Raw genomic sequence first — 144,179 nt, 5'->3', positions numbered from 1 at the left:
TGCAAAGCAACACCTCTCTAAGAAGATTTTATTAGAGCAGCCTGGTCTTCACATTTCACATCAAATTAAAATCACTTAGCAAGTTACTGCATGAAGTGGAAAACACACTATTAATTAACATTTACTTTGTCAGTTTTAATGATGGCGTGCCGCCGTGAATCATGGGATGGCACTGCCTCCTTTCCTTTCATAAAGGGTGACTCAGTGTATCCTCTGCTAATAAAGGAAGCCCTCAAAGCCTTTCCTTAGTTTTCAGATCATTTGACAGGCTCTGAATGTGGCCGAAGATACTTCCAGGTTACATCACACGCACACATGGGTATTTTTCTGTCCACATGGAAACATCAAATAAATAATATCCATCACTATAAAATGCCATGTTAAAGCAGTCAGGGGAGATAAAACCCTAACCTCAAATATCTCTAAATGTTGGCCAATCGGAAGCATAGCCTGAAGATACGATGATGCGCACTCTGATATCATGAAAGGAGTTTTTAAAAAGTTTATTTTTCAGTAGCCTAAAGGTGTGAACAAGAGGACAAAATGCACAGGAAAAGCCATGTTTACCAAAATAAAATGTACAGGTGGACAGGGCCTCGGTTAGGAAGCTTGACTGCACTTACCTGCGTCTTGTTCCCGCCTGTGTCCAACCATCAGTGACCCCTGTGTGTATCCACAGTCCCATCTCTTTGCCTTTGACAGTTTCATGCTCTTCACGCCAGTTTTTTCTGCTCTTGTGCTTTGTGCTCACTTTCACACTTTGTATCAGCCAAAATAAAAGCCCAGTTTTTGTTTTACTGTCTGCCTCTTTGTCCAGTATTTGGATCCTCTCCTCCTTCCTGACGATGCATACTGAGATGCTGATTTGCCTCCAGCCATGCGGCCTGTCTGGCTCGACTAGTTTATCCTCCTACAAATGATATAAGTGTAACGCACAAGCACGCATAAGAAATTCACATTCAGTGCCAACTATTTAATGCCAATGTAGGAAAAAGTCCAAGAAGCCAACTTCAGCCTGCAGCCACGTTTTTAACCAAGATTATTGTAAACTAATGCCTTGGTTTCTGAAAAATTAAAATCAATTTGTCATTTTTAAGACTGCTAGGGTGAGCAATTGTCCTAAACTCAAAGTAAATAAACTTACCATAAACTCAAAGGAAAGTAAACACTGAAGCCCGCTGTATAAATAGTTATTAGAAAAAGTAATCTCATGTGTTTACTTTAATGAAAAATGAATGAAACCCTGCTGCGATTCTTTCTGGCTTTCCACTTACCAAACTCCTCAACACTCAGTGTGAGTGCAGAAGTGAAAGCGCAGTATTAAAAGGTCAGACTGAAAGATACCGTATAATCACTCAAGTGGTAATTACAAAAATGTGTGGAATATTTGAGGCATGATTTCCCGATGCCGACGCGTCTGTGAGAGTCGCACCTGTGCGGAAACCAGCTGCGGCTGAAAACACTGTGAACAAACATTTTATCTGCCACTCACCCCACCGTATATAATCAAATCATTCAAATCGAGTGAAGGTGGAGAGAAGGGAGGCAATCATTTACTAATCGTTAGAAAGGAGGAATGTTTGTACGAGAGAGCGAAGTAATGAAATGTTGTTTTGCAGGTACTGAGAATTAAAAGGTTCAATTGGCTGTGATTTCCAAGCTTTGCTGGATATTTCATACGTGTGATAAAATGCAAACTGCAGGGAAGTGAACGTATTTTTATTTATTCTTCTCTGGCATTCTCAATTGAACCGAAACATTTTTATTCCAATGGTGGCGGTATTTTTTATTCAGTTCATTTCAAAATAAATTATAGTTGTTGTTGTTTTTTTGTTGTTCAGTTCATTTTTATTTCAAACATATACATTCACCAACATTTCATAAAATCTTTCCACGCAGTTGTTTGAAAAGGAGTAGGCAGAAGTCTATACTTATTTAGCCCTACCCCCTCAGGTTTACATCCTCATCATCTAAATTTGAACAACAAAAACGTATACAATGCCTTCAACTTAGAACATAACATCACAAAAAATATTTTCTCATGTTCAACTAAAACTATATTTAGATTTGCTAATTTACAGAAGAAAATTAACATCGCTTTGATTGCTTTCTTGGGTTAATTGCATTTTCTTCTCTCATTCTTATACTTAAACTGGTTAATATCACTACTGACCTTTATTTCTTCTTTTAACTCATTCCAGAATTTAACTCCCGCCATTGAAATAGACATCCTTTTCAATGTTGTTCTTACTCTTTGTAATTTTAAATTCCACTTCCCTCTAAAATTGTACTTCCCTTCTCTTTCTAAGATTTCGATTGGGAGCATCCCTTTCCTTGCCTTATATACAGTATTATTTGCACTGTTTTAAACTTCACCAGATCCTGGAATTTTATAGCTTGCGTCTTAATACTGTTTGTGTGAGCCCTATACCCCTCCTGATTTATTAGTCTAATAGCCCATTTCTGCATTATGATTATAGTCTGAATATTACTTATATATGTATTTCCTATTATGTATGGTAATAGTAAAGCACAATATAACATGTACAGTGTTTTCCTATCCAGAAATTGTTTTACTTTCCCCAAGACAGCAATGCCCTGAGCTAACTTTCCCCTCACATAACATAATTATTTATTTATTTATTTATTTATTCATTTGTTGTTGGTATTGTATTTTTAAACTGTGACATCTGATTTTACATGCAAAACATAACAGTTATAAAGCGACGTGTGAAATGGAAACGAAGCCTGAATGTAATGATGTGTAGTTCTTTTCTGACCCACATTTAACTGAAAATAGAACAAAGATATGAAAAAAAAAATACATTTTCTGTTTGCCTTCGATGTCTTTAGCATGTTGTGAAATTTTCCACACAGTATTAGTATTTCTTTTATCAGCTCTCTGTAAGGGTTTGAGGGACTCAAAATGATTTTCACGTCTTGCTTGTAAATATCAGCGTCTGAGCAGTTTGAGGCCTCCTTTGTGGTATTTTTCACTTCCATGACTTCCTAAAGGTTTCAGTAGGGGGCAGGTCTGGATTCCAGCCAGGCAAGTTTTGGGTCAGTACAGAGTGTGCTGTTGTAATCAGAAGCAACAGTGGGGCAAACCCTGAGAGTCAGTGAAGCTGTGCTGTGAGGACAAATGACTCACTTTTCAAAAACCAAAATGATTTCTCTTTAGAGCTCCACTAAATTTGTTTTCTTCCTGGGCCATTTTCTCTGTTGGTCCACAAAGAGGTCTGCAGTTTACTGCTCTGTGTATCTGCAGATGTTTCACGACTGTCACGCTTTCCGCTCCTTGCCTTAGTATAAAAACACGCATAGACAACCTACAATAGCTCGTATTTATTTGTCGTCAAAGTCAAGTCATAACCAGAAAACCTGAAAATACATCACAGAGCTTCCATAACTAAAGGGAATGACATAATGTGACCAAGTTTGGATCCATGAATGAATGAAACTTCTTATTGTAGCTCAAAGAATCATAACCATTCTTACCATAATCTCTGAATCTACCCCTCCTTCATCTGTCATACATGGAACATTTCACATTAGCATTAATAATGCATCCATGTAGTTTCTTCCTCTTGTCCAGCTTAGGGTCACATGGTGGTCTGGAGCCTATCCTGGCTGCCATAGGCTGAGAGGCAGGACCTTGGCGACCTATGACAGGGCTTGGCGTTAATAATGTTAACTGGGAAATGCAGCCAGGTAACCTCACTACACCTAGTTGGAAAATGGTGATAAAATGATATCACTTTACTTCAGAAAATTATGCCAAGGGTGTCATGATTGATCAGGTGATCCTGATCAATCACTAATATGAATCAATTAGGTAATATTTCATTAACCATTGGTTGTATTATATGCAGAATTTGTTCTTGGTGAAATAGGACTTTATTATAAAGGTTGTTAAGATCAGTGTTGGGAAGGTTACTTTTATAATGTATTCCACTACAGATTACAGATTACATGCCCCAAAATGTATTTTGTAACGTATTCCGTTACGTTACTCAATGAGAGTAACGTACTAATACTTTGGATTACTTAATATATTATCATGCTTTTTGCAACTATATGAACTGAAGGCTACTCTCCATACCAACACCAACTAGATGTTTAGATCTTAATATGAATGAGTAACAGTAGGTGGACATTAGGTAGGGCTGCACTTTTTGCAGCGATCTCGTACAGAAAACTATTCCGAATGAGGCTACATTCTTTAGGGCGACGCCTGTAACACTCTGCCTGTTGCCTTCATATTAAATCATTTTTGTGAATCTTTTTTTTTTATTATTTCTTCACGTCATTATGCGGGCTGCAAGTAGAGGTGACATGGGCCGCGAGATTGACACACAGACATGAGAGCCTCTTAATGCGTGTTTTGTTTGGGTTTCCACCGGCGTGGAAACCCAAAATATAGAGTTCATAGCCTTATGAAACAGGAAATACCGCATGTAATCCATTCATTTCAACAAAGTAACTGTATTCTGAATACCACCTTTTAAAACGGAATGTAACGGAATACAGTTACTCATATTTTGTATTTTAAATACGTAACGCCGGTACATGTATTCCGTTACTCCCGAACACTGGTTAAGTTCCAGAATCACGTCTGCTGTTTCTTGATTGGCTCCTCCCAGCACAGTGAATGTGGACGTGTGCTTTTCTCTCTGCTCTGTCCAAGGTGTGTATTGGCTGAAACAGGTGACTGCTGAGTGGCTGCTGTCAGTGGGCTTCCTGCATCTCGATTGTTGCCCTGTATCCTCCCAACTAACGGCCAGATCTTTAATAATTCTGTGTATTTGTGTAAGAACTGATCTAAGAGTCTGTCTGTGAAAAGTGTGGTTCACTAGTGTGCTTTTTATTACTGCACCTGTTTTCTAGTTTATTTTTGGTTGTTTTGGGGGTTTTGTAAATCTACTGTGTATATTAAGATATAGGAGTGAGAAGTCGTTTCTGTTGAATCCTCTTTCCTTTGGTTATGATTTCAGGCTAGAGATTTGTGTTTTGCTTGCTTTTATTTTCAGTTTGAGAACACTGGGGAACATTAAAGGCTTTGGTTATTGATTGGGCATCGCGATGAAGCAAATAAACTGCCACGTAACATTTTCAGTTGTTGTTGGCCTTTTCCTGGGTGTGGTTGGAGTTGTGGCTCATGTTACATACAGGTTTTTGTGTCGTTTTTGTGCTGATGTTGATGTAAGAGGAGGTTTAGAAGTCTCCAGTTACTGAGTCAGCAGAGTCAGGTGCACTATACCTTGAACTAGAAAGACTTTGATAAGACCACAGAACAGCTTTTCCACCGCGGCCCATCTTAAGCGATCGCTGGGCCACAGAGCACGGTCGCTGTGTGGAATCCTGTTTAATCTTTGCACTGCAGAGTTTAATTTGATTTTTGGAAGAATTCCGCATCCCAATCAGTGATTTCCTACAACATAGTCGCGCTCTCTGTGGGTGACTCTTTGACGTACCGAGTCTTAAATTAAATTAAAAGTCTGTGGGATGTTCCACTGGGTGTTTCTTTATGTAAATCAATGCATTCTATACAGTTCTCAAACTGTTTCAGTGGGTTTGTATGAAATGTCCACTGTCATTGAATAAACCACTCAACAGTGGCTAAAATTAGCTCCCCTCACCGCCATGTGACTGATCTCTAGCCGAGCATGTCATCATGAAGAAAATGTGATGTCGAGTCTCTTTGTGGGATTTAATAACAGGTTTTAACAGAGTCATGTTCGAATGAATGTATGGCTCGCTGAACATTTCATACAACTAAATGCAATGACGCTGCTAAAATAATGGAATCAATGCAGGCCTGTGTGCCAAAGTGTTTCCATGACTACAGAAAGTGTGCAGTCCCATATATGCCACAAACTCTTCACCACTTCATCACTGAGGTTCCCCAGTCTTAATGCACTGATGGCACACATTAGAGCAGGACTACGTGAATGTATGAATATGGTGTCTGGGGCAACTTTCCAATGAGGAGATAAAAAGTGGCACAACTAGGAAGTTATGGCTTCCAAATCTGGAAAGTGTTAATTGCAAGTTTCTAATGCTTTTAATCAAAAAATAAAGTGAATAAAAAGAGGAGGCGAGGGTGAAGACGTCAGTCAACAACATCTGTGTAGTTTGCATTTATAAGAATAGCTAATACAGTCCCGATCAAAAGTTTAAGACCAGCTGAAAATGGCCAAAAATCATATTTTGCATGGTTGGATCTTAACAAGGTTCCAAGCTTCAACATGCAACAAGAAGAAATGTTAGTGAGACAAAACATTTTTTAACATGGAATTTATTAAAAACAACACTTAAATTGAAACAGGCTGTTTTACAGCTGATCAAAAGTTTAGATCAGGTAGTCACACTGTCAGGATGGCAAAAAACGTTACCTTTTTGAACGTGGTCAGGTTGTTGAACTGTGTGAGCAGGGTCTCTCGCAGAACGCCATCGCTGCTGAGGTGGGACGCAGTCAGAAAACTTTTGTAAATGATCCTGAAGGTTATGGAACAGAAAAGTAAAGTGGAAGACCCCAAAAAATGTCACCAGCACTAGGGATGGGTATCGTTTAGGTTTTGTCCGATACCGGTGCCAAACTGGTACTTTTGAAACGGTGCCGGTGCTTAAAGAATGGAGAACACAAAATTGGTCCAAAACTGTTTTCCACTTTTTCTTTGGTCATTTTAGCCTTTTTGGCCAGGGTGAAGGGAGCATCTGCCATCAAACAAGAAGACAGCCTCATGTAGCTATGATGGTGTTTGCTAGTTCACCTTACATGCATTAATGTAATAACGTGGTTAGCCTACTCAACGTAAATTACACACGAACAACATTAAGCTACTCACGCAGAGAAGAACGGCTGCTGCTGCATCATCATCCTCATCATTCCTGCTACACTGGCAGGGCTAGGGGCCAGGACTCTCCTCTTCGGGTTTTTGGGGGATGTTGCTAACTCCGCGTCCGATAACAGGCACCACACCCGCAGTAGATGTGCTCGGTGTGAGGTCTCGCAGCAAGCTATCAAATACGGCGCATTTCTCGGCTTTAAAAAAAAACGCTATGCGTCGCCAGGTGTTTCATCAGATTCGAGGTGTTACCTCCTTTGACAGTATCACAGTCAGGGGCGGAGCGTGGGGGTGGCTTACTGGGCTTAAGCCCGGGTTGTTTTGTCAGAAGCCCGGGGTATTTTGGAGTGTAATTTTTTCATAGTTAGATGCCTGGCTGACAACTGTATAAAACAAAAAGTACACACAATATTCGAAGCACATAGTGCACACTGTGGGAATTTACGACTGTGCGTGAATCCCCCCCTGATATTGGTATGATCCAAGCTCAGGCACTAAGCGACTGAGCGAGGGGGCGGGGGGAGCTGCTGCCCGTGAGTGCGCTGTTGGAGAAACGGAGCCAGCCATACTAAGGAGAGCTTAAGTTTGAGCAGGTACCAAAGCAAATCATTCGTACCGTACAAATAATGTAAATATGACGGTGCATCACGAAAGATTGATATGAAACTGATCACTTGACCAATATTATTTTACTTGCTCTTCAAGTGAATCAACAAATGGCGAAATGAAAAGCCGAACAAATGCTATTTTTTAGAGATTCTTAGCTTACGTGTGTTTATTTCATATTTTCAGTTCTTACCCTCCCCGACTAAATCGGTTTCAGTTATGTACTGAAATATAAGAATGGACATTAGAGGCTTCTTTCAAAGAAAAAACTCAGGTAAATGTTATTTTATATATTGTGCTTTGTATGTTGTTCAGTATATTTCTATGCAAAACAAGAGGGATTTCAGTACACAGCAGGATATTCACATTTGTAACCAGATATTTACATACACTTTAGGGAGAAAACATAAAACATTTTTACTGTACAACATCAATTTAGAGTAAACTTTTGTTTTAGATAAATATTGAAATATCTTTTGAATTAGTTAAATGTCAGAATAAAGAGAGAGAGAGATCTATTTTTATCACTTTCATCAAATTTAGGAGTACATATACACTAAGTTTATTGTTAATTAATAAGAAAACTCCAGAGGATTCCATTCTGAGCTGAAGAAGCTTCTGATAGGTTAGTAGAGTCCATGTGAGTAAATTGGTGGCACAGCTGTGGATGCATATAAGGCAAAACACAGAGCCTGTTTCTGTGACATGGGAACATCAAGAGATGTCAACCAAAACACCAGGAACAGAACTGTGGAGCTCCATAAGTGTGGCTCAGTTTGAATACAATTTGGTGCCATTTGCAATTAAAAAACACAGACAGTTTCTCTCTTTACTCTTAAAGTTAACAAATATGTTTTTATATTTATCAATCTAAAAAAATAAACATTTAGTCTGATTTGATGTTACAATTAAAAAAGTGTTTGTGTTTTGATCTGAAGAGTTTGTAAATATCTGGTTTCAACTGTATATTTGATGATTGTCAGCACAAAGAGAGAGAGAGAGGAACAGAGATTGAGATGGAGAATGAGGACAGAACAGAGATGAACAAGAGCAGGTGAGACACACATGTTAGTCAAATGGTTGCTTACTAAAAGTATCACTGTATCATAGGTACTCATGTATCTCGTACCTAGTGTTTCTTTTTAGGTTTGCTATTTTTCAAATTCTATATTTATTAAGTTCTGCAGGCTTGTTTGCACAACAAGGCTAAATAATTATATAAACTTTTCTCAATCTAAATATTGTACTTTGGTAGAATTAAATAAATAAGTGTAGTGCAGGTCTATGATGATTTTTAGTGCTACTATCATCTAGTTCTGATTCTGGTTCTGTCTTGGTTAAGTCCTCAGTCCTCCTGATTTTGAACTGTTGTAGTCCTGTTTTAATTCTGGATCAGTTCTGCGTCTGGTTGAATTGGGGTTTAGTCCCTGTGTCTTGATACAGCCCCGACTTCGTTCTGTCTTGCTGCTTAATTAAAAAACTAGTTTAAGGTGTCCTGCATGTGTGATATATATATTTCCCTATATGAAGTCATTCTTTTTTGAACAAAACTCAAAACAGAGCCTATTAATCTTTCAGTCATTTCTACACCCCCCCTTCAAAAAAAAAATAAAAAAATCCCACATGCATACTACCCTTTAGGGCTAAGCCCCGGGTGTTTCAAATGTCTGGCTCCTCCTCTGATCACAGTATCAGCTTAAAGCACTTGTTGCTGCTGAGTTTGCATCTTTTGCTGTGAAGTACAGCCAGACTTATGACCACTTCGCCTTGGGCGTTTTTAATCTGTAGCTCTGCTCTAACAGAACGTACCTACCTGGCCCCGCCCACTGTCCTCGGAAACGTAAAATGATTGGCTAGAATCGAAAGCGTATCACAGCTCAGGAAAAAAAAGCACCGAAATAAAGCACCGAAATGTGCGCTGCTTTTCGGTCTGGTTACTACCGTTTATGTCAGAACCGGTGCCATGATACCGGTACCCATCCCTAACCAGCACTGAGCCAGTTGGCTGTCCGTCACCTTGTTAAGATCCAACCATGCAAATAAGATTTTTGGCCATTTTCAACTGCTCTTAAACTTTTGATCAGGACTGTAGTATCTACCAAATCTGACAGAGTGCTGTTCATGGATTAGTGCAAGTCTCCACCACTGCACTGATTAAGCGTCTTCACAAGAACACTTGATTAGAGATATACAGAGATATATGTCCTTTACTGTCTTCTGGGGGGGGGGGAATCAATATTTAATCAGTGCTGTACAAAAGCAAGACAAGGATATTCACTTTTCTTTGAGCACTATAGAGGATCTTCCCATAGAGGTGAGTGCAGATCGATCTTTATGCACCCTGCAACTATAGCAAACAAGCCATATTTATGGCGAGACACTGAAAGCGCGGCGATAAGCCAACAGCGTGTAGCTCTAAAATATTTACAATGCATTTGAAGCAGAAAAAAAAAGCTCTGCTTAAAATGTTGACAAGCACAGTAACATTTCCAGGGTGCTGTGGAAGAACGATGGGGCACAAAGAACAGACAAAATAAAATCTCTGACTTGTAACTGTCAGTGAAAAAAAGTCATGGTTGTAACTTGCACACAATGAAATATAAAAATCTGCAGTCGGTACAACAAACCACCTGGGGATTAGCTGAACATTTTGTCATCATTGTGCCACACTATGCAACACCTGGGACAATCATAACAACTCTTTAAATCATTATTTTAAGGTTAATATTCAGGTGGCAGCATGCCAATCTCAACACTGCTGCAATTATAGGGCTGCTGCATTATTAGCTGATACTTTTGCATCTTCCAAAGACAGTTGTGCTTTATCCAGTTACCACGAGCCAACTAGTCTCGGGAGCTTTGGGAATATATAATTTAGCTACATTACCTCAGGTGTCACCTGTGCTTATTATACCTGACAGGTGTCTGGAGGCAAGAAGGTGGAAGCACAAAGACCTGCAGAGGGAGCAGCAGGAGGTCAGCGTGCTTCTGACATCTCATTAAAGTTCGCCGAGATTTGAGAAAACATTTAAAAGAGCCAAACTTGTCTGTCACGGTAGGAATCCCCAGACATTAGCAAAAAGGAAGAGCAGATGCTACAGTGGGGCAAAAAAGTATTTAGTCAGCCACCGATTGTGCAAGTTCCCCCACTTAAAATGATGACAGAGGTCAGTAATTTGCACCAGAGGTACACTTCAACTGTGAGAGACAGAATGTGAAAAAAAATCCATGAATCCACATGGTAGGATTTGTAAAGAATTTATTGGTAAATCAGGGTGGAAAATAAGTATTTGGTCACCTCAAACAAGGAAAATCTCTGGCTCTCACAGACCTGTAAGGTCTTCTGTAAGAAGCTTTTCTGTCCCCCACTCGTTACCTGTATGAATGGCACCTGTTTGAACTCATCATCTGTATAAAAGACACCTGTCCACAGCCTCAAACAGTCAGACTCCAAACTCCGCCATGGCCAAGACCAAAGAGCTTTCGAAGGACACCAGGAAAAGTATTGTAGACCTGCACCAGACTGGGAAGAGTGAATCTACAATAGGCAAGCAGCTTGGTGTGAAAAAATCAACTGTGGGAGCAATCATCAGAAAATGGAAGACATACAAGACCACTGATAATCTCCCTCCATCTGGGGCTCCACGCAAGATCTCATCCCGTGGGGTCAAAATGATCATGAGAACGGTGAGCAAAGATCCCAGAACCACACGGGGGGACCTGGTGAATGACCTGCAGAGAGCTGGGACCAAAGTAACAAAGGTCACCATCAGTAACACACGACAACGGCAGGGAATCAAATCCCGCAGTGCCAGACGTGTTCCGCTGCTGAAGCCAGTGCATGTCCAGGCCCGTCTGAAGTTTGCCAGAGAGCACATGGATGATACAGCAGAGGATTGGGAGAATGTCATGTGGTCAGATGAAACCAAAGTAGAACTCTTTGGTATAAACTCAACTCGTCGTGTTTGGAGGAAGAAGAATACTGAGATGCATCCCAAGAACACCATACCTACTGTGAAGCATGGGGGTGGAAACATCATGCTATGGGGCTGTTTTTCTGCCAAGGGGACAGGACGACTGATCCGTGTTAAGGACAGAATGAATGGGGCCATGTATCGTGAGATTTTGAGCCAAAACCTCCTTCCATCAGTGAGAACTTTGAAGATGAAACGAGGCTGGGTCTTCCAACATGACAATGATCCAAAACACACCGCCCGGGCAACAAAGGAGTGGCTCCGTAAGAAGCATTTGAAAGTCCTGGAGTGGCCTAGCCAGTCTCCAGACCTCAACCCCATAGAAAATCTGTGGTGGGAGTTGAAAGTCCGTGTTGCTCGGCGACAGCCCCAAAACATCACTGCTCTCGGGAAGATCTGCATGGAGGAATGGGCCAAAATACCAGCTACTGTGTGTGCAAACCTGGTAAAGACCTATAGTAAACGTTTGACCTCTGTTATTGCCAACAAAGGTTATGTTACAAAGTATTGAGTTGTATTTTTGTTATTGACCAAATACTTATTTTCCACCCTGATTTACCAATAAATTCTTTACAAATCCTACCATGTGGATTCATGGATTTTTTTTTCACATTCTGTCTCTCACAGTTGAAGTGTACCTCTGGTGCAAATTACTGACCTCCGTCATCATTTTAAGTGGGGGAACTTGCACAATCGGTGGCTGACTAAATACTTTTTTGCCCCACTGTACATAATACTACAGCCTGCAAAGGCTTTGAAAGATTTACATGGTGTATCCTCCAAACGCTGATGATGAAAGGAAAACATTTCTTTAAATATCGACAGCTGAGAGATTCTTGAAAGATTATCAGTGTCTCTCACTTTAAAGGCCCCAAACAAGCAGCTTGATTAAATATTAGCAACAAAAGAGTGTTTATAACATTCTTGGATGATGGCCTTTCTCAATCTGTTTTCTCACTGCATAGAATAACATTAGAAAACTGAAATGTCAGCAGAAGATACACTTGTGTTATAAGTCAGTGAATACAAACCTCAGTCTAAGTTTGCATCCACTCATCCACCCAAACCGTCACCCTCGGATGAGAGGAAACCACTTAGGATGTTTAGGAGGAACACAGGAACCATCGAGGCTCAAGTCAGCCATGAACTGGAAACCACTGGAACACCAGCATCACCGTCCACAGTGAAGCCAGCTTTACATCACCATGAACTGAGAGGGTGTTAAAGAAAAAACAAAGCAGAGAGGTCAGATATTTAGCAGTAAGATGGTGATGGCTGCCAAAAGCATCCGGTCGAGTTGCAACTTGCTAATGGACATTTAATCAGATATTAGTGGGGGTGTATGTGTTTGTGCACCCAGCTCTTACCTTTTAGGTCAGAGGTCTCAAACCTAAATGAGCTGTGGGCCACTGCTGGCACTGTCATCTCACTGGAGGGGCACTTTAGTGTTCAAGTAGTACAAAAACAACAAGAAAACACCCACAAATAGAGTTTTGTTTGTTTGTTTGTTTTTTAATTTCAAATATTGTTTAACAACACAGAACTGCAAACGTGAGCGTAAACTTTTTTTCTCACTCTTAACTAACTGAAGCCTTTCACTGAACCACCAAATAAACAAGCTGGTCCTCTCTTTCTGGACAGACGTGGCAGCACTTCTGCTATCATTTTGTTCATATTTAACAAAATAAAAGCGCAGACATAAGTACACATTAGTTTGTGACTCTCTCACTGAGCTAACAGCTTATTCCTCAGCATGTTTGTGCTCTCTGCTCATGTTGTCTTCATATTAAATCATTTTGGGCTTTTTAAAGAACTTATTTTAATATTGCACTCAACAACAAACAAGTGACAAAAAAGTCACTTCAAAAGACAAATTTCTTCATGTCAATATATGAGCCGCAAGTGGCCCCTGGGCTGCGAGTTTGAGACCGTGAGCACAGTCTCCGTATAAAACAACTTGATGTCACCCACTGGTTTATGGACTACAACTCTGCACCCTTGATTTTTTTTTCCGTGACCATCTTGTTTTTGAAACAAGCACAGATCTTGTTTTATTGCCTCTTTTACATTTAAACGCCACTATAATTTACAAATTAACATCAGGCAGTATTTAAAAAGAGTTAGAATACCTCGGACGTGTCTTTTACTGAGGTCATGAATCTAGTGAGGAGTGCTGTTGTTTTCCCATAGGCTTTTATATAATTAACCACCAACACCGTGCTGAGGGGGATCATACAGCATTTACATTTACATTCAGAATGGGACGCCACGTCTCTCTTTCATAGATCACTGGACTGAAGATTGATCCAACATTGCATCAGTGATTTGATGTGAGCTCTGGGTAGCATGATACCGTGTTGAGTCTATTTAACAAAGACAATAAAACACAGTTTTATCATAAAAATGACTTTAACAAAAAAATAAAATAAAACTATTTCTTGCTTGTGTTGTGACAAATGATAAAGAGGACAAGAAACAGCAGAATCTTAGGTTGCTCATTAGAACAGTGTAGTCTGTCAGTGACACTTAAGGTGAGCTTCTTTCAGTGTCAGGAGTGAAAGTTGCATCAGTGCACTATTATGTGGGAGTAAAAGTGAGTATGTGCATCTCAGAGTTGTTTCATTGTGGGCAGAAGTGACAAGTTGTTCCAAAAAAGCTTTGATTATTGCAAGAGCAATTAGCTTTTGAGCCCAAATACTGTCAAATACTGAATATTACTACACTGCACTACAGAGGAGCCATGGTTAATATTAGAATACATGAGTGCAAAAATAGTGGCTTTGCAGATTTACATGACAGATATCCTCGACGAGGGAGTGGTCACGGCTCACTGGCTGTGCTCCCAGGGCTGCTCATCGAGAGACTGGTGAGTGACAGGCAGGAGATTTTCTTTGCATTTCATTTCATCAAACTGTGGCATCCTTCAGCGCCACGTTGACATGAAATTTACTGGAGACTGAAGGCTCAGGCTGGTCACCAAAATTAGCACAGTGTAATTTCTCCATAATTGCAATAATTTGGATGGGATGATGATAACATTCCCACTGCGTGTCACAAGAAATCAAAGAAACTGTCCTCCTAGTGCTGTATTATATGTTATATATATGGCTTAAATTTCAGTTGATGGAGCTGAGGGAAAAAACAGTTTAATTCAGCTGTTTTTAACTATAACTGAAAATGCTGTGTTAAATACTTTATATTAAAATATATAGACTATATATTTTGTTGATTGCATTTCCTCTGTAAATTATTCTTTAATTATATTGTGTAGTATACTCTGTTCAATACTGGGACAAATCTGAAAACACAGATATATGAGGTAACCTTTGATGTTTTTGCATTACTATCTGCTGTTTACCATATATCAATTCAACTGAGTTTCATTTATATGGCACCAAATCACCAACAACAGTTGCCTTGAGATCCTTTATATTGTAAGGTAAAGTCCCTACAACGAGGAAACAGAGAAAACCCCAAAATTCATATCAGACACTTGAGACCCTATAAGGTAGGGGTAGGGAACGTTAGTCCTCGAGAGCCGGTGTCCTGCAGGTTTTAGAGCTCACCCTGGGTCACCACACCTGAATCAAATGATTAGTTCAAGACATATTGAGGAGCTAATTTAGCCATTTAAATCAGCTGTGTCAGATCAAAGACACATCTAAAACCTGCAGGACGCTGGCTCTCGAGGCCTGGAGTTCCCTGCCCCTGCTATAAGGGCTCAAAAGTCCTGGAAAAATACAGTGAATGAAAAACACCAGCTTCTCACCCATGCTTATGTACCTAATGAGCCTATAACTCTGAATTGAATCCAGTACAAAAGTAAAATGTAACCCAGGTCCTAAAATCATCTCAAACAAAAAAGGGACACAGATTTATATATTTGTTTTGGTTGAACAAGGGTTAGGTTTCTCCAGGGTTGATGAGCTCTGATGAGAGCCTATTGTTTAATTCCACTCCTCGCATGTCAGCCAATCGGTGAGGCTCTAGGCAGCTCTTGTCCCTCCTCAGTACCAGCTCCCAAGTTTTCAGTCTCTTGCTTCCACAGCCAAACAGAGCAGGCGGGCTAAAACTTTGTTATTTGTAAGCTGGAGAAATTAATCTCTTAACAAGTTTAAAAAACCCTTAAAATGATATTGTTCACAAAGTATGGTTTTGCACTTGTTGTCATAGAGGTCAGAGCAAGACGGAGGGTTTACTGAGCTGTGGCGTCACGTAAACGCTGAGCATCCACTCGACGGCGGTAAGCTAAATGTGGCCAATTAGACACGTGATGTACCGAGTGCGGTTACAGTTGTTGGGTGTGTTGTTATGGTAGTCATATCATTAACCAAGTCATTAACATGTGAAAAGCTGTAAATGGTTAAAGCAGCTGAAAATAAGTTTATGAGAGATAATTGTAAGCAGACTTTATGCTGATACTGTTCTAATGTCAATCGGTTATTTTACTATACTCGGTGTTGAACACTTGGAGGTAACTTTTAGTGTATTTCCACTTGTACTAGTAGGCCTTTGGTACAAGCGGGATTAAGCACATCTATTTTCAATACTCCTATTCGTGGACTGAGTCCTTGTGTTTACGTGTTATTGAAATTGGAAAGGGAATAATTCACTTATTTATTTGTGATTTTATAGATATATATATGTAGTGAGTTATTTCTGCTGGATGTAATTAATTTTTACCATGAAAGTGAGTTATATGGTGACTATAATTCCTGAATGTTTGAAGCCTTGTAGATAATCTTTACTGCAGATTACAACTGAATTTTGAATATTGATACTGTGAACTTTGAACCTTGATATTTTAATGTTGTACAACATGACCGAACTGATGATGACTGAGTTGATAGCTGATCTGAATAGTAGTTACTGCAGTGTGACACTAGTTTAGTTTGTGAGAGTTCTTCTTAAATTGTTCGTGACATATATTTGACCATTGTTTATAGGTCAGGTTTTTATATGGGACGAATCCAAAGACCAGGTCAGCGATTCCAGATCCCCGAGTGTTCCAGTGTTCGCTGGATGGCGAGCCAACCCAAGATCCTAGGAGACGATATACATATACACGCACACTCATTTGCACGTTGATGGACTACAATCCTCTAATGCTAAAGTAGTTGGGCGATCGTGGCTCAAGAGTTGGCAGTTTGTCTTGTGATCGGAAGGTTGCCGGTTCGAGCAATATTTTTTTTGCTACTTTGGGGGAAAACTTTATACTTGAAGTTCTGTTAAACATGTTGTAACTCTGTTGTTTACAAAATTATTTTAAAGGCTTAACATCACTAAAGTACTTTTAAGCCACACAACTGTGGTTGTCTGGTTCCTCTGCCGTTAATGTACCAGAGCTTCTGATACTAGCCCAAATTACTCATTACCTTGGTTATTATCCATCGGTACTGTATATAACTCCACGTAAGTGCTACAAAAATATTGCCTGATTTCATCACATATACTTTAGCTATCTTACACAAACACACACAGACACACAAACTCTGAAAGTGAAATCAGAATGTCTCTGATGTAGCTGCTCATCCAGCCACAATCCATCACAATTTACAGTTTATTGCCCGTAAAATGACAAATGCGACTACGACCTTGAGCTCAACCCATTAACTGATCACTGTGTGTGAGTTTAATTAAATCCTGACCAATGTTGTAGCAGCAGGTAATCCAACTCTTAAACATTCAAATCTGGCGTGATATGAGAAAAACATTTAGAAAAAAAAGGTTTTAAATGTTAAAGAAAACAGAGTCTTTGACACAGTCCAATCCACTACGGAGTAAAACGGTTAAAGATTAAATTGATCCAAACTCTTGTTATCATATCTTTTAAATAACTGAGACTGGAAAGTGTACTCAGAGTAAACTCTCAGTAAACACTCACAGATGTCACATGACGATGTGCTGTTCTCTCAGGACATTGCATGGTTAAGGATACATGTGGACAGAGCAATTAGACGCATCAAGGACAATAAAATATTTACACCATCCCTCCTCTGACCTTTGCTGTCAGTGTCGACCAGCTTTTTGCAATAGCCTGCCTCCCAAGTATTATCAAAACAAACCCCTGAGCTAAGAATCTCGCTGTAAGTTAAGCTGCTCAGTTCACAGGGGAATCGGATAGCTCATCTGGTAGAGGGGGCACCCTGTATACTGAGGCTACCAGCCCTCTGCAGCAGCTGTGGGCTTGAATTTAATCGACAGAATAAAGACACCAAATACTTTAAAAAGTTGCACAGTTCATACTGTGACATAGTTCATAGAGTTCATAGCTCTTGAGGTGCTTGTAACTGCACTGATGTCATAGCAAATAGATTTAGTAGGAGTGACTTTCACGGAGAGGCAGAGTGCCATGCTGTATTTGAAGATTGTTGCAGTGAACACAGTTCTTCACATTAAGGCACTTTATGTCAACCAGTCGAAATGTTGGCTGTGCAGATGGATCACAGATCAGCCAATCTGGTGCTGCACTGAGCCAGGGGCTGTTAGGGTGGACGACTAACCCACGGGGCCTGTAGTTGATATTTTTCATTTTGCAGTATTCTCTAGCTGCCTCAAAGTCCATGTCTGCAGTCTGTCTGATTCCTTTGAGGATTTTTTTCTGAGAGACACTAGAGAGTTTCTTCCCTCACAAAACTTACCTCTCTAAAACATGAAGATGTGATCCTTGGCCTGCAGAGCTGATGCCACTCCCGGTCAGGTGTCTGTTCTCTTCTTGCTGACTCAATCTTATGTGCCATGTCCACTGTGACAATTAAGCTTTTGAGGTGGACATGTTCCTCCTCAGTGCACACGTGCACACACTCTGTGGGGTCCAAGCTGTACTCACTTAGTGGCCATGAAGGGTAAGAAGGAGGATCTTTGTGAATCCTCACAGACTTTATGGGTAGTAAGGACTGCTGGTAAGAGAGCACACTGACCTTTTGTGCTAAGCCTAAAGCTGTCTCAACAAGAGTGTGCTCGTCACTGATGGACATAGTTGCTGCTAGAGGTCAATCTGTCACATCAGAGTCTTTGTATGATTCTCCAATCTTTAGCAAGGAGATGTCAAGTGGGTCACCAACCAAGCCCTTGTACAGTGTTCTTCTGGGAAAGACAATAATAATGTGAGAGGGTAAAAGTAGCCAGCGAGAAAGTCATCTGTGAAACACTCGTCTGTGGGAAATTCCAGAGGCGATTAACTCACTCTGGTGCGAGTGGGTATATCGTTCGGTAAGAGGCTTTTGCCATTTTGTTTGGATCATTTATTATTGTAGGTGCCCATTTTTAATGCGTGTTGCTGGACTTTTTTTAGTGTGACCACGAGTTTTAATGGAGGAATTGATCAAGTTCTAGATCGACTGCATGCAGGGAAACTGATCAATATTGTAGGTATATTGAGTGTTTGTTTTAGTTTTGTGATTTTTGAATGGTTTAAGAAAACCATGTATTCTGTCATCTGTAGTGGAAAACATTTTAAAAGTAACCTTCCCAACACTGAATATATATACTTAAAAACCACTGCACCCAAAACTTTCGCACTTGAGCACAGAGTACCCAAAAGGCATACTCAGGTGAGAATAAAGATTTTACTTTAGTAAAAGTCGAACTAATTTAAATAAATATTACTTAAATACAAGTATCAAAAGGTACATTTACTTAGACTGTCAAAACTACAAGAAAATATTTTTCTAACGTCCCATTTTTTGTGTATGATTCCTATGAAAGCACATTTTTGCCAGGTTAATAAAACAGTATTTTTATCTTCTTTTTCTCAAACTTAAAGCTTGAGAAACAAAAGTCGACACTATACTAATGAAGAGTTTACGATAATCAAGGGGATTGGTCATGATCAGGGGGTTTCACTCACATGTGCTGTACCAATGTACCTGCACATGTGATGTGACAATAAAGAGTGATTTGATTTGATCACTTACCCTGTAAGGCTTGATAAATACTGTCCCTGAGCTGGAACAGGTGAAAAATTGGAAAACTGGACAGAACCCTCAACCCATCCTTCACACTTCTCTCAGCCTGTGTGGCATTTGACCTTTACACATAGACAGCACTCGTCACCATGTCTTTGTTTGATACTGGTTTAAAAAAAGTGATAAGCAATCATGTATATGTGATTGTAAGAAAGCAATCGATCCAGAATGACAACATTTTCAGTCAGCTATGATAGATGTAATTGAATACTGATTTGGAGAACAAAATTACAAAGCTAATACTAAAATGTACTAAGCTAAGCTAAAGTACATATACATACACATTACTTTGTAGTCACATATAGTTTAAACCCTTTATCCATTTTGGTTGCAGGAGTTTTAGATGTCTCGGTGCATATGAGATGGACATCAGAGATGCTCATCTTCAGCCGCTCCACGAGGCATTTTGTATAAAACAAGGCTATATTAATCAAATGCTATTGCATTGCTTTCTCCTGCTGTCAGGTCACAGGGCTTGCACAGGACCTGGACCAAAAGGAAGTAGTTTGTCCCATTTGGCCTAATACCTAATAAACCTGTATGGAGGCTTATCACTGCCTTCTGTGTCTGTTAAGGTTCAGGCTCTGGATGCTGGACTGGGGTCTGCATGCACTCAGCTTTGACATCGATTCTGGGGGTTTTTTGTTAGCTTTGCGTTAGCATGCTGTCTGCACAGATGGTTGCAGAAAGCAAAACTTTTGCATTTTGCATTTCTTTCTGTCCTGGATGCCGTTTGCATTTTATGGCATATCCATCCCACACTTGTGCTTTTGTGCAATAAAACATCTGCAGTCAAAATTTGTAGACTTGTTGACCACTTCACCCTTTTGGAAACAAACTGAAATCAGCACAACAACCTTTGTAACACGAGTAACAGCATAATTATAACTGTAATGTGATAACTGAATTCAACATTCAATTAGTTACTTAGTTACTTTTTAAAACATGATTTACACCCTGAGTAGGTGATAAAGCGATAGATCTTTCAGCCTAATTCTACTTTTTCTGCATAATCCATCATACAAAATGTAATCAAATGGAAAAGTCTCTTTTTAAAACTTGTTTTATTAGTTTTAATCTTTTAACTTTATGCATCAAGCAAAAATTAAATTATATGCAACATTCTCTGACTGGAAGAAATTAGTTTAACATTTAAACCTATTTTCTGCACATTCCAGGACATAAAATAAAATATTTTTTGTGTTTACACTCAGTCTTTCAAATAGATGCAAGTAAAACACAGCAGAAAATAAATAAAGTCAAAGACTCAGCGGTCCTGTTGCTCTATTTTCACCTTTATAGCAGGAGTGGGGCAGCCGGAGGTTTGCCCTGGTGCAGGTGTGCCGCAGCGGTCAGTTGAAGAATCCGCGAGTTTCTCTGTGAATTTCACATTCCAGCGGCAGCGTATTTGTTGCTTGCTTGGACGTTTAGGGGTTTTTTTCGCTGTAAAAAGAAGTTTTCTTCCCACGCACAGCGGACACTAATGTTTTTGTCACTTTTTATGGAATCAAACTCAAAGTAAGGTCAGTACTTCCACGCTTTAAACGCTGCACGCTCATACTCTCTCTGCACTCGATATATGATCCATTGTTGATCTGCACACAGCTGTTTTACTTTTCTTGATTGTCTGCACCTCTGTCTCCTTCCTTCCAGCTCTTTCCACTCCCTGAATCTCTCTGCTGGTATAAATAATCCTCTCTTCCTTGTAGCCTTTGTTTGATTGTCTGTTTTACTAGTATTTTCCTCTTTCTTTAGTCTCCCAGGTTTCTTAATCTCCGTGCTTCCCTGTGTTTGCACCTTTTGTCTTTTGTATTTGTTTACAGTTTGTTTGCTTTTATTATCACATTATAAGCAGAAAAGGTTTCAATCTTATCCAGGTAACTTCAAGATTAACCCTGGATTTTCTGTACTATGAGGATGGTTCACTTCTTACCTCGGTATATCACCATGGTAATATACCATGATGATATAACATAGCCTGATATGGAGCAGGTTAATATTTGATCCCAGAGCAGAGTACCTATTTCCTGTTTTGATATTTATTCTTTACTTTCACATCCTTAAATACCACCAAGTCTGCAGCCGAAAGAGCTAAATTATAATCCTTCGGATTCTAAGTGTCTTAATAATAGAGCTGTGACATTAATAAATCTGCTAAATTACACCATCTGCTCTCTTCCTGCTTTCAAATATGTTCAACTTTATTAAGATAGAAGCTCCTCTCCAGTGTTATTGACTTTAAAGCCCTCATACATTCATACAATGTATTTAATATAAATTTACTGTACAGTGCTTTTCCTCCCACACATTCATTCACTCAGCTGGCTTTTCTGTAGTGGCTGTGTTACGTTGAGTCCTCACCGAATCTATTTAACACATTCATATTTTTCTAATATTAGAGTTTTCAAAGTCATTTTTCTGAATCTCCCTCTTATGAAAAAATGAAGGTTTTGCTGAGAGAGAGAAACATGTCAATCATGTAAACCCTTTATTTCTTGAAGCTCCACAGTATTACCAACAACAGGCTCAGTAATCGGGAACTAAAGTATGAAACATATGAAGTAATCCCACTGGCTGAGGAAAAAACATTTTCCAAACTCCTTTTTTCTTCCTTGATTTGTCAACTTTTCACACCAGTGCAAATCATGATGTAACAGCTGCAATAAAAAAGCAGCAGGAATACTTTTCTACATGACTCTGTGTCTCAGCTGCCTGTCGGGATTATCTGTCAAACGCTTATTGATGCATTTATTTATTAATTCATTAATGCATAACAATAAGATAAAATGGAATTGGATCTGGTGACAGTTTGAGGTCTCTCATTTCCATGGCGACAGAAAGTTATTCCTTTTTTTCCCAGTATTAGCTAGTCACAAACTGTAAACTGAATTTTTAAAGCAAAAGAAAAAAGTGATATTCCCACTTATTTTTAATTTTAAAAAAATCTAATTAATTGATGCAGAAAATATCAAGAAAGAGTTACATAGCTAGACAGACAGAGAGCCAGGAGGATTTTGGCTGATCATATTAACAGATGAGTTTCCCAGAAAACATGACTTGCAAGTAGAACACTAGTGTATAACTACGAGCCTCTCTCTCTCCTCCGACCTGCTAAAAAAACAATATTTTGTTATTTTGATTACTAATATTCTTATTAATATTCTTACTGCCTTCGATGCTTGTTGCCTCCTGGGAACACGAGGCGGGTCTGGGCCCGCGCTGGAGTCTCGACGCAGTGGCAGGATGGCTGCTGTGTTGCCTGGGATTACTCCTCATCCCCTACCCAACCCTCTTGCTGGTCACATGCTCTATAATGTTGTACTGTGGACATTTATGTGCTTTCTGTGCAGAGGAGTTTTTTTGTTTCCTGTTCTCATGCTATCCTCCTGTAGCCCAGCATGAGCAGAGGTCTCTTTTTTTCCTCTTGTACTTTCCCATTGTAGTGTACATTTCAGTGTTTTTTTCTATAATGCAACGTTCTCTGACTTGTATCCCCATGTGATGTCTGTGTTGTGTGTGTATGGTCTGCATGTGGCGAATAAAATTTGAACTTGAACTTGAACTCTCATTCTTATTCACAATAAGTTCATAATCTGATTTTGTGGAGAAGGCGGCGGGACAAAGATCACAGGCCTTGACAGATTCAGGTGAATTTGTGGTTTGACTTTAGGTACAGAATGAGATCAGCTGAGGCAGAGCAGTGAACCCCGGGCTGGCTGTGGGGGTAAAAATGGGAATCTGTCACTGACAAACTGAACACTGAAGTCATTGAATTATGGCTTTGAAAGTCACATCCTTATATAACCTACTGGCGCACGGAATGGCTTTGGAAAATATCGAGGGGGGCAAAAATTTTGGACTTTTACTTTTATTTATTTTCTTACGTTTCTCAGGTTGTGCTTCTTTCAAACTAAAAGATAGAAAAACTGAAGTTACCATTTTTCGCTCTCAGTTAGAACCCTTTCTGCAATTTTATGCATTTATTTCTTACAATTTAGCTCAACAGATGTCTGTCATTCACTGCAGCACAGTTTCTTTATCGTGTGGAAGAACCGAGACTATGGTTGTGTGACAAAGTGGATGAGCAGTTGCAATGCTCTCCATTTGTCCCATATGTGTTTACCTTTTTTTTTTTTTTTGCACATTATACACATTATTCTGTTTCTATTTCTTTGCTATGATTTGCCATTTGTCAAGTAACATTGCTGCACTCACTATCCCAGGTTTGTTTGTGGAAGCGTTCTGTTGCCAGCAAATCAAACATTCTGCAAATTAAGGCAAATACTCAGTCACATGTTTCTTTATATTTTATTACGTTACAGATTAAGTCACTTGTTCATACTTACTTTGTTCTGTCTTTTCAGTCTTCACGAAGATCAGGTGTGGGGAAATGCCTGCCTAGCATTTCCTCATTTTAAAGTCCTGCTGATGTCACACATGACATCAGCAGGTCAAACCAAGTGGAGGGGTTTCTTTGTCAATAGAAATGCTTCCTTTTTTTGTGTTAAGGTTTAAAGGGATTTGTTGAATGTTTTTCTTTTCATTAATACCACCATTTAGCTGTGTAAATATGCATATTAGAAGTGTGAAGAGGTTTTGTGTCTTTTTAATCATCTGTGTAGAGTTTTAGATCCCTCAGTTCGAGTGAGTGGTACTGGCTGGGCTAATTGGAGGGAAATTGTTAGCCCTATTTAAAGCCAGTCTCTACTAGATTCAAGAGAGAGACGCTCCACACCAGTTAGTGGCGGTGAGGCTCCATTTTGCTGTTTGCCAACCGCTAGTAATGTGCATACCACTGATTTCCTTTCCGATCCCAAGTAATATTCAGGGTGGTATCGACGATACTTTGTGCAAAACCTTATTTTATTTATTGTATCTTAAATTATAGCGTCATAATGATTACAGGACATCAGATCACTTGTTCTTATCACTTAATAATGCAGAGTTCATCATATAAAACTGAAGTTGTGTGCTATTTGAACACCTTGCCTGCCTGCAGCACTAAAGGACCCCGTGAGAGACATCTGTCTCGCCCTAGCAGCACCTGTCCCTCTCCTCCTCTTCAGTTCGTCTCAACATACGCTCGTCATATCCTGTGATATGATTTACTCTGAGGCGTTTGACAAGGTTAGTGATGTTGCCACAACCATACATGCCAACCCTCCCGATTTTTCCAGGAGAATACCGAATTTCAGCGCCCCTCCAGAAAATCTCCCGGAGCCAAAATTCTCCCGATTTTCCACCCGGACAACAACATTGAAAAACCATATCGCAGAATTCATAGCGCGGCCCAGCCAATTCCAGTTTCCAACAATGGCGGCAGCGACTTAGTTTTAATATTACTCTTATTTCTCTTTCTGGGTCGCAAAAAGACTTTTAACATATTTTCAGGTGAGACTATAGCTGTGTGAACTTCAAATATCTGAGCCGACCGACACATCGTCTTCAAACCCCCGCGGGCTTTCACTACTTGGGTTAAACATGATATATAAGTCACTTTGATAACTTAAAAATGTTATTGTTTGGCTTTTCCAGTGTTTTATTTGTTCGTGAGATTAAAGTTATTAGATTAAATTAAATTTAACTTTATTAATCCCTCGGGAGGGTTCCTCCGGGGTTTTCACACAGTGAACATGTGGGAAAACTTCCTCCTGTGTTAATGTTCCGCCAATAAACCCTATACTGTAGAAGAAGAAGAAAGAGAGAGGAGAGGTGAGCTGTGTTACCTGATCCATGTTCTGTTGAGTTTTGTTAATTGAGTTGATTTGGGGGAAGTTTTGTTAATTTATACATTAAATTAAGTTCACTGTAAATAAATTGCTCACCTCTGGGAACCTGAAATGTCTGCGTAGTCTGCTTTCCTACCACCTTCCTGGACGTTGGAGTCTGACTATTCACAGGTTGAAACTGAACTTCTTTTTCTTAAACGTATGAATGGCTGTCTGTCTCTCTATATTAGCCCTATATGCTAACATACACTACAGCTCCCTTGTTACGTTGAATTGGAGTAATAGAAGAAAATGGATGTATATATTTTGACGTATGCAATAACAACATTTTATTGAATAATAATCTTGAAATTCTAGATATTAAAATCCTTCAATCAAAAATGAGCCCAATAGTTAGTTTAGAGCTTTAGTGATCGAGCCTTACATAATAACTTGGTGGGAGAACTTAGTGCTGCTGGAGCAAATATGCTCCTCACAGAAGTTGCTGGGGTTGAAATCTCCGAGTCGCCATGCTGCCGCTTACAGTCTGTAATTGCTATGCTTCAGGCTTTACTGGAGTGATTTTTCCAGTCATTTATACTTCACCCAAGTGCTGAATATCACCCTCCATACAGCTGCACCACAGCGGGGCGTCTGGGTGCACCTTCGACAAGGCCACCCTCTGAGACTTCCTCACCTCTCTGCCTCTGTAACTCCACCTCAACCGAAAACGACTGCAATCAGTCGCTTAGTTTCCCGTTACATCTGCCATTTGAAATTGTGAGGCACCGTGCAATCATTCTAATCAAGCTGTTATTGGATGCCACACGGTGAGTTAAACATAAAGGAGCAAAGTGAAAAGTCCCAGTTTTCTTGATGTCAAAGCTGCTGTGTTAATCTTTTCTGCACCTTTGACACGGAGCAGAGCTTTAGCACACAAACCTTTGAGTGCATAGCTGCTGAATCTGGCTTTCACTTCAGTCGTGCTGCATATGCTTACTCACAGACCGCTCTTTACAGCACATCTTCCTCTTTTTTACATTTCAAATGCACGGTTTTCACTTGGAGCTTCTCTCTTACCCTCAATCCATTTAATAATGCGCGCACTTTAGCACAGCCTACTTCCATGTCCTTAAAATTGTACAAAACCAAGAAGGAGATCCTTTGAAATGCTACTGAAAGGAAGGCCCGCTTCATTGTAACAATCAGTGAGCGTACCATTGCACTTAGTGATGAGGTTCTGCTCTTGAAAATGCAGCTCAAGTAAATCTAGCTGAAAAAAAGCTTGCAGAGGATGATGGGAGAGTGCAATTAAGCCAGCCGGCTGAGCAGGTGTCAGTGGGTTGTTTGTTACCAAACAAGCTGCTGTTGCTGACCATGTCCATCCCTTTATGGCCACAGTGCACCAATCATCTGATGGCTCATTCAGGATAACATGGCACCAAGCTCAAATCATCTTAGACTGGTTTCTTGAACAAGACAGCTGACTTGACTCAAACGGCCTTCAGTCAGCAGATCCCTGCAGAGGACCTTTGGGATGTGGTGGAACGGGAGATTCTCATCAGCTGGCAAATCTGCAGCAGCCGTGTGACGCAGTCACGTCAACGTGGAGCGAATATCTGAGGAATGTTTCCAGCAGCTTTTTGATTCTGAAGGCAAAACCCAGCATTCACAGGTTGTACCTAATAAAGTGTCTGGTGTGCATCTGAATGCACAGATTGCTCTAATGAAAAGTAGGACATGCTGTAAAGACCCCAGAGTCCCTGAACAGTGCTACGGCAACATGAGGCTCTGTTTGCTCCTGCCTCAAAAAAAACATCACTCCTGGTTAATGTATTCAGGCTGCTGTGCCTCAATTTGGTATTTTTCTATTTCCATATAAATGACTTATTTGTGAGTTTTCAAACTACTCGGAGAACTTGAGATTTTTGCCATTTTAATTCTGAATTTGTCCATTTTGGGGGGGTGGGTCCTTGAAGCAGTCTGTGGGTTTGCTCACAATGCAAAGGTGTGCTTGGCAAAGCTTTTGGTACCACTGTAGCGACAGTGAAGTACTGACCCCCAGTGGTGAGCAGTGGTGATGCATTTTAAATCAAAGCAGAATGTGGTTCATTTTTCTCTCATTTATTCATGTAAGTGTGCAAAAACACTGAGTTTAGAGCGTCATTAAAGCAGAAACAATCTTCTAGTTACGGCAAAGATGACCTTTTCTGCTTCATGTCCTGATCATTTAATGTTGGGGGCATGACTCACTGCTCGTCCACCTGGACTCACACTGAGCAGCCTCTTCCCAGTTCACCTGTGCAGGAACAGGACTATGAATGATTTACATGCAGGACTTGTTCTGTGTGCCAACCTGGCCAAATCCCCTCCGAGGAATTTGGACAGGCTTTTTTTGCCAACGAGGCAAAAGTGAAGCTTTCAGCATTCTCACAGTTGAAGTCGATGGAGTGTGACGTCTCTGAAGATTAATGAGGGGAGCTTCTGCTGAGCGAGCAAGGCGACAGGAAACACGAGCAGCCGCTGAACGCCACTCTGATCACATGATCAGGAGAGTACTGCATATTCTACGGATCCACCCCACCCACCCAAAAAGTGTCTAAAAAGATAAATCACAGTCCTGTTATTTATTTTATTGAAATATAATCGACCCCTGAGGCTAGAGAAGAAGGCCACAGATTGTGCCTCGTCTAGCGCCTCAGTCTGACACAGCCAGTTAGAACACAACAGACCTGCCAAAAAACACGTTACACAACTTGTGAAAACTCCTTTTTTGCAAACCAAATGTAAAAGTTTCCACCTTCATTCACTTACAAAGTTTCGGGATGTATAAAACTGAAATCTGTTACATAATTTAAACAGAAGCTCTTCATTTACTCACAATCGCCCTTTCAGGATTCCTCAGGGATTTTGATCAACCCGAGAAAGGCAGCAATCAAATGTTTCTGGACAAAAAACAGATACCAGCAGGTAGTTTGCTTAGTTTAGCACGAGCCTCACCAGGAAATTTGAAAAACACACACAGTGGGGAGCTTTTTTTCTTTGTCCAGGTCTGGGACACACTGAGGTAACAGACAGTAATAAATTATTTAATTCCTTATAAAACACACAAGATTCATATCAATAATACAAAATGGTATCAAACACACATGATGCAACATTTTCAACACATTCGGTTTTTCTTCTTTTTTCCTGGAGTCTGTTGCTTCTGTAATAGCTGGAGTCCTTTTCTGGAAACTCCTGATCAGTAAATGTCGATCAGTACTGTCAATGTTGTATTCCTCCTTTAGCAGAGGGCGATTCCCACTTCCACGCTCAGGTGAATTTGTCATTTAATAAATGATTTTTCACGGGCAGCCTTCTTAAATTCAAAACTGAATACCGAACAACGTTTTTTTAAATACCTTTTGAATATTTTTAGTCCCATCCTAGTTTTACTCTGTTACAATCACCACAGAGGCAACAGGCACCCAGCGTTACGACACCTATCAGCTCGCTTCGTTTTCCCTATTTTTACATTCAGACGTTGTTACCGTGCTCCTCGCTTCTATTACTGATTCAGAAAGAAAACAACATGCCGATAGGAAAGTGAGAAATCGTATTAAAAGTGCAAAAAAAAAAAAAAAAAAAAAAAAGATGCACTCCTTCCTTCAAGAGTCCGTATTCATCCAGAGAGCAAAGTGTCAGCTGAAACTTTAGTGCGTTAACAGTACGAGCCATTTCGTATATTATTAAACTGTACATTCCTATCCACCGCACGACCACGAGCACCGAGTCACTGAGCGTGTTGTTGCTTCTAGTGTGCAGTTTCCCTACACCTAACCGTGGTCTGTGGCTAAGCTAACATGGCTTTCAGCCCTGGGAGCGCCGCGCCGCCGACACATTCCCAGGTTACCGTTTTTACCCCCCACACAGATTTATCTTATGACGTAGTCCTGAATTCAGTGGTGCAGTCTGAACAGCCTCTAGACTGAAATAAAGTGACATCACATGGTTTTGGTTAGTGGCCAGCGCAAATCACGAAGCTCTCGTTATCCCTTATTCTATTTCATTAAGACTTTCCTGGAGAGCTTCTGTAAAACAGCACTGAATCTGTTTACATTGCCACAGTTTGTTTTTTTAATATCAAATATAATCATATTTTTCTGTAATATTTCAGCTATAAAAACATGGGAGGAAAAGAAAAGTATCAGGACAGCTGATCGTACAGTACTTAACAGATTGCACTCGTTACCGACGACGACTGAAGAGGCAACCGAACCAACCGTCAAACACTTCGAGACAAAGTGGCTCCTGGTGCCGTCTGTTTGCACGTGAGAAACTAGTCCCGCGTAAGAGTGTAAACAAGGCCTTTAACAGATCGCCACGCCAACCGGTCTCAGTATTCTCTTTAACAATAATCAAACACTTGCTGATCTGCTCGTAGCATTCACTGACACATGTGACACGTTTCTTTCACTTGCCCTCTCGCCGCCCTCCAAACCACATCACCACAATGTTCACGCTCACTATACTCACTGGGCTCACCGTCCACGTATCGACGACACTGCACAACATCTATTGTCACCACTCTCGGCTTCGTCCGCTCTGCAGAAAGAGAACAGGGATCCAAAGCCGGCCTCGTCGGGCATCACGTCGGAGCTTTTCCCACCGGAATTGAAGGTGCGTGGGGACAGACTGCTGGGAGTCAAAACCACAAACACCGCTGCTTTTCCTTCCCTTGCTCAAGAGGACAAAAGGTTCCAAGTCCAAGGTGATTCTGACCCCTGTCTTTCCCGGACAGTTTGTTGTCTTGTGCCACGTTTCATAGTAAGTTCATAAATTAGATAACTATGCATTTCAGGGACGAGTACAGATGGGGAGAGGTTCTCAAAGAAAGAAGAAAAACCTTTGAAAAGGACCATATAGTGAGGGGGGCAGGCGTAGCGCTCAGTCCGAGGCATCGTGAGGGGCCGAGTCCAACATTTCAGATCAATTTCATCCTTCCTGGATCCATCGAGTCATTCCTCAACCAACCCCCAGTCCCTTTTGTGCTCCCGTAGTTTGACCACTGCTGGGGAGTTCCCTGACATCCAAAGGTTTGTTGGTGTGTGTGCGTGTGTGTGTGCGCGTGTGATAGATGATGGAGATGATGAGCTTGGTCACAATATGGCGCAGTGGAACCTGTGGGAGGCCGTGGAACGCTCCGCCCTCCACTTCATCTTCTTTTTCTTCTTCTGGTTTCTCTCTGGGACCTGTTGTCTGCAGGCAGCAAAAAAGAAGAAGAAAAGGCATAAACCTCTTTTTTAATCATTTGAAAGCAAAACTTTAACTTTGTACTTTAAATGATCATTTTTCTCCAGCTCAGGAAATCGTCATTTTAATCTCCAAATTTTACCCACAAGGTCAATTTCCCAAGTTTTACTTTTGATTTCCATTTCTGACGCCGAGTAGTGGGAATCAAATTTAAAAACAGCAGATAATTGCAATGATCCCCCTGAACTAGTACATTACGCCCCTTTAATAAAACTCTTTTTATAACCTTTGCACTGTTTTTACTGAGCTCCAGGCTTGTGTGTCTAATGTTTTCCTGTGCTCATGTCTCCAGAATCGAGACAGAGCCGAGTCCACTGCTATAAAAGAACCCATAAATCCATAAATCAATGCACTGGCTGTTGCTGATTAAGTATAGCATTTCATGAGTGCTCAGGGCAGATCATTCAATATTCTGTGAACCTCCCTGGTGACTGGATGTCTAAAGTATGACCACAGGAGGGCAGTGTTGATTCATCGAGCTCCAAATGTGTTGCAAAGGAAGAGTTTTCTCATGAGTCAGCTACAAGCTGGCAAACGCACAATAAGAGCTTTCCACAAGTCTAGTAATCGTCTTTTTTTAATAACGTGTGAGAGAACGCACTGATCTGCTGCTGTGTAACGAGCACGAAGCCCCGACACCACGAGAGGGATTACTTGTCACCCTTCGGAGTGTTCGGCCAGACTTATAAACAGGATGTGACCACATACAAAAACCAAATTCTTCTGAAATTACACGGGTCAAGACAGGAAGTGGCTTTGGTCTTGTTTCCCCCCCCCCCTTTTTTTCCCCCCCATCCTTCCTAAAAACACTTTCACAGTCCAGCGTTGCGCTGCGTTGCATCACTTTAGCTTTATGGCCAGCTGATGCATTTTTACTGTTGCTTGATATGAGATTTCAGCTGCTCCAGAGTTTTGAAGTTTTCTTTGCCATGCTGTTTGTTATAGGTGACTGCAGATCAGACTCCTTTAATTAGAGCTGCATAGTCATGTTTTGTGTTTTGGTATCATCTATGCCTCTTTGATCCAAAACCCTTTTACCAAGTTTATAATTAACAGCACCGTCACAGATGTGCATATTAGCCAATGGCATTTTTTTTTTTAATCCTTTATTTATCCAGGTAAAAAATCTCATTGAGATTAAAAATCTCATTTCCAAGAGAGACCTGGCATCATGGCAACAAAAGTCACATACCACATTGGTATATAGCATTCAAACTAATACCCCCTCCACACCATCTCACACGCCTTTAGGACAGAGCGCTGTTGTCGGGAGGATTTTGTAAAAGAATCCGAAATTCGTGTCTTGTAAAACAAACCTCACTTCATCTTTAATGAGACGGGAACACGTCGGCGTTCCTTTGCAGTTTTAACCTGCACTCACAGGCGGTACCACGATTTTTGTTCCATCTGTTTTAATGAAGTGCTGCCTTTCACGCAGTGGTGACCCATCTTTACATAAAGTGCATCCCTATCCCAGCGTATTTATTTCAAAGATCTGAAGGTCCTCAGGTTACCTTATAACACGAACCAGTTCATGAAAGGCTTTGTCCACGTTCATTGGGGGGTCCTTGGCACTGGTTTCAATATAAGTTATCTGAGGAAACAAATATGAAACATGAGCAGCTCAGTCAGGTGTTTAAGTTTACAGTAATGTGCAGTTCAAGTCTGTGATGGTTCTGAAAGACCAATAATGATTAAGCATTAATCGCATTCAGAACTGTTGCCTGTCTAAACAAGCTGAGAAGTAGCAGCTTGCAGGCCTATAAATGCCATTTGCTCATTTCCTTGAACGCTGGTCTTTTCTGCCCCCGTACACAGCCTGTGTTTATTACAGACTAACATGAAAACACTGAAACTTAAAGCTTTGCATAATTCAAAAACCCTGATGCTGTTTGTAGGCGGTAATAAGTCATCAGGGACACGTGCTTAAGGAAAGACTACTTACATTATGCTTTGCAGCCATCTCCTGCCCCTGGTCAGTTGTGACTTTTCTTAGGTGGACCAAGTCCACTTTGTTTGCGACCAGCACCATGGGGAAGGCCTCCCTGAGACGATAAGGACACAGAGTCGAGATGCAATGCATCGCTGTATTACTGAATATTTTATCGATGCGTACAGATGTTTCAAACAGCCTTGAATGCTTAGTCATAGGAGGATATGACTAATTCTCGCTTGCATTTGAAACGCTAACACACTAAAAAACAGGCCATGTTTAATTTGGGATAGATCAGCTGCTGATGAGCGCAAATTTTGACAGACTCCAACTCGTTCAGTTCCGTTTTTTTGTTTTTCCATTTCCTGCGTGTGACTCAGTTTTATTTGTCAGTCACGGTCGAGAACTGACGACGACAGATTTCAGCTTTGGAAATAACTGATGTTCCGTCGGTGTGAGCAAGAGCGAGGAAAGGAGGAGACCTTCATCTTCAACCGCCCTTAAATCACATGATAACCATACCCCTCAGCGCGGCCCGAGTCAGCGAGGGCAAAGTTTGGTCTTTAATGAATATGATGAACTACTTCCTCTTTTGCTATATTTAACAGAGTGGTTCACACAGACTTTCAGTTGAAATGTTGGTGCTTTCCAGACTGCTCGTATAGCTTTTGCAAACAAACCTTTTGAACTGCGTACCCTTTGTGTTCATAAGGGCACACTAGGACAGAGACCAAGACTCTCTGGAAGATAACATGTGCCTTAAATGGAAAGGGGAACCTAATCGGATGCTATATATGACATCTAAGGCAAAATTTACTTCACAACATTTCAGTTCTTTGTCTCCCTTTGGGCCAAACATGACACAGACAGCCCTGACTGCACATTTATGACACAGTCTGACACAGATCTGTCTGACGGTGTAATGAGACATTTATACTGAATGAGATTAACAGTACAAAGAAAAGGTTCAATAAAATAAACTACATACAACTTGCCTCCAACTTTCACACAGTGCAATCAATGTTCGTGGCACCAGTGATTTCAAGCGTTTCTCATGATTAAATACCGTCTCAGGTTGCTTGGCACCATGTTAGCAGTAACCATCCTCTGACTGAGGACTTCTGAAACCCCCCAGTGCAGCCAAAGCCAAGAAACAGGTTCAGTCACCAACACACTAAAAAGTGATTCTCTCCACCCAAAAAAATACTATCCTCTGTGCTCTCATGTAACACACTGTAAAAAAAATGCCCACTTGGAAAAGTGTGGGAGTTTAAACTTGAAAAAGTTTAAACTGCCTATATATGGATAAACAAATGCTTATAATGCACTGATACAGTAAGCGCACCGTGCATTCATTTCTTTGTATAATCTTCAGCTGATAAGGCTCACTGCTATGACGTAGTCAGCTAGTTATTAAAGCCATGTTTTAATAACTAGCTGCAAAACTTGCTCCAAGAGAAACAAAGAAAAGAGGGGCTGCAAAAGACTTTGCAAGAATATTTTATTTTGTTGTCCAAGTGTTTATTTTTCTGCTCCTACCTGTCTTTGACCCGTAGTATGAGTTGATGGAATCGGTCAACGTGTTCAAAGCTGGCCTTGTCCGTCACCGAGAAGACGATCAGGAAGCCGTCTCCCGTCCTCATGTACTGCTCCCTCATTGCACTGAACTCCTCCTGACCGGCCGTGTCCAGTACTGTGTCCATGTCGGGACAAATGCATTAATACACTGAGAAGGGTCTCAGGGCTCTTCACTTAAATCACACAAGTACACGAAATACTCCCCGAGCATCATCTGATGCAAGGATCGCACTTTGAACATGCATACGTTCATTAAAAATACATCAGACTAAAACAAAACTGATCCACACACAAACATCAGTAGTATTTAAAATGTGATTTTTATCAGAGCCACTGTGGACGTCCTGTCACTGCAACATGTGAGTTTTAGTTTCATGCCCCCCCCCCCCACCAGCACAATCGCTGCACACTGGGAGAAACACATTTGTACATCTACGTGGGTCTGTGGGCCACTGTCCTTATCTTGAGTGCATTCATGGCTTAGCTACACGCTTGCGTAACAGTTGCATCACAAAGTGACATTTTCTCTTTGCAAAGGTCAGAAGTTCACTTATAAAAGACTGAACATATTCAATGATAGAACAATTTAGAAATGATCTGTTTTTCAGGTCTTTTTGCATCCTTTATAATTACTCAATTTATATTTAAAGGGAAAGGATAAAATTATGGAATTGTACACAGTTTCTCTCACATGGAAAAACCACAGCTGATGTTTTATATAAAGCTCAGTGTAGACAGCTGCCGCAGGATTGTAATTACGGGCAAAAGAAGAACAATAACAAATGTTAACTTGTGGCACGATGATGGATGTGTTGTGCTGACTGAAACAAAAGGAGGGAAAAATAAGAAGCATAGAAGATTTACAAGCTGTCTGGTTCTTTGGAACTCACCGTCCAGTATGGCCCACTGTCCGTCTATTTCTGTGTGTTTAAGATACGAGTCCTCAATCGTGGGATCGTAGTCTGGCACGAAGATCTTCTGGAAAAACTGGATGGTGAGGGCACTCTTCCCGACACCCCCATCCCCCACCACCACCAGCTTGTACGTTGGCAGGTTGTCACTTGGCACGGCGCTGGTTGCCATGGCTACCCTCTACAGTGGCGGTAAAGGTGGGAAGTAGGTAGGATAGCAGGTGGCTGACGAGACGCACCTGGCTGGCTGAAATGCAGAACCAAGTGAGGGAGACGAGGGATTGACAACAAAGGGAGGGAGGGAGAGAACAAGCCAGAGATGTGTTAAGATTTTTATTTCCCCCCCCCCCCCCAGGCTGGTTTTACATCACCATGGAGACAGAGCACAGCCAGGAGATGTAGATCAAAGCAGAAAGAGGAAAAACAAAGATGGGAAAACTAGAGCAAGAGAGGCCAAAAGGCAGAGTTCAGCTCGGCTCACGCTGGATTATTTTCATAGCTGAGTAACAGTAAGTTCGTCCCAGAGCTGCACCCACCAGAGGAACAAGCTCAGCGGCATGTGCTCACGGGCTGAAAGCCCAAAGCAGCGACAACACAAGGTGGATTTACACATCGGTGGGTTACAGCTAGGGCTGGGTATCGTCGCCGATTTTTATAATTGATTCAATTCTGATTCACAAGCTCCCGATTCAATTTTGACTCAAATGATCAGAATTAGAATATTTCTGTCTCAGTACATGTCTATATTTTTATATCCATGTATAGAAACAAAGCTGACACGTGTGAGCATCACAGCAGATGACTGTGTCAAAGTAACCAAGGATAAAAACATGAAGGCGATTTTCCTGGCCTGGCTTTTTATAGCAGATAACCCTATTAAAATATTCTGCAGTAGTTAAGAAAACCATGAATCAACATACGAACATTGAGTCACTTAAGCAGCATCAGGTAGAGCGCTCTCTCTCTCTCTCTCTCTCTCTCTCTCGACACATACACACAATCATAGGCGAGCGCTTCCTTTGCAAGCAGCTAAAACCACCACACAGGAAAATCCCTGCCAAGCAAAATACTTCGGTTTCAAATTAAGAGCTTTCCTCTAAAATACAAAAAAGAAAATGCTGTCATTCTGCTGCTGCGTGAAACAGACGACCATTAGAGCGTGCATATGGCATCTTTGTAAGCTGGCACATTTTAAATCTAAGTGGGAAGCTTTCCTGCGTGTGCTTCACAAGTCAAAACTAAATGAATGACGACAACAAAGCCACAGAAATATGACGGCTCAAACACAGATGTACAGCTGGAGCTTCTAATTACTTTTTAAGAACAAAAATGAACTTCAACATTAAGGGGTTAAACTGAAGCTTTCTGTGGGAGAGGCGTCAGTGCTCAGTATATCAAATCATTCAGAGGCATTCTGCACTTAAACCACAGGAGAACAGCCTGTTTGCTACTCAGTCGTAAGATTATGTGCTTCGAATCAGGCATCGCCTTGTTGCTGGAGCTTTAATATCCACCATGCTATCTCAGTCTGTCGTGGCAGAAAGTTCAGACCACAGCTGTCCTCGAAGCTCCCAAATCTACAAAGAATGAGTCACGAGAGGAGAGCGGGAAAGCGGGTGAGAGAAATCGGAAGCAGGAGTGAGGCGGAGGAAGTCGGGCCGTACGAGGACAAAGTTGACAGAAATGTTGTAGCGTGGTGTTGAGTCGCTGCACAGAGAGCCGCTTTAGTTCGCTTCCTGTTTTTGATGCGTGACACTGACTGCTCTTAACTCCAGGCATACAATTAAAACAGTTTTTTAAAAATAATCTGAGCAGACAAATAATCGCACAACACTTCCTTCATGGAATTAGATCTGCACAGGTTGGAACCAACTTTTCCTCATCATTCACAACACCCAAATTACAGCCACAGTCAGCCCAGACGCTGCCAACCTTCAGTCCAACCCAGAGCCATCGGAAGCTTGGAGATGTGTGTGATAAATCTGGGGTGACCAGAAACAAGTCGATCAGAGGGACCGCTTGGCTCGAGCAGTTTGAGGACAAAGTTAGAGGTTAGAGGAGGAAAAGATGAAGAGCACCGAGAAGCTTCATGGATGTAATGAAGGAGGACATGCACAGGGTTGGTGTGACAGAGGCAGATGCTCAGGACGGGTGAGCTTTAATAAATTTGCATTTTCCTCTGCGTGCCCTTCCTAATGCAACCCTCCCATTTACCTGTGCTTGGAACCATTACTAGGAGTGACCAACGCCCATGAGACCGGGTTTGTGTGTCATCCCCTCCCAAACCTAGAATCTTTCACATGTCAGACAAATAACCACCATGGAGCCCCAGAATTTCATCACAGGCTCTACAGGTCGCTCTTCCAACTGCTGCTTATAAAGAAAAAGCATCTGCAATCTTTTAAGAGTGTGCATGAAGATAACCTGCCAAAGAGGCCTTTCTGTCCAGAAAGAGCGTTGGAGTAAATCTGCAGTTTGATCTTGAGGGTACAAAGAGCAGGCCTTTTGAAACAGAACAATCAGAGAGAGTCGTTTTGCCAGTAACTGAAGCATGACGATAGGAAATCTTATTGTTCTGGATTGTTTTGCTGCCTCTGGACAGCTCTCAGTCGTTGACTCAACTATTCATTTTTTTTGTATTGGGAAGCATCTGAGGAAAATTTGAGGCCATGAGTATCAAAGCTGAAGTTGAACTCCAAGTAGACCTTGTAACAGGCTAATGATCCTAAGCACGCTGGCAAATCCACACTGGAATGGCTCAAAAGCAAAAAAAGACCCAGATATGAATCTCATTAGAATGTTGAAACATGAGGCACGTGCAGGAAAATCCCCACACAGCTCCAAACTTAAAGGATTTTTCCACAGAAAAAAAAAAAAAAAAAAAAAAAGTGTGTCTGCTGATGTTATAAAAGCTGATTTGATGATACCAGCACTGCTAATCTGTAGATACCAAATATTTTTAAAAATTAACAAATTTAAATAAGATGTACCCTTTTTAAAAACAAACAAACAAAAAACAAACATTAGTTTGGGGAGCTTTCCTCAACATAAATAAAATAAATTATCCAAATGGTTCTTATTATTTTGATATCATTCCAGACTCTTTGGCTAGAAATGAAACACCTCCAATGTTCATAAAGAGAAATTTGCTCCAAGGTCATTTTATTGGTAACATTAAGTATATGAAATTTTATTGCAAAGATATTAAAACATGCACCCAAAGCCATCCAAATACATATAACACATAAAATTAAAACCAGACTTTCACATTACAACGAAACCTGCAGATTTACAGTTTTAATTAAACTGCAGCAAGAGATAAAAGCATAAAAAAAGAGAAACATTCACCCACTAGCATCAACACTCCTACCACCCACACACCCATTCCTCCTCCATCGTGCAGGAAACAGCTGTCAGCTGGCTAAAGTCCATCCTTTCCTGCAGCACAATGGAGGGAAGGAAGATGTTTCCTTCCTTTGCAATGCCAAGCCAGGTTAAGCAAAAAGATTGAGTCAAATTCCTGATGTTAAAACAAAAAAATAAAAATAAACTCTTCAGTCGTTTAGATGTCTGGATGGCTGTCAAAGCCACAAAATAGGTGTCTATTCCACTTTAAAAGCCATCTATGACTGAAGAAAAACAAATAACCTCATGAAGCACTCTGAAACCACAGCACACATTACAGCTGTGGTTTTTACACCAGTCATACATTTGGTGTTCTCGATGAAACCAACTCACATCTAAACCTTATCAGGTTCATCTTGATTTCACTCTTAGACTATTTGGTGGCATCTCCCTACAACTGCATCTGTGCCTTAGAAAAACAGAACGACAGGTGACATCAGAAACCACACAGAAGACTCTGTGGAGAATCTGTTTATTACAAACTAGCCAAACCACTTAACCCCAGCACAAAAGAGACAAATAACCCTTAACCTTCGCCTGACTTTTGGACAATAACATGCATCGAGAAAAAGAGAGCGATAACATGAGGACTAAAATGTTTGATGTGTTCAAGAGAAGTGTGTTAAATTTGTAAAATAAGGACAACGTGTTACAAACCACCCAAAACAGTATCTGCTGACACTTCTGAGGTATCACTTCACTTCACTTTAAACAGACTGTACTTGTGTTTTACTCAAACCTGGCATCAGCTGCAGGACAGAGATGCTAACTAGCCAACTGTAGCAAAATATAATATAATATATGGCTGGGAAGCATTAGCATCAAAGGGTTTGTTTGTTTTTTAAATATAGATTTGTCTGTCTGTGAGAACGTCATCTTCGACTGCTAAGTTAAGTGTTGACGTGTTTTCCAATCAGCTGTGCGAGGCCCTTCTACTCTCCATTCTTGTGTATTTGTGAGCAGCTCGCTCACTGGTCAGGTTGTTGTTGCGACAGTCCTTCATCATCTACCCTCAAAACCAGTTTTGTCCTTAAAGCTGCAGAGCAGGAGTTCAGGATGAGAGACTGTCTCAGTAAGGCAGCTGGTTTACTGCGTACTCGTATTAAGTGACAAAGAAGAAACATGAAAGTTGTGCTCAGATCACACATGCATTCCTCTGTGGAAAACCATCCCTGTTGTATTTATAACATTATGATTTTAGGGGAGGAATTATGCTAAGAAAGCAGTCATGGTTTATAATCCTAAAGAAATCCTAGAAGGCAGGTTTAAGGTTCAACAATCCAACTCTAACCCAAACTCATGTCAGTTTCCCACTGGGCTACACGAGAAAGTCGTTCACTCCTTTAATAGATTCTTTCAAAATAAGACACACCTTTGATTTCTCACTTGTTCTAAAAGCATTTCCTCCCACATTCATTCCAAGTTGTTAAAAGTACACCCAACTGCACGTTACAACTACAGTTTTCTACAGTGTGTCCCATTACACGAGTCCAAAAACCACAAAATTAAATCACAACAACTATGATTTCAGTAAATACCCTGTGGGACACAAACAGGAGCACTCGCTCATGTCTTCACCGAACTCGGCAGCCCCAGCTGACCATAAAATGCCGTTTCCCCCCCTCATCCCTCACACAGCCAGTAAATCTGCAGCACATCTGCTTACACTCTGCTGGTGTGTGCATTTACACAGAAAATGGATGAAGCTGGTGTGTTTTGAGCCTCATATTCTGCCCTCGCAGAAAGTCTCCCTGGGCTCGAGACGTGGCTAGTTGCTGTTGGGAAAGGATCAAGGGATTTCCCTCTTCACGTGGGAACAAAGCAGCTCCATAACTCACAGAAGGAACACAGCAGTGCACGCCCCGGTCTGCACTGTACTGCTGATATCAACACTCATCAATCAGATGAAGTGTTAAACCATAATTCACCAAGTTAAACATGCGATAAAGTCCACACAGATTCCACTTTAACGTTTTAACTTATCCATTTCGAAAATTTACATTTTGCTGAAGTTGATCAAGAATAATAATCGTTTATGTTGAAACTAACTTTTTGTTGAGAAACAGGGTTCAAAAAGCAGGAAAAGCAGTAATTCACCATAGAACTGCCCGCCACTGAATCCATCCACAGATAACTCCCCAACGGGGTGAAATCAGTGCCCGACCCATCAAAATCAAGACACAAGAAGTGGAATCCTTCACTGCGCACATTAACGCTGTGGATAAGAACATCAAGTTCACCAGGGAAGACACAAAGGACAACTGTTTGCCTTTCCTGGACTGCGCTGTGCACATTGAAGAGAACGGCAAACTCAACATCGAAGTTTACCGGAAGCCCACACACACAGACCAGTACCTCCTCTTTGACTCCCATCACCCTTTGGAACACAAACTTGGAGTAATCAGGACCCTACACCACCGGGCAGAACATGTTCCCTCTAAGCCTGAAGGGAAAAAGGAGGAACACACACATGTAAAGGAAGCACTCAAAACGTGCGGCTATCCTAAATGGGCGTTCTTAAAGTCAGCAAAGAGGCACAGAAAAGAAGACCAGACACCAGCGAGGGAGGACAGACGCAACAACATTGTCATCCCGTATGTAGCCGGCGTATCAGAGAAACTCAGGAGAGTTTTCTCCAAGCATGACATCCCAGTGTATTTCAGACCCAGCAACACGCTCAGACAGAAACTGGTTCACCCGAAAGACAAAACGCCAAAACACAAACTTAACAATGTGGTGTATGCTGTACAGTGCAGCGAGGAATGCTCAGACCTCTACATTGGAGAGACCAAACAGCCACTTCACAAGCGCATGGCACAACACAGAAGAGTCACCTCCACAGGACAAGACTCAGCAGTCCATCTGCATCTTAAGGATAAAGGTCACTCTTTCGAGGAGGCCAATGTTCACATTTTGGACAGAGAGGACAGATGGTTGTAAAGAGGAGTGAAAGAAGCCATCTATGTCCACTGTGAGCGACCATCTTTGAACAGAGGCGGGGGTTTACGACACCAACTCTCTGCCATCTATAATCCAGTTTTGAGATCCCTTCCCAGACGCCTTAACGCTCACTCACATCCTGGGCCATCTGACCTCAGGAAATCACATGATAAGGTGGGGCCAGGTTTCACAATGAACACACCCGAAACTCTGGCTGATTGGGACCCACGCCCAGTTTCCCACCTTGGCTCAGGCGATTAGAGGATCATCAGGGGGTCCTTTGTCCCTCTGTGGGGGGAAACTCCCACTAGGTTTATATCTGGGACTCTCCACCATTTGACCTTAGAACTGAAGAAGCTTCTCGGATGAGAGGTGAAACGTCTTCAAGCAACTTAAAGAAGTCCAGACGCTTTTCTTTGCAAGCTCCTTTGACTACGATGACCTGGATGACTGAGAACCTTCACAGACAGACCCATATTAACCATGTAATGATCTAATCGCATCACAGTTTATAACAGCCAGTTATATAAAAACAAATAATTTATTTTTTTACTATAAGCTGGGAAAAACTTCCTTCAATCGTGCATGTTTAGAAAGCCATAAAGACGCCAACCAGCTGATCAGAGCAGCAGAGAATAAAGGAGTGCATAAATAACTGTGCGTTAAAGAAAGAAAACTGCTTATATATTTAAAAAAAAATTTTTTTTTAAACCCTTAAAACTAACAGCTAATAGCTGAGAATGCCACTACCTCTAATTAGAAATTACAGTCTATAATCAGTCGGCTTAAAATAACAGCAGTGTGGATCTCACCTGTTCAATCTGGGAGAGAAGGCACTGCACAGCTCCCACCATTTATAATGTGTGACAGTCCTGCCATCTAGCCAAAAATCTAAATACACAAACCTGCTCAGGGACAAAATAATAAACATCAGGCTGCAAAAAAAAAAAAACAAGTGCAAACAGCCAGTGAGTCTCATGTTAACAGTGTTAATCCTCAAACAGGAAACGCTAACATTATTAAGGTAACGCCACAGTCCAAGGACAAGCATCACGCCGACTGGTTCAGGACATATCTGTGGCTCGAGCCTTTAATGGCCGAGCGAGCTGCTTGGTTGGTAAAATACACGGCGGTGTGTTACCTCACCACCGTGTATTTTACCAACCAAGCAGCTCGAAGCCAGAACGAACAGAGCAGAAATGAAGATGAGAGAAAAGTGAAGTTAAAGCCATATTATAGCTGGAGGAGAACAGCGATCTGAGGTCAGCTCACAGGTTACGTTCCCACCATCCTCGCCTCCCCCTGGGTGGGGGGCCAGGGGGAGGCGAGGAGCATTTAAGGGGGTGACTGTGGAATAATCACACAGCCAGTCATGTACACTGGGCACTTTAAAATGTTTGTGTGAGACAGACTGGGTGGGAGTAGTTGCAGTACAGGACTTTTCTGGAAAGGGTCATGTAAGGGGTGTGGGGATGCTGGGAAGGATATGTAGTGACTGACACCATCCAGCCAGGAAGCACATGAGTAATGGTTTTCAAAAGACTGTCTCTGCCCATCAACACTAAAAACAAGCTCTGTTTTCAAGCTAGAACTGGCTCAGCACCATTTCCAGAACCTTTTCCAAAACGCGGGACTCGTGCAGACACAGCAAAAGCTGCACAGAAACCGAACGTGCAGCCTCCGTGTGGAGTAAGATGCTATCCCCAAGCCAGCGTCTTATTGCACAGCTGAGACTGCTTCAAAGTAATGATTATTTAAGCAGCAGCAGGCTTTGATAATTACACTTCACAGTCAGATGCTTTAAACTCATTCTGGCAGTCGGTGTTTTACTGTACGACTGCCTCCAACAGGAACACATCAATCAAAGTCTCCCGCCTTCGACGCATTTCCTCCAGTAACACGTTTCACGCTCAGATCTCAAACACCCCACGGCTGAGAGGACAAAGTGCGAACAGCTCGCTAAATGACTAATCACATGATTGCAGGTCACAACCACTTAGCAGCCTCTGGTCTCAGAGCATTGTTGGTGACCCGATTTAAACATAAACTGCACAAACAGATGATGTGCAGCCTGAAAAAACAAAATAATCCATAAATTTTCAACAATGTGTGTCAGTTTGATCCAGAGTCACTCCCAGTACAGAGACACGCTCCTGTCATAAATCAAAGCAGCTCCGGGGCGCGGCGGCTTGGTGTTACCATAACAGAGCATGCAAACTGCTGTCAGGGAGCAGCTTTAAATGTGATGTTTGCAGTGCGTCTTTGTACTAGAAGAAAGATGAAATGCTTTTAAAGTTTGTTTGGTTTTTTTTAATATTTGATTACGCAACAGTTTTAGTGGTCACTACACTGCATACAGCTCATGAAATAGAAGGGCGATCTCAGAAACACAAATATAACGTTGTCTGTGCTTTGTGATGAAATTTGTCAATTTGCTTGCTAGTCAATATAAAATGAGAGTATCTGTGACTAATGTCACCGCCCATCAGTTAGGAAAGTCCTGTTGTGCAGCCTCACGAGTGTTTTCAACATCACCTTCTTGAGGTTTTGAAATCATATGACAGAGCAGGGAAGTGTTTCAAACCGGGCAACCGTGGCCAAGGAGGTTGGGAAGCGCATCTGTAACCGGAAGGTCGCCGGTTCGATCCCCGGGATCGCTCTCTGTCCTGGTCGTTGTGTCCGTGGGCAAGACACTTTACCCTACCTGTTGGCCAGAGGGCTGCGATATGGCAGCCTCGCTTCTGTCAGTCTGCCCCTGGTGTGGCTACAACTGTAGCTGCCTCCACCAGTGTGTGAATGTGAGAGTGAATGAATAGTGGCATTGTAAAGCGCTTTAGGTGCCTTGAAAAGCGCTATATAAATCCAATCCATTATTAATTAAGACTGGGTAAGTGTGGCCCAGGTAGGAACTAAACTGGTTTGGGAAGAGTCATTACATCCCCCATTTACCAGTAATACCTTATTTGCATACCTCACATAGTAAAAATGATGGATAATCTGCAAATAATGCAGATTACAGCCTCAATAACCTGCATAAAATAGTGATTTTTATTTTAATTGTGCAATTCTTCCGTTAAATCATGAGCATAAAGAGAAACTCGGGCTTGTTTTTACACTCGTGTAGCTCCCGTTTCTTCTATCTCAATACGACTTAAAGTGTGTAGTTTATTGCTGGGCTTCAGTACAGTTGCATCCATAAATCAGCACATCTCCAGAGGCGTGCTTTTCCTGCAAGACTCGATATTGTGAAATAATAAAACATCCACGAGCAAAAATACAGGCAAAACAAGTTATTTTCCAAAGGTTTTGTTCACTTCCAAGTACTTTTTCATTCTTTGTCACTCAGTTTTATTAATTTTTTTAAATCCACTGACATGGAGTGCCCACCAGTATTTGGACTTGTCTTTAACACACACACACACACACGATTGTCTTTCATTTCAGGAATAAATCCTAGTTTGCTTTTTTTGTGGAAGCTACTGTTCTGCCTGTGATGGTGATACTGTACATGCACACCGCCTCCTCACTTTTACAGTCTCTCTCTCTGTGTTCTTTACAACTTGGTGGCCACACACAGAAAACAGCACTGTGTATTTTTATCCTTAGAGAAACTTGTAGCTTCTGTCTCAGATCTCCTTTAAACGGCTGCTTGGTTTGTGATAGACCAACGCATCCTAAACTTTGAATATGTTGCAGAAGCACCTGAACGCGCTTATTTCAAACACTGAATTTAAAGACAAAGGATCAGGCAGGAGGTAGCTGTTTGTCAGCTGATGTTATATTTATTGCATTTTCAGCATTTTCTTTTCATTTGAATTTAGGTAAAAGTAATTAAAATACAACCAACTGTTGAGCATAGTTCAACCTTCTGAATTCTGACCTAAGTGACTTTCAAACTTTATGCTGAAGAGACACCAAAAACAACTACAACGACATCCAAGACAATTTCGTCTCGTCGGCCGAGGGCACTTTTGAGCGCACCGCCTACGATGACTTTGTCTTGTAGTAAGCTCCAGTAGCATATAACCTACTCACTCACACACACACACACACACACACACTCTCTCTCGCTTACTTCCTGTGGTCCACATCTAATGTTGGGTCACAGGACACAAAGTTGCTCTCAGAGAGCTCTGGCTCTTTAGCTTGCATCAGTTCACTCAGCCCAGTAAATGAAACCCTCAAGCAGAAGTCTGACCTGACAGTTGTGTGTGTGTGTGTGGGTGATTTTGGTCTGAGTTTCCTCTACGGAGTCAAGTGACCAGCTTCATCCTCATTATGGCCTTTCATGTACTTTTTGTGCAGTTGCAATCATTTGGGAATCACTGCTGGACCTAATCAAGCATGAAGGATACCATCTCAGTACATGACGGGGACAGAGGATAAAGGCTGTGAAGTCCCACATAAAGCTGGACACCTGGTCAATCTAGTCTGCAGCCATCTGAATGTAATTTACCTGCATGAAACGTCACAAAACTGTTCAGAAAAAGTCAGAAAAGCATCCAGCACTGTGCCCACCACCATCATCCTCATGAGGAGCAGAGGGAGGTGGAGAAGGAGAGAGGAGAAGGGTTTGGCCTTTCTCTGAAGTTCTGATGAAAAGATAAAGAGGGATCTGTCTCCAGACAGCCTAATGAACTGATGATTTCACTTTGCTATTAATAGTGGTGTGTGTGTGTGTGTGTGTGTGTGTGTGTGTGTGTGTGTGTGTGTGTCTGTCTGCAGGCTGACTGGTGCTTCTGAATGATCTCATCCTATGATTTGATGTATGAAGAATCTCTCTGTTCTCTCTGTCCAGCGGTTAAATCTGCACACGATTTCTGCCTCACAGCCGGACACCACTGTGTGTGTGTGTGTGTGTGTGTGTGTGTGTACACAGCTGCTGGAAATAAAGAAATAGAGTAAGAGAAAAGGCAAACACTGTGTTTATGACTCTTCCCTGCTGGAAACGTCTGACACACGGAGCCAGGGCCTGCCTGAGTGTGAGGACGCCGACAGTAACCGCCCCTGAATAACGGATTTCGGCTGCTTCATCCTTTTCTTCAAGTTTGCACTGAAAAAGGAAATTCCGCAAATGTGATGCGGTAGGTCGTACGCTCATTTACAGCGAGCTAATCCCCGCCGACCGCCTGCCGTGCTGTCATTACTCGAAGTAATCCTGTGGCTGTTAGCTAGGCTACAGTAAGTTGTTGGCTTTCGCGTTAACGGCAGATTTCACCCGCGGGAACACCGACGCCCGCATTCACGACCTCTAGAGTCTCACACTCACCTACAACGAGCTTCCCTCTGGCGCAACGGCGACGTGTCCTCACACCGACATGTTTCTCCTCATCCTCCAGCTCGACTTCAAACCACCGCCGCCCTTTCGCCTCAGACGAGAGTGAACTGCCCACATCTACGAAACAATACGCCGAGTAGCTAATCTTTGTATTGCAACAGCTGATGCTAAAAATAGATGCGCCCCCGAAGGGGTGGACAATGGTTTTACTGTTGAGACGCGAAAGGACTAAATGTTGTTTTTCAGTGTGATATTAAATGTGTGTTCATGATTATTACAAAAATATAAGCCCTCTGTCTTTTCCCAGGATGTGTTTCTGGTGTTAAAATGTATAAAAACCACGAGGCAGTGACGGAGTACCCCCTTTTTTACTGAAATGGACTGTTCCCTTCTTCAGCGGAATCGTTTAAAGGGCTAGTCCTGTCAAACTGACCGTTCCTAATTTAGGGGAAGTCAAACGGATTAATTGGAAGACTGAGTGTTGATGTTGAAGCTTGTTCGGGATTGTTGGGGGTCTAATTCGCTTATACGTCCACGTATGTGGGCCTATATAATATAGTTATATAGAGTATAATATAATTTCATGTATATATAAAGTATTAATAAGCATTAATCATGAAGCACAATTCTTTGGACAATGTGAATCACGATATAATTTTTGGACATCTAATTGTATTTTCGTAAGGTTTGCAGCTTTTCCTACTCATGAAGACCTCCCCCGTTCCCATTCATAATACATTAAAATAGAAATACACGACCAATGAAATGATAGAAAGTTCCCGTTTGTCACTATCTGCTGTAGAAAATTCTGATTTTCACAGCAGATTCACAATAACACTAACAAGGTTTCTTTACATTTTACAATTTGCATTTATTTCTTACAATTTAAGCCCAAAGAGTCATCCTCACAGACTTCTTTTATTTACTACAGCAGTATTTCTCTATTAAGCAAAAAGAACCGAGATGCACTATTGAAATTACACTTTTTTCTTATATTAAAATATATCAGGGTTTAAATGTGAAATTAAACTTCTTTACACTGACAGAAAGCTGAGTTTTAATTAGTTAAACACCGTGTAAAATGAGTTTGTCATCCCTGCCCTGTCGCTTTGAGCAAAGACACAACTCATCCCTTCTTGTTTACCCACTTTGTGTCGAAAATTATTTCATAATGTACAGAAAATATAACACACGATTATATTAAATACTTAAAAAACTTATAATATAATATAATATGCATACATATTATATGATGTCTTATACAATGCTGAAGGTAGTGTTCCATATGTGATACCATAGCAACGAGCCAAAACACCAAAACCCTAAAACTGAAGGTGTTACTGTTGCAGCGATGTGCAGGGCTTTGACTGCACGCTTTTTTCTTTTAGTTTCCGTATCCATGCCCACATACAGCCTTTTCAGATGTTAGTAATTGGCACTTGCAGTATGTTGTTGTTTCATTATATAATTCTCTCACATGTGAGAATCTCGTAGATTAACTCCTTTATTTTTTATTACCAAGTCTTAACCTCCAAACTAGGAGACAAACTGAAAACTGTGATAGAAAATATCAACATCATCCCTTTTTTTCATTTATTTTTATTTTTGTATCTATTGATTCATTTACTGAATATTTACTTTGGTAATAATAATTATTATTTTAATAATGACTTGAGGTTAACCATGAATTTCACCTGTGTCATTTACGTGTATCTGTAACAGTGTATCTGTTAACAGTTTTGTGTAAACATGCCCATGCAGGAAAACAGTGCACTGTTAGCTCGTTTTTGCAAGAGGTCAATAAAAGCAATCAAGAGAACGGGAGCAGGACTGTGCGTAAATGCACTGATAATGATTGAAGGTAAAGAATGTGTATCACTGAGAACAGATAACTGCACATGCTCTAAGGTTCATTTCTGGCACTTAGACGTAGTAACCACTGTTTGTTTTATAGATTTAAAAAAATGACTAGAAGTTACATTTGAGCCATCAGGTTCATTCACAACACTTTGAAAAGACACCGCATGTCGTCATAAAGTGTAACTCTGAAAGGCAAGGTCTACAGGGTTGTCTAATTTAAACAGAGGCTTCTCATTAGTCACACTAAGCAGTAGAGCTTAAAAGAGGAAACTTTATACCGTAAGCTTGTTTGGAGGAGGTGAGTGTATGCTCTCAATATCAACCTGGAGCCAACAAAGAGTAAAGCTAGTACTGTATCTCATGAGAGAGATCGAGGCTAACACTGTTCATGAGTGGGCACATAGACTGCATATTCAAATACAAGTGTGATTACTGATGGGTCTATATTTAGAATAAAGTAATAACTGACTTCCAGTAACCCTCAGAAATATGTGTGTGTGTGAGAGAGAAAGATGTAAATAATTCAATTGAAACGAGGAAGAAGGAGCCGATATGCATTTTACCTCTGAAAATAATCAGATGTTAGACATTTTACAACTCACATTACAGTGAGTAAGTGATGGGAAATGAAGTCGTCGCTCTCTGGCAGCATTTCCAGGAAAGCCCATTTTAAAAGCATGTACTCAGACACACACACACACAGCCAACATGCACACACAGTCATTCTTTCCATATGATTGATGTGGTGGTAAATGTGATATTGAATCGTTGTTGGTCTTGATAATATCTCATCAACACTTGTGGAAGGAAGAAAGTGAGGAAATGAATTTAATCTCATGTTTTCCTTGTTTTGATAAATGGGCTGGTAGTTAGTAGTTACTCAAGATACCTTTTTCTATACTTGTAAGCACTCTCTGTCACGGATGCATTAAAGTGTCACGAGCTAACAGAATGATCACCTAGGTGTGAAGCACTGTAAGAGTTCAACAGATTTATTGACAAGTTTTTTTTTGCACAGTGAAAAGGTAGTAACAAAGCTGATGGTGGGGCATTTGAGTTCCAGCAGTGGCAGTCAGGCAACACAGGCTTCCCAGGGCATGCGCACACACACAAAACAGGGCTCATGGGAGTGGGGCTTCATAGCAAGAAAGGTTACACAGAGAGGTTATCCAAGACATAAAACACACAAACCAAACAGAATCAAGGGCGTCTCTTGGCTGGTGCAACGTTGTGACAAGCTTGAAGTAGTTAGCCTAGTCATAGACGAGCAGAAAGTGAGTCAGTAGAGCTGATTGCAGGCAGGTGCGTGCCTGAAGGAAGGCGGAGAGGCAGGAGGAGCTGCACTGAGGCAAGGTGACCACAACACGCCAAAGAGACAAAATAAGAGAGGCAGGCCAGCGCGAGAGACTCGAGGAAGTTGGCACAAAGTTCAGTATTGTACCCAAGGATGCTTCATCATGCAGGCTTCTTCTTCTGCCTGCTTCCTCTAGGGGTCACCACAGTGGATCATCTGCCTCCATCTCACCCTGTCCCTAGCTTCCTCTTCTGGCACACAAACCCTCTGAACATCCTCCATCCTGTTCCTTTGTATTTGGCCGACAGCAGCGGAGGCAGTCACTGTTAACCTGCATGGAAATCTCATCTTTTATATTCATATATGATGCAGTTGCAGACACTCATTTTAAACATGGTCTGTGTTTGAAAACACGAGATAACTGTATGTGCATTTTAGTCCTATAACCTGTGTGCGCACTGTTTTTTTGTTCTACTCCAGCCTTTATGATGTCAGGCTGAGTACATATCATTAAGAGCAATCTTAAAGCTGTTACACAAAAGCTCCACCAAAGCTTTTATCTGTAAGAGAAACCCAGTTAGAACAAACTTGTCTTAAAAGGAGGATGGCCTTAAACAGACACCATGTAAAACAGCTTGTTTCAGACACAGGATGAATTGAGGAGCTGCATAAAGGCAGAGTAAAATTTAAATAAGGATTATTCTGAACTGTGAATCATGCAAAGCTACTCTGGAGCACAGGAATAAAATATCTGGAAATAAGCTAAACTTTAATTTAGCCTCTCAGATGCAAGGCTTACATATGTTTAGAAAGTAATGGTTGCCCTGCTCATTCTCGATGTGAAATATCTGAGCTCTCCAGGTTTTCTGTGACATATCAGGCATCGATTTGACAGTTTCGATATATCCTCACATGTTCACAAAGGTAAACACGGTGCTGTTCAGATCTACACAAGAGCAAGATCTCCGCTTTGGTCTTACCAGTGTGTTTATGAAGATGTGAGAGTCATGCCCTGTTGAAACCTAAAGATTTATTGATTAAGGCTATGGTCGACTTGTAGGACGCAATCAAGAGGTAGTAAATCGGTTGGCTGGAATACTGATTTAGTCATTAATTGAGAGGTCTCACTGCGAGCACAGGCAGCAGGCTGATGGGATGTTAATTTGATAAGCGATTGCTTTGCATCTACTAATTTGTCCTCGGATTCTGCAGGTTGAGCCTTTCTTGTGGCCACCCTACACCTCCAGTAACAGATTGCACTTAAACTGCAATGCCGATTTCCTCTGAAGGGGTATCAAAGGGTGTTCTTCATGTTCATCTTGCACAGTGCCATAAATACACCACTGACATCTGTGTGCATGTGTGAGCAGAGCAAGACCTTCACCACCACTTGATGGATAAACACGGATTTATTTCGGGGTCAGAAGGAATGCAGCTTGAAATTAGCTCTTGTTTATTTAATAAAGTGAAAGGAGTTGACAGTATAGGCTCCAAGCCGTCTTTAGCCTGTGTTTAGTCCTCTCATGCAGATCTTAAATGCCAATATCTGCCTGCCTAAATCTTTCCACAGTCATAGGGACGTAGCTTCTTCCAGCATGTAGTGTGCAGAAGACCTGAGGAACCACCACAGAAGGGCCGGGCATCAGTCAGAGGACTGACACGGTCCTGTGTGACGTGCATCACCATCAAGTAAAGCCTTATTTAGGGTTATAGCTCAGTAGAGGAGAATGTGTATCCCCCTTTAAACCCACATCAAACACACACACACACAAAGACACATACTTCTATTGCCTCCTGCCTGTTGCCATGGAGACACTAGTGAGCCCTTTCCTTATACCAGGAACAGACTGATTACATCACAATATGCAGACGCGAACAGTGCACACACGTGTACTGTAAAGTGATTTCATTTTACCATTCCAGTCTGTGAAACAGTTGCTGTGCCCTCAATGTGCACACAAGCTTATGTTGTCATCGCTCGACAACATCCATTTATCTCTGTGTGCGTGCGTATGTCATTTATAAATGTTTACCATGAATGGAGTCTTGTTTCCAGATCCTACAGATCCCTGCAGACAGTATGTTTATGTTTGATGACGTGCACTGGTTTCATATTTGTGTTTTCATAAGGAAACCATTACAATAGAGAAGGGGGTGAAATTAGCTCAAAGAACTGAGAGTGATGAGGGGAAATATGAGCTTACTGTTGGGTGATTAAACTAGATAGAATAGTAAACCTTATTAAGAATGAGAAAAGTAGACTGTGATTCTCTTTCAAGCTCCATGCAGATGCAGTGAAAGAGCCTGAAAATGTGCTCAAAGGATATTCTCTACCAAACTCATCGGAAGACTTCCAATAATGTTTTAACTTCTTCTCCAAACAGTTGTCACATTGGTGCTAGAGCCTCCAACAGGGTGGGCTACACTTTGAGCATCTGAATTAACAGGTGTCGCTTACAGCGCTGGTTTATGCTGAAGTCTGTTCATTCTGAAGTGGGAATAAGAGTAAGTAAGAATAGACTGTTGTCAAGAATAAACGTTGATGTTGTTGTGTTATTATGATGCACTCCTCAGATTCGGCATCAGTGTTTAATGTAATATTTGGCACTGAAGTTGTTTTAGCTCAAAGAAAAAACTTGGAGTGCCTTCTTTCCTCACAACAAGTATAGACACATTTACATAACGCTGCTTTGTATTTATTTAGTTGTTTAGTTTTGGGTTGGTTGCTTAGTGTCTCACCCTCCAAATGGCTCAGGTGTGGGGGGGTGATGGGTAGGGATGGGTATCGTTTAGGTTTTATCCGATACCGGTGCCAAACTGGTACTTTTGAAATGGTCCCGGTGCTTAAACGGTGCTCGAACCGCTGCTTAAAGAATGGAGAACACAAACTTTGTCCAAAAACCTCTCATGTTTAACTGTTTTCCTCTTTTTCTTTGGTCATTTTAGCCTTTTTGGCCAGGGTGAAGGGAGTATCTGCCATCAAACAAGAAGACAGCCGCATGTAGCTATGATGATGTTTGCTAGTTCACCTTACATGCATTAATGTAATAACGTGGTTAGTGTACTCAACGTAAATTACACACGAACAACATTAAGCTACTCACGCAGAGAAGAACGGCTGCTGCTGCATCATCATCCTCATCATTTCTGCTACACTGGCAGGGCTAGGGGCCAGGACTCTCCTCTTCAGGTTCTTGGGGGATGTTGCTAACTCCGGGTCCGATAACTGGCACCACACCCGCAGTAGATGTGCTCGGTGTGAGGTCTCGCAGCAAGCTATCAAGTACGGCGCATTTCTCTGCAATTTTAAAAAAAGCTATGCGTCGCCAGGTGTTTCATCAGATTCGTGGTGTTACCTCCTTTGCACTGTATCACAATATCACCTTAAAGCACGTGTTGCAGGCTGCTGAGTTTGCATCTTTTGCTGTGAAGTACAGCCAGACTTTGACCGCTTCGCCTTGGGCCTTTTTAATCTGTAGCTCTGCTCTAAAAGAATGTACGTACCTGGGCCCGCCTACTATCCTTGCAAAGGTAAAATGATTGGCTAGAATCCAAATGTGCGCTGCTTTTCGGTCTGGTTACTACCGTTTATGTCAGAACCGGTGCCATGATGGAACCAGATACTGGTACCCATCCCTAGTGATGGGTGGAGGAAGGTGACGGGGCGGAGGGCCCAGCTTTGGTCCCACAGGACCGAGGTGAAGGTTCGGCTTTCAGAGTTCATGTCTCGATGTGTTCCCTGTAACTTCTCAACAAGCAAAGTTAGGACGTGTTCGAGCTGACTGACACTTTGATGGGACACGACTGCTGAGTCTGCAGAGTCCAACCGGTGGCCAGAACATTCAGTCACATTAAACAAAGGATTGGACTCAATAAGCAGGACCCGGGTGCCAGCAGCACTTTTACAGATCTTATTACAAAGATTGAAGAGCTGGTAAGTGCAGGTAGGCCGGGGGTTCTCCCAGAGAGAAGAGAAAAACAACCAAGGTGAGTTTAAGATGATTTTGTTAAGTCTTGTAATTGGATTTAGTTTGGATTGGTTTCCAGAGAGGTGGAGAGGGATTCGATGGAGAGTGGAGCAGGGAGGTAAAAGGATTAACTCAGGCTCTTTAAAGCAGCAGGGATCCATGGAAGCTGAGGAGTAACTCTCTCTGGAAAACAGACGAGAGAAAAGGGTTAAAGGGCACAAAACATGAGGATGAACTAAAGACATGCGAGTCTTAAATACCACCGTGGGGGTGACAACGGCCTGGGCGAGAGCAGATTTTTCCTCTCCAGACTTTTGTGGATTACATTTCATCACCGCCCACTGTCACTTTAATTTGTTTTAAGGAGTTCAGCTCCAATCAAATGTCACATAATTCTCAGAAACCTAGATAATAATTTCCTCCCATCTGCTGAGTCCCCCCTACACTCCGACACCTCCCAGCCATAACCTTGACATGCCTATCCCCATCTCATCTCCTGCTTCACTTCACCTCCTACATGTAAACTTGTACCTTTTGGTTCATCATTCCAGTGCTCTTGCTATTGCTTCATTACTTCACGATAAACAAACCAGTTAAAGTCTATGTTTCCTTTACTGACGGATTTGTTTGCGAGTTTATCTGCTTTCTCATTTCCTGGAATTCCTACATGAATATTGTGTTTTTCCCTTGACTAATTAGCCATGAAGCGACTTACAGTACTCCATAAAAAACATGTGGTTATTGGTTACTCCTGTAAAAGCTGAATGTTGAAGCTGAATCACCACATGAGTATTTTGTTCTCTGTCACTTCCTCTGTCTGCTCCAGAGCTAAAACTACTGCACATCTTTACCTCACAGTCAGAGCACAAACCGCTCCTTAAGAACCAAAAGCTGATGACTGAATGTGCTGAATGTAGCACAGGTGTGAAGAACCGTGGCCATTTTATTAGGTTCAACTTTTTAACATAAATATATATTCAGCCAATCACTTGGTGCATTTAAGCATGCAAACGAGGTCAAAACAACCTACTGAAGTCCAAACCAATCATAAGAATGGAAAAGGAAGGTGATTTAAGTATTTTGAACAAGGCTGCTCAGAGTATTTCAGAAAATGCTGATCTTCTCAGATGTTCCTACAAAAACCATCTCTGGGGTTGAACCTTGAATCAGATGGGTTACAGCAGCAGAAGAGCACACTGCGTACCACCCAGTCAGCTGAGAACAGGAAGGCTACAATTCACACAGACTCACTAAAAGTGAACAGCAGAAAACTGAGAAAACATTGGCTGACCTGATGAGTCCTACTTCAGATGCTAGGGTCATAAACATCTTGAGAGTACGGATCCATCCCGCCTCGTATCAGCAGTTCAGGCTGCTGGCAATGACGTGGCACACATCTCAAACTGGTTTCCTGACCATTTCACTGTACTCACACGACCTCCACCGTCACAGATCTCCAACAGAGCATCTTTGGCAAATCTCCAGCATCTGTATGACACAGTCATGTCCATATGGACCAGAATCTCAGAGGAATGTTGAAAGCAGAATGAAGTGGACACTGAGTGTATGGGTGCAGTTATTTTTAAGCATTAAATAACTTTAATTTTGATGGTCACTGAGACAAACAGAACAGGATGTATAGATTCAGCAGTGAAATCTGAGTAAAAACACTGAGGCACAGAGAGGATTTTCCACTTCAGCACAGAAAGGCCCGAACCAACAAACCTACAACCTTCCCTCTCTGTGGAAGAGTAAAAAGCTATTTTAAGGTAAATAAAGCTGTGCAAAATACTGAGTGCTGAACTTGAAACTAATTTTCTGGGTGAACTGAAAATTAGTGACCAATCGGCACACAATGTTCTCCCAGCTTTGATGAAATCTCCCTCAACACAGCATGTTTTCACTGTTTAACCAACAGCCCTTTGCTAGTAGTAATAGTAGTAGTTCTTTTTTAAACAATTATCATTAAAGTTCATCACTCTATCAATTCATCACATGAAACCGACTATTTTCGCACTTTTGGTTGCACAACTTTCACTTCCTCCTATACAGGGCAGCCCCTGGATGGGGAACAAGTAACAGTCTATGATTCAGCCTGTGCTGCTGTATATTACTGTAGAAGTACCTATCTAGACTACATTACTAACATCTGCCTGTTTGATGTTTTACGGGAATTTTCCACAGAGGGGGAACCAAATTTTTTAAATTTATAATATTTCATAAAATTATTGCCAAGCCTCATCAATCCCAGCTCTTCTCCTGTGCTCATCTCTGCATGTAAGCCTGTTAATATTAATCAGGTCAATATTATACCAGCAGCGTAACCGTGTTGGACTCTTCTGCTAAATATTTCATTACTTTGAATTATTAGATTCTACGGAGGGAAATGTGACCGCATACTGCAAGAGACATCTTTGAGGCTGCTTTCAGGCTGACACCAAATTCACACATGCAAAGTGTCAGCGACACATTTTTAGACGCATGGCTGAGCAAAGCCTTGAATAGCTGCTGCAACATCTCCTTCCTGCCCTTGATGTAAAGTGAGATTATCATTTAAAGCCGTCCTCCACTCCTTAACCTGTGATCCAGTTTGCAGCAGGCTATTTTATTTCTAGGAAGAGAACGGCTAAATAAAATCACGGCTGGACACAGTGAAGCAACGAGAAATCTGCTGACCCTGTGTGCGGTAGAGCCGCATCAGCTGGCTTAACACAGATATGGTAGCTGAAAAGTTTGTCGTGCACAGTGAGGTTTGGTGATAAAGCTGCAGAAACGTTGTGAGAGGCTTTTAGGCTCAAATGTGTACCATTAGCAAAGGACAGAAAATGCCTGTGAGGTGACCGGAGCTGTTTTCTGCTCTTTCAGCACAGTAACAAATTTGGAGCTTCAGGAAAACAACAGAGCTGGGTTTGGTGTTTAATGTGTGCACAGTGAAGGCTAATTAAGTAGAACTCGTGCACACTTAGGTGTAGAGCAACACTTGATTAATATGGAGTTTTAAAGCCAGAGATATTATTATTTAAATCACAGAGTCAGAGTTACTCGTGCTGAAATTAGTCTGCGTAGCAAGCAGTAGCGGTTTTTTGATGCGGGCGACACGGGCGGTTGCCCGGGGCGGCATCACGGGCATCGTGGAAAAAAAATGCTCGTACTCATGCTGCCCCGACATCACGCCAGCGCATATTGGGAATGGCAGAGGCACCGATCGGTTTTTTATCGCCCATTTGCTGGGAGTAAGGGCGCCCTCCGTTTGCGAGGTGCGCCTGCTGCTTGCTGCACAGGGAGGAGAGGGCGGAGCGGCATCTAATAACCAACTCGCAAAATAAAACAAAATAAAAACAAACCAACAAACACGAAAACACCAGACATCATGATACAGACTTATAATTTGCAGACTTATAATATTTTTTTTCGACATTCTGTACGCGAAAAGTGAGCGCGAGAGCCCTCGGTGCGCCTGCTCGCTGCTGAAGTCAAAGTAAACTTTATTGTCATCTCCGCTACATACAGTCCAGCATATAGAGAGACGAGACGACGAGGCTCCAGTTACAGCAGTAAACAAACAATAAATATAAGAAGAGTAAGAAAATAAATATACACTTTAGGACTCGGGGTAAAGGATCAATAACAATTTAAATTTATAATTTACAGTTTGATGATTCAAAGTCTCACACACAACCCGTCGAAAGGGGGCGGGCTGCTTCCAAATAGAGCACATTTCATTCATAATGTTGTAAATCTAAGCCCATCATGTATTCATGATTTGAATCCTGGGTTGTGTGAAATCCCAGAAATAAACCTTAGACAAATTGAATCTGTGAACTAAGGTGTAGGTCTGTTAGGTTATGTTGTGGTGATCCTCGGGTTGGGGGATGGGTGTTCATACTGGAGTGCAAAATGAAAACCAGTGGAAGATGGACAAGAAAAGTTCAAAGCCATCAGGTGCTCAGTTTAGAAAAAGAGAAAAGAAGAGGAGGAGAAACGAGCAAAAGATACAGGTAAGCAGATGTGTGATTGGATAATGGCAGCTCATCCTGAAACAATCAGAATCAGAATACTTTATTAATCCCTGAGGAAATTATGTGGGTTACAGTTGCTCCAAGAAGAAATGGTAAAAATAGTAACAGTAACAGACTAAACTCCAAACAGTACATTATGTTACAGATTGGAATATTAATTAGACATTGTCAATTGTTGATTTGTCCTGTTCTCATTGCATGACGAATTATGATGGCTGTTTGGTAGCTGTTTGCATACTATGCATACTCTCTCTCTTCGTGTGTGTGTGTGTGTGTGTGTGTGTGTGTGTGTGTGTGTGTGTGTGTGTGTGTGTGTGTGTGTGTGTGTGTGTGTGTGTGTGTGTGTGTGTGCATGTTTCTCTGGTGAAATTCAGTATGGTTCTGACAACAGTTTTATGTGGGGGGGCGCCAGAGACAGTGTTCGCCCACGGCGCCAAACAGGCTAGGACCGCCACTGGTAGCAAGGCTATAAATTGGTCAAGGGTTAGAGAGACAGTCTTCTGAAGTCTGTTCTATTAAACATGCAAAAGATTTCGACCTTTGTCTTAAACGTTTTCCCTGATGTCATGAAGAGCACCTTAAACTGGAACAGCAGAGAGGTCATATTTTTGGTTGTGTTGCTTTTTACCTCGCCGCTGTGCAACAGGAAGCAGCATTTCGGATGTAACCTAGTTGTCCAAGCGCAACTTAAAACCAAAAGAAGGGCACTGCCAGCCAACAATACCTCAGCTTTATTCATAGCAGTCAGTATTAACAGAAAACAAAGTGCAAACCCATACAAACCACATACGGTCAGTTTGTACAGCACTGTTTTACCATTTAGAGGAGTTGTTTTTTTATGAAACAAAACAAAACCGGATGATAAAATATATGTTGTTGAATTTTTCTTTTTTTTGTCCTTTGTATCATGTTTTTAATTTAATTTTAATTTCAGCTGAACTAGAAATTCAATAAAGGCTTTTTTTAAACAATTATTATTATTACTATTATTTATGCATTTATTTATTTGTTAGCCAGAAATGTTACTTATACCGTAATATGAGGTGTATAAGCTTGACCTGTTGGTGCTGTACACTCTTTTCTGTCACTGATATCTTTAGTTAGACTAAATGTATAATATATATGCAAACAGAGCTTTAGAAATGCATACTGATTAAATATGTTCTGCTCTTCTAATGCTTAAAAATCAATTCAGCTACATGAGCACAATGCATTAGATTTAATAATTAATGTTAAGGTTGAATAATAAATAGGAAATGATTTAAATTTAAGTTCATGCAGCTTATTTATTTATTTACTACCTTTGGTAAATGTATTCACAAAGGACCGTTTAGATGTTGTTAAATATATAATTTTTTTATTGTTTAACAAACGGAAATTAAAAAAAAAATTAATTAGCAAGACCACTTCAGAAAAACAAGTAACTGAAGATAATAATAACAAAAATTCACGTCAAATCAATGAGCCTTCTAACTTTACCGTCGTGAAACTGTCGTGAAACGCCATGACGACAGCTAAATCGCTTTCCGGTCACTGTTATGTCTCCATGCCGTGCAGCTGTCCTTGGAAAGTGTCTCGTGTGCGGCTCGTGGGAAAGATGCGGAGAACAGGTGAGTGTCCACCGGAGCGGAAACTGAAGCAAGTGTTTCAGACGCGCTCGTGCTAAATGGAGAGAAGCGGACTCGTTTACGGCTCTGTGTGTAAGGGTTAAGGCTGCTGACGTCATGCGCAGTAAAAGCATCATTAACAGGCTCGTCGTTGTTGCCGTTTGCAGTGAAGTACTTCACGTTTCATCAGTGATAGCCTGCCTGTGTGTGCTTCAGAAGCTGTTGGTGTGTCTCCGACGACACGACCGCGGGCAGGTGTGAGGCAGGTTGTAGGGTTAGCTCGGTTTAATTCATCTGTTTGTTCACAGCGAGTCCTGAGTGAAGACAAGACTGACTATGATTAAGTTTGACCCCAAACTACAAAACAAGTTAGTCTGACTCGTCAGCGAGTTAAAAAAAAAGTGCAGAACTGCTTCTTTAAAGTCCATGAATGATGACGTCATTATCACGGTTGCGGATTTGACTCGATCCTGAACACTAAGGTTGTTATTTGGGACTGTCACCACATCAGGTTGTCTCTGTGTGACTGTAAGTATTCATTTTAATGAGGTACTACAATACTGCATGTACTACTATACTACTACAGACCATAGAAGAAGAATTGTGCTGTCTCTCATCTTTCATTCAGGTAAACAACACTTATGATAGATACTTTATCGATCTCTCAAGGGAAACTACTACATTACAGCAGCATGTTACTCAATAAACATACTTTTAAAATGTAGAGATTTAAAACAATAAACTTATAAATAAAAATGATATTCAGTTAAAGAAGTGTAAATAATAAGACTAATAATAAGAGAGCAGGTGTGATGGGTTGTCCATGATGGAGAGCAGTTTGTTCGATGACCTCCAACCCTCGCTGACTCAGACGCCTCCAGATTCTGGCCAATGATGTTCCAGCCTGTGGATCAGTTTGTTGATCCTGCTGGCATCTCTTGCTCTGATGCGGCCCCCCTCCCAGCAGACAACAGCAAAGTAAATGTCCCGCGCCACCGCAGACTGGTAGATGGTCTCCAACATCCTGCTGCACACTTTAAAGGATCTGAGCTTCCTACAGTAACTCCACTAAGGTTTAAATGTTTCCATGTTACAAAATACAGAAGAGATGGAAGTGACCAGCCAATCACAGCCTGAGGCTTCAAGTTTAGTTGATTTTCAGCTTGTTGTGTGATTCTAAGGCAGCTCAAGTTCATTTAACTAACATGTTTTAGGTTGTAGTACACTGTGATAACCACGTCGTGTGCACTGATGTTGCGTTAGCCCGCATGATGAGCCCTAACCTCGAATGAGATCGTGCTATGTGACATGTTAATGACATGTTAAGTTCCTGGGGGAGGATGAGTCAGCACAGTGTCACAGTTTTTATATATCTGTGACATGCAGCTTGTTTTCATGGATGTATCGTCTGTCCTCTTCACAGATGTCACCAACTGAAGCTTGCTGCTGAAAACAACACGGGAGCCAAAAAAAGGAAGAAAATAAAAGCCATGGCGTCTCGTTTCCTGAAGTACTCCGTGCTTCTCCAGAAGTACCGCACTCCGCTGCTCATTGCGAGCTGCGGTGGAGTCTTCGCCGCCAACATGTTCTACCACGTTTTCCCTGACGTCTCCTACCGTCAGCTCTATCAGGCCTGGCACCGGGGGGAGCCGGTCGTGCTGTCGGAAAAGCTGGAAAATCTTTTTCAGCAGGTTTTAATTTATCTTATTTTTTCAAGATCACACTTCAGATATGTTTAAAAGACTTCAGCTGTAATATGCATGTGATTGTCGCTGGAATGATGCATAAATATTTTTAGTTGCTGATGAGAGGAAAATAGCAGTAAAGATAGACGCAGGCGTCTTAGATTAATAACCATCATTATACACAAATCGAAACAAATTGTTCACAAAACATGAAATTTGTTCTTTCATGAATTTCATAAAATTCACATTTCTGCTTTGTCATTTGTAGGTGCTGAAGGACTATGGCGTCAGCTCACCCAAGAATGTCTCGGCCTTTGCGTCCTTTGGCTTCCATCCGGTTGGCGCTGGCGTCCCGTGGCTTCCTGCGGGGGCCCAAATCGGCATCCCGGCTAACTTCAACAGCACCGCCGACGACCCGAGTGGAATTACCAATCGCAACATTTTCATCAACGGCAAAACGGTGGACTGGAGCAGTGAGTCCGGTTCGACTCTAAAGGAGGCGCTTGTGTTTTCCCTCGATGCGCAGAAGTTCGCCATAGCGCGCGAGGTGGCCCGCTTGCAGTCCGGGGGACCCGTCATGAGCGCTGCTGTCGCTCCGTTCTGCCTGGGAGGGGTTTGGGTGTACAGCGTGGTGCTGAAGCAGGTTTTCGGGCTGTACGGCGGGCCTGCGCTGCTACGCGGGGCTGTGAACATCGTTGCGCTTGGCATTGGTGCTGTTTCCTACTTCCTCACCTCGGACGCCGTCAGCCAGTGGCTTGACTATAGCTCGGACCGACGTGCGGCCGGAGTGTCCCGCGATTACGCCAAAGGAGGGGTGGAGTTTTACGATAAAATTCTGTCCAGAAACAAAACGCTGCGCTCGCTGATGGGGCAGAAGGGAGAGGATATGTACGCTCCCAGTGGGAACTTGTTTCCTGCTCACGTCTTTCAGCTGAAACACACGCCGTACACCTCCAGGAGGGAGCAGATCCTCGCTCTGCTGAAAGAGGAGAAAGTATGAGAGGAGGGCTAGCGATGGGAACTAAACTAGCAAGACTTTGCATGTTTTTTCTTAAAATTATGTCATCACGGATGTGCTGAATGTAATTTGTAATCAGCAAAGTCCTGAGGGGTCGTGTATTTGCTGACTTTATGCAACAACGATGGCGTGTAGGGCACAGTGTACCAATAAACTGTTTCCCTGCCTGTGTTTGTGGTCATATGTGTGATCAGTCGTATTAGTCAGATGCTGATAAGTGCTATTCCTGTTTCTCTCACCCAGGTGAGAGAAACAGGAATGTACATGCATGCATTTGTATTTTTGTTTCTATAATATGCTCTGGATAGATTTAGACTGTGGGCTGCTGACAGGTTATGCCTCTCTCTGTAAAACAGAACATTTTAAGCACATAATCAGTGCATGTGCAGATTAGTTTCTCCCATGTGCAATAAATGCCTCGACATAGCAACAGGTATTACAGGAAAAGCCATAAAGCCTTTGAATGAAAACAAACGCTGCTGTGACAGTGATGTACTGTCTTGTTGGTATATGTATGATTTCTATACATTTTACATCAGATAAAAACTTTGGTTGTAAGATTCAGATAATTATTTTTTAAAAGCGAGACATTTTAAATGAGAATAAGAAAGAAAAGTGCTTCTTTGTGCCCCCCTCTCCCTGTTAATGCCCTACCTGCCCCCCTGGCAAAACTTTGCAAGACCCGCACAGTTTATAGCTGATGTTTGCTGGAGCTGTGGCTCCAGCAAACATCAGCTGATACTAGAAATTAATAGCAAATAAATTCTAACAACAGCTGATCAAGCTTAAACGTGCTGCTGTTGTTTAGCAGCTGTAAAGCTGCTGGTCATGATGTCGGTTTGGATATGTGGTGAGAGGGAAACATGAAGATGAAACCAGGAGATGTCCTTACTGAATCATCAGAGCTGAACAGGTGATGGAGAAACAGGTTTACCTTTTAGGTGACATGAATGAGTTGAAGTTATGAACTGTTTCTGAGAGACAAATAACCCCAGGATCCTTTTCTAAGTAGCTGACAGCTGGTAACTGTGCAGGGGCGGGTCTAGCAAAGTGTTGCCAGGGGGGCATGTAGGGCATTAACAGGGAGAGGGGGGCACAAAGAAATACTTTTCTTTCTTATTCTCGTTTAAAATGTCTCGCTTTTAAAAAATAATTATCTGAATCTTACAACAAACGATTGATAGATTGATGCATATATACCATCAGAACAGTGTACATCACTGTCACAACAGCGTTTGTTTTCATTCAAAGGCTTTATGATTTTTCCTATAATGGTGGGCCGGTCTCTAGTCAAAATGCCCGGGCCGATTTTCTGTCCCAGTCCAGCCCTGTATGTAGCTCATCTGCAGTCTGGTGTTGCCTACATCTTCCTATTCAGAAGGCAGAATTTCCGAGTTTCTGAGTACAATCAAAAGCACCACGACTGCAGTTTTTGTGTTGGATGTAAAAAGCGCACATGACGCTGTGACGTAGGCTAGAATCATGGCGGAGGTCAATGACGGTCCAGGCGTGGGATTTCTCTCGTGGAAATATGCACATTATCTTTTTCTTTCTATTGGTTGGTGACACAGTGCACTGTGGCAAGTAAGCAAGCTAGAAGACTGCAAAGTTATGGAAGCAACACATTAACAAGAGAATTCTGAGTAAAACCAAAGTTACTTTCCCTAGTAACTAGTTACTTTGAAAGTAACGAGTAACTTGAAGTAACTGAGTTACTTTTGATAGAAGTAACTAGTAATGTAACTAAGTAACTTACCCAACACTGCGTGCACAAATGGAACAAGGCAGTCCTACACATTTGTGTAATGTGTGCATTGAAGGACAAATCCTGGTCGAGAACGACTCCATGATTCCTCACAGTGTTACTGGAGGCCAGGGTAATGCCATCCATGTTCTGAGATGTTTAGCTAAGTACAATAACCTCAGTTTTATCTGAATTTAGAAGCAGAAAATTCAATCGTCCAGGTATTTGTCTTTATGATATGCCCACAGTTTAACCGCTCGATTCAGCATGGATAAACCAACATGGGTATCGTCTGCATAGCAGTGAAAATGTATGCAGGTTTTCTAATAATGTTACCAAAGGGAAGCGTGTACAATGTAAACATTATTGGTACAGCAGTGCCCTCTGTTGGCCAAATATGAACAAAGGACAACCCCACAATAAAGAAGTCCATGTGCAAGGCAAGGTCCACATTTCAGCAGCTTTGGGAAAGATTGTTATGCGGAGTTTCCAGCAGAGGTTAGGGGTGTTTTCCATGGGAGGACATCATGGCTGATAAAACCTCTGAGCAATCACTGCCGATTCTCTTGCTGTCTGCTCTCCTCTGGCCAGTGATTCCAATTTTAGGCAAAGCAGTTTTTTTCCTTAGAAATGCATGGAGTCTGTTTCAGATTAGAAGCTCACAGCATCTCACTGGAAAAGGGGATGTCATTAAAGTGTTGGCTCGCCACCTGCTTCTGTAGCGAGAGTACAGAGCAGGTGAAAGAGAGCCTGGAGAGGTGGAGGTTTGCCCTGGAGAGAAGGCGAGTGAGAGTCAGGAGAAGGAAGACAGAATACATGCGAGTGTGAATGAGAGGAAAACTGGTAACAATGTGAAAAAGTTGAAAATTGAAATTCTTGAAAATGTCTTAAAAGTAAAAAATATGTCAAGTGGGTGGAGACGAGCGTCAGAGGTGAACTGTGACAGGTGGAGAGCAGTGGGAGTGAAAGGGAAGGTTTACGAGGTGTTACTGAGACCTGCTGTGATGTGTGGCAGGGACAAAAAGACAGGAGGCCGAGCTGAAGATGCTGGACAAGATTAGAAAGACATCAATCAGATCAAGTTCAGTGTTTTGGAGACACAATTAGAGATGCAAGGTTGAGATGGTGCAGAGGAGGGAGAGTGGATACACCGGGCAAAGGATGCTGAAGATGGAGGCAGGAGAAAAAGAGCGAGACGATGCCAGAGGTTCATGCATAGGTATGATGGAGGAGGTTGCTGAGATAGGGTGATGGAGCAGCTGAAAGGAGAAGAAGAAGGGTCACCATCTGCTGCTGCCTTTGTGCCTTCAAATGGAATCTGAAAGTCTCAAACTCTATTTTAGGGATTCTTCCAAAAAGAAAACACCTGATTTAATGTCACGATGATAAAGATGGAGAGTCCAAAATCTGCCAAAGCTGACTGCAAAAGCCACATAATGCATAAAACCTGACATGAGTCATTCTCATCAAACCATTCAGTGACCTCTTAATCAACAGGAATGCTTCACCGCCACATAAAAGCATTGATTGTACACAGAGATCCTTAAACCTGTAAGGGGACAATTACACCTCCCAGTTCAGAATAAATAACTCCTAATGGCTTTAAAGAGAGGGCTACTGTAAGGATCCACAATTTGCGCAACTAAACTGTTTGGTGATAATAATCTTAACACAGCTTACGGTGACTCAGGACTCATCACATGCTCACTCAGATTCCCTCAGGTCATCTGTCTGCATATTAACAAGGTTCACATATAACGTTTTAATTACACTTCCAATCTTATGCCCCATGGACTGAGCTAAATATAGAAGCATGCAATTAATCGTGTTGTAGATAGATGTGCAGACAGATTTGTTGTTGTTTTTTAACATCGCTGTCCTTCAGTGACACAGAAGTCTGTTTCACCGTTGAGTGAATGGGATCGTGAGCAGGTGCATGCTCTGATAAAATCCAGACATAAGATGCGTGAAGATGGGAGAAGTGGTGAGGCAGAACGAAAGCGTGGCTGCATTCTTCTCAAAAACATCCACCATCCTCGGTGCATTAGTGCCCTTGAGCAACATGCTGAATTTGCTCCAGCTCTGTGGTTATGCAGCACATTGTGGGCGTTGACATGCCGCAGTATTTATTGGGAAATGTTCTAGCAAATACACATGATATAAATGTGTTTTTGTTTGTTCTCCATCAGTTCATACGATGCTGGAAAAATGATGAAGTTCAAAAGAAGGCAGGAGAGTACTGAAAACGAGACAAGAAGCTTTGACAATTCTGCTCCACTCCATCAACGACAAAGCAGCTTTTGAATTATGCAGATCAACAACACTGGGGTCATTGTCTTCTTCTTACTACTGCGCTTCATCAGCTTACCTCATTGTGTTCCCCACAGAATTATCCCAACAATGGTCCATTGTTTGCCACAGCGTGGCTTGTTTCTTTTGCTAACCACTTGAGGGCGGTATAACCCAGATTACCAACCTACTGTCTTTTAGAAACAAAGGATGGGAAACAGATTGATGAATTGATGAATGGGCAGCCTTGGATTTGAAATGAAAGAGAACATTTACTTTTATTCTGAAAAGCACAGCTTTTTGTCTCCAGCAGAGAGATACAGAGCTCCCTGCAGAGCAAACATGGAAGGTGGAAAAGCTTTGTTTGTGTTTGTTTGTGTGCAAGTTAAGGGGTCGGGCACTTACTCCTGGTGCAATTTATCAGTATGTATACAGAAAAATAGAGACATCAAATGCATTTCAGGTATGCAGAACCACCTATATATCCATCCATCCATCTTCATCCGCTTTATCCGAGGCCGGGTCGCGGGGGCAGCAGCCTAAGCAAAGAGGCCCAGACCTCCCTCTCCCCAGCCACCTCCTCCAGCTTATCCGGGGGAACACCAAGGCGTTCCCAGGCTAGCCGAGAGATATAATCTCTCCAGCGTGTCCTGGGTCTGCCCCGGGGCCCCCTCCCGGTGGGACATGCCTGGAACACCTCACCCAGGGGGCATCCTTGTCAGATGCCCGAACCACCTCAGCTGGCTCCTATATATATATATATATATATATATATATATATATATATATATACATATATATATATATATATATATATATATATATATATATATATATATATATATATATATATATATCACCCTATCTCTCTCCCTTAGATATATATAATTTTTTTTTATTTATTTATTTATTTTAATGCAATATAAAACTCTGCATTTAAACATTGGTTATTATTAATTTCTGGCTCTCTTCCACAATGTGTCTTTTGTCCTGTCCCCCTCTCTGAGCCTGGTTCTGCCAGACGTTTCTTCCTGATAAAGGTGAGCTTTTCCTTCCCACTGTCGCCAGCTGCCCAGTCATCTGACTGTTGGGCTTTTCTTTGTATTATTGTAGGGTCTTTACCTTACAATGTAAAGGGCCTTGAGGTGACTTTTAGTGTGATTTGCCGCTACGTAAAATGCTGATTGTTCTGTTATAGGGCCAAGCGTTCAGGAGTCGTCATTATAACAACTTATGCTGCAGTTACAATTAAGAAAAACTTAAACTTCAGAAACATATTTGACACATGTTACTTTATTCCCAACATTCTATGATAAACATTATTACGTGTCATCTCCTTATGTCAATGACAGTGGAGGTTTTTGCCCGACATTAGTTGGGCTGTATCACATTTGATATGTGAGTTTTTGTATGTTTTAAGATTTCTACATCATCTGTGTGATTTTTCCCCTCGGATAAACATAAATTAATTGCACTTTATGGTTTCAAGTAATAAACTGGAAAATAAAAGCTGGTAGCAGATATGATACATAATAAAACTCATTTATGGAAATTAATATTGATTTTTTTTTTTTATTTGTCAGAAGGTTCAATAAACACTAAAAAAAACAGAGCTTTGTCCATTTTTACTGTGTCCATGGAAACCTCACAGCTGAAACTAATTGTAGAGAGTACACTTCTGTCAGTATTGTGTTTGGTAAAACGCGGTCAAACTTATTGTACTTTGAAACACATTAATATGAAGTAGATGAAAGAAAAATGGTTAAAGATAATATACAGGAAACATGTTTGAGATGCATAAAAGTTGACGTGTCTCACACCAATTTCCATCAATCTATTAACAGACATGGTAGACAGCTTCAGTTCTTCGCTGAAGCTGTTAACCATGAGGCCAACTTCTGGTTAACTGGCAAACAAGCTGACCCTTTAATGTTACACTAGCTGAAAAGAAACTGAGGACCATTCAAAGTCATTTTACTCTGTGAGCCACATAAAGCCTACTTTGATCTAAATGGGCTGGAACAGTGGAACTCCCCTTTCTGTAGCTATTTTAATATAGGAAAAAGAATTGTAATTTCAGCAGTATGTCTGAGTTTTTGTTCATGATAAAGAAATGATGCTGTAGTAAATGAAAGAAATCTGTCAGCATGGCTCTTTGGGCTTAACTTGTAAGAAATAAATGTGCAAAATTGCAGAAAAAGCTCTGGTATTTCATTGTCCAGACTGTCCTGTCATCATAATATAGAAAGTTTTTCTTAAATGACAGAAAACTTTTTTTTTTTTTAAAAATTTGAAATCACCAAAATAAAAAATAAACAACAAATCTTTATTAGTTTGCGAAAAACAAGACCTTTTCTGTAATTTAACTATCACTTTATTTACACTGGGTTAGTGTGAATAGGAATGGGGGAGATCTTTATCATTAGGAAAAGCTGCAAAACCTTTCAAAATACAGTTAGAAGTTCAAAATGTATCTCCTTCACGTTTTCCAAAGCAGTCCAACGGGCTGGAGTCCGATACTGGCCCCGGGCCTTATGTTTGACACCCCCGCTCTATGGCATGGTATTGCCTTCAACAAACGTTTTGGTTATTACGCCCTCCCTTAACCCCTTAGTGTATCATATCTGATAAGTCAGTTTTTGAGACTCTTTGATCACCAGCACGTTTTAAGCAACACGTTTAAAAAAATGCCGGATGTAGAAAATGCGATTCAAATTAAAAGTTGTTTACGCAAATTTATATTTCATTCATCAAAAAAAGTCGGAGGGTTCGAAGAACACTGAATTTTCTGGTAACTTTGTCACGGTTCAGACTTTAACGGGGTGAAAAGCGTCAGATTTTGCGGCACTGCTACCTGTGTGCGACGCGTGGCCCCGCCCCTGTGCGTTCGCTTTGCGCAATTACGTCGCCGCGCTGCCGCTGCTGTGCTGCAGGGCAGACAGGCAAAGCAGCTGCGGAGACAGCGGGGAGTGCTGACAACAGCGCACAGGCTCGTGCTGGGAAACTCAGAAACGCAACATTTTCCTAATTTGCGGCTTTAATGTGCGGCTTTCTTCGCGCCTGAAACGTTCACTCTTTGTTTCGGTGCATGCGTGGGATTATTTTCTCATTCCGTCGGCCTGAAATGACTGCTGGTCCCCGCGTCTAGCCAATGGTTACCGCTGGGGGTCCTGTCCTGTGGATTATCCGTCGTCGCCGAGCCAGTCGCATGGTCGAGCCCGGAGGAGGCCCCTCTCTGCTGGATGGATGTGCGTGAATCAGCGCGGAACTCTGAGCCACTGATGAGCGCTGTGATAAAGATGTCGCCTGGATTTTATCGGCAGCGGCTGGACTGATCTTGGATGTTCGGGCTCTGTTGCCCCCCCACCCCCCCTGTATACACAGACCATTTCCTCACATAACAAAAATTGTATTCCTTAAAAACTGGACGCCCCTGGAGCAGTTTATGACGGTAAGAAAGACGCTCAGTCACAGCTTTTCCCCCCCTCTTGGAGCCAGCTGACGCGGGTTAGCTAGCTAGCTTAGCGCTGTCACTTTTATCCAAGTTGTTCCCGCACACACTAAATAGCCAGAATTGCGAAATAACAGCGGGAGAGCGCTGTTTCAAAAGGCACGTTTTGCAACTGCGCTTGTGTTTGTTCAGTGGAATCTCATAAAAAGCCCCAGCACATACACATTTTCTCCCACAGCCTTAATAGCCAGCGGTTGTGTAGCTTGCTAGCTGTTTCTTAGCTCATTCGATATCTCGCAGCTTACAAGCTGATCCAATGTGCGCAACATTAGTGCGCATTTAAAGGCTTATTTAATCAATGAAACTTTGTTAGCAGCCTCCCCGGATCCGTTTCATGTGTTAAGATAAACGGCTCGTTTATCTGCCAGTCACCGGACAGCGCACAATAAGCCCTTTAATGAGCAGTTAGAGCTCTCTGGAACCAGCGCGGCGTCATTTAATGTTGTGGCTTTAAATATGGCACACACCTCTTATCGAGCGATAGGCACCAGTGAGCGCTTATTACACGGTTCCTGCGTCCCGTGTGTTGTTTGACGGGCTCCGTGGATTTATTTTAACGTGTAGCTTGGTGCATTCAGCGACCACAGAGCTGGTTGTGTGTTTTTGGTCAATCGTTGCTAAATAATTGTTGGTGAAGCAGCGTTTGTGTACATGTCACATTCCTGAAATGTCACGGGAGGGGGGCCTGCGTGGACGAGCTGCTGAGACGCAGCCCGTGCATTCGTATTTATTCTTTTTTTTTTATTTTTTAATGTGAATAAAATGATGGAGATGATGTGCTGATCGGTAAGGTTTTAATGTAATGGATGTAAGGGGGTTCGCTGGGATGAGGCGTCCTCATTTTTTCGATGACGTAATCCCCCACCATCCGTGCCACATCTTTGGGTCGCAGTCGGTTCCTCTGCTGCCTGCTGCTCCCCAGTCTGCTGCCGCTGCTGAGATCATATGTACCCTGCTCTGTGCTGTTTATCTGACCGTGTCTCCGTCTCCCTTCGCTCCCTGACTAAACTGTGACATGACTTTAGAGTGATGTCCTCTGAATGGGAACCAGGAGCTGGGCTCAGTGTTCTCCAAAACAAACCCAGGCATCCAACCTGCACGGCATACTGTGCATAAACAGCAGAGTCATATAGCAGTTCGTGAAACTGTCATTGCATTCAGTCTGTTTTGTGTTCCTGCACATGAAATTTTGTATGATGGTCGTATATGTACTGATTTGTGTCCATGTACGCAATGTGAATGTTTTCACTCTTTTAAAGAGTAACAAAGTGCATATTTGGGGGGTTTGGTGAGAGAGCCTCCTCTGCTCACACCAGACAGCACAACTACAATCCCATAATTCAATTAAGTTATATTTGCACAGCGCCAAATCACAACAACAGTCACCTCAAGGTGCTTTATATTGTAAGTTAAAGACCCTACAATAATACATACAGAGAAAAACCCCACAATCAGACAACTCCCTATGAGTTAACACTTGGTGACTGTGGGAAGGAAAAAATCCCTTTTAACAAGAAGAAACCTCCAGCAGAGCCAGGCTCAGGGACGGGCGGCCATCTGCCACGACTGCTTGGTGGAGATGGGAGAGAGATGGGACAAAAGACATGCTGTGGAAGAGAGCCAGAGATTAATAATAACTTGAGAGGTGTATAAGCACATAGTGAGTGAAGAAGAAAGACTCAGTGCATCATGGGAGTCCCCCAGCAGCCTACGTCTATTGCAGCATAACTAAGGGAGGATTCAGGGTCACCTGGTCCAGCCCTAACTATATGCTTTAGCAAAAAGGAAAGTTTTAAGCCTAATCTTGAAAGTAGAGATAGTGTCTGTCTCCTGAATCCAAACTGGAAGCTGGTTCCACAGAAGAGGGGCCTGAAAACTGAAGGCTCTGCCTCCCATTCTACTTTAAATACTCTAGGAACAACAAGTAGGCCTGCAGAGCGAGAGCGAAGTGCTCTAATAGGGTGATATGGTACTACAAGGTCATTGAGATAAGACAGGGCCTGATTATTTAAGACCTTGTATGTGAGGAGCAGGATTTTGAATTCTGGATTTAACAGGAAGCCAAAAAAGGAGAAATCTGCTCTCTTTCTAGTCCCTGTCAGGACTCTTGCTGCAGCATTTTTGGATTAGCTGAAGGCTTTTCAGGGAGTTTTTAGGACATCCTGATAATAATGAATTACAGTCGTCCAGCCTGGAAGTAATAAATGCATGAACTAGTTTTTCAGCATCACTCTGAGACAGGATATTTCTAATTTTAGAGATATTGCACAAATGGAAGAACGCAGTCTTACATATTTGTTTAATCTGCACAAATATGGACAGATTTTCAATTGTTATTTGAAGTACTTTATTAATCATCTTTAGGAAGTCCATTGTTGGGTTTTGGAATTAAAGGAACGGAGTTATACTTAGACAAGAAAAACTACTCCTGAGATTTAGGCTTTAGAAGTACTAAAATTACTGGATTAGGATTAGCTAATGGGTTAGGTTTTAGGTTTCTTTCTTAGTTGCCAGGGAAACAGGACCCTCTAAATAAGCCGGCTGATACTAGACAACAGCTGTAGTTACAAAACATGCTTCCTATTGAAATACATGTCAAAGTCATGCTGACTGGCTTTGGGGGGGAAAAAGGAGAAGTCATGTCCATGAGCTCTTTTTTTATGTATTTATTTTTTGGGACTATTTCATGTTTAGATTTAAGGGCAGGCTGGCATACAACACATGACTTACATGTATTAGACACAGAGCTGTTTCGACAGGAGCGTTTCTGTGTGTTTTTGTCCCCTCCAAAAAAAGGTAACAGATTGCTGTCCAGAAATGTATGCGAGCTGCTGTTTGGTGTTGGTCTTGACCTGAATCCATATGGGAATCCCTGCTCAGGCTGCTAGTTTCTGGAGCTGAACTACTTATCCTGGGAATTAGGCCTGTCATGCATCACATTTTTATTTGGGACAGTATTCCAGGCTGTTGATTGCGACCATATCGTGTTAAGCCGTGGAAGCAAGGATTATTTGGCATTAGAGACTTGCTGGCTTGTGCAGTCATTAGTACTGCAACTGATGCTGGTTTTGTTATGAATTGCAGGTAGCAAGATTTAGTTTTAAATATGAAACGTAAATATGTGATACTGCTTTGAAAACAAGCCAAACCACGATGGGGTTTGAGCTGAAGATGCGAGTGTCCATCCGTTTACCGGACAATCCATAATCACGAAGCAGAATCCCACCCCGAACGCTGGTGCACACAGTGGGAGTGGGTGCTGTGCCGTGGCTGTGTTAGCATCTAAATACGACTAAGTACAGCAGAGCAAAGTTTGCTTCCATAAAATAAAAATGCACTCATCGTTTTTATTTTTATACACATTATAAATTCATGAGCGGTGTTCTGAGGAGAATCCTGCTTTGACCCCGTCTGCTCTGCCCGAATCTGAAGAGGTTTAAGCAGCGGATAGACACAGTTGGTGGAGCTTAGATCGCCTGCGGCAACAGCCCTGCTTTACTTGAGCGCCACACCTGAACCTGCCATCCCTGCGGTGTACATTAGGAGTGTGTGTGTGCGAGGAGGAGAAAGACATAAGGGGTACAGGTGTGGCAAGGGTAATTGGGATAAACTGCACCTGCTAGCAGAGGGCAGGGGGCTCCCGCGGGAGCACCTTTGGTGTCAGGAATGATCAGATCCCCAGGTAACCTGCTCAGATTTGTGAATGATTCAGTGAATGTGATGAGGAGGCAAACTATAATTTATGCATTTATGGGCGCCAGAGACTGGAAGGCTTTGAAAAGACTTGGAGAAAACTTAAGTCTGAAGACGGTGTGTCAAAACTCAGAGGTTTAATCATAGATTGTAAGACTGGAGATGCTGCAGGGTCAATATTTGCAAGAGTACAACAAAAATTCCTCTCGGATTATTTCCCATCATCCTCCTGGTGGAAATTTACAAGATGTCGAACAATAGAGCAGAAACAGAACAAGCGCTTGGCCACAGCTGTGCGCGTGTGTGTGTGTGTGTGTGCGTGCATGCATGTGTGTGCACGCTCTATGGTTTGTTCTGCAAAAAAAGAAAGAAAAAGAGAAGACGCAGCAGAATGCGTGCACGACTCTGGCTGAGCGAACAGAGAGCGTGCCACCCGTCTGGCCGATGACAATATTTACATGGCTAAACTTCATGATTTACATGAGCCAAGATGAAAAAAACAGATATTAAACATATGTTATGATTATCATTAGAGTTTGCAACGCATTTATTTTGCTCATAATTTTCTATTGTTCAATAAGACTTTAAATATCTGATGGGCTTTTTACTGCAGTGAGTGCATAAGCGTATCCATGTGAGCATAAGGCTGTTTAATTTCACTCGGGAGCTTTATTGTCAACAAAATGACAACTACGTCAACCTCTCATGCTGTGTGACAATCAAAACAAGCCAGTGATATGGATGAGGATCACAAAATGCTTGTGCTGGTGATTGCCAGAGTAACCACCAGCACAAGTGTTGCACATAAGTCAGAAAAAAGTGACGCGCGGAGGTCGAAAGTGCAGCAGATTTGCATCTATTTCAGCTTGATTAGTCCTCTCATTGTCAATTTATCATCACACCATTTCTGTAACTACAGGGAAGGTGCATAAAGATGTCAGCCCCTCGGTTAAACATAGGTCATAAACCAGCCCACCTAGCAGTTTGGCCAAAGGTCAGCTGTTCTTGTTATGTGTACAGTCAGGGTTGGGCTGGGAGCAGCAGAGTGTTGGGGAAATGTGATTTTAAAGAGCCTAGAAAACTGAACAATTCTTGAGGACTTGATGCTGAGTTTCTGTACTGTCATAAAGTCATGTCTGTTCAGGGGAACGTCCGTCTGACTTTATCTTTCCAGCATTTCTTCCATCCTCGCCGTCTCCTTTTGTCCTTTCCTTATTTTCTTCTGCTTCCTTCCCTCCTCCTCTCCTCGTCCGGCTGCCTGCTCTTGTTAGTCTCAACGTTGGAAAGCACACCCTTTCTCTCAGCGTGGTGCTTCTCCACGCTGACAGCTTAGTGTTGCTGCTAACTGAGAGTATTGGTAAGAAGATTGCTGGCTGGGTGCTGCAGGCAAGATACGTTATCATGCTTTAAAGATGCTAGCATTTGCAAGCCTCAGATAAGTAGGCTTGGAAATGTTGCCAGAAACGCTGTGAAAAAGCCCGTCAGAAACTTTGTGTAAAACTCGAAACATTTTGAGGCCATATATGTAGTTATTGTCATTTTTGCCTTCTTTATTTGATTGACACCAGCTTCCTGTGACCTTTTGCTCACAGCCCTGTTCATGTTTAGCCAAGAGGACCAGCGACCTTTCGTTATGACCCTTTGGACAGCTCGCAGTCCTGTTTGCACACATGAAATGGAAGTTTAACCATTGATCCACAGAGTTTGGCCGTTTCACTTTGGAGTATCATGCCAGCTTTCTGCAGTTACCCGTACGCCGTCAGCATTATCGCGCTGGACTGAACTTCCTTTAGTCTGTCAGACTGGCTGTGCACAAGTGAACCAGCAGCCATTCATTCACACAAATATCCAGCCAGATATCTCTCAGAAAGGCAGCTAGTTAGTGGTCTGTTGCTTGGGCGGATATGGCACGACTTTTTAGCGAAAACCGTCTCCCGAGCTCCAAACACAGCTGTGTTTATTTGGCGCGAGATACCACAGCTACAGGACGCCAGGATGAAGGTGCCTCGGCAGATCCAAACTTCCAAAATGGAAAGCGGATAGCGGCACATTTACAATGACACAGATTTTTGTTTTTGATATGCTGCGACGAACGAGTTATCAAATGGTGGATGAGTGTGACAGGCTTTTAGACATCTTGTCTGAATATCAATGGAAAGTAAAGCGGGAGGTTGACATGCACGAGTTTTTCAAAATCGAAATCCCAGACTAAAAATAATAATTGTCTGCTTGTGAACAGCGGGACAAAAATAAAAGCTGCCTTGTGGATTGGGTGTAGCTGTTCTTGCACTGAATATTATTTGCAAATGAATGCTGTATGTTATGACTGGATGCAGGTGTTGTAGCGGTTCTTCATGATATATTTTGTTGGCCATGTTTGATTTACTTCTGAGAAATCTTATTCTTTGTCCAGCTTCGGTGTGCTTGAGTCACGCATAACTAATCAGGTGAAACTGCATATTATGATAATGGTGCTCTCACTTAGCGGGGGGGTCATAATGGTTTGATTAGCTGGAGCAGCATGCTGTCCAGGCGAAGGGGAGGTGGATGCAGACCCCCTACTGCTTAGGCAAACGCAATTAATGCCTCATAGAGCTGCATCGATTACTCCATTGCTTAGTTGAGGAGAATGAATTGAAAATTATGATGATTTTAATCTTTAATTAATCCATTTGAGTTATTTAAAAGACATCCAGATATATTCTAAATGTAACACTTACTTATCCTGCAGGCTAATGGACAAATAAAACAGGACATCACCGGTGGACACATTTCGAAAGTATCTATTAGGTGATAAAATTATTGTTTGCAGAAATGCAGACAGGTTCATTTTTGGGGTTCAATCAGAGCAATCGCTGATATTTGAGTAAGTAGTAACTGTCTTTGAACTGAGGTTGGCATGCAAAAAATAACCATCACAAATCAAACGTTTACTTTTACAAAGGTGGTCAAAATGTTCCGTTATTCACAGCATGTAAGTTGAAGCAAAGTCTAAGCTTTGTCTTTGTTGGATGATCTGGAAGCTTTAAGTGGCTGTCGTGCTGTATCATCACATCAAGCCGGCCTGGATCATCCACAGTCCTTTTTTTCCCAGCGGAGGCCCTAGGATGAGACTTCAAGGGATAAAGATCTCATGAAAAGCCTCCCTTCACTGCATCCCTAAACTGTTCTTGGCATTAGTTGATGGAGGAGAACGCAAATGCCCGATACAGCCTTTAATCTGCCAGCGCCCTAATTAAAAGTCTGTGTGATGACTGGTCTTGTCTAATATAAGAATAGTGCAGGTAATACTCTGCAAGTATGTGGTCTTCTCGCTGCATCCTGCGTGCTCTACCCAGGCAGCATGTTCACTTATACCAAACTGAGCTTTTCCCAGAAGTGAAAACGCATCTAAACCAAACGTATGAGGATGATTTGTAACGGTTCTTCAGACTTGTTCCAAATTTTGTGTGTTTTAATGGCTTTAGGAGAGGATCCTGTTTTAAAAAAAGAAAAAGGTACTTGAGGATTTTGGACAGTAATGTGTTTGCGTACAGGTAGGACTGAGTTTTGGAATCATACCCGTTGTTATGGAGGACCACAGAATGAAAATATGGAAAAAAAATAATGCGCTGGAAACACAAACTTTTCTGTCTTCTTACCGTCTTCAACGTGATTCACTGTGTTCTGACACCCACACTGCTGTAGACTTTGGAAACATTGTGACTCGAGGCGTCTATTGTAATTCAGCATCCTTTATTGGCCCTATTATGAGTCATCTGTGTGTTCTAATAGGGCTGTACAATTTATCAAAAATCCTATTCAATTAAAATTATGATTTCTAACAATTATGAAAACAAAGATGATGGAGATAAAGCAATGATGGGGCTGCCTTGCTTTGACAGTACAGCTGCTCTCATTTAGTCTTGTGTTAGAAACCCAGCTCACCTCTTTCCTTCGCAACGTTTGAACCTCTCCGAAAGGCCAGACTGACTCCCTGAAAGGCTGAGGCCAATTTAAACCAGCCTGAGACACGACGACTTTGGGCAACAAGACAGATAAACCAATCGAACGGCCTGGAAACTGTTTCACAGGGAGCCCAATTAGAGGGTGAGATTATAGCTGTGAGACAGAATTACTTGGATACATGTAAATCTTCGTACAGCCACTGATCACTTGAGATGGATAAACAGGCATAAACAGAGAAATGACCGTTTGATAGGTGTGGAGACAGAAAGGAAAGAGGGTGACTTCCTGGCATGAGTGGGCGTGTCTAATGTGTGAATTGATGTTTGTTCTTATTGGTTACATTCATGAGTTTACCAATACCGGTAACCTTATAGCTCTGAAATACCAGGAACTTCCTGTGATCCTTTCCATAAATAAACTCAAAAAATGAACTGAACTCCTTCTAGAACAGTCCAAGTATTACCGGGGAGGTACTCATCTAATGCAGCTATTGGGTGTCTAGAACCAGTTGTAGATGATTGTGCTCGTTATTTATTTATCTGTCTACCTCTCTGCAGTCTTCTTGTTCAGACTGCTGTCGTTCAAATTATCGGGAGTGTTGGCAAACTTTGTCAAACCAGTTAGAAAATGCGATGTTAATCGTACTTGTGGGTAATAACGCCGCGATGCCCTCAATATGCTGCGTTTTGGGAACGTCTTTGTAAAACTGCTGCACCGGTGAGATAATCATATCTGACGTTTTGGGGAAGTTGTCTGTTAAATTTGGAGAGCGCTCTGGAGCGAGCAGAAGAAATGTAATTCAAGTTTGCCCTGGCAAAATGAAGTTTTATACCAGTTTATGAGTAAAACTGCTACATCCTAACATTATTATCAGGATTCCTCTTCAGTGCTGCCCCACCCCCGTGTTTACTATCCTCAGGTATGTGAGCACAGCTGACTCCCTGGTTATGTTCCAGTGCTTGTTCAGACTTGTGTTTTCCTTCACTCTCCTCCATCCCACATCCATTTAACCCAGCAGCAGGTAGACACGTGTGCGCTTACACATACAAGCCAATGAACATTTGAGTTGTAGATCGATTGCCGCGTGCCCATTTTAACCTGCCACCTGTGCAACCTGAGCTCGGTGTGTGCGTGTCACCTTCAGATCCTCAGGTCTGCCTTTGAAACAGCTGCTTAAAGAGCCTTGAATACCTCGGGGGGTCAGAGGACACAGTTGCTTAAGAACAGTGGGTCAGAGCCAAAAATGGATTGCTCTTTTTCTGCTGTGCCCTCGATGTAAAAACTGCATTGAAGGGCTTCTGGGCTTTTGTACTTCCTCTGTAGACAAAGGGAATTTTGACGTGACTGAGTTGCAAAATCCCAAATTTAGCCCGTTGTAATGTTTATCCTGAATATAATGTTTTGAGCTATTTTAAAAGTAATGAGAACGGGTCATAGGAGATATTTAGCCTACCTTAGTGACAGTAAGAGTGCTGTTATTTTGGTGACATAGTTAACATCTCCAACTTTTCAGTCTTATGCCATCTTTTTTCAGACATGCAGCGTTATTTTTGTGCTGCACTTGACGGGCTTATTACTGGAACGTCAACGGTTTACATGGTAAAACCTGGTTTTATCCGCTGCTTGTTGTTGTTGGAGGTCTGTCGAGGAAGCCCGGAGTGATTCCGTATCCAACCTAAACACTCACTAAAAGAGGAGTTTGAAAACCTGGGACATTACTATTTTTACTTCGTGCTACTTATTTCCTCACCGTCAGGCCTGTTTTCTGTCCAAAAAAATCCTCGTTGGTCTTGAATCATATTCCACAGGACCAGCTTGTCCAAGACAAAGCTGTTTGTAAATTCTCTCTCTGTAATTTGGTCAGTTTTAGCCAGCAGATGGCTTGTGCCAAATGTAAATTTATAAATTTGTGCTGTGAAAATGTTTTCACTGTGTATATGAGTCGATGCAGGGACGACAGCGATGGGGATGTCAACATGCTTAAGTTGCTGCGCTCCTTTGTTTATTCCCGGGCCTCCGCAGCCTTTCTCAGCTGGACTCAAAGCCCGAGGATAGAAACGGTCCCTTCAAAGAGCCGACTTTGTCACAAACAAACAAAAAACAATAAACCCCGATTATAGCTGGCATACACTAAGTACACACATCAAAACTATTTACTCGTATGCCTTCACACACACATGAACTCGAGTGTCATCTCATTCTTAATACACAGGGTTTAATATGATTGGCTGTAACAGCTTCAACTCTTCTAGGAAGGTTTGCCACAAGGTTTAGGAGTGTTTACAGGACTTTCTCCCAGAAGAGCATTTGTGAGGTCACACCTTGATGTTGGACAGCCTGGATCGGCGTTTCAGTTCATCCCAAAGGTCTTCTGTCAGGTTGAGGTCAGGACTTTGTGCAGGCCAGTCAAGTTCTTCCTCACCAGACTCGCTCATCCTTGTCTTTCAGGATCATGCTTTGTGCACTTTGTTCCTTTCACTGCACCTAATGGGCCGAGCCCCACTCCTGAAAAACACCATAAATCCCTCCTCCACCAGACTTTACACTTAGCAGCGCAGCCAGGCAAGTACCGTTGTCCTGGCATCCACCAATCCCAGACTCGTCCATCAGATTGCCAGAGGGAGAAGCGTGATTGGTCGCTCCAGAGAACACGTCTTTACTGCTCTAGAATCCAGTGGCTGCGTCTTTACACCGCTGTATATGACACCTTGCATTGCGCTCGGTGATGTAAGGCTTGTGTGCAGCTGGTCGCCATGGAAACCCATTCCACCAACACATCTATGCATGCGCTGTTCCTGACTCTGCAGAAAGCCGGTAACCTTTGTGCGGCTCAGCATCCGCTGACCCCGGTCTGAGATTTTATGTGGCCTACCACTTCACGGCTCAGTTGCTGCTGTTCCCACTCACTTTCACATTGTTATCGTACCGCTAACACCTGATTGAGGAATAATTTATATATAATTTCAGCAATTTAAGCCTACGAGGCAGCCTCTGGCCATCCACAGTCCAGTTTCATTGACCTAATGCTGTGTTTCTGTCATTTTGGCTTGAGCAGAGCTAAACTGTTAGTGAGCTGGGACTTTTAGGGAGGGCTGAAAGCACACCGCAGTAAAGTAAAGGGATGTTATTGGTTAGAAAAATGAGGCACGAGAGCTTTTTAAAAGTAAAGGTTTTATCCCAGTTTTCTTGTTTTCAGGATCATAATTTAAATTTGATGAAACGCCTCCGTATAGATACTTTGCAAAGAGCTAATAAAAAGCAAAAGTTGTCAGATTATAACCAGTTTGGAAAGTACAGCTTCCCATATTTTATTTTATCTATTTAGTTATTTACATGGACTCTTGAGGAAAAATCCCTTGTCTCCCGATTCTGCACATTCATATGCAGAGATCTGTTTCTGCAAATTAAGCTTGGTAGTAAATCTATGAAAACAGATTGAGGCTATAGCGAGCGATTTCCATTTAATCCTAATTGTTTGCATTGGTGCAATTCTGTGCAACTGCCAAACAAGGCAACAGGTCAACACTCGTCACCGGAGAGTTTGAAGGGCTGCTGAGTCAGCCTCACGCTTTACATAAAGGCTGCTGAGTGTACGCGGCTCTGTGCGGCTTCATTTCAACAAAAGGAAGTCTCGTGTCTGCGACGGTCGAATGATGTTACTGTGAGCCGCTTTAGACAAAAGCACGTGTGCCGCATGTATGCAATTTATCGACTGCGCTCGTCATTTGTTAGCAGTGTTGCGACTCATCCTGCTAAAAGAGACCAATGTAACTGTGGTCAAACACTTTGCTGCTGTTTAAACCCTCCTCAGAATACCATTAAACCCAGATGGTGTTTAAATTTGGACGTATATCGGTTAAATTTTAAGTGTGTGTGTGTGTGTGGAGAGAAAGCTAAACAAAATGGACAGCCATAGCCTGAGAGAAAAATGTGTGTGTCAGATTTGAGAATGAGAGGATCGAGAGAACATGAGAACAAGAGTGTGTGAGTGAGAGAGAAGCCAGCCTCGCTGCTATTTTCTGGGGCAGGCCATCAGGCTGCGAGGCAGCAGGGAGGGATAATAACAGAAGCTGTTACATTCTTGTGGTTTCTCTGATTTCAGCATGAGGCAGGGGGCTGGCTCCGGCTGACTCATGGCCGCTCTGCCCGCTCTTTCTCTTTCGGCCTCTCTGCCAGCACTGGAGCCTCTAGCCAGAGGACAATACATGACATTTCGTCACTTTAATCTCAGACATGTTAATTACAGGACCATAAATCTGAGCTTTTTTTGCAACTCCCCTGAGCAGAAACCTACCGACTGATTAAAACTGGCTAAGCTTCCACTTCCACGGTGAGCGGTGGCAGTAATTTCTCTTTATGGTTTGGTTGTTCAGGCTTGTTGCTCGGGCTGATTAAAGGCTGATTTTTAGTGGCTGCAGCTGGGGACAGGCCCCTTATTTAGATATTAGGTATCCTAGGATATGACTGTTCGTGTTTCGTTTGTATTCATCTTTAGAGGAGCTGGTAAATTGTTTTATGTACCCTTTATTGATCAACAGCACTAGATTGACACTGAGCTGTGTGTGGTTGTTGGATGTGAGTCAGAATCGTAGAGCTGAGGCTTTACTGAACAAGCTAGAAAAACAAAACCACAGTCATGTGTTCGTATGGATTAAAGCCAGTCCTTCTACATATTAAAAAAACAGATGTGCATCCTTTTTGGGACATTACATTTCAGACGCTAAGACCTTAGCGTGTGTTCCCTAATAATCCACCCTGGATGACACACGGAGTTCAACAACTTATTCGAACAAGGAACAACGCTTTCAAATCCGGGGACCAGCAGGCATACAGTGCTGCCAGGGCCAACCTGAGAAGAGGCATCAAGACTGCCAAGCAGCAGCACAGGAGGCGTATCGAGGCCAGGTTTGAGAACAACACAAACCCAAGGCAGGTCTGGGAGGGCATCAGGGCTATCACGGACTACAAAAGAAGAACACCATCACCCTCAGCCGACAGTTCTACTCTGGCTGAGGATCTAAATCTCTTTTATGCCCGTTTTGACAGGGAGAACACCGACCCTGTCCTGTCCCCTCTCCCCTCAACCGACCCTGCTCCAGTCCTGAGCACTCATGAGCTGAGGCGTGTGTTCCGGAGCATTAACACCAGGAAGGCGGCCGGGCCGGATGGAGTGCTGGGCCGGGTGCTAAAAGACTGTGCTGCGGACCTGGCGGACGTCTTCGCCTCTATATATAACACCTCGTTGTCCTGTTCACTGGTACCATCCTGTTTCAAAGCAGCAACCATCGTTCCCATCCCAAAACAGTCAAATGTCACATGTCTGAACGATTTCAGACCTGTGGCACTCACCCCCATTCCCGCCAAATGCCTGGAGAGACTGGTCATTAAACACATCAGAGCTGCTTTTCCACCATCCCTGGACTCGCACCAGTTTGCATACAGGGAGAACCGGTCAACCGAGGATGCGATCGCCACAGTGCTGCACACATTACTGAAGCACTTGGAACACAGGAACACCTATGCACGGCTCCTCTTTGTAGACTACAGCTCGGCTTTTAATACCATCCGGCCATAAAAACTCCGTCCCAAACTCCACCAACTGGGACTTAACTCCTCTCTGTGCAACTGGATTGTGGACTTCCTCACTAACCGTAGACAGAGTGTCAGAGTGGGTAAGAACACCTCTTCCACCCTTGTGGTCAACACCGGTGCCCCTCAGGGGTGTGTTCTGAGCCCTCTGCTATACACTCTCTTCACCCATGACTGTATTTCCTCCTGCGCGTCCAATCTCATTGTTAAGTTTGCAGATGACACTACAGTGCTCGGACTTATATCCAACAATGATGAGACAAACTATAGGACAGAGGTGCAACAACTAGAGTCATGGTGCCACGACAATAACTTGGTCTTAAACACCAAAAAGACCAAGGAGATCATTGTAGATTTCCGGAAGAGGGGTCATAACAACCATCTGCCTCTCTTCATTGGCAGTGAGGCGGTGGAGAGGGTGAGCAGTTCTAAATTCTTGGGGGTAACTGTGACCGAGGACCTGTCCTGGGGCAACCATATCACCTCAGTTGTACGGAAGGCCCAACAGCGCCTCTACTACCTGAGGAGACTGCGGAGCGCACACATTCCCAGATCTCTGATGTTGAACTTCTACAACTGTGCCATCAGCAGCGTTCTGACGTATGGATTTCTAGTGTGGTTCCCCAGCTGCACCAAGGCCGATCAGCAAGCACTCCAGCGGGTGGTGAAAGAAGCTGGCAGAATTATTGGAACAAGTCTGCCAGAGATCAGTAATATCTTCCCCACTCGCTGTCTGAGGAGGGTGCACAGTATCCTGCGGGACCAACATCACCCTGCGCGCCACCTTTTCCATCTGCTGCCCTCAGGGAGAAGGTACAGGTCTATACAGGCCAGAACATCCAGACTGGCCAACAGCCTGTATCCACAGGCTGTGAGGTTCCTGAACTCTCTGCCCCCCTCTCACGGACAATAACCATATCCAACTTCTTAATAGCAATGAACTGGTCTGCATTGGTGCATCATATCTTTATTCTCTTCCCCCTCCTGCCCCCCCCCCCCTTTCTTAAATAGATAACTATCATATCTGATATCATATCTCACAGTACAATAATATTGAATGGGTTGCATTGTTGTATTTTGTCATGTTTCTCAGGTCTTTGTCTGAATTTCTACGAACATTATTGCTAAGGATTGTCTTATTGCATTGGAGTCACACTGGGTTAAATATGTACACTTGGGTTTTAAGGGGTATTTATTATTTTCTTCTTTTTTTTTGGGTTGTATGGAAGCCCCAAACGCAATTTCATTGTTCTTGACAATGACAATAAATAAATAAATACTAAATACTTAAATCATTAGCGGCCTTTAAAAACCCATCGGAAATGATATGATGCCTCTTTGAAGTCATGTGTTTTTAGATGCTTGGTTGCTTTCAGAACCGTTTTTTGTCATTTCTCTTGTGCAACAGCTTCGCTCTGAAGTTGAAGCTCATTTTTAGGATCCGACATCTAAGTATCAGGTTGCACTCTTTTTGTGAAATCAAATAAATGCGGGGCAGGTTAAATCGAGTGCTCTTTTACTCTTTTTCGTACGTCAGGCGTGCATCGCAATACTCGGATCAGTGACACGGCTGCAGCTTTATTGTCGCACAGTATTCCACATCAAACCCGAGCGAGTGCCGTCTGAAGGCTGTCCCTACTGCGTCAGGACATTTACAGTTCACTGGTTTGAGCGATGCTAGCAGAAATAAAAATTCAGGGGAAAAAACTCGCTGCTTGCAGATTTGGATCAGCTGTTTGAGTTTAGCACATAAGCATGCGTCACATTTTTTTCTGCAAAGCAGATTGTGGCCTGAAAGGCGGCTCATCCACACAAAAATTCAAACTAAAGCACCTCAGGAGATGCAAAAAAAGGCAACAAATTGCTGTCTCAGTATTTTTTCACCAGCAGCTAACCTTATTTTTTAAAGCGTGGCAACATTTTACAGGCTCTGAGGTGACTGTCAGGTAGGCCCACGCTTTCCTGTTTTGGCCCTGTTTACCAACCGCAATGTGTTCCACCCACCTCCATCTCTTCATCTTCACCTCTTCATACAAGCCGTGGTGGAGAGACATCCCCTAACACCTCTCCCACACACATGCTTCGTGTTATTTAAGCTATATAATACATTCAAACAAGCTGTTTAATCATCAACACTGCTTTTGAATCACATCTTCCGCTCGAATTGGCCGTATCGCAGCAGAGCCTTTGGCTGTTTTTCGGCGGATCGAAATAGTTTGAAGTTCTTTATGATCTCCCCCAAGCCCACATATATTTAAATTACCTTTAAGGTTTTGTGTCTTCAGCGCTTACCGTACGACTAGCCACAGCCCGGCCTGTTGTCACCTGTCTTCATATTGAGTTCGAAAGCCTAAACCACAGCACTCGAAGGACAAAACCATTCTCATGTAAATGTAACGTAGCATGCAGAGGACATCCTGAATTTGTGCACGTGGATGTATACACACACACCAGAAACCACGAACAGAAGCTCAAGCTAAAGGTGTTTAGCTCAGAAGTGCACGTATGTGATAAAAAAAAACCTCTGAGATGTTTTAAAGACTGCATGGAAGATCTTGCTTGCATGTCCCTCTGTTTCACACTGTTGGCCATCACTGCAACAAAGAGGCGAGTGGAAGTGTTTCACTTTACCTAATTTTTGTGCCCTTGTTTGATTTAAGCCTGTGTCTGCAGAGAAGCATAGACAGTAGATGCACAGCAGTAGTTGGTGCTGAGGACTGCGGCTGCACTCATCTTTCTTTGTAAATTCTAGCGAATGCAGAACAGGCTAAATGAAGCACCGTTTAACCCGAGTTTGTGAAACCCGGTTTGAGGTTGTTGTGCATTAGGCCAGGCCACAGCTGAGTGACACAAGGCATGCACATCTGCACTCACATCCCAATTTCAAGCTTTTTCCTTTGGTGCCATCGCTGCGTCGCGACAGGGTGACAGGCGAGATGGCAGAGTGTAGTTTGGAGCATTCGACTGGTGTCCTCAAGAAATAAAGAGTATTATTCATGTTATTTACATTATTTATATGCAGATGTTTAATTTGCATGCACATCATCAGGGTGGGCTCAGTATCAGCAGAGCCCCCATCGTAGCGCTTGTTTTTACAGCATGACCTAATGGTGTGGCTGGATTTTGTGCTTCTCACCTTTGTGTTTGTAAATGAAATGCATGCTGCGGGGGGTTAGGCCTGTATGTTTGGGTTTGAAATGCTAGTGCATGTTAGTGCAAGAGTCAGCCGTTCTGAAGGTTTTGCATTAAAGCAGCAGGTGTTTTGTTTTTAATGCGGTGTGCTTGGGAATAAGGAGAAAAAGGAGTGGTTGTGTGGATGCACATATATGCACTTACGCTACCTGGCTTGTTTTGCATTAATATCCATTTTGGCTGTTTATGTGCTGATGTTTGTATGTTTGCTGCATTTGCATAATTTGGTGTGGTGAGAATCCTCTAGGTCCAGGTTTGCATAAATCTTTAGGGCCTTTTGTCTCTTTTGTAATAGGACCTTAATAACTCATTAACTGTGGGGGGGGGGGAATGATCCTGCACACTGATAATATGATATTATGGTCACATTTCGGTAAAGCTGCCGTAATAGTTGCAGAAACGTCCAGTGTTGCATCTAAAGGCTGTGCTCAGTGCAAAAAGCCTTTTCCTGTTTTCTGAGCTGCCTTTGTGTCATTTTGAATGTCAGCCGCTGTTTAATTAAGTTCTCAGCAAGGAGCAAAAATAAAACATGCGCATCTTCGTGGAGAAAAGGCTGGAGTAGTGTAAGGGGACACCTCTAATAAAGAGGTGGTTTGAACTTTGATGAGATGAGTAGTGACTGGTTTGGTGTTTGACTGTTTTGACCTGAGCAGCTACAGCTTCTGAGAATAGAGTACAGGCTCATCCCGAGGGTGACGGGGAGTAAGTGAATCATGTCGTTTTCCTGACTGTCACATGCCGTCCCGTCTGAGAGGCTGACACATTATGTTAGTTCCTAGCTGACAAAGAAAAATCCCGTGCCTCAGGCTGACTCCTCACATCTGCGTTTTCATTTACAAAGTGGTATTTGAAAACAAAACTATCGCCACCTACACGACCATTTTAACACCGTTTTAGGATTAATCCCAGCTCTGCAAAGCTTTGCAGACCCACATGTATGTGTTTTGGCTATCTGCTGTTACTGAGGGTCAGAAATATGTGGAGCGACCGGTAATATGGGCGACTCTCGTTCATGGTGTTTATGTTAGCTCTGCACGTGCTGCAGTCGCCATAGACCAACAATTAGTTTGTTTTTAACAGGTTTGACTGAACTGCAGCCATTTTTTCGTTTTATGCTGGCCTTCTTGTTAACGTCTACAGGAACATGTTTGTTTGTTTTTTAACTCTTTCAAGTCTATCATAGGCTTTATATTTTAGCATGGATCTATCTTTATATTTTACATGCTATAGTGCCATAGCTGGGAGCATTTTAAGTTGTTATACATCAGTACAACCGTTATATCCCAAATTTCAATAATACGCCTGCATAAAGTCCATAGTAACTGCATAGCTTGCAAAAAAGTGCAGTAAACTACAAAAAACGTTTTTGTTTTTTTACACTTATTTCTAGTAAGAGAAATTTCAGAGGTGTAACCCTTAAAATTGTAAATGCAAAAAAGTTGCCCAAAATAGTTTCCAACCACAGGAAATTCATTTTGAGTGTCTTCATAGTTTCGTTTTTGAGATACACCAATTTTTATAAAATGCAGGAAAAACAAAAACAAATATTATTGTACACAATTTGCAAAAAAACAGCATGTTCATCAAAATAAAACAAAATAAACTATTTGCAACAGTGAAATTAAGCCTCTCAGAAACTATACAGAAAGGCTTAAAGTCAAACGTGACTTTTACAAACACCAGTAAACCTTTGAAAGGTCACTTCCAGTTTTTGCAGATAATGGCAGACATGCGATAGTTCGCACTGACGTAGGAAGTACTATTAACAGCTGATCGAATTGCGTGTTTCAGGACGATTATGTTTTAGTTGTTGGCAGCGCTTTTTACGCGATTTTTGCAAAGCCATATGTGGGAGGAAACTGCGACCTGGGACAAGTTGAATGCATGATATGTAAGTGCAGCTCTGGTTTTATGTGCAAAAGAAATTATTGCGCTAGCTTATGTGGTTGCAGTTGTACCGGGATTTAAAAGTAGTTACACAAATTGGAGCGTGCCCGCTCCGATGGGCTTAGGATTTGAATATTTACCAAAAAAAGAGATTTTACCTGCCTCCAAATGAATATCTTGGAATATGTTTTTACTTCCATGACTTACTTTGAGGCAGTTTCCACTTTAATGAGTCAAAGATCTGCCCACTAACAGCTTCACACTACAGTATTTTGTGTTTTTGGACAAAAGCTGCTTTCGCACGATCAGAGCATCGGAGCACTTAATGCTGCATCTGTTCATGTTTTCAATGTATGCATGTTGTTGGAATTTGAGCTGAAGTTGTCATGTGAAGATATTTTCAGATGCAGCACAAACAAATATGTTCAGACGTGTGTCAGCTTAATTGTTGTGGCAGCAGAGTTTGGTGATGAGGCCACAGACGCACACGGTTCAGATAATCTCACACTGCTTATACATAAAGAGCCTGCTCCTGTCTACTGTAGTGTGCTTGGCTTCTAGCGGGGTTTCTGCACCTTAATGAAGAGAGGCTGATTAACTTACAGCTTATTGACTCCACAGACTGTTAAACACACACTCGCTTACAGGACCAGATTCAGGGAACGGGGTTCAGCTTGGCACAGAGACACGGTGAATGTCAGCGGTGGTTTTACTGATATCAACATTAGATGCTTGTAGTTTGCTTATTTACTCATTTATTTATATTTCAATGCTTTTGGGTGTGGAGATGTGTTGAGCTGTGTTTGCCACTTAAATCACTGGGATCTTTCGAAGGATCGTGCGAAGTGCTGCATTGTCACTGAGCTAATCTATCTGCCTTGCAGCAGGAGGGCGTGCGCTTGCTATAGAACACCTGGCCTCCCTGCTGGTGGGGCAGGAATGTGCAGGGTTGGGGTGGATGCAGGTGGAAATTTGCAGAGTGTTCAGAAACCGACCCCGGTTGCACGTAAAGGCGCCGGCGTCAGCAGGAAAGGAGAAATGTGCAGCTTTAATCAGACCTGCATCTCTCTCTCTCTCGTGTGTGTGAGAATATTACTGCACAGAGGGCCTGCTGTTGTATAAACAGGGGCCCTCCCCTCTCACATTCTCAGTCCAAACTTTCCGTGGTGTGTTTAAAACATCAGTGACCACTCTGACAAACCCTAAGTGGTATTTTATTGTTGTCCAGCTAATTCATTAGTGCCGGTGACAGACAAATGTGGTCTTTACATCACCCACTCCTGGCTTATCTCCATTGACTTCCTGTATGTGTTTACAATTGATTTTGTGGATCTGTTTTAAAGCGACACCTGCGTCTGGCCCCGAGCCTCAGAGCACAAACGATGACCCGGCGTGATCCAGTCTGCAGCCGTACAGCCTGAGGTGCCCTTTTATGGCCCTTATATCTCCTTTTATTCTAGTTTCCTTCCATATTTTCCTGTTTTAATATTTTTATCTTTATCCGTTTTTAATGCATTGTTTTGTTGTCTTTTCTTCCGCGCTGTTTTTTGGACCCGTCCTTCAACTTTTGCTCGTCTGTTGTTAAGATTGTTTGCTTTTCACCTGTTCATTTAGTAACACCTGTGCTAATGAAATCAGTTTTTAACCACGTGTAGGATATTTGTTGGCATTGTTTCAGTAATTTTCTCACACAGAAATGCTGCTGTGTATGTGATGAACATTATGAATAGATGAATGATTATTTGCACTGTTAGCTAAAAGCAGGAAACCTCAAACCTGAGATAGTCGCCACTGATACCATTGCAAAAATAACAAAATGCGACGTGTGTGTGCATGACAAGAAGAAGAGAACCCCAGGTGTGAATGTCTACTGTAATTCATTTATTTCTTTTACCGTACTCAGACTATGACATGTTTTATTTCTCCTCAATATTTTAAGAAAGTATTCAGTGTGCACTTTACAGATGCAGATGTGTTCACGGCTGTTGTGCAAACAACAAAGCGATTATTTGTCTCCAGGCCTTGAAGAGTGCCGTAGTTGAAGCTAAATGTTGTTTTGCAGACAAATCAAGTGGACAGGATGTGCTGCTTTTGTGCATTTGTGGTGGAACGACCACTGTTTTGCAACCTTTCTTTATTCCAGCGCAGCTGTTGAGATTAATCTGTCCTCAAATAACTCACAGTGATGCAACACAGAGAGTAGATGTTACTCGCTCACACAGTTAGCTCTTCTCTTAGCAGAAAATGCACGTTAGCGGCTTCTAAAGGGGAGACGGTGGCGCCAATAACTCGGGAAAAGAAGCAGAAGAGAAGCGAGAAGTGAAAGATGGAAGAGCCAATGGGAGAGGGGAGGTTGTGAAGACGATGACATTATAATAAATCTAATAGGACGATGAGATGTCACTCGAGATGCTTGGAGAGACGAGGACTGCAGCGGGAGAACGAGCTGAGAAGTCTCCTCTGTGTTATCTTTGATTCAGCAGGAATCTGTGACAGGTGTTGGCTTTTATCAATGGCTCTGTGTGTGTTTGTGTGCAGAAGTAAATGGCTGCTCTCTGGCACTGATGACTGTAATTTGCATAATGGACTCACGCTCCATACTGACACTTAAAGACAGGATGAAGAGGAGGCGAAGAAGAAGAAAAGTCAGGGATTTAGTATCAAAGATTATCGGAATGTTTCTGCATTGTTTGGAAAATCGGATTCACAAATTTAGGATTTATTCTTAAATTCATTAGAAGGAAGTTGCTCAGTTACTGCTCCGCCCTCATGCAGTAACTGGTGGACTTGCAATAATAACAGTAATGCTGTGATTTATACTATGAAGAGACTTGAATGCTTCAGTACTAACGAGGTAAATTACATGTATGTTAACAGTGCTCCTCATTAAACTGGTGCAGTTCTGGAGGATAACGTTTTATTCGCTTTTTCTACGTCAGTCTTGTTTCGATCACATTGCCCGTGCACACAGCTGGGACTGACTCTGCAATTTTTAAATAATGTCATATATAAAAACGCTCATGTGCAAATAAACGTGCGCCCACTGTGTGACGCTCTGGGGAGTCCTTCATCTGTTTGGACCCAAACTCCAGTCGGCGAGCGGTGATCCTTCTCCCGCTCCTCAGTGACCCCCTGAATGGACGGGCAGAGCAGGTTAGCAGCAGCTGGATCGAATGTTAAAGTGTAAAATATTCCTGGGGAGGTAAACCATTTTAAAAAAGTGAACAGACTCTGCTAGTTCGCCTTAATAATTACACGCAAATTACATCTAAATGTTTTTATATGAGAAGTATTGGGCATGACTTTCCCATTTTTGATAGTTCTAATTATTGTTGATTGCCTAACACTCGACCTTTAACACTCGGCTTTACTGACTGAATGACCTCGTTTTATCCTTTTGGCAAAAACCTATTAAAATATGTTTTTATTGTTATTAATTTAGTAGGTTTTCTGTAATCGCGTTGCCCCGGGGCTCGGTAGGAACGTTTAATTCAGCGGTTTCTCATTCCTGTCTCAGGAGCAGGTTATTTTCCTCTTTTTCTTTCTTGTAACTACAGGTGAAAGTGCACAACTGATGTGTGAATCTTCAAATGGAGCTCGTGATCTCAAAGGCATTTTGTGAGGTTTAAATGCGAAACGCTGAATCTCTGTTAGCTCGACTAAAATCACAAGTGCTTCCTTTTTCATCAGAAAGCTTTAGTGTTGCTGAAAGTCTGTGTCGTGTCAGGTTATTTAATATAATTCAGTGATGAAATATCGAGTGTGAAAGAAGTTAATAAGAACTGAAGCGGTCAGGAAGCTCCAAAATATAAATAACTTTGGTTTTTGGTTTCTATGAGATGCTCTTTGCGCAGCAGATTTGTTTGCTCTAATTATATTTTTACGTTTTCATACAATCTGTAACGTGTGAATCCTTAAACGTGTGTCTGCTTTAACTGTGCTCCGTGCTCTATACGTAAAATGAAATTTCCCCCTCTCAGGCTGTTATTGCTCTTTGGTTTTGTAGCACACGTTGGTGCACTTGTGCTGAAATGCCCGATGAAGTGCTTCTGGAAAGCTGAGAACTAGAATGGACGGTGTCGTTTTTCTAATCAATGCAGTCGGGCCGGCTGAGTCAGGATTTTCATTCATGCTCTCCGAGAGGTTTATTCCACAAGGGCTCGGTAAGGTTCAAGCAGAGGTCTGCAGACGTTTGCAACTCTGCACGGCTGAATGATGATGGGTTTGAGACCAAAGGGGGCAGAAACGGAACCGGACATTTATAGTTTATAGTTTGCACAGTTGATTTGATTTACTGAATCTGTGGATTAGCAGTGTCTGTTACAGGCAAACTGAACGCGTGCAACACAAAGTCTGACTTTGCTCTGGTACTGCTCAGAGTTGCTGTTATAAATGATATTCTAGCTTCTTGTTGGGTCTTCATACATCTCTCTTCTCAAGGTTATTTGCTGCCTCAGCTTTCTCGCCTCGACTGGCCCGAGTTTTTGGACTCCCAGACTATCAGAGACGCGCAACAGCCCGATGCTGTTGCTGCCCTAAAATCACAAGTGGTTCCTACATAGAAGAAGTAAAATCAAAGGGTTCATAGTGGTGATCTGATGGGGGAGAAGGGAAAGGATGTAAGACCTGGTATAGGAAGTGTTTTTCTGTCTTAATGCCAAACAATAGTTTATTTCCTCATGTTTATTTGTATAGCACCAAATAAAAACAGCAGTTGCATGAAGGTGCAGGTGAAACCCTCCAGTGTTCAACCGAGTGCTGCGCCACTCGTTCTTATTCTGATTGAAATCGTCCACGAGGGCTTTAAAGTAGTTTTTCTAATCATTTATAATGAAAACGGAAATCGCAGGCTGTCTACAAACACGCACGCGCAGTGGCACACATCTGTAATTGACCACCTGTTTGTGTATGACCTAGTTTACGCTGTGCTGTGAAGCTGTTATGCACAATTCCTTTGGGATTCCTAACTGCAAGCCTCTTATTTCAACGTAGCAGTTCCTTTGAAGGAATCGGGATTATAAATAGAAATGTAAAAGGCAAGCAGAGTTCAGCTGTGAGCCCGTATTTGAGCTGGAGCAGACGGCGCCAGTTGTGAAGCTTTCGCTTTGAGGACTTCGGCGACACTAGTATAAATAAGAGGCACGGGGAAGGACGGTGCTTCAGCCCTGTTGGGATCTGCTTTATTATGTACACAAGTGGTGTGCATGCTAATAACAGCAGAGCCATGTATACAATGTGGAGCAAAGGTGATACTTTGGTCACTTTTGCCTGAATGTGGGTAAATGCTCAGTTGTTGGTGAGCCGACTCACTGAACAGAGACCTGGCGATTGTGTGGCAGCACTCAAAGCTCAAATTTATGCAGCTGCTATTAAAAAAAAATCATAATGAAGCTGGACAAACGAGGTAAAATTGGGACATTGGAGCCGGGTGTGCTTGCAGATGCAGAGAGGATGTTGGGAACTGCTCTGTGTGGAGAACGAGAGAGAAGAGAGACACAAACCTACAGAAGAAATCATGAAACGCAGCTTTAAACTAGAATGACCGAAATGCCCAGCCCGATCTTCGCATTAGATGAGTCTGTTTGTGTGTGCATGCTAATATCAGCATGTTTATATATGCGTTTACATTAAAGGCTCATTTTCCTGTGCATGGACAGGAAGGCTGCAGGAGCGTCTGTGTTTGCAATAAGCTGAGGGAGCCGCAGGAGCCCACCAGTGAGGGAAGCTTGAGGGTCAAGGGCCCTTGGTTAGACACACACACGCATTTCTGCCTGTTTGTAAGCTCCGCTGACTTCGGAAGCACGCTACAATAATTGCTTCCTGCAGTTCCGGAGGCTTCTCTCAGGGGAGAGTGGCTGTCCTGTCCAGCTCAGCAGAGCAAAGCTGGAAGGACCACAGCGGAGCAGAAAATTTCAGTACGGCGAGAACGGAAAGAGTGGAAGAGGAAACGGTGTAGTAGGACAGGAAAGAGATGAATAAGGAGGAAGAAACTTTTAAAAACCTAAAGAAAAACAAATGAGCTTAATCTATTATCCAGTTAGTCGACTCATTGATCCATACCACGAATACTACTCAGACAAATTACTTTATCTATGTGCAACACTTTTAACTGTTCCTTCTATACGCCAAGGGCTGCAACCCCGGCAGATGGCTTTCTGTCACTCTGTGACAGGAAGTTGTAAAGAAGCCAGGTAAAAGCAAGCTGCACCACCCTGCATGGTCCTGCAGCACTGTAAAGATGGAAAATGGACTGAACAGCAGACGAATGGAGCGACGTGTAGCCACATCCTGCACAGACATGGATGCTAAGGCTGATGCTTATGTCATAGCAACACTATGCAAACTAATCTAGTATGATATGTTTGAGATGCTGTGCACGAAGGCACCGATTAACCAGTTTAGACTGTTTAAGTGGGTTCCTACTTTTATACTAGTTGACCGGTTAACTAATGAGCACCTCCAGTTTAATCCATCCAGTCCTCAACTGTGTCCAGATTCTGTGTGTGGCTCAGGCTGAAAATAAGCCTGCTCGCTGTGGCGGCTCAGAAGACAAAATAAAAGCACTGTTGTGAAAGGAAGCAGGCACGATAATTGTTTTATCTCTTTTATCTCGTTTTCCTAATCCATGGAGGCCACAATTTTAATTGAATAGACATTTCGATTAATTGCGTCACTCTAGTAAAAGTTCATGAGAACAAATCGAATGAGATAAAACCTTGATGAAAATCATTCTTGACAAACTATTTTCATTTATATTTCAAACAATGGTTTTATGCCGGACTTTAAACTGATCATTAAAGCTCTCAGGCTCAGGTAGGTAACGTGAAAACGTGATTCAATGGTTGCAGACAGGATGGGATCATCCTGTCTGCAGTTTTGAAATTGTCTTCATGTGGATAAGCAGAGGAACGTTAAGACAGGAAAAGGGCAGGGCAAGGCGATACAGCCTGTGGAGTGTGTGTGTGTGTTTATCCCACAGCTCGTCCTCGGAGAGAGCCAGCGATAGGAGCACATTGCTCCGTCCCTCCCTTCCTTCTGCATGGCTTCATCCCTGCATCCGTCTCCCTGCTCTATTCGCTCTGTTTCCCAAGCTCGCAGCGCTGTGGCTGGCATCATCGCGCATGCTTGGCCACGTCCGCGTGCGTTTGCCCGCACTGAGGCCAGCGTGCTCGTTCCGCTGGCAGAATATACCGATCCCACCAGGAGCACCTACAGCACGACCAGCTCTGCATCTTGCAGCACTTTGTGCTCTGATGCTGTGGCAGTTCTTGCCCAGGAAATTGTGAGCGGACGTGGTAAACCGTGACCCACTGATGTGATTAAGACCGATACAGACTGATGTCTTTGTGTGATCAGTTTGGTTACTGTGACATCATAAACAATCAGCTTGCTGCACATTGTAGCTTCTTTTTCCTCGATAGGCTAATGCTCTGCTAGTTCTTCTGAGATTGTTACTGAACATCAGAGATAAATTTATGAATTTAAAAATTCTTTGTAATTAAGTAGCTGGAGGCATTACATACATGTTCCGGTTTAAGATGTCAGTAAACGGTAAGTAGGCACAAGAGATCGCGCTTCTGGGTTTGGTCAGATCTTCTGGGATGGCAGAGGCGGTTGTGCTTTTGAATCGTATAATTTTGAAATTGTTATCAAAGACATGCCTTTCTTTATCTTTGCATGGAGGAGGGGAGCAAAGGGCAATGAGTTAACTGAAACTAAAATAATAAATGGATATTTTTCACCAGCCTGTCATTGAACAGAGGAGTTTGACAGTGTGAGAAATGCTTAGCTGGAGTTTCTGAGGTTTCCCTGTTAGTTCAGTGAAGGCGAGATGCTTTTGAATCCACACTTTGCATATTTTATGTTTGTATTAAACACCTGCAGCGTCATGCTGTCTGCAAACACGATAGCTATAATTTGACTTATATCCACCAAGGTCTTCAAGTCAGCTTAATGATTAAAAAAATGACCAAAAGAAAAAACACCTCATAGCTTGAGCTTGTGTATTGAAGGTCAGTAGATTGATCTGATCATTTAAAACTGTGTGTCTTACTGCCAGTGTTTGGACTGATGAGATGTAGGCATATAGGGAAGGATAATGTTACAGTAACAGGTTGTAACTGTTTCAATCAAAAACATTTTTCACTTTATTACATTTACAGACATTTTACCAAAAAAGGATCCTATACATGCATGATATCCACATAAATTGTGTCAGGTATATTAAAATGAGTCTCAGCAGGGTACAATTACAAAGTTAAAGTCCATTTAAGGAGAGCCAAGAAAGCTAAATGAATATATAGAATAAACCATTGGCCCTGGTGGAGCACTTCTCATATTTTTATGCTTTCCTGAGTTGTTCTTAAGTCACTGGACATTCAGCACGATGAAGTAATATAATGTGACCACAGGGTGATAGATGCTTTCTTGAGATGTCTGTCACATGTCATTGTGTCTATTTTTGGTCTATTTTTGGATGAGGCGACTGTCAGAACTTCCTCTGTGCATATGACATATAGATTATTGTGTGTCTGTGTGTGTGAGAGGGAGAGTTTGTTAGCGGTGACCTGAAGTATAAATGTGCATTTATAGAGAGCGCACCATCTGTCAGTAGGTCATCCTGGTTTGTGCTCATGTGTAGTGATGAGCAGCTCGGAGAGCTCTCCCCATCCACAGATCCGTCGCTACAGACACAGCAGCCCGCGATGACAGCACCGTGACCCCTGTGGGTTTGTCACATCTGCAGTCATGCTAGATGACCTAAAAGTAAAAAAGCAGGATGTGGACAGGAAGGGCTTGGAGCTCATTGCAGCATCATATCATTCCTCTGTTTCATTGACCAGCCTCTGACAGACGGCTTTAACGACGACTCCAGACAGTCTGCGAGCCACCGACTTCTCATCAGAAGCTTCACAGAACTGAACTGTTACTCACTAATCGGATAATCGGACAGAAACACAGTTTATTGTAAAGGAAAAGTGAAACACTGTGGGGGAAACGGGGCCCGTCTGATTTCTCTGAAGCAGCTCAGAAAATTCAGAGTCGCTATTTCACTTGAAATTGACAAACAGGAAGCTCAGCAGCAGCAAAGGTGACGAGGTCTGCTTATCTCTTCCTGTGAAGCTCTCCAAGTTACATCGCAGGTCTCTTCTTTGTGTAAAGTGAACCAATCATCTTTTTTAAAACCCTCGGTTTGCATGGAGCATCCGTCCAGAACAAACGTGGCTTAAAGGAAAATAGAACAGCCCTGGTCTGAGATAATGAAGACTTACTCTGGATAAGAGCTGCTCTAGAATCTGAGAATATGCATCATAATGTATGAAAATCATGTGGAACAGGTGCCCGTGATCTTGTCTTTACTCTTTGAAAGAACTGTTCATCTACGGAGATTACAAACACATTTAGAGTCACGTGAAAGAGTCCTCAGCAGGGTGTAAAAGCAGAGAAATCCCACACCTTCATGTTTTACCTTCAGTCGACATCAGTGACTATAGGAGGTTTACTCATTCGTCGCTTTGTGTGAAGCAGGTCCGTCATTCGCTGCTCTAACTCTGCTGTAGCCTTCGTGTTTTTGTCTTCATGTTGGAAGTGAGAGCTGCGTCGTCCTCCTCATCAGCATCACCATCAGCAGTGTGTCTGCACAGATCACACAGTGAGAGCTGCACCTACTCAGCTGTGCTCTGCCGTCACAGGGCGCCTTTTTTGTTTTAGATAGCGGCGTGCTAACAGCGTGCTAACAGCGTGCTGCATTAATTCTCCCCACTAAGATTAAAACTGAATTGTTCTTCGTTTGGAAAGATACATCAGGTGTGCTGTGGTTTTTGAAGCTTGTAATAAACAGGGCAGCATGGCCCCGGTTGTTGCATTATTCTTCACTGACGAAGTCTAATTGCCTCTTAAAATAATAAAATGTGTCATCCTGGGTTGTCCCGTGAGTGTTTGAGGTGGCGGGCTGAGCCGCATCACCCTGGCAGGGAATCTGCCGCTTGCGTATTGACATTCTTTTCCCATGAAACACTCGCTCGCCGATGCTTCGACCTGCTTGCACGGGCTTGCGCGGCTGCCGTCGCTGCGTGCCGTATTGTGCATCTGTTTGTAGATGGATCGAGCCTTGAACAAAGAGGTTTTTGTCCCCTAAAGCGCACTTTAAGTTTCGTGGTGTTATGCATTCATTACAGGCAATCTTAGATCTTTGGCAGATCGGACCCTGATCGAGCCCCGTTTTGGTTTTGCTCTCACTCATCGTTTTCTCCTCTGTGCTGTGTCCTCTCTTGTTGCAGACCCTGGTAGGAGCGTGATGAGCGCGCGCTTCCGCTTGCCTGCTGGCAGATCCTACAATGTCCGGGCGACTGAGCTGGAGCGAGACAGGCAGCACACACAGGTTGTGTGCAACGTACTGCTGCTGGACAACACAGTCCAGGCCTTCAAAGTCAATGTAAGTAAACCCCCTTCAGTCCCAACCGCCTTGTTTCAATTGTGTGTGCGAGTTAAAAGCACATGGCAGAACATTACGTTTGTTTTTTGTTTGTTTTTCTTAGTGTTTTCTCAATAACACTGAAATTGTTCCCAGACAAAGACGTTAGGATGAAGACAGTGGTCTCGTCTGCTCTTTCTTTTTTTAGAATTGAAAACTTCCAGTATCAAACCCCTTCCCCTTTCTCTCAGACCAACTTTCCTACATACCTTTTTCCGTTACTGTGAATTTCCCCTCAAGCCCACCTCAGATTCATCTGAGAGTCGGTGGGGGAAAAAATCCCTTGTGTTTCGACACATCGGCAGACATTTAAAACGCAGCCCACTCTCTCTCTCTTTCTCTTGTGTTCTGATGATACTAATGGGTAGGGTTTCACTTGTCCCACTGGCTTCAGTTTGTTCCATTTCTGGCTTTGAGGTTTGATCTCAGCGGTTGATCAGTCGGTCTTTATCTCGCTTTACAAGCATTCGGTCTCACGCAGGCGAAGCTCGAGGGGAAAATAAAGCAGGGTGTCTGTAAGCGAGCGCGGTGCGTGCGCTTCAGACCAGGTGACGAGCCAGCTTGTGACTGATGTTACGGCCGTCTGTCTCGGCTCTCCGTCTGATCAAGCACCGTGACAGAGAGACACACAGTCAGTCGGGAAATTCCCTTTGAGTCACAGCGCAGTTCTTCTAATAACATCCTCTCAGACACATCACTTCCTGTTAGCGTTGAGATTTGTGTTTACTGAAAGAAAAGCACGAACGACAATATGAACATTATATCTGATGAGTGCTGATGTGATAATGAAGTCGTACTTTTTACTCTGTGCGTTAATCCACGCTACTTTGTAACTGCTCGTTCACTTCCTGTCAGTCTTGTCATGCAGATGAGTCTGAGCCACGTATGTAAAAGACCGTCTGTGTGTTCAAGCTTAGCCGAATGTGAGAACTTCAATGTAGTGTGAGCTCTGTTGGCCTCTCTGCCAGCTTCATTGATCAGGCCCCCGCAGCAGCAGTAACTTCCTGGAAGGACAAGCCATCCCGAGAGCAACAATACTTCTATTGATCCTCTCTGTGGCCGACTGGCCGTGACTCCGGCGGAGAGTGAAAATCCAGAAGCAGCCTCTTATTGTCATGGGAACCGTGGGGGCTGGTGGTGTGCGAGTGTGTGGGTTGGCTGTGGGAGGCACATGAGGGGCTTGTATTGATGATCGTATAGATGGAAAGCCGTAGGCTGAAATAATATCAGTGTAAAGTGTTATTCCAGATATTGTTGTAGCGCCGAGCGTAATTTAAATGTCATCTAAAGAAGGGTCGATGAAATTTCAAGCATCGAGCGCTTGGTTTCCATCATTTCTTGTCAGTTTTGTATTTGTTGCGCTTCAGTTTACGATGGAAAATTCAAGAAAAGCACCAACGATCAATGCGACGACTGTATTTTAGACAATAACTCAGCGAGGAGGTCAGGTATTCCGATTTACGTTCAGATATTTATTCTAACTTTTGTCTCTTAATTGCATTCATGCTGAGCCTTTTTTTTTTTTTTTTTTTAATGATTACGTTTTAATTTGTAATTTTGAGTAACTGTGGAATTGCCCTGTTTTCACATTTAGTTTGAGGAAGAAGCCTCGTTAAATGTCAATGTGTCACACTTTCATAAATTAATGAACAACAGCCCCTGGACTTACAGTTTCTGCACAGTCAGAACATTTCAGACATTATCTCTGTAGTTCTCACCTACGTAATTGAGACTCACTTAAAAACTGCCTAGCAACAACACTCAGCTTACTTAATTTTCAGGAAGAAAAATATCAGATCGCCTCCTCCTTTTCCTTCCGGCTGTTCCATCCTGCACGCCTGCACGGTGCAGGTACCAAATTTCATATTCATAGTTTGCAACCCACTGCAGAAGTAGGAGAGACCTGCCAGAGGCATTCATCGCTGAGTAATAGCTACACCCATGTCGTCATCGGAAACACGATCACTAATAAAAGCAGTTTTATCTGCGTTCACCTTAAGTTCAGACTCGGTGTGGAAAATGAGGCAAAAACCCACAGCAACCATCAGTCACACCAGTCAGTCACCACTGCAGCGTTTAATAAAAAAGGAAAAATACAATGATATCACGCGTTATCCTCACATATGCGTGCTTGGAAAACCCACCTCCCCACATACAAAAGCAGGGTTAGCAGCATGGTCAATTCACAGGAAAGCAGAACCAAAGTAACCACAATACCCAACATGAATATTCAGCTGTCTGTAACAGCTATTTGGTAATCAGGCAGCTCTTAACAAAGACCCAAGTTACTGGGTTTTTTTCCCAGGCTCACAGTCAGTCTTTCGTTTGTCACACATGTATAGAAAGCACCACGTGTCCCAGTTTGCATCATTGAAATCACTACATTTGAGTATTTCATAAACAAAAATGTCTGTGATTAGGTAATATCCCTCTACTGCTGTACTACATACGGAGATCGATGAGTTGAAATGGCACTGGGATCATCTGCCCAGTAGAGAAAAGTACAATAACAAACTTAAAGTAGAAACCATCAAACTGCTTCTTTAAAAGAGCCAGCTGCTGCAAACAAGCTAATCAGAGCTACACGCTACTGTTGTTTTCTGTTTTCTGTGTGTACCACAAGGGCAGTCCTGTGAACTAAATGTACTTAAACACACTAGTAAGCAGACCTGACTTCAATGTAACAGCAAAAGCTGAACTGGCGTTTGTCAATGAAGCGCCCGGCCCACTACAACTGATTTAAATGGCTTTAAATGGGGCTTATTGTGCTCACATTTCTCTTGGACATTCAGTATTAGCCCAACATTATTCCATACCATACCCACTTTATTTATAAAGCACTTTAAATGCAGGCACGACAGATACAAAGTGCTGTATGCACACAATAAAAACGATTATGAAATAAAAACGAGTAAGTGCTCACACTAGGTGGAATAATGGACAGGCTCCGCCCCCTCTGAGCTTGGATTTCTGTTTCTGTTGGTCAGAAACTTTGACATGGACTCTGCACATGCAGGCAGTGAAGCACCGCCACGACAGGTGTGCTTGTTCTTTTTATTTACGTGTTTCATTTTGAACCAGCTGCAGGCGTGACTGGAGTGTGCTTCTTTAACCCCAGACGTTCGTGTAGACCCATCGTTGAGCTCAGCTTGGTAACTGCGCTTTTCTTTTTTTTATTGGGATTTTAGAGGCCAAGCAGAGTTTTTGCCACCTCTCCCCTTTTTCAGTTATTGTATTTCTTTTTTCCTTTAATGGGACTCTATTGACTCAGTGTTTCTGTTTAAGAGATGCCCTTAAATTCCTTCTGAAGCGATTCCTGTTCTTTTATTAATGCGTCATTTTTGATTCCTGATCAGTTTTTCTCTGTGGAGCCAAAAAGATTCGATGAGCTTGGAGATTTTATTCTGATGGAGTGAACAACCACTCGTTCTCGACTTCTCACTTCCTCCGTGTGTTTTGGTTTTTGCAGCCAGCGACAGGACAGCAGAATTTGCATGTGTTGTTGTTGTAGTGCTGACAGTTTCATGGAGTTGGTTATGCTCGATGGTGAGAAAAATGAGAGCGTAACAGTAAACGGTTCGCTCCACCTCTGTGACTGGAAGAGCCAAAATAGTGAATGCAACCACGCTGCTTAGAAACCAGGGAGGTGTCACACTGCATGTGTGGGCAGGATGTGCTATACGTGCGCTCTCGCATGTTTCTTGGCCTCAGCACGACGTCCTTTGTTTTAGGGCTGTTTAAAATCAATATTAGCAAAACAAGGCTGCCCACTAATTTTAAAATGAAGATCACTGTTTGCCCAGATGAGTTTTCACCTCCGTTGTAAGATAAGATAAGATAAGATAAGATAGAACTTTATTAATCCCTCGGGTGGGTTCCTCTGGGAAATTCGATTTCCAAAAAAAGCACAGCAACGACCGAAGTTACAGTTACAGAATTGTTATATACACACACACACACACACACACACACACACACACACACACACATAAATACAGAAACAAATATAAATAAAATATACAAAGGGGATAAATAGAATAAATAGGAATAAAAAATAAAAATACAAGTGAATTGCACATTTCAAGTATTGAGTCTGTTGACTATTTACAAAAGTATTGCACAAGGTATTGTACAGTGAGGTGCAGAGGCACTACAGCTTAGTTGTTCCCCCCTCCTTTGTCCTCCTGTCTCCCCTCCCTCTCCCCTCCAGAGAGGAGTTAAACAGTCTGATGGCGTGTGGGACAAAGGAGTTTTTAAGTCTGTTAGTTCTTGTCTTGGGGAGAAGCAACCTGTCACTGAACAGACTCTTCTGGTTGTTTATGGCCGTGTGCAGAGGATGCCCAGCATTGTCCATAATGTCCATCAGTTTCTTTAATGTCCTTTTCTCTGCCACTGTCACCAGAGTGTCCAGCTTCATGCCGACCACAGAGCTAGCCCTCCTGATCAGTTTCTCCAGCCTGGATGAGTCCTTCTTTGCTGTGCTGCTCCCCCAGCACACCACAGCATAGAAAAGTACTCCAGCAACCACATGTGCATCACATGCCGTCGTGCTTTTTGGCGTTGACTCGGTGTATTAAACGAGAGCTGGTGCTGCTCATTCAGCGAGGTGGACGGACGTGCAGAGATCACAGATCGGTCCCTCGGTTCTCATCCTGAAAGTCTGTGCTGAGTTTACTGGAAAAGGAAAACGGCTATAGATGTCAGCGCCTCCACCTTCACGTTGTTCCTTTCCTGCCTGGACAAGCTGCCTCATACTTCCTGAAATTCCGTCATTCTTTAACACACACACACACACACACACACACACACACACACACACACACACCCCCACACACACACACACCCACACACACACACACACACACCCATCTTGTGGGGACATCTAATTGACATAATGCTTTCCCGAGCTTTTAGAATAGAATAGAATAATCCTTTAATTGTCCCAGAAGGGGAAATTTGGTTGTAACAGCAGCCAAAAAGACAGATATACAAACAAACAGTACACAGGAAGTGGTTACTATATACAGAGAGTATTGTACAGTTATTAAATTAAATAAAAATAGCTACAGATAAGAGGCAAAGCAGGTTGTAGTGTGAATCGGTTGATTAACTTATTGCAGTTACAGCGCAGATGTAAACATCTATGTTTGTTGGGAGCAGTTCTGATTGTACAGTCTGACAGCTGCAGGGAGGAAGGACCTGCGGAAACGCTCCTTCATGCATCTAGGATGCAGCAGTCTGTCACTGAAGCAGCTCTGCAGCTTTACCCTAACCATGAAAGATGAATGCCTAACCCAACTGTAACCCGTCACTAAAACCACATTTGGAGTCTTAAAAATGCCTTCAAGCTCGTGGGGACTGGGATTCTGGTCCCCATAAATATAATAAACTTCCTATTTTTGGTCCCCACAAAGATATGAATACACGCTCATGCACACACACACACACACACATTGACACACTCAGTTGTTTCCTGTGGAAGGACTTCAATAAAAATGTCACATTTTTTGTTAACCTGTCATAAAACAGTGGAATTTCCCCCCGAGTGTTTGATGTTCGATGGTCCGCTCCCCTCCAACCCTGAAGATGAACCCCTCGGGGTGACAGACTTATCAGAGCATCTTTTTCCCCCCCTCTCTCTCGCGCTCTCTGCCCCTCCTCTGCTCTCAGCCAATCTCTTGTGCTCTGATTGCTCTCTATCACCATGTCTCCTTCCTCTCTCTTCATTCTCACGCACACAGACACTGTTTCAGTCCGCGGTGCGGGTGAAGGGCACAAAGAGGGTTTGTCTCACCCGCTCGCATCGTCAATCACTCCGTTTCTCTTCTTCCATGCTCCCTCTCTCTTTTCCTCTCAGTGACTTTCTCTCTTCTTACGTTTGCATTCTCTTTCTTTTCTTTGAAAGTCTTTCTGCATTTCTCTGCTCTTTCTGACTCGTCTATCCAGAATGTGGAGCTGCTGTTGCCATAGTCTGTGTAGCTTGTTGCGTAAAAGTCCAGAGGAAGCGTGTGTGTGTGTGTGTGTGTGTGTGTGTGTGTGTGTGTGTACACGCTGGTGCTAGTCTCTTCTGGTATTCTAAAAGCGTACGAGCCAAATGTGCGATTGCTGTGAGAGCAAACAGACATACATTGTTAAAAGTGAGCCAGGAATACACACAAAAGGCAAGCATGCCCGCTCACACACAGACACACACACAGGCGATGGGTTTCCTGGGATTGCAGTGTAAAAGTGCACAGAGGGCTCCCACATCGAGCTGAAAAGCTGCTTCGTACAAAGGAGAAGCGTACACACAGAGTTTCTCATGGAGGCAGCAGACACGTTTATCAAGAGTCTCCGAAGGAAAGTGTCACACGAGAGGCTAGCATCGCTAGCTTCCTCATTCTTTCGGTTAGCCGCTGTCAGCTGGCTGTAATCATCAGACTTTTCAGGCACTTGGGATTTCCACCAGATACTTTAAAGCAGCCAGAATTTAAAAACTGATTTTATATCATCCTAAAAAAATTAGTATATTTCAAAAGCCCTTCTAATGTATTTAAAGAGGCATTAATAGAGATTTAAAATGCCCCATTTTTCGAAATTTAAGGTGTGGTGATGATGGAAGGGAAATGTAAGAGCCTTGATGTTGATGAAGCGCTGCTCCCTTCATCTGTCGCCACAGCAGATCATCTGCATCCATCTCACCCCATCCCCAGCATCCTCTGTCCTCCTTCACTACGTCCATGAACCTCCTCTGAGCTCTTCCTCTTCTCTTCCTGTATTTTCTTCCCGTCTCCAAACCATGCATCACAGCCATCTTGTGCCTCCTGCTGCTCCCCAGACACTCGTCTCCTCCAGCTCCACTCTGCCTGTACTCTCTTGTTCACCACAGTTGCTTTGGATTGTTTCCTCCTCTCTCTAGTGCATACCTCCACCTCTTCAAGCTCCACCTGCTCCCGATGCACACTACAGATCAGTGTTGTCTGCACGCATCATAGTCCACAGAGACTCCTGCCCGACCTCATCTGTCAGCCTGTCCATCAACACTAAGAACACTTTGTTTGATTTTGAGGAAAACATGTTTCATTTGTTGGTTAACACATGAATTCAGGAAGAGACAAAATATGGATGAAGGACAGCCCACTTGTCTTCCATGTTTAGCCCATATTTCATATTAAAATCACAGAAAGCAGGGATGAGGTCCACTTCGGTGACTCGAGCAGCTATCGGCTAAAACCAGGATGTAGGGCTGAACGATATATCGCATTTGCGATAATATCGCGACATGATCAAGTGCAATTTTCTAACCGCAAAGGCTGCGATTATACTCTGGACATGTCCAAATTCATGGGCTGCATCCTCCTGAGGCCGCATTTGTAGACCGATTACGTCACAGCGACGCGCCGAAGGCTGTCCAAATTACTACCATATCCCAGAATTCATAGCGCGGCCCAGCCAAACTCCAGTTTCCAACAATGGCGGCCGCTACTAAGTTTTAAAATTACTCATACTAATCTTTCAGGGTCACAAAATAAACTTTTAAAATATTTTCAGGCGAGAAAGTAGTTGTGTAAACATCAAATATCTGCTCGGTTTATCAAGATATCCCATATTTGCAAAAGTGCTTCGACGTTTTCAGAGGCGTCTGCTACCCACCAGCTCGACAGCTAGCCGGGAGCTCGAGGGTTACTGATGCGGCCGAGAACGGCACAACTCCCGGCACATCATTTTCAGATCACCGCGGAGTTTCGCTGCTCGGGTTAAACGTGATATATAAGTCACTTAGACAACCTAAAAATGTTATTGTTGGGCTTTTTTCAGTGTTTTGTTTGTTCGTGAGTAAATCGGTTTGGCTGAGATTAAAGTTATTAGATTAGATAAAATAAAACTTTATTAATCCCCCGGGTGGGTTCCTCCTTGGTTTTCACACAGCTGACTAAACGTCAAACAGAAAACTTATTAAACAGAAGTATGAGACAGTCGAGAATTTACACCAGTGTCTGGTTATATTTTAGATAGCAAGAAGCAGACGGCCGAGTTTATTAAACTCCACCGAGACAGCGGTGACGCTAATCAGAACTAGACCGTCCAATTTCACGCCTTTAAATTTTAAAGGCGTGTTTGTGTGTGTGTTTATACAATTGCTATTATGTTTGCACTTTATGTGTAATGTTACTGACTGCAGAGATCAGTAAGATGTGTGTATTTTTTATTTATTAGTTTTATTTATTTAATATTATTTTTTAATTGAATGACTGTCTAGTAGTTCACAGATGTCGAAAAACTGAGTGTGGTAAAGCCACTGATTTTGTTTATGTATATTTCTGCAATCTGCACATTGTACTGACTTTCATTTTAATGTTTACACCAGGGTTCCTTGTCAGCACTTTATGCTCAGATGTTTGTAAGCTAAAAATAAACTATTGCGTATGTTCAAATATACTGTTGTGATTGAAGAAGTTAAATAAAAATGTCAGTCATCAATTCATGCATCACCTCATGTCATCATAACAGAGGTCTGTCTTCCAGGAAAGAACAGTTTAAAATTAATGTAATATAGTATTGGCCATACTATATGATGTATTGCTTGTCTTTGTTTAATAATACAGAAGACAAAGACCTTAAAAAATAATCGCATATCGCATCGCAATCGCAATATTGGGGCAAAAAATCGCAATTAGATTATTTTCCATAATCGTTCAGCCCTACCAGGATGCGTCTGCCTGTTAGCAGATGAATGATGGCAAAAATGATCATCCCTGCAGACTTGCGATGAAGGGTAAATGCATTATTGGTAGCAAAGCTGTTTCTAGAAACGTGTTTATCGGTGATGTCAATCTGGGCTCTTTAATATGGGAGGCAGCCTCGGGTGCGCTTTAGAGGAACAGCAGCCACAAAAGGGCCGTTTGACGCAGTGAAATATGAATTTGCTACTAGAGTAAACAGTTGTTTACCAGGTTTTAATGCATTATTAAACTGCAGATAAATATTTTTTAATTAAACCGCTCATGCTCGTTTCCAGCTCATGCTGCCTGATAACACTTTATTTTTCTGATTGGTGGGCTTCTTATTAGGGGATATCCCTAATGTGGTCATCCTCTCTTCACGTCCTTATTTTAAACTTCTTCTAATAAGCAATGAGCACGTAACTCGACAAAGACAAGGAAAGCCTAACCGATCACCTTCGACAATGTTCTGACCAAATTGGCTTTGTCCACAGGTTTTCCTCTCTGCAGCGCTCCTCTTTTAAATGTAGCCATGTTGAATTTTTCATGTTCACCTGAGTGTGACTGGAAAGGCCAAAAAGTCACCAGTTCTCTCAGTACACCAGCAACTCACACATAACAAGGCTTTGACATTAGTAGATTGCACACATGCAAGTTGTCCTAGAGGGCTGCCATGTCAACATGTCAACTGTCAGCTAACATTGTGTCTGTTTGCCCCACACACACACAAACAGTGCGTTGTAAAACTGTGTCAGCAGGGCAAAGGGGAGTGTGTGTGTGTGTGTGTGTTCTCCCATGGGAGCTCTGATGGAGCCACACATTTGTGCCCTGCCTCCTCCTCCTCCTCTTAAAGTTGCAGCAGATCAGGTGTGACTTTCCGCCCCACTTGTGATCCCGTGGCTTCTCCTCTCACCCTCGCTGTTTTCTCAGGAAATGATGTGATATTAATGATGCGTTTGATAAGTGATTTCTCACATTTTACAGCCTTTTAATTGGCTCTCTGTGGACTCTGTGTTTAGGGAGAAATCCCCCCTTTCCTCTTCCTTAATCCTGATCAGAAACCATCTGTAAACGAAACCTGCTCACCGCTTCGCTTGAAACTGATGTTTATCTTGACGTCTCGTGGAAGCTCGAGTGCAGATGGGCAGTTTCTGTTTCTTGTTTTGTTTTTTTTAAACCTGTCAACATCAGTGACTCTCACATGAAACCTGTTTCCAGGAAGGTGAATCAAGGAGATTGTGTATACAACTTTTGTCTATCATTATATGTTGGTAGTAAATAAAGCTCAGCGTGGATGACCGTGTTTTCCTTTGTTCTCTGCAGAAGTCGGATAATGGCCAGGTGCTGCTGGATGCTGTCTTCAAGCACCTGGAGCTGACCGAGAGGGACTATTTTGGCCTGCACCTGACTGACGACTCATCAGATGCACCAGTTAGTATGACAGCTGTGTGTGTGTGTGTGTGTGTGTGTGTGAACTGTTTTCACTCAGGGATCGGCACTTCTGTGGAGCACTGATGGGCACTGAAACTATGCAACGTGTTGCTGGGTAAAGATCAGCAGCAAATTAAACTTTATCAGCCTAAAGTTTGAGTCTCGCAGGCCAATAGACTGATCCTCTGTGATCCTCCGTGCGCTCTGAACACCTGTGGTGAGTGGTTCCTAGCTGTCACTGTGTAACATTGATTGCAAAGAGGGCACTGCACCAAAATCCTCCTCGCGATTGCTTTGATCGATTGCAGATTGCTGTGGCTGACTAGTCTTTAAAGACTAGCACTACAGAAGGTTTGCCTTCAAAGTAAAAGTTCACCTGACTGCTGCAACCAACACGTTTAAAAAGGTGCAAATTTCACTTTAACATTCAAATAGTCATGCAAAGTACAGTACCAGTTGCCATGACAACCCGATGACGACCTGATAACAGCCACAGAAATCACAAAAGAGTTTTTAGTGCAGCATCTTATGTCTCTTAGCAACCAATTTCATCTAGCGACTGCTAGCAGCCAATGACGGAATGCTCACTTTACCTTAGCAACCAGTCGTTGCCAGGAGGTTGCCGACCGGTCTCTGTGAAGCACGCCTGAGAGAAACCAGTATCAGTTTAATGGTGCTGTGTTTTTAGGGGATTTAATAGAATTACATTTGATCTTTAAAACACGACAGACCCGCCTCCTGCCGCCTTACTCGGTTAGCTAGTTTCATTATAGTTTGACTTTTTGGTAAGTTAGGTCACATGTGTTTACTAAAGAAGTGATTCATGTAAAGCAAATTTAAACTGTGCTGATCCTGTATTTTGTTGGGAAAGTTGGGAGTTGATAAGAGCTTGTTTAAGGGCCAGTGTGATGAAATTAAATCATGTCTGCCTGCGAGTAATGATCAGTGTGTGCGTGCGTGCGTGTGCGTGGCCACTGGTAAATAATTGAAGTTGTGTGTTCACACTTCATGGTGTCTCTAAGTGTCTCTCTATCAATATTTTACAGCGCTGGCTGGATCCCAATAAGCCCGTCAGGAAACAGTTAAAAAGTATGTGAAATCCTCCGCACACACCAGCTCAGCTAATTCACTTCATCCTGCAGCCAAACACGTTCACTCAAGTCAAACTTCATTACACGATTTTTATTATTAATTTTCTTCCCAGCTGGTTGAGGCTGCAGCGTGCAGCGTGGTCCCAGCAATGGTTAAAAATCCACTCTCCACCTGAGGCTGATGTCTCTCGTCCACGCTGCCATTTAAAATTCTGCCTGTGCTTTGAGCCGTTATTAAACTTAATTTCAACTCCGCTCTTGTTTTTAGTAACGAGTAATATAATATGTGACGTGTGGAACAATTAAGCTTGAGTGGAATCTGCAGTCCTCCTCCAGCGATGTTTGAACTGCGCTTCAACTTTATTTCATGTCGATTGGCTCATTGACAAAAAACACTGCAGCTCTGTTTCTTAAGCAGCATGAGCGTACGTGTGTGTTTTACACTTATTAATTATCCCATTATCTGCATCACTAAACAAAAATACACATGCATAATGTTTCCTAAAGAAGCCCCTGAATAGAGAGCACATGTTCATTTATATCACAGACTGACACTCTCCGATGAACATTTCTCCCCTCTAACTGCTCGTCTCTGTTTCTGCAGGAGGGTCTCCCCATAACTTAAGCTTCAGAGTCAAATTCTTTGTCACAGACCCCAATAAACTTCAGGAAGAATACACACGGTAAGAGTTTCTAACAACACGACAGGCTAAGAACAGCAGCAACCACTCGGTTTGTTAAACGCTGACATTAAAGTTCACTAACAGAGGAATAAAGGCTCAGTTGTAAACGAGATCCGCTCCTCACAATGAATGAAGTGTTTTTGTCATTTGACTGAGCGTCACAGAAAGTGCTAATCAAAGCAGAGCAACTCGAACTCGCTGTATTGATGTCGTTTCATTCAGAAACGGAGCAGTGATCTCTGCGAGCAGGAGCTTTGCAATGGAAATGATGTTTCTGTAGATTTGTTAGTTCTGCGTTCAGGGTCAGTCGTCAGTAATGGCATCAGCATCAACAAAACACACACCATCAGTAGCTCTTGTAGTAGCAGGTGTTTAAACACGCTAATGCAAAAAAAGTCAACTTTGATGCTCTGAAGTGTTTCAGTCTGAGCAGCAAAGAAAGAGATTTTCTTGGTCCAGAAGATTTAGGGACAGGTTTACGTGTTGGGACATCCCAAACTGGGGTTTGGCATTTAAAAAAACAAAACAAATAAAACAGAGTACTGTCTGATTGCGTGTAAAAGGTGGGAACTCTTGATGCTTGATGCTGAAATGAAGCGATCTTTGAGCGCTGTTTTGTCCCGTTTAGTAAATCTGACCTGGCTGCAGACCATTAAAGGGAAACACTGTGTGCAGTTTTTAATAGGAGAAAGATACACCTGTACTGGTTGAGATGCTTTTTTTGAGCCACACACAGCAGGAAACATCAGTACAGTCCCGGAGTTCCCCCCCAAAAATGTCATTCTGTTAAGTGAATCTGTACAAAATATGTGACGTATGCGTTTAATCTTAAGTGAAGGAAATAAACAGTTGAAGTTTTTTAAGGTCGCCCACATCGGTTTTTCTCTGATTCTTCAAAAATTCTGGCATGAAGAATAAAAAGATTTAAAAACAGTGACCCTAACCCCAAAAACAGCAAATTGATTCTCTGGATCTGAGCTGTATTTTCTCTCTTAATGCAGATCAAGAAATATTTTTAAAAAGCATCTTTTTCTAAGAGAAAATGTTCTGCAAATCCACTGTCTGCTTTGTGCACGTGCAGAGGAGCGATCGCAGCTCTGCAGAGATCGTTTCAGCCTCTCTGAGCCTTATCTCGGTTTTGCACAGAGCTTGTAAAAGTGAATAGAGAGCCTTGGATCTGACGTGCCCGTCTGATGCATTGTACATTCAAGTCACGTTTAACAAGCACTCCTGACAGCAGTGTAGTACACAGAAAAACCTTAACAGTGTTCACACTCAGGTTTGAAACCTAAACTATATATAGATATATATATATATATATACACACACTTCACATCCATCCCGCAGAAGTTGTAACTGTGATAATGTTCCCACCAGGCCAGTGCTGTGTGCTCGTCCTTACATGACAGTATCACTGCAGCTGTGCTGGTGTTTCACTGATGACTTGTCCTGATGCTCTGTTCCTCCCCCTCAGGTACCAGTATTTTCTGCAGATCAAACAGGATATATTAACTGGAAGGTGAGTGTGTTGTTCTTTGTGTACACAGTGTTGCTGACTCAACTAGGTGGAGCATTCTGCCTCAGGCCAAATGCACTCATACAGGTGTGTTTACGGCATGAGAACCATTTATGCAGATATTTTTAACAAGCCTACACTTTAAAGGGCATTTCCCATGTTTTATTTTTGACCAGGGTAACTTTGCATGACTTACAGTTAATCCGTATTTTTATGTTACTGGGCCTTGGTGCAGCAGCGTAGGTCATCTGAAACAAGCCGCTTTAATTTTCCCCTCCCCTGTAAGCCGGGGGTGTCAAACATGTGGGTCGCGGAACAGGTACGGCCTGCCAAAGAGAATAGTTCGGCCCTCTGAAAGTCGTGAATTCATTATTAAATATTTGTAGATCAACACAAGCTCTTTAAATCATGAAGGATGTAAAAGTCGTGCTGTAGTTTAATTCCAAAAACACACAGAGGTAAAAATAAAAGTCACCTTGCGTTCATTTCGGGGCGTTTTCTCATTAAACGCTCATTAACCGTGAGAAATCGGCACAGGTGAGCATCCTCTTCTTCGTGGAGGGAAAACGAGGGCATTATTATGCGATGGTTGCATTTGTTCGACCCCATAGATCAGATGGCGTTGTGCGTGAGTGAAATCGAGGTTGACACCTCAGCAGCCTTCTGATTGTTGCACAGTGGGTCCTGCTTTAAAGCCAAGATGTGGGTGACTGGAGGAAATATGAGTTAATGCAGCGCACGTAGGCTCATTGGGCAGTCGTACAAGCACTCACGACACGCTCATTATCCTTTTTGTCAGTGAATATAAGGCTCGCTGCTTCCTCTTACTTGGTTCTTCACACAAACTCGAATAGATTTTTCCCCCTCCACATTTCTGTTGCTGTTATTGATGATAGCTAATCTCTGCTCTTTGAAATGAACTGTAATAACTTTTGTATTGATCCAAGGCTGAAACGTCTGTTTAATCTGTGTGAATGTGTGTGTGTGTGTGTGTGCGCGTCTTCCTTCGACTTCCAGATTGCCCTGTCCTCACAACACAGCCGCGCTGCTGGCTTCCTACGCCGTGCAATGTAAGTAGCGCTCCCTCGGTGCTCCAGTTCTACTTAATAATGGAAAGGCAATTCATTAGGACTGTCTTTAGCTGCACACGCTCTTAAATGTAATGACTGTGGTTGCCTGAGTGCATTTATAACTGCTGCTCTGAAGCCATTACATTTCAATTAAGCCACGTGCTGATATTTGATATTAACACCAGTGGTATAAATATTCGATGAGGTTGTGGCTTCTCTTTGCAAAAATGGCTGCTCATAAATAACATGCAGAGGTGAAAGTGGTGAGAAAGCCTGCTGCGACGGCGCTCCTCTGCAACGGCGCCAGCTCCGTCCGCTCTGAGACGCTGTGGGTGCATCAAACGGGGAGAATATATAAACTAGACTCTCAACATGAGATGTTTTACCTGAAGGTTTTTCTTTCTTCACCCTCTCCCATGATGTGCTGCCACAGTTCTAAAGCGTTTTTCTTTGTTATTGCGGTTCTGTGTCGTAGACTACTTTTAAGGAGATTTTCACTTTGCCGTGTGAGAGCATTTTAGGCTCTTTGAGCGTGTTTTTTGACGCCGTTGAGGCCCCATTTTAAAGAGGGCCTTAAATTAATTGAATTGTGACAAATACCAGATACTGGACAGGACACTGTGGCGATTTCATACCCGAGTTTCCTCATCTGAGAAACTGATGACCTTAAACCAGAAGCTGATGGTCGACGAGCTGCTGGAGACATGGAGGTTATATGGAAACCACAATGGAAACAGTCACCAGAGAAGCCGATGTCCATGTTTGTAACACTGCATGGCTCAGAGACACGGCCACTCAGTAAGAGCCTCAGAGCCCGGTTGGATGGATTTAACTCTGGAGCACCCAGAACAGTTCAGCAAGCCAACCAGGGAACACAGGAACGTCTGATATCTGCTTTGTGGTTTGGACATCTTCTACCTCTCGACCGTCCTACAAGGTGCTGCTGGATGGAAGCAACCGATGGATTCAACAGAACGTTGGCGTGGATCCTTTAGCTGCTCGGCCGTCACTCAGGAATGTCTTACGTGGAAACCTCTAGTGTCACGTGCCAATGTACTGTTGCAGCAGTTGTAACGGGTCAGCTTGGTGGTATTATATACAGCAAACACTTATTAGCACACTCCATTAAATAGAAGCATGCAGCTGTATAGCTTAGAATGCTGATGCAATAGTCAGTACACTACACGCCAGTGGGACCAGGCTATTTTCTGGTTTTCATTGCTCTGGTGATGCGTGCATAGACTCAGTCGCTTCACCCTTTCATGCATTTCAGTAGCTGTTGTTCAATATTTATTAGCTTCAGGCTCAACACAGTTAGCTCAGTTTCACTGGTGATGGCAGAGCAGTGCAGATGCTCTGCTGCCAACAGCAAAGCAGAGGTTCAGCACACAAGTGTAAATCAAGCTTTATGCAATAAAGCACATACGACTCGGTCACTAACAGCATTTCAAATCCAGCCGTTCTCAAGGGAATTTGATATAAAAAATTAAATAATAATCAAGTTTCTCTGTCTAATCAGATCTGTTAAATCCACTTCTGCACTTGGCTTGATGTGATCACCTTGTGCCTTACTTTAGCTGTTCTGGAGCCTCATTTAACCACTATAACTGTAAAACCCACTGACTGCAACCTGTTCATTACTATGCAGACCTGCAGACTAGGCCATTGCAGTCGATGTTCAGCCCCTCCTCCACCGATTTATGCGCTCATAAACCCCCTCTCTTACCTCGTTCCACTCTGCCTCCCTCTTCCTTTCAGCGCTCTTCCTCTATCACATGTTTTGCTGGGAATATCCTCAGCTTCAGTATGTAGGTCACAGAGCAGATTTGGCCTAGTCTAGCTGAATCACACTGCTACTGCTTTTACACACACGCGCGCACACACAGATACAGAGTGTAGCGAGGTCCGTGTCGTCACGTCACTCAGTGCCAGCATAGATTATGAAGATACATGTTCACTTTTGGGGAAAAACTGTTCGTAGCAGCTGTTATGCTGCTAATTCAGTTAGCTCAGCCCAAATGCTGTACTCACAGCTCTAAATCCAACTCCAAAGCTCTGAAAGAAAAAAAGGCAGAAAATGACTGCCTGAAAGCCAAAAAGTTCAAAAGAATTTGAATATCATCCTAATCTTACCGCAACTTGTACCAACACAAGTATCCACATTGACATATACACACTTCTATTAAATTACCTGCAACGTGAGTAAAATCATCAGTAGCATCATTATAAGACCCTTGAGCTCAAGCTAGTATCTCCCACTTTGAGCCAATCGGCAGCTGAGTATGGATTTCACATCAAGAGATGGATCCACAAAGAAAGATCAGGTTGACGAGTCTTTGAGGTTCATTGACCTTCGCGCTGAACCTTGGTAAAGAAAGAACTGCAGCTTAAAATAAAACTAACCTTAAACTACTGTATGAAACAGTAGTTTAAGTACACATCAATAAAAGGGAGAGCTAGAATTGATTGGTTGGTCAATATGCTCTGGCCACCAGGTTTGTAGGTTAGTCGAGAGACTGCTTGAGTGAATTGATGGTTTTAGCCTAGTGAGCTCGCTGGATTCACTTTGAGCTCTTCATCTTAGAGCGCTTTGAAAGCTATCAGAGATCTGACAGTTATCATTGCACTCATCTGTTACTAATGTTTTGTTTTTGAAGGATGCCAGCTATTCCCATTTCCAACTCTGTGATGTTTCACATTTGCTTTTTACTGGGGCTTATTGCAGTATTTTAGTTCGGCCTCTGTCTGAAACTAGCAGATTTAGCTCCTCTCCCTTTAATGACTCTCTCACTGCTCTTCTGATTGGCTGCCCCTCCTGACAGAATATTGAAACATCTGGTGGGCGGGGTTTCTGGGCTCAGAGGCAGAGCAAAAGTTCTTCACACACTTAGTTTAATGTGTTTAGTGTGAAACCCCAATTGTGACAGTGTATATAACAGAAAAGGTCGCTTTAAGATATTTTACGTGTCGAATGATGAGGTCATTTGATGTTATTAACAAACATCCTCCTGATGTGTTGTAAAACTAAGTGCACAGTTAGTACTTAGAGTTAGTGACTCCACCAAAGTAGCTTTGCATGATTAAGTGTTCAAAATAATCCTTATTCGTCTTAAAACAAACTCTTTTGCCAACTTGTTCCTGATTGGCTGCCCCTCTCAATCAAAAGGTTTGAACAGCAGTTGGGTGGGGCTAGTTGACAATAGACGGTTATATCCACTCCCACAGATGGATATGTCTGAGCCAAGAATGGGGAAAAACTGAACATCCTGAAGCCTAACGTGCGTCTCTCTTCTCTTTCTAGCTGAGTTGGGGGACTACAGTGAAGCAGAGCATAGTCCGGGCTATCTGTCTGAATACTCCTTTATCCCAAACCCCCCTCAAGACTTTCACAAAGAGGTCGCCAAACATCACCAGCAGCACAGGTACGCTGAGACACGCTACAACACACCTGTGATTTGGTACAGTTTCCTGCATGTGGAGGCGGAAAATCGAAAATTGGTTCTTTATGTTGATTTTCAGCACCTACACCATCATACTGTATATTACGGGCCACGACTAAGGGCGTGGTTCCCGTGTAATTAAATCAGATTTAATTGTTATTTATATTTACCTGCAAACACTTAAATGTAGGTACAGTCGAATGACTGAAACCAGCCCATTGTTTCCTCAGTGGGCTGGGCACTTGGATGAGTGACGAAACGTTTCTCCCACTGTAAACGCTTCGTCCAGATGAACAGAATCAACCTTTGGAGCTTAATTTATTTTTCTTTCATGATCGCTGCTCAAACTAAACTGACAAAAGGAGTGTACAGAAAGGAGTTTCTGCTTCCCTGTAATGTACCTGGAAGTTAGGCGAGGTTAAGCAAAGGGTAATCCATAACACTGAACCTTAGAATTCAGTCATGATGAAAGATGGGGAAATATTGTTTGTTCCTCTGCAACATTATCAAGAAATGATGCAATACTTAAAATCACTTGCATCATAATTGGTTTCTATAAAATACCTGGAGTTATGCAATGTTTAAAATTACTCATGCATCCCTCAGCAGACTTGCAGTATCATTATTTCTTTGTTTCCTGTCAAACCCTGACCGGTTACGACAACCTTTGAGCGTTTGCAGGTAAATTTAATTACTTGTAATTTGATTACAGGGGTGTTACATTGTTAGTTATGGACCCTTATTATAAGGTGTTACCAAATACAGTAGAAATATGAAAGACTGATTACTGTCCCTGTATAAAAGCACACATATGGCTCACATGCTGCAGGTTTAATGACCTTTTCCTTCTGCCTGGCTCGTTTGTTTGCTGCTTTTCTTTGTGTATTTTCCGCCTCCATATGTCTAACACACACTGCGTCGTCGTCGCTGCTCCGCATGGCCTCCCGACGGCTGCTTCACCCTCTCTCACTCTGTTTATTTTTTCCCCTCTCTCTCAGCGGTCTATCTCCGGCCGAGTCAGAGTTTAATTATCTGAACACAGCACGCACGCTGGAGCTCTATGGGGTAGAGCTGCACTATGCAAGGGTAAGTCTGTTAACGCCTGTGTGTTAAAGACTGTGTTACGAAGAGTTTGTCCTTGCTTCTGGAGCATTACGGTTCATCACCTGCAACATTTTTATTTCTTTTTTAATTCCACCAAAGCTCGGAGGCCTGTCAGACATGTCCAGCGTCTGCGATCTCACTCTAGCCGTCTTGCTTCCTTCCCCTCCCCCCCACAGCAACCGCGAGCAGTTAGGTGATAATCCAGAGTCCGGACCCACCCTCAGCCGTTGTGCTCAAAACTGATATCACAACGTCTTAATCTGTAAAAGGTTACCCTCTTTCCCGCTGTCACAACGTGGTTCGTACACTGTTTTCACAGAGCCAATCACGTCTGTGCTGGGACTGAGATCAGGTCTGTGGAGCTGCAGCGTGTACAGCTGACGTTGTTGCCCACACCCTGCAGAAATGCCACACATTGGCATTCAGCTCTCATCATGACACCAACACATAGAAGCAGAGCAGGAAAACCAGCATTTAATCCGTATTTGCGATGCAGTTCTTTTTATCCACGAGCTTCCTGACTAATTCATCTGCATTCTGTTAGATTCATGTAGTTTCACTTCACAGCAGCGAGCTAAAACACTCCCATGCTAACTTAAGAGCTGCTCTAGCCTGTTGTAATTTCTAGCTGAGGCAGTAGAGAGTGGCGCTCCAGCTGCTGAAGGAAATGAGAGCAGTGATTTTTCAGGTGTGTTATTATGGGATGTACAAACGGGACTCGAGCGTGGATTAAATGTGACGGGCAAAGTATGAAATGCGTATGAGAGCTATAATCATGAAGCTCAGTTTAAAACTGTGACTCTGTGTCAGATTTAGGAACACATACTTGGTTTACATCAGTGAGGAAGCCAGTTTTACTCTCCTCCCTCCCACCTGCCTCCACCTTTACCACGCCCTCCTTCACCTGTCCCACTCTCCTCTCCTCAGGACCAGAGTAACACAGAGATTCTCCTCGGGGTGATGTCTGCTGGAATTGTGATTTACAAGAACAGGGTACGGATCAACTATTTCCCATGGTGAGTGACCCACACGTCAAGAAGAGAGGATCACAGACATCACTGTGTATGTGGGCTCAGTTTCTGTACTTTCCTGTGTCCTTTAAAATACAACAACACAAAGTAAGAAACACGTGAAAAGCAGAAGTGACAGAGGTAGTGCTATGACTGGATTTACATGGTTTTTTTTAAAGCGAGGTTTCAAAGGGAGCTCTGGGGAATCCCTGAGGATGACTGGGATGCTCCCCTGAGTTCTGTGTGACTTCCAGGGTGTTTGCCTTTCCGGTGGTAACAGGAATGCCAGTATGATGCTCTGTGAGCATAGCTTCCAGCTGGCAGCCAGACTACAACCACAACAAGTTGGAGGAAACAGAGTTCAGAGTTGAGTGGTGGTTGTGTGTCATGGGTTTTGTGATAACACTTGAAATGTGAGTTGTGTGGTTGGAAGAACCTGTTTTATCCTGTTTTAAGTCGTATAGCATAACATTACAAGTGACTTGTAAGTAGTAAGAATCAGAGGTGTGGACTCGAGTCACATGACTTGGACTCGAGTCAGACTCGAGTCATTAATTTTATGACTTTAGACTTGACTTGAAAAAATGTTCTAAGACTTGTGACTTGACTTGGACTTTTATACCAATGACTTGGGACTTGAATTGGACTTGAACCGGTTTACTTGAAAAGACTTGATATTTTACCCCAAATATAAAATTTAACATGCATATTATATAGAGATTGAAAATGTGACGTCATTCACGGGTAGAACCGCAAAGGATTCTGGGAACTCGTGGCAAGCGGTAGTAGCGCACGCAGGCTTTCAATTAAAATCAGTTATACAGCGATAAAAAGAAACACAAAAATGTCAAGAAGCTGTTGTATTATTAACTGCAATAGCCGGTCACATGACAGCCACGGGAAGCCGACGGGTAAAGAGATCGGTTGTTATCGGATTACGTCGTTGAAGAGAAATTGTTCGAGCCATGTTTCCGAAGTAACAAAGACGCGACTGGATTGCAGCCATTCAAAGACCAAATATAACGTCCCAGAACACTCCAGCTCACAGGTTAGTCTGCTCCAAGCATTTACACAAAGGTCAGTCTGCTGTTGTAGTTAATACGTCATTTTCATAACATAATTGGTGATATAGGTTACAAGCAAGTCTGGTGCTGAACAGAAATTGTGGCGCTATGCTCCTTTATTTATTGTGCATAAATAGTGAATTGTCCTGACACAATATTGCGTTTCGCTTCTGTTATTATGGTACATTGACAAAAACATATACTTTTATTCACAGGATAAAACAGTTGTTTTGTATCACTAATTGCCCAGTACGATTACAGCATACAGTATTATTGTCACTGCTACATTTCTGTGATGCTACCAGAAATTATTTCCACTACTAATTAATTACCGTTGAGCTCAAAGGTCCTATTAATAAACGGTTAAGGAATGTGTATTTATGACGACGATTTGTGAGACTGGTAAACTTATGATACGTACGATGGTCTTTCGTTCTACACGGTGCATTTCAAGGTCCTGCACCCATCCGTCGGTAAACTGTACCTGGGCTTGTTGCAGTGACCTGAAGTTACTAAACTTCATGAGTGTGTGCACTCACTCCAAGAACCGTATGATTATAAATATGCATATAAATATGCTACGATGAGATAGCTGACTTCATCTAACTAGCAAATGTTGTCCAGGCTACGTTGGTGATACAGTTTTTTTTTAATGTGTATGATATTTTTGTCATGCGATTTTAAAGCTGGTCCTACAACCGCATCCAAGAATAACATGCAGCTTATCTCAGAACTGTCGGTGAAAATTATTCTTGGAGCTAGGTTTAATTGAGCTGCATTTTAAAGAGGTGCAATTTCACAATTTGTGTATATTTTCTAAGTTCACTATTTTGTCATGTGTTGAGAAAAACACAGATTTAAAAATTACATGGTCTAATATTTACATTTAGCATAACTGCAACATTATTTTTTCATTTTTTTTTTTTTAAAGACTCGAAAGGACTTGAAATTCAAAGTTTCAGACTTGTGACTTGACTCGGACTTTTACACCAGTGACTTGAGACTCGACTCTGACTTGCCTGACATTACTTGAGACTTGACTTGAGACTTGAGGATAAAGACTTGAGACTTACTTGAGACTTGCAAAACAATGACTTGGTCCCACCTCTGGTAAGAATACAAGGAGCACTGAGCTTGGACGGAGCTTTTCCCATTGCTAGCAGATGTTGGTGTGATTTCTGAACTTGACTGGTTTATTTCTTACCCTTCACAAATCCTTTAATGTTACTGGATCCAACTGGTTTTAGAGTGGGCACCAGCAAATACCCAGCCGATGAACCCTCTGTGCTCTCCTTACCAGACTATGCCAGTCTGTGGCAAAGGACAGCATCTGACACCTCTGAGCCGTTGTGGTTGAAATCGAGTTTCAGTGTCATTTTCGGTCTCGATAGCTTTACAAATTGAGAGAAAGTGCCGGGGAGGTTCCTCTGCGCAGGCAGATCAGATCCTTTGGGGCCAGCCTTTTGACGCCACTGGTCTAGACTGTTCCTCGTGGATTGGCGTCACTCAAAGATGCCTCTTTAGTACCTGTTTACCCGGTAGTATTGCTTAATATCACCCCCCACACAACAGGGAAATAAGAACTTTTAGTTTCCAGTTCTTTAATAATTCATGTGTAGACTTACATAAAAGGAGGACTTCCTCCATGATATGTTTAAAAATGTGACGAGGTTCCTCTGGTCAGAACGTGTCCAAATACGACTCTGAATCTGAGGCTGTGTGGACCTGTGGCATATGGGATTCACAGGTGACTCCTCTCCATCGTGTACTTTCAGTAAAGTGGTTGGTCAGGGTGGAATGACTTGCATTATCAGTGAATTTGATGATGAATGAGAATATACAAGATGAACAGGAGAGGACTAAAGGGTACTAAACCCCGAGGGACACCACAGGGGGGAGAATCTTTGCCTCGGCACACCCAGGAAATCGGATAGATTAAAAAACGTAGAAACTACATATGCTTTTCGAAACATGTATGTATTCCTGTAAACATCGTGTATTCCACTTATTATTTTCGGAGTATCAAAAAACCCAAAAGACGCTTATGATCTGAGGCTGCAGTTTCACCTGCTCGGAGCCAAAGATCAAGGTTGTTTGAAAGCAGCTCTGCAGCCAGCGGAGAACCTGGCACGTATCCGATGTGGATGAAAAACGGTGCACTGCTGGGGGAAAGAAAGAAAGCGTACTTCACTGATATTTTCATACTCTGTCATTTCCTCCTGCCAAATTTGCCCCGAACTGGGAAATCAAACGGTGGATGTTCTTGTCACAAATCCACCTCTGCGCCTGTCGGTCTGCAGTTCCTCTTGTACTGCTTCCAGGAACCCTTTTTGCTGAGAAACGAGCTGCATAATATTTTGGAAACCCCTCACATGGTGATTATTGACATGGCATATTAATGTTTAAGCCCCTGTTGAGCTTTTCTAGAATTATACAGATGATTTCACCAGATTTTTCTGGGAAGTGGGGGGAGGGGGTTTGTGTGAAACTAGGTTTCCTGAAAATATTACAGGCGTCAAATCTGCTCTCTGTCGTTCTCTCTTTGTCCTGCTTTTGCTTCTCTCTCTCTTTCTGTGTCCAAGTCACTTAATCTCATCGCCTTTTGCTCTCGGTCTCTCTGTGAAGCATCAGTTCTTGGAAGTCTCCCATTCTCTGCCGTAGCATTGTGGGTGGTTAAATGTTAATGGGTGCTGAGGGTGGGAGATGAACTACTCAAACCTCTGTAACGCTGGAAGATGTGTAGGCTTAATACATCCTGAACACACTCACACAGCGGCTGGTGTGTGTGTAGGTGCATCTTTGGGGGGTTTTCTAAGATGAGTTTGATTCGATGGAAGGATTTTGTATTACAGACATTGCGAGGCCTATATTCATAAATCTGAGGTCTTTCCATTTGGGCCACAGGAAAGCCAAACCATGAAATCGTAGGGTTAAGACTCTGTTTCCGGTTTGAGCGACTACGGATAAGTCTCCGTGGAATGAGCGCTTAAGCGAGAGAAGCTGATGCAAAGTCGTCCTGAGTGGAGGAAAAATAGGCTAAAGGAAGTGTGCGTGTGCATCCAGTCTGTTGAGCTAAATTTAGAGCCCAACAGCGGTGTCCCCAACAGCTGCTGACTACCATGTGTGAGAGAGGGAGGGAGCGGAGCAGAAACATTATAGTCAACAGCATCTCTCGGCCTACGCTCGCCAATTTTTCTTCCCGTTCCTCTTCTTTCTGCCCTCCTTTAACAGAAGCTCGCCGTTTCTGCGTCCGGTTCCCTCCCGTCACACCTCACGCCGCCTCCCCTTTTGCCTTATCGCAGATCGATCTGTCAGATGAGGAGGGGTCAAGAGAGACATTTAGATTTCTGCCTCTTTCTTATTTCTGTTCACAGCAGCCTGACAAATGAGCCACACTTAGATGGGGCATGACTCACGCTCTGGGTGTGTGTGTGTGTTCATGCACGTGTGTGTGCGAGCAAGTATGTAAAATATATTTAGCAAGCAGCGATGAGTCACAGCAGCAACAAAACTAGAGGAAGGGATTAGGTTACTCTGCTCCTGCCGCTCATCAGCAGACTTTCTTACTGTGGTCACGCGTGTGCGGTTTCTGAGTCATTTTTATAGCGTGTGCGTTTCAGGTAATGCACACATTGATGAGGTAATATCGGCGTGGTTAAAGCCTCGGACTCTCTGGTGTTGGCACGGTCTTTTAGCCCACGCCTTCAAGCTCTGGCAGGAGGTCAGAGGTTAAATGAACAGTTGATAGGACACGTGAGTCAGCCAGCTGAGAAGAAATGAGAGATTTGCTTTTCAGAGCTCGGGTCAGACTTACAGAAGATTGTGGTGGAGAAGGAAGCAGGAGTACAAAAGCACTGTATGAGAACCAGAATCAGCTCCAAATTAATTTAATTAATTCAGTTTCTTCTTAAAATGTAAATATTCCACAACAGTTTAAAACTAAACTTGACTAAACCCTAAAAATCACCTGACTGTGGGACCAATCCCAAAGGATTTTATCTGTACACTCAGATCTCATCACGCAAGTCTACGAGCTGTGACTGCTGTCTGTTTAAAGATGCACTGATTGTAAATAAGCTTTCGCGGCTCACCTGCTTTGCTTTCATTGAGCGCTTGTAGCTGCCGTGTGGTCACGTATTGGTTTCTGGACTCGGTCATAATTTCAGTGTCTGCATACATCAGTAAAATTAGGTTCTGTGGTACTTTTTCCTGCAGTGCTCTTAATTTTAAGCCTTAATGGTATCCTCTAAGACAGGGGTGTCAAACATAAGGCTGGGGGCCCAGAATTAGCCCGGCAAAGACTTGAATCTGGAAATGTGGATGAGGGGATAAATTTTGGACTTTTAACTGCATTAGGAAGTTTTCCAGCTTTTCCTGCTGATAAAGATAAAGACCTCCCTCATGGCCAGTCATACAACACCAGACTAATTAAGTCAGAGATTTGGCTGGATGGGTGGAAATGAGAAGAGATGACGAGGCAGACGTGACAGCAGAGAGGAGGCTAAATGTTGTGCAGCGTGAAAATGTGTGACGAGTGGAAAAGAGGAGAGTGTGTCGCGTTGTTTGAAAGTGGAACGTCAGCGTCTCAGGACTGAAGATTTAACTCCGCTTTTCTGCTTCCAGGTTGAAAATAGTGAAAATCTCCTTCAAGTGCAAACAATTCTTCATCCAGCTGAGAAGAGAGGCAGTAAGTACACACACACACACACACACACACACACACACACACACACACACACACACACACACACACACACACACACACACCTGTTAACCTCTGTGTGTGTGTGTGTGTGTGTGACAGCATCAGATTAACCCCCTGCTGTCTGTGTCCTGGGCGTCTCTGTTGTAATCCCTCCCTTTTGTGTTGTTTCACCCTTGAATGTGTTTCTGCTTTCAACACAACAAACAGCATGTTTGTCTCCACCACAAATATTTACTCTCCTGTCCTCATTTAGCCCTCTTAAACCCGACGTAATATCTTAAGCTCAGCGTTATTACAAAGCAAACAATTACAGCCGCTGGCAACTCCCGTTCTCAAGCATCGTTCTCAAGATTCGACGTTAAGCTTCCTCATTTTTCAGTGTGTTGTTGTTGCTGTATCAACACATTTCATTCCAGGTGTTTCAGATCATAGTTCAGGAGATTAGTTGTTATTATTGATGACAATACAAATTATAATACACAGGAAAGTTTGAGTGTTGATCATGTGAGAGCGCACACAGGACGAGTATTTGTATTTGCCAGCATGAGACCAGCGCAGGTCAGAGACACTGAGTCAGGTAGAAGGTGGAGCTCGGGTGTAGGTGAGTTGCTAAACAGCTTGGTTTCATGGCCCGTCTGAAGTTAAGCTCATGTTTCTGGTGTTGGTTGTGTGTGCATTATTCTGTCTGTAAACACAATAGTTTAAAAACTTAATTCTAATAAATCTTGTAGGGGTGTCGAGTGGGCTCATCTTAACGAGCCGTTTAAATTTGCCTTCCACCCACCAAGGTCTTCAAGATCAGCTTCATGAGTTATTATTGGAAGATGGACAAAAAGCCTTCGAGCTTAGAAACCGTGGTTCTAACACGCGAGCTGTGGATTCTCAACATAAGGACATGATCACATATCAGGTCAGATTTGACCTCTGACCTCTCCAACAAGTTCAGTCTGGTTGATCTGACTTTGAAAGTCATAGTAATGTTAGTTTAGTATGTTTGTATTTTTAATGAATGCACTATATCCACATCAATAATAATTATACTCAGCAGTGCAGATAACAAAAGCTCGCACTTTTACGTTTAAAAAGAAAACTAAATATAGACTGGGTCTAGAGAGTATTTTAAATTCAGGGAATTTAAAATAGAAAGTAGCTCGTCCACAGGAGGACTGGTAGCTCCCCTTACGATAAGGGTTCAGATCGCGCGAACAGGTGTGAAATGTGTGTGTTTAGTTAGTTAGTTTGTTTGCTTGTTTTAATCAATTTTAAATCATGCTTTTTATTTGTTTTTGTTTCTAATGTCTCTGTAAAGCACTTTGAATCACCTTGTTGTTGAATTGTGCTATACCAGGGGTGCTCACACTTTTTCCGCATGTGAGCTACTTATAAAATGACCAAGTCAAAATGATCTACCCACTACAAAAATCCAAAACATATACTTATTTATAAATATATTGAGGATTCTTTATATCTACAATGTATATACATGCATAACCGCAATATCCAATATTTCACAACACAATTAACTATGTAAATTTTTTGTCATTACCTGAGTTTACTCTGATGACTTGCACTGAATTGAATCAGCCAGGGATGCATAGTCCGGACAGTAGCTGCTGACGGCCAGGTTTAAGAGAAAAAACCGAGAGCTAAAAATTGGAGTTAACTCGCTGACTAGCTTGTCAGTTTTACTACACTTCGCGCCGCTGTTTGCGCATGCGCAGCGACCTAAGCGTCAGAAAAAATCTGCTGTCATCTGACTGGCTTCCCTGTATCAATCAAGTGACGGGATGGATGATAGGCTGGCATCTATTTTTTTAATGCCATGCGATCTACCAATACTACCGATCGACGTATTGAGCACCCCTGTGCTATACAAATAAATTTGCCTTGCCTTGCCTAGAAAATAAAAACAGTTTTCTTAAAAGCTGCCTTGGTGGAGTTTGTGCTCTCTGAGCGCTTCTTGTTTATTTATTTCTGTTTTTTGGCTCCGGACCAAAAGTGTTAACAAGCTAAATGTTTGAAATAGACTCAGAGTACTAAAGACAAGCTTATCTCAAAGTAATGAAGTGTGACGGGGCTTTTCCTGGATTTTTGCTGCTCTCTGAGCCACACGATGTTTCTTTCTTGCACAGTTATCACCCCCTGAAGGCCCTTTGTGATTCAGGAGAAAAGAACCTGTCTGAAATCGCTCAAAGTAGAGAATAAAAAGTAATAGCAGGGCGGCAAACATGTGCAACAGTTTGTTACTGTAGCTAACAGTTTTGGATGATCGGAGCAGGTCACGAACTAACCCCGTCCTCTCCTCGCTGCACACAGACCGAGTCTCGTGAGACGCTGCTCGGCTTCAACATGGTCAACTACCGGGCCTGTAAGAACCTGTGGAAAGCCTGCGTGGAGCACCACACCTTCTTCAGGCTGGAGCGGCCCATCCCGCCGCAGAAGAACTTCTTCGCCTACTACTTCACCCTGGGCTCCAAGTTCAGATACTGGTGAGAACCGCAGGCCACAAACACGAGCTGTCAGAGAAGCACCGGAGAGCCTCTGAGCATCCAGGGTCTCACATGTCCAGCACACACACAGATATGTGGGTGGATGCTTTGTCTGGCCCTCCTCCTTCGCGTCAGTTTGCGAGGCTGAAAGTGGCCGCCGTTTGCCTTTGAACCTTCTCGCACTACCTTGCCCCTGAAAAGCACGGCTTAATTATTCATGGTTTGCCTGAAACAAAGTAACCGAATTCGTGTTTGGCCTTCCGACCGTTGTCTTTCAAGTTTTGCGGGAAGTGTTTGTGTCCACGTGAGAGCCAGCCGTGCATTTCATTTCATTTTCCGTCACGCTGCCGCCGCCCTCCTCCTTTCAGACAGAGCATTCCTTCCCGTTTGGTTTGATAGTTTTTTGTTTTTTACTTCAAGTTGGAACCGACACCGAAACATAAAATAAAATGAGGTTTTCTCCTCGCTGCTTTATGACATTGCACTGTGTCAACTTTGTTTCACTTCACTGGCGCCATGTTTTTCGTTTCCTTTTTCTATGAAATGTGAGCGAGAGCTGAACTGAGAGCTGGAGGTCTTGTGATGCATTATTGAGCAGCAGTGATGCAACGTGAGCTAGGCTCGTCTGATGTTTGGCTCCGCTGAGTGCGAGTGGTTGAGATATTGACTGACTTTTCAATAAGCACAGACCTGAATTGTGAATTTGTGCTGTTAAAAATCTTATTAACTTTGTTTCAGAAGATGAAATATGCTGTGCTTGTTACTGGTTGGCAGGCAGCTCATGGTGTTTAGATTTCTTAAAGATCGGAGGAGCTAATTCACTGAAGTGCCTCTCGTTATTAGAATAAGGCAGCACGGTCTTGTTGTGTTAAATAAAATCGATATGCATTTATGGATTTATCACATTTGTCACAGAAAACCTTCGATAGCTGCTTTTTGAAACTGTCCTAAACTTAAGAGTTGTTTTTGTCGTCTTCAGCGGGCGGACGGAGGTGCAGTCTGTGCAGTACGGGAAGGAGAAAGGCATCAAGGACAGAGTGTTTGCCAGGTAATTCTCGGGTTCTTGATGGTCAGCTGATGATTCATGTTGATTTTGTGCAACGCTGAGTTAGTGCGTCTGTCTGAGCAGGTCACCCAGCAAGCCGCTGGCCAGGAAGTTGGTGAGTGGAACCGACTGGGAGTCGGTCAGCAGGAACAGCCTATCGGACGAGAGATTGGAGACCCAGAGCCTGCCCACTCGCTCCCCGCCCGGCACGCCCAATCAGTGAGTTCTGAGTACACTTCAGCTGTCTCCGTAACTCTTCACCTATGTCCCGCAGACCTGGACTTATCTGGGATTCAGACAGCAGAGATGTGATAGCCCAAATGTTCACCTGCCAGCTGCTGGTGCAAAGTCCATGTCAGATTGTGCCGATGTGGGAAAAGAAAATAGTCTGGTGTGTTCATCCCAGCACATCTAAAACCTGCAGCTCCCCCACCCTTTCCCTAAACAATATTCAAGATCACTGCGTAGTTTCACCTGTAAAGAAAACTAAATGTTAAAGTGCACGTTCACTGATGAGGAGTTTCTCCTTCGTCAGGATATATCGGATATTTCCCGTCCACTCCTCTCTCACAGGGCTGAGGCTGTGTTTATTTTCAGGTCAGCTTGTGCTCTGTTATTATAGATTAACGAGAAGCTTATAAAGTAAATAAAACTGCTGTATTTCTGCAGGTAAAAGTCTGCTTCACTGTGGAGAGAACAGACCAGGCTCTGGTCCAACTTCTGCTTTCTTTCTCTCCTTTTGGACACCTGTTTGTGTTTCTATTGAACTTGTCAAGAATTAATTGGTGGGTGATAACGAGTTTTTCAAGAGTCGTTGCTGGTTCTGAGTGGCTCCGCCTCTTTTACCACAACGTTTGTTAACTCAGTATTCAGCCAGAGAAACATCGACTTCAGTCTGAGCAGCACTGCTGGGATCTCCTCGACCATAATGGCCATTTATGGCTTTCAGCCTTACATGAGGAGAAATCGTAAGGCAGGCTTAAAGATGACAGAGAGCAGGTGAATAATCTTCCAGTTGTTCAGCATCTGTTATGAATCAGATGAAGGCAGAGCGTCATTAAAGTGTCAAATCTGGATGTTTTAATAAGCAATGCCTCCTTGCAGCCTTACAGCTGACATAAATCCAGACGCGAATGTAAAAAGAGTTAAATTGTAAAGATCACGAGCTTTAAATCTGAACGTCTTGCTGGTAAATAAACGAATGATGCGTTTGGGGTCACGTTTCCATCGCTGCCCTTGAACACTGTGTGTCTGCGTCTGTTTGTTTGTCAGGAACTCGCTGTTTGTCCAAGAAGGCACGCGACTACGGCCGTCGTCGGTCGGCCACCTGGTGGATCACGTGATCCACGCTTCACCCAGCCTGCCCGTCTTCTCCTCCAATCACAAGTCGGCGTCGTCCACGCAGGCTAACAGCATCAGCCTGGACTCCACACCGTAAGTCGTCTCCTTCTCCTTTAACGCACGTCCCACTCACGTTTCTTCAAGCTCTTTGTATTTGGGCAGCAAACATCAGCTTTGGACTCGGTGGCAGAGCGGTGGTTGGATCATAATTTGACTGCTTCGTAAATAGAGCGTCCCCCGAACACAGACACCCTTTAATTTACATTTTACTCATCAGATTTAGTCTGAGAGTACTGCTGAGTTGGCAGCTTTTGTTTTTAGTCTGCCTGTCGGTGTCTGTGGCTTCTCCCGACAGTTCACACCCTCCCAGTGTCACTTAGCTGGCCCCAGTGGAAAGATGAACCCTTTGAAAAACAGCCCGTAAAATGTGTTTATAGTGCATAGCAGGGCGGAGCGCTTGTGCAACAGGGCTGAACTAGGAATTAGCACGCGCGTGTGTGTCTGTGTGCGCGTGTATCTGTGCTTTCTGGATCTCCTTAAAATGCTCTCACACTGTGAAATATTCGTCGAGTCGTTTAATAAAGTTCCACACGGCTGCTTCGGCGTCTGAAATCTTGCATCGAGCTGGTAGGAGAGATGGATGTCTCAGTTGGACGTCAGGATGGTTAAGTAACATTTAAGTGGTAGTTCCTCTGCCTACAAAGCTGCACACGCAGACGAACACGCCAAGTCAGTGGCTCATCGCTCTGTTACGGAGCCAGAACATGACATAATCACCTGCTCTCCCTTCCTCCCTCTCTGTTATTGTGTGCTTCGTCCATCGTGGTAGTGGAAATAAAAACAGGCCAAAACAGCGTTTTATGAGGTGAACCTCAGATGCTTTATTTTGGAGTTTGCATGTTTAACCCTTCAGACTTTAGTCTTTCCTGATGAAAACAAGTCTTCACATTTAGTGTCAAAGCACCTCAGGTCCGTGAGTAAGAGACATTCATGATCCATGTTACCTGTTCAGGTTAAAAGCAAAACACATCACGGTTTAGAGAATATATAAAAGCTATGAATTCACTGATAATATTAAACCTGGTGAATTATTTTGATTACACTTTATAATGCTGCCTGTGAAGTATTTGGAATTATTTGAATGCATTATTTAAATTTAGTTACAATGTAACATACACGAGGTTCTACTTAAATGAGCTTCCAGTACAATTCCTTTGTTTCCTGTAACGGTTGTTAGTGTTAGTCTACCCAGCTTTGAGTCCATATAGGTAAATATCATTTCAAAAATTGCTGTGACGTTGCACGCTCAGTTGAAGGTCGAATTATTACAAAGCGTTAGCGTTGTTTTAAAATCTGTTCTATTTTCAGCTACAGTTGTTCAGAAGCACATCTATCAGTTTTAATCACAGCGCTATACTTAGTATTAGCCACGTTCCTTTTGCTGTGAATGTTTTCTGCAACTGTGCAGAAGAGAATTGGGACGCTAACCATTAGAAGAAATGTTTTTAAGTACGTCTTTCAGCTTCAGTGGTTATGAACCTCAACCATGAATCACTTTTTGATATCAGCCGCTGGTTGGAACCGCTGTGGTTTGGCTTTGATATAATTTATCAAATAAATTCTGCCTTTTCGAGTGAATATTTGCAGCATTGCTTGCGTGTTTTCAGGTGGATCACTCCTCGGCATTACGCGTTGGAGATTTTCCTCCAGTTAAACTAAAAGGAGATTCTGCTTTTTGTCATCACGCCCTTTAAAAAAAAGCCCCAATGTTCTGTTTTCTAGTGGCGTGAAGTTGAAAATGATCTGTTTAGCTAACCACAGTACACTGGAGGGATCCTTATTTTTAATTGCAGTGTCTTTATTTCCTTGACAGCGTCAGGGAAAAAGCCTGGCGTGATTATGCCTTTGGCCGGAGCTGGGAGTTTATGACACGGTGGATTTTCTTTCGTTTGTTATTGTCGGATTAAACGTCGATTGGGTCATCCTCTTTACAACAGCGCGGCGCTGCACACGCAGACTTCTCGCTGCAGTGCCAGAAGGCGTGGCGTTGTTTTCGCGTGCACCCAAATTATGTGCTGGTGCATCTAAATGAAAGTTGTCATAATAAATTATTTTCTGTGCTGTAATCAAACTCTTTTCTCTGAATTCAAAGCAAAGGCAGGCTTTGGTGAATTATTTAGTTGGAAAATAAAAACTGGGTGTGCACTGAAACAGGTCTTAAATTTGTCTTTTTGTGGTTTCTAAAGCAACATTTTTCTTTATTGCAGCTCCTTTTAGCCCTCTCGTGTACCCGCATATGATTTTTCTGTCACTGCACACTCATTTGGTTCCCTCTTACACCGTGCTTTCAAAAATTTATCGAGCGATAAACATAGATCCAGTATGGAAGTATTTGATAGAAGGAAAGCTAAAAAGCAGGGCTTAGCCGTGTCCTCATCCCGGGGCTGGCCTAAGGTTGTGGCTGTCGCGCCGAGCAGATGCATAATGCAGGATGATGTGCAGCCTCGGCTCAGGCCTGCTGCGCGCTGCCCTCTCTCTCTCTGAAAGCCTGACCTGGTTTTGACCCATAATAAATGTTAGTTTGCATTCGTGTGTTTAAGAGACAAAGTGACAGTGGTAGCAGAAGCCAAAACAAAGGCAATGCTCTTTGACTTGTGCTTCTGCCCCCGAGGAGCACCCGTACGCAGCAGTGCACACGCGTGGATGCAGACAAGCCTCACCTGGCTGCTGATTCGCCGTACACGCCGACTGCTTCTTTATTGTCGGGATGATGGAGGGGGGATGTTTTCCTTCCTCCAGCAGCCCTTTTATCGAGGTTAATGCATTGTGACTAACACAGTGCTATTAAGCCTCCCTGTCTCTCACGGTCTCCTCGCCTGCTTTTCTCCATTTGTCTTCACTCCACCTCTTTAACAAAGAGGAAGACCATTGTTGTGTAGTTATCATGAATGCATGTTTGTGGCTTTGCTGTCCGTCCTCGAGCGCTCACAGCAGCTTCACAGGCTTCACAAATCCTGTGTTACTAACGGTATCATAACAAATGGCGACACAAAGGACTTTGAAACGTGTTTCTCGCTGTCATCTCGCCTTCATTTTTGCTTTATTGCTGCTTTCTTCTTCTTCCTCCCGCCGTTTGCCTCCCTCAGGTCTCCAGATGGGGTGGATGGCCAGCCTCCAGCTCTCCCGCCCAAGCAGCTGAGCAGGAAGACCCTGAGCCAGATCATCCAGGCCCACTCCCAGCAAAGCCTGCTGGACAATCACCTCAATGAGATGTATGACGTTCCCGTCAATGCCGACAAGACCACGGTCAGTACGAAGGCGTCATAAAAAAAAACTGCAACAGTTTCTGTACAAGTAAATGGAAACTGTGTTAGCTTCAGAAGTCGTCTGATTCTAGATGTTTGAATATCTGAATAGATGAAGAGAAATCCCCGAGTATTTTATATTTGTGCCGTTTTTATATAATCTTTCTAAGCTGTTTAGAGTCTTTTAGCTCATTGTTTTGGCTGTTAAGCATCTACCGGCATCATATTAAAAAGGCGGGGTCGTTGCTGTCTTTGGTCCCAAGACTTATTTCTTCTATGAGTCTCTAAATCTGGCAAAATGAGGATGAAAGAAGGCGGCACGCTCTGCTTGGACGTATGTGTAAAAGGGACTAAACCTTAGAGGTGGTTTTAAATGATTTGGAAACGGTGACATATACCTGCAAATATTATGACACCTGTTGAAGTTTCTCATTCTGTTTCATTCTTTTTATGTGTTTCAGACTTGAATTTACTGGTTACATTTTTAAAAAGTGACGTTTGTGCTAAAAATGCAAGAAAAGTTGGGCTGAAGTGAACCACTTTATTCTGGTGTACTGTGGTGCATTTATAGCCGTCTGTATTGTAATGTATTTGCAGTTGTACTCGTGTAACAGGAAAGAGAATGAATCTATTAAGCTTACAGGATCGGCCGCTGTTAAAGTCTGAGCGCTCGGAGCTGTTGTTTGACAATGTGCTGATCCGTGATGTTGACGTGATGACTTGTGTTCTTTCAGCTGAACGGAGTAGTCCCTCACGATAACTTGGTCCTGATCAAGATGAGACCGGATGAACACGGACGCTTCGGCTTCAATGTCAAGGTGAGAGCTGAGGAGACGGGAGTGAAAACGCCCCTCGCCACCTTTTATCTCTCCTGCAGCCGCTCAGTCTGACTTGTGTTTTTCTAGCTTATTTCTATGCCTGGTGTAAACCTTTGCCCGTGGGCACGTCATCTGTAAGCACGCGGACACATCCGCACTGCTTTCCCAAATGTTAACTCGACCCTAAATATAAAAAGGACGTTTGTGTAAGACGCTGTTAACGTGTGTGTGTGTGTCTGCAGGGTGGAGCTGACCAGAAAATGCCCATCATTGTGTCTAGAGTGGCTCCGGGAACCTCAGTAAGTCAACAAGAACCTCATTTGTCTTTACACTCTAGTGAGTTGCACATTTTTTCCTCTCACTCATAAAAACACGTCTTCAGCCGCCAAACTCTCTGAGGTCTCCGTGGTGGAGTCAGATTGATGCTGACTTTAGTATAAAACGTCCAGAAACACAAAACTTCAGCTATCTTATTTTTTTCTTCTCTTTCTCCTCTTCAGGCTGACCTCTGTGTGCCTCGCCTTAACGAGGGCGACCAGGTAGTCCTGATTAATGGGCGGGACATCTCTGACCACACCCATGACCAGGTAGTCATGTTCATCAAGGCCAGCTGTGAGAACCACTCCGGGGAGCTCATCCTATTGGTCAGACCTAATGGTGAGTGGTTGTTAGAGTGCCCAGTGCATTAAACACTGATCAGGTGTAACATCCTGACCGCTGACAGCTGAGGTGAATAACACCTATCTCTTCATCATGCCATCTGCTAGTGGGCGGGATATATCAGGGAGGAAGTGAATATTTTGTCCTCAAAGTTGATGTTAGGAGGAAAAATGGTCGAGTGTAAGGATTTGACAAAAGGCCAAACTGGGTCAGAGCATCTCCAGAACCTCAGCTCCTGTGGGGTATTCCCAGGGTGTCCCCCAGGGGTCAGTGTGCATCAGCGACAGGGTCATGAGTGGCCAACGGTCACGGATGAGCAAAGGCTGACCCGTGTGGTTCGATCAAACAGCAGAAAAAGTTGATGCTGGTTCTGATAGAAAGGTGTTAGAATACACCGAGCATCAGAGTTTGCTGTGTGCTGAGCTCCAGACCAGTCGGGGTGCCCATGCTGACCCCTGTTCACCACCGGAAACGCCAGCAACGGACATGTGAGCGTCAGAAATGAACCACAGAGCAATGCAAGGAGGTGTCCTGGTCTGATGAATCCCACCTCACAGCTCACAGGCCTCACAGGTATCTGTTGCTAACATCTTGGTGCGGTTACCACAGCAAAATGGGAACCAGCACAATATCAGGCAGGTGGTCATGATGTCATGTCTGATCGTTTACACCGACAGGCAAACTTCTGGTACTTAGGCCTTTACAGAAAGTAATGAAAGATCAGATTTTTAGAGGATATTTGTACACGTATAAACTGTAAGTACTCTCGAACACTAGTACTGTAGGTATGTGAGTAGCTCATATATTTTCTTCAGGCTTTAACCTTCAGAGTGTCTTTGTATGCTAGTGAGCTTCTTCTGCCACTTCCTGGGTTTGAATATTTGCTCCTGATGAGACTTGCAGTTTGTGCGGTGCGGCCGGTTTTAATTTAAGGACCGTAAACATTCGAATGAAGTGTTTTACAGGCTGAGTTTAACGTATTAACACATGGTGCAGCACACTCCTGAAAATGAAATGTGGTCAGAAACGAGATCTGCGAAGCCGCACGTGGTGGTATCCGTACGTCTCGGCCGTATGTGTGTTCACCACATAGACTCGTGCTGAAGCGTCTCCTTTAATCAGCGAAGCGGGGAGAAGTGCTCTTAAAGATGATGAAACAGAGAAACTGTTTGGTGTGTGGGTCAGAAACAGATCAAAGCAGATAGAAGAGTCCATCGAAGTCTTTACGTTATTCAGTTTTGCTGTTGAAATGTTGGACTGTAAGTATTTACACACAGAGGACACGTGTTCTCTTTGTGCTCGAGTTTTGTTGTATTTAAAAGTTTGTTGTTTAACTCCATGTTTTTATTCTTGGGCTCTACTAGTGTAGCTTTGCACGACTTACAGTTGAGCGTTAACGTGTCCTCTGTAAGTCCTTTATCTACTGTCTTAAACGAGCTGTTTGGACTCCTCTTCCTCATTCCTGATTGGCTGCTTCCTGCAAAGGACAGATTTGAGCAGCTCGTGGTTTGAGCCGCATGCTCGACACAACCACTTTCATGCGGATCCAAGATTAGAGCCTTTGCCTTACAGGGATGTAAGCTGAGCTCATTATTGTGAACTTTGTTTAATCTTAGCAGCGGTGATCTGTATATGTGTCAGATGGAAAAGCTCATAGATTCCTGTCACAGTTTGTTTTCCTCTCCTCTCCTGCTCAGCCATCTATGACGTGGTGGAGGAGAAGGTGGATCCAGAGCCAGATTTTCAGTACATCCCTGAGAAATCCCCTCAGGACCCGGCCCAGCTAGACCAGCATGCTTTGAGAGACTCTATGGTCGCACTGAAGGAAGGCCTGGGCGGCGGAGCCATACTGGCACAGTTTGATGTAAGAAGGACACGAAAAAAGTTCACACGCTCACGCACACGTGAAACTGCAGGCTCGAGTCGGTGGTTTGTCATTTATTTTAAAATATTTTGTTGATTAATTCTTTCCTCCACGTTCCTGATTTATGCGCTTTTAAAATTTATAATACATAAAAACGCACAAAACAAAGACAAATGCTGATATTTGTGTTCCTTGTCTTGCAGCAACTGTACAGGAAGAGGCCGGGGATGACGATGCTGTGTGCCAAATTACCTCAGAACGTTTCCAAAAATCGCTACAGAGACATCTCTCCCTGTACGTGACCCCACAGCGCTATGCTCGCTAACTTTCTCCTTTTTCTCATCATTTTCCCTCGACTTCTATTTTCTGACTTTTTCCAACAACTTTTAACAGAAGTAACAAAGTAACGACCCGAGAACAAAGGATAAAATCCTCCTTAAATGCAAACATGCATTAAAGACACAGTTTGGACTTGTTGCTGTTTTTCTTTGCCTAATCTGACCCCCTTCTCTTGTTCGTCTCTCCCGACAGATGATGCCACCCGCGTCATTCTGAAAAGCACAGATGATTACATCAATGCAAATTACATCAATGTGAGTTATCTTTAATGTCTGCAGTTTTGCTTGCGTGATGCTCTGTTACACTGATGCTGAATCGCAGCCGGTGCATTTGAACAGGACTATCATATCACACGCTGCTCCAGTTTCGGAGCCGTGAGTTTGGGTCCTTGTGGCCATATTTGGACGAGGGGCTTGAGTGCTAGTTTGTCAGTGAATCCTGGAAAGCTGCACCCATCATCTGGTAGTTATGCTAAGTAACTGAAACTGGAGCGCAGACTTCTTGGGCTGGCTCTGCCACATGGCAGGCTGTGGTATCGGCCCGCCAGGCCTTTATTTTTCAAAGCTAACGGCAGCTTGCGTGTAGAAGAGGGTTACAAACAGAGAACAGGTGCTTCTTGGTAAGAATTTAATATAAGAGCGTAATATTTTAATGAATTGAATCTCCTTCCTGTGGGTGGCTCTGTCTGTTCATGTCATGCCTTCTCAGACCTACTGGAGGTTTGTTCCCTGCAGCAAACACGACAACCTTTGCAAACAGTGTTTCAGTGTGAAGGGCGGCATTTTAAAGCCTTGTTCACTCTGTGATCGGTAGTTGTTCGGCGTGAAGGACACAGGCCCTGCTTCCTCGCCGTCTAATCAGCATGAACAAATCCAGCTTCTCATCAGTGTCATTATTAATTCAGGGGCTGTAGGTAATCTGATAAAGACCTGGGATAATTTGACTGTTATTTGATTTGATAGAGTTAGGACGCTCATGGAAAATGACCATTCATTTATTCTCTGTTAGCTAGAAAGTGTAGTTAATGACATGTTGTATTGGGACAAGCGCTGATCCAAAAAAACAACAAAATAAGTTGGAGTAAGATGCAAATCTAATGCAGTCTCTGCTTCTTTAACCTGAACCTCTGATGTGTGTGTGTGTGTCGTCCTGTGTAGATGGAGATTCCTGCGTCCAGCCTGATAAACCGCTACATCGCGTGCCAGGGCCCGCTGCCCAACACCTGCCCCGACTTCTGGCAGATGACGTGGGAGCAGGGCTCATCCATGGTGGTCATGCTGACCACCCAGGTCGAGAGGGGGCGGGTATGTAAAAGATCTCTTCAAGGACGAGGGCAGGAAACTGAAAATGTACTGTTAGAAAGAGCCGTTTGAATTTAACGTTTCGCCGGTAAGCGGCACAGCTTACGACGCTGAGGCGTCTGGTCGAGCTGCGTCGTAATGCCTCAGTATATTTAATTATTTACAAAAGTCTGCAAAGTCTCACACGCTGCAGACTTCTCTGCAGCTCAAGCCGTTGTTAGTTTTGGAAAGAAGTAATCCTTAACACAACATTACGTAACAACGAAGCTTCCAGACACGGTGCAGATAAAAAATCTCTGGACTCGATCTACAGTTTACATCCAGGGATGAGAAATTGGAGAAACTGGACATGTTTAATGGTTTGAAATGTAACGGCGAGGACGCGATGGGTAGATGCTGAGAGTCATAAGGTGTTTGATGTGTTTACAGGTGAAGTGTCACCAGTACTGGCCCAACCCTGACAACAGCGCCACATACGGAGACTTTAAAATCACGTGCCACAATGAAGAGGGCAACTCTGCCTTCCTGGTCCGGGAGATGACCCTCACACACACACCGGTAAACTCACACACTCTCTCACACACACACACACCGGTAAACTCTCTCTCACACACACACACACACACACACACACACACACACACACACACACACAGCCAGATCACATCAGAAAGTAAAGCCGATGACCCGGGCGGGCGAGGGCGCCCCAGAGGAAGACTCCGGGTCCAATCTCAGAGAGGGAACCGCGTCTCAGGAAGGATGAGCTGTCGAAGGACCCCGAGGAGGTGTGTTGCCATAGTGACCAGTGTGGGCTGTTCTTTTTCTGGCTCCCGCTGCAGCACGCGGGCCACATATTGGGATCTGGTTGCCACGACAACCCAAACACTCCAGTCGGCCACATTGCAGAAAAGGAGAAAGACGGAGAGCAGAGGAACAGAGAGTGGGATGAGGATGGTTTGAAGAACGGGGACGTAAGTTCGGTTCGATCGTGGCGTCGAAGCCTTCGGCGTGCTGCGGCGTGCTGCGGCGCACTTTTAGTTCTTTCATGCTTTTAAACCACACACAGCCAGAGTACAGCACGGGCGCCAGAACGAGCCACGGCGGCCTGAGAGCAAAACAGAACCACCCCCTTTAACTAGATTCTTTGTTTGATACTTTCATTTATTATATTTTTTATGGTCATTTCAAAAAACAAATAAAACGAATACTAGAACAAATAAGTCTCGGTCGTTGTGTCCTTGGGCGAGACACTTCACCTGTGTCTGCTGGTGCTGGTCAGAGGGCCCGGTGGCGCCAGTGTCCGGCAGCCTCGCCTCTGGCAGGTTTGTGGGTTTGTTTTCATCACTCTGATGATGTCAGAGAGCATAGATATTCTTAATATGGTCATCCACACCCCGCTCTGGCTCCACCTACTCCTCTGTTCTTATCTTTTAATCTTAAGGAGGATGGTTTGAAAAGAATGAGGAACACGAACCAACGGATTTCTCCAAAGCTCCTCTGACTCCAAGTAAACAGATATCTTTCTGGAAATGAGCACAGCAGATCCCGCCTTGATCTCCCTGTGAGGAAGAGGAGGGGGAGGCCAGTTTGGGGTATTCAGTGCTACAAATCAGCTGACCCAGCTGTTCGTGTGCCTCTTTTTGAAGGAGGTGCCTCTGAATGTGCCAGAGATGCAGAGTGAAGCATGAGCCCAGGCTTTTTAAGTGCAGCGACACACACACATGGGAGGTGGGCGGGGCTTCTGCGCCTGGACGTCCACTCTCGGTGACGTCATACAGACCCAAGAACAGAAAAACCTGCAAGAAATGAAACTTTTGGCTCACAGGCATTATTTGTGTGACCTCACCGATTGTTTAATATGAGCATTCGCCATGGAAACGGTAAAAAAAGGATGATGGATCCCCTTTAGTAAACCACATGCTGCTGTATTGTCTCCTGTTAAATGGGCACTGTTCGGGGAGTTGATATATAAAGTTGGTATGAATAAGTAAACCGAAGGCTTTTGTTTGTTTGCTGCGTGTAACATGTGTGATGTGTAAACGTAGCGTCCAAACGGCGAGCTTTCGTGCCGGATCAGCTGTCTGTTTTTCCCGATCGCTTTCCTGCGTGCGGTCCGCGCAGCGTGACCTTTAAAGTATACGGCTATAAGAGGAGCCAATTAGCATTCTCCTCTGCCTGTGATTGTTGCTATGGAGATAGATGTGTTACCATGGCGATACGGCGAGGCAGTATTAAAGAGGAACACAGCGGCTCTGATTCGCACAAGAAACGGTGGTCAGTGCTTGGTTTCTTCTGCAGGGTGTGTGTTTGTGTGTCACGGTGATCCCGTGGGGTTTAAATCCTACCAACTTCGATTTTTCCATCATGGTTGGACCTTTTTTTGTATTTTTCTTGTCCCTGATGAATCGATAAAAGAGAGAAGATCTCTTGTGTTTATTCAGTGTCTAATAGAGACACTAAAAAATGTTTTCATAAGATGTGATTTACCAAATGTGTCCAGCAGAGTAAAAAGAATTAAACTGCTGTTACTTCTTCGCTCTACCCGTTTCATAACATAATTACACAAACAGGGTTCTGTGTTGTGTACCCCCAGGATGCAGAGCTCAGTGAAACATGCTTAGCGGTCTCCCACATAAAATACAATTCCTTGTTTTGGCGTGAGTGTGGTTGACATTTGAAAGTGAGGAATTCTTTGTGAGCTTTAGGTCTTCACTGAGGTCAGGGTGAATACCCTCAGTTGGTCTTCAGTGCCCTCCATCATGAAGAAGAAGTCTTTGTGTAAAAGATTACATAAAAACATAAAGGAGCATTTGTAGTCGGGCTAGTATCGGCTGGCTGTTGATGTATTGGTGTAAAGACGTTGCAGAAAAATGAGCCCCGGGGTAATCAGACGACTGTATCATCGGTGTTTGTTCAGCAGAGCAGATCTGATGTCGTCTGTAACGCTCGCGGTCTGCAGCACATGCAGCAGAGCAGCGTCACTGCTGCGGAGTCGAGCCGTGTCTAACTTCCCCTTTTAAACGTGTTGTATTTACACCGTTGCTCCAGCCAGCCGGAGAATCCTGGATGCAGGACCTTGGGAGTGTCCGGTGGCGTCTGGTGTTGGGAGGGTAGCCTCGGGTCCTGTAGGTCGAAAGGCTGAAGCTCTGTGGATCAGACTGACGTTACACCGTAGGTCTGAGTTTGCAGAGCGGGCCCACGGCACAATTTTCACTGCCTGTCAGGAATTCTGATCCCATTACTCATCAGCGTGTGCACATCTCAAACATCTTTACTGTATCTGCATCTCCAGAATCCAGCACTGCTCGTCCACTGATGACCTTTATTTTCTGTGTGTGCGCGTGTGCGTGTGCGTGTGCGTGTGTGTGTGCGTGTGCGTGTGTGTGTGTGTGTGTGTGTGTGTGTGTTCAGAGCGAGCAAAAGAGGGAAATCACTCAGATTCAGTACGTGGCTTGGCCCGACCACGGCGTTCCCGACGACTCCACTGATTTCCTGGACTTTGTGGCTCTCGTACGGACCAAACGGGCTGGACAGGACCAGCCAATGGTGGTGCACTGCAGGTACGGCCATTCTGTGTGAACCATGTGACCATGGCAAGCCAAAGATTACAGGATAAAAGTTAACCTGTCTGAGCTGGAAACGATGGATGTAGTGAAACGAGTGACTCTTCCAAACAGGTTTACTTCCAAGAAAAGTTCCAGTTTCCGTTACCAGAAAATGATTTCTCTCCTTTCCCAGGTCTCAAATGTTTGAACACCTCTCACCTGCTCCTCATTACTTCCTTCAGGGCAATTTGTTATACCTTAAGTCCCGCCTCCTTCACAGCGTGGGCAGTACCGTGACAATATAGCACACAAATGATATCCATAAAGTCTCAGAATTGTTGGAATTTAGCTTATTTGCTCCTTACAGAGATTTTTGTTACTTCGTTAAATAATTAGTGTGTGTTATTAACAATCAAATGATCTTTCTTGATTTTTTTCCAGCGCTGGGATTGGTCGGACGGGCGTTCTGATCACCATGGAGACGGCGCTGTGTCTGATGGAGTGCGGTCAGCCGGTGTATCCTCTAGAAATTGTCAAGACCATGAGAGATCAGCGGGCCATGATGATACAGACACCTGTGCGTACGCAGCACCGTCCGCTTGCTCTCCGACGCTGTAAACTTTAAAAGCTTAAACTCTGCCTCCGCTTTTCTTTTCAGAGCCAGTACCGCTTCGTGTGCGAGGCCATCCTCAAGGTCTACGAGGAAGACCTGTTCAAGCCGCTGAAGACGGCCCTCTACCAGCAGAGAGAGAAGGCGGCTGACGAGAAGGAGGAGCGGAAAGAGCAGCAGAAAGCGGGAGAGGAGCGAGACGAGGCGGCGACGGCAGAGAAAGGGGAGGCGGCCAAGGTGGAGATGCTGGAAGAAGAGCTGGACGGAGAGGATGACGACGAAGTCGAGGTGCTGGATGTGGGAGAAGTGACAGAAGAGGGGGAGGAAGAGGAAGAAGAGGAGGAGGAGGAAGTGGAGGAGCCGAGCGTCGCCAGTGCCACCAGCGTGACGAGCGAGACCAGCGCGAACCCCGATCCCGCTAACCCGTGACGTGGGTGGGCGGGGCTCACCGGGAGGAGGCCGGACGAGAGAACAAAAGCACTGTTGCACTTTAAGCTGACAAAAAATGAAACGAACAGACAAACTGACATGAAAACCTTTGGACGTGATGAGTTAAAAAACCCAGCTGTGTCGAACAGGTACCTTTAGGGGGAGTTAATGTTCAGGGTAACGAAAAGAAGAATCAAAGAATGAACGAGATGATAAAACGTGGATGGGGAGTTGCTGTAGTGCCATAAGTACGAAGGGGAAGGGCGGCCACTGTGGATGGAAAGCCTCCCCTCCGCTCTCTCTCTTATTATTTTAGTTTTTTTAAATCCCAAAGGGTTGCCCTGTCCCCTTCGGAGTGAGTCTGCCAGACGGACCTGCCTTTTTTTTTTTTTTTTTTTTAGTGTCCTTTTAGCAGATAAAGAGAAAAACCTTATCTTTTGTTCCTCAGAGTATTTATTGTGTTTTAGTTTGTGTCAAACCCTGTCCACTGAACAAAAAAACGCTGTATGTTTTGTTTGTACAAGTCTAGAGCTTCATGCTTTCCTGATTAAATCTTAGGTAGTAAAGTAGTGTGATTCCTCTTCTTCGAACTACTTCATTATTTCTTTTGATTTTTGTGGTTTGGGGGGGCAAAAACAACAACAGTGATTTAATTTATTGTACTTGCTTTGATCTTTCTCGTCTCGCCTCTCGTTCGGCGCTGGGGGGAGTTTGGTACTCGATCCTTCTGTGAGCGGTGTGTTTGAGCCCACAGACGCACACGTGGACGTTGTTTGGCGGGGTTTTTGATCCTCGTCACCACAGCTCCCGTCCGCTTTCACTCACTTTCACGCTCCTGCATCGATTCGCTTCTCGCTAAAAACCGCGGTGTCCTCGAGCCGGACAGCGTCCCTCCGACCAGAGGGGCGCACCGTGGATTAGGATTAATGTGGAGCCTGAAGTCTTCATCGTGGCAAAGATGGTTTCTTTTAACCGAGCTGGATCCCGCCGGGCGGTACCTTCTGCTGAACCCGGTCCGAGCAGGTCATGTCAGTGTTTTGGCTTAAAATCATCAGGAAGCGCCACATTTTCCTCACTGTCTACCTGAAAACGCCATTCATGTTTTATATATGCAACCTGTAGAGCCCAGTTACAGATGTGAAGCTACAGCAACATAAACTCTGCTGCAATGAATTTGAATGTGTTCATTTGGTGATTAAGGTTTTATTTAATTACACTGCGGGAAGTGAAGACGATTAGAAAATTCTTCAGGAATGTTCGATTGGCCACGAAATGAAAGTGATTCCCACGTCTCCTGCAGTATCCTCTCACGTTTCACACCTCTAATCTCTGGCCACATCAAATTCTTAATCAAATATAGTCATTTGAGTTAATTGGTCCATTTTATTTTGCAAAAGAAGAGTCAGACTATATGTCTGTATGCTTTATGTGCGCCTGAAGCAGAGATCCTGGAGAAAGAAAGCCTGGATATGTTGACCTTGCTTCCTCAGGCTGGAAATACTGGTCTTCTTTATGCAACTCAGATAGTTCTTGCTTTCTTTGCACAGGTCTTTAATGTTTAAAGGAACAGGTAGAGGGTCAGACATCTGTGGGTGAAAGCTGCTACAAGTTTTGTGCAATCAGTATTGTTTTTCACCCCCCACAGCGTTTGCACAATAGTAGCAAACTTTAATCGCTCCCTCCATCGATCTCCCCGCGTTTAGTCTTTTTGTTTTTTCAGCCCAGACCGGAGCAAACCCGGGTACATGCTGACAGTCCAGGTGGAAGTGTGGTTACTCTGAGCAGTCACGCGATTCAGCGTTAACCTGAGAAAAACTCGCTGTGAGAGGTCTGACAGCAGCCTGTGCGTGAGAGTTGTTTACAGAAGCAGCACAAACACAACATTCAGCCGATATTTCCCTTTTTGTTGGTTCTCTTTTCCCTAAACGATACCTCATCTTTGTAAGACATGTTTAGATTATAGGTGAGACTAAACAATTTTCGTATTTTCATTTCACAGAACCCAGGTAGTCGGTTTTATTTGTAAAACCCGGTGATGCTGCTGCGCTCGAGTGTGGCGATGAGTTTCATCTCGGCTCTCGCAGCGGATTCTGCTGGAAACAAATACCGCTGTGTGTGTGTGTGTGTGTGTGTGTGTGTGAGAAAAATACGAATGTGTGTTTTCGGTTTTCGTCCTCCGTTACCTCTCCCTCTCTGTTCCTCAGCCATCTCTAACATGTACTTTGGCAGCTGTCTGCTCTCAGCCTGCTTGCCTGTAAACTGGAATGAAAGGTTGAGCCGTGAAGCCGCAGACCTGCTCGAACCTGATCTCAAGTTTCTGGAAAAAACAAGACAAAAGAAACAAAATAAGAAATAGAAAGGGAGCCTTCCTGAAGTGTGGTTTAAAAAAGAAACTG

General features: G+C 43.0%; 3 protein-coding genes and 1 long non-coding RNA gene across 4 annotated transcripts; 2 read left to right on the top strand and 2 right to left on the bottom strand.

Moving 5' to 3' along the window:
* Positions 1-27,727: 27,727 nt before the first annotated feature.
* Positions 27,728-46,595, bottom strand: mrasa (muscle RAS oncogene homolog a). Its single transcript, XM_080903861.1, has 6 exons — positions 46,435-46,595; positions 34,800-35,067; positions 33,871-34,024; positions 32,344-32,443; positions 31,913-31,992; positions 27,728-30,344 (listed from the first exon to the last, which is right to left on the bottom strand). The coding sequence occupies exons 2-6, from the start codon at positions 34,990-34,992 to the stop codon at positions 30,245-30,247; spliced, it is 627 nt and encodes a 208-aa protein (XP_080759987.1). The 5' UTR covers positions 34,993-35,067; positions 46,435-46,595; the 3' UTR covers positions 27,728-30,244.
* A 2,726-nt stretch (positions 46,596-49,321) lies between these two features.
* Positions 49,322-55,038, bottom strand: LOC308410251. The gene is made up of 3 exons (XR_013974145.1): positions 54,857-55,038; positions 52,702-53,748; positions 49,322-49,928 (listed from the first exon to the last, which is right to left on the bottom strand). It is a non-coding gene; the product is annotated as an uncharacterized lncRNA (long non-coding RNA).
* Positions 55,039-59,085: 4,047 nt separating this feature from the next.
* tmem177 (transmembrane protein 177) lies at positions 59,086-62,065 on the top strand. The gene is made up of 3 exons (XM_080903839.1): positions 59,086-59,194; positions 60,615-60,882; positions 61,145-62,065. Exons 2-3 carry the CDS (start codon positions 60,682-60,684, stop codon positions 61,874-61,876), a joined length of 933 nt encoding a protein of 310 aa, XP_080759965.1. The 5' UTR covers positions 59,086-59,194; positions 60,615-60,681; the 3' UTR covers positions 61,877-62,065.
* Positions 62,066-68,845: 6,780 nt separating this feature from the next.
* Positions 68,846-142,194, top strand: ptpn4a (protein tyrosine phosphatase non-receptor type 4a). Its single transcript, XM_080903694.1, has 27 exons — positions 68,846-69,378; positions 98,028-98,182; positions 108,247-108,354; positions 109,401-109,443; positions 110,050-110,128; positions 111,603-111,647; positions 112,662-112,714; positions 116,016-116,136; positions 117,153-117,240; positions 118,186-118,274; positions 123,956-124,019; positions 126,354-126,526; positions 127,506-127,574; positions 127,656-127,790; positions 128,844-129,005; positions 132,059-132,218; positions 132,952-133,035; positions 133,278-133,334; positions 133,536-133,692; positions 135,393-135,559; positions 135,763-135,853; positions 136,091-136,152; positions 137,056-137,202; positions 137,629-137,757; positions 140,611-140,759; positions 141,186-141,321; positions 141,403-142,194. The coding sequence occupies exons 2-27, from the start codon at positions 98,045-98,047 to the stop codon at positions 141,781-141,783; spliced, it is 3,087 nt and encodes a 1,028-aa protein (XP_080759820.1). The 5' UTR covers positions 68,846-69,378; positions 98,028-98,044; the 3' UTR covers positions 141,784-142,194.
* The last annotated feature ends 1,985 nt before the right edge of the window (positions 142,195-144,179 follow it).

This window comes from Rhamphochromis sp. 'chilingali' (assembly GCF_963969265.1).
Source record: "Rhamphochromis sp. 'chilingali' genome assembly, chromosome: 14".
Classification (NCBI taxonomy): Eukaryota; Metazoa; Chordata; class Actinopteri; order Cichliformes; family Cichlidae; genus Rhamphochromis; species Rhamphochromis sp. 'chilingali'.
Note: the sequence above shows the minus strand (reverse complement) of the source record. Positions and strands in the feature narration are given on the sequence as shown.

Coding starts and splice junctions, on each gene's coding strand:
- ptpn4a (XM_080903694.1), top strand. CDS start 98,045: ATGAGCGCGCGCTTCCGCTTGCCTGCTGGCAGATCCTACAATGTCCGG. Junction 126,527..127,505: donor GGCTCCAAGTTCAGATACTG/GTGAGAACCGCA, acceptor TGTCGTCTTCAG/CGGGCGGACGGAGGTGCAGT. Junction 137,203..137,628: donor CCCAGGTCGAGAGGGGGCGG/GTATGTAAAAGA, acceptor ATGTGTTTACAG/GTGAAGTGTCACCAGTACTG.
- tmem177 (XM_080903839.1), top strand. CDS start 60,682: ATGGCGTCTCGTTTCCTGAAGTACTCCGTGCTTCTCCAGAAGTACCGC. Junction 60,883..61,144: donor TGGAAAATCTTTTTCAGCAG/GTTTTAATTTAT, acceptor TGTCATTTGTAG/GTGCTGAAGGACTATGGCGT.
- mrasa (XM_080903861.1), bottom strand. CDS start 34,992: ATGGCAACCAGCGCCGTGCCAAGTGACAACCTGCCAACGTACAAGCTG. Junction 32,444..33,870: donor ATACTACGGGTCAAAGACAG/GTAGGAGCAGAA, acceptor TTATCGTCTCAG/GGAGGCCTTCCCCATGGTGC. Junction 30,345..31,912: donor GAACTGGTTCGTGTTATAAG/GTAACCTGAGGA, acceptor TGCTGCCTGCAG/ACAACAGGTCCCAGAGAGAA.